At 47.7% G+C, this 125,898-nt stretch overlaps 3 protein-coding genes across 5 annotated transcripts in view; 1 reads left to right on the top strand and 2 right to left on the bottom strand.

Moving 5' to 3' along the window:
• LOC123774824 (oxysterol-binding protein-related protein 1) overlaps nucleotides 1-56,505 on the top strand; it is a 229,664-nt gene extending 173,159 nt beyond the window's left edge. For all 3 annotated transcript variants that reach the window (XM_045769486.2, XM_069310883.1, XM_069310884.1), the window contains 9 exons: nucleotides 5,421-5,579; nucleotides 6,879-6,991; nucleotides 12,602-12,686; nucleotides 13,155-13,259; nucleotides 22,185-22,308; nucleotides 23,418-23,561; nucleotides 39,782-39,864; nucleotides 40,825-40,956; nucleotides 45,929-56,505. In XM_045769486.2, the coding sequence (XP_045625442.1) occupies nucleotides 5,421-5,579; nucleotides 6,879-6,991; nucleotides 12,602-12,686; nucleotides 13,155-13,259; nucleotides 22,185-22,308; nucleotides 23,418-23,561; nucleotides 39,782-39,864; nucleotides 40,825-40,956; nucleotides 45,929-46,031 (1,048 nt within the window). In that variant the 3' untranslated portion in view covers nucleotides 46,032-56,505. The remainder of the gene's footprint in view (nucleotides 1-5,420; nucleotides 5,580-6,878; nucleotides 6,992-12,601; nucleotides 12,687-13,154; nucleotides 13,260-22,184; nucleotides 22,309-23,417; nucleotides 23,562-39,781; nucleotides 39,865-40,824; nucleotides 40,957-45,928) is intronic.
• A 7,672-nt stretch (nucleotides 56,506-64,177) lies between these two features.
• LOC123774727 (mucin-2) lies at nucleotides 64,178-101,601 on the bottom strand. Its single transcript, XM_069310882.1, has 9 exons — nucleotides 97,874-101,601; nucleotides 97,278-97,380; nucleotides 87,546-87,806; nucleotides 81,519-81,649; nucleotides 74,496-74,687; nucleotides 74,137-74,271; nucleotides 73,448-73,588; nucleotides 72,885-73,068; nucleotides 64,178-64,660 (listed from the first exon to the last, which is right to left on the bottom strand). The coding sequence occupies exons 1-9, from the start codon at nucleotides 100,718-100,720 to the stop codon at nucleotides 64,407-64,409; spliced, it is 4,248 nt and encodes a 1,415-aa protein (XP_069166983.1). The 5' UTR covers nucleotides 100,721-101,601; the 3' UTR covers nucleotides 64,178-64,406.
• Nucleotides 101,602-109,207: 7,606 nt separating this feature from the next.
• Nucleotides 109,208-120,180, bottom strand: LOC138355664 (kielin/chordin-like protein). The gene is made up of 6 exons (XM_069310987.1): nucleotides 120,079-120,180; nucleotides 117,575-117,751; nucleotides 116,224-116,398; nucleotides 111,185-111,391; nucleotides 110,258-110,428; nucleotides 109,208-109,380 (listed from the first exon to the last, which is right to left on the bottom strand). The coding sequence occupies exons 1-6, from the start codon at nucleotides 120,178-120,180 to the stop codon at nucleotides 109,208-109,210; spliced, it is 1,005 nt and encodes a 334-aa protein (XP_069167088.1).
• Nucleotides 120,181-125,898: the final 5,718 nt, after the last annotated feature.

Genomic DNA, 125,898 nt, shown 5'->3' on the forward strand with positions numbered 1-125,898 from the left:
CAAAAACTGCATCCAGCATTGGGACCTTGCGCAAGGGTGATGGAACTTTGACAGATGACAACAAAGAAATGAGTGAAATACTGAGACGACATCAGTACGATTCTGTTTTCGGTGAACCGAAAACCCGCTGAGCCTGTGAACCCCTGAACACATTGAAGATCAATGATCCAAATGAATTTTTAATGAATGACACCAACATGGAACCACATGTCAGATGTCACCCTAACCCACTTGGACTTTGAAGTAGACATAGCCAGCATGTTCATGCACTCTGCACCAGGCCCCGACTTGTGGAATTCTATATTCATCAAGCAGTGCAAAACACCACTATCACAGGACCTAAATATCTAATGGAGATGGAACCTAGATACTGGCGTCATCCCTGACATACTTAAAACAATTATACAATAATAGAGTTAACTTCACACACCATAAAAATCTTTGAAAGAGTGCTAAGAAGTAAGATTACAAATCAAATGGAATCACAACATCTACATAACCCCGGACAACACTGGTTCAGAACAGGGCGCTCCTGCCTCACAGTTGCTAGATCACTATGACATAGCCCTAGGTGCCATGGAAGACGAGCAAAGCACTGATGAAATATACACAGACTTTGCAAAAGCTTTCAACAAATGTGACCATGGTGTTATTGTGCACAAAATGTGTGCAAAAGGAATTACTGGCAAAGTAGGGAGATGGATCTTCCACTTCCTAACGAAAAGAGCGCAGAGTGTAATACTCAACACAGTAAAATCGGGGTCATCTACTGTGAAAAGCTCAGTCCCCAAGGTACTGTACTTGCTCCCGTACATTTTCATATCCTAATATCAGACATAGACAAGGATACAAACTACAGTAATGTATCATTATTTGCAGATAACACTGGGATTTTTAAGTGAGTAGACAATATAGAGGACACGGCAAAACTCCAATCCGATATAAATCGGGTCTTTCAATGGGCTACAGATCAGACCACGTATGATGTTTAATGAAAATATGTTCCAGCTCCTGCGCTATGGAAAAAACGAATATATGAAAACGGAATCCATATATAAAACGCAACCAAATCGCACTATAGAACGAAAAAGTAATATAAAGGATGTAGGAGTAATCATGGCAGAAGACCTTACCTTTACAGAACACCATAAAGTAGCTGTCACGACTGCAAGACAAATGACAGGTTGGATAACAAGGACCTTCCAAACAAGGGATGCCGTACCAATGATACTTTTCGTTACCAGTGCTCTCTAGGGTGGAATATTGTTGCACTCTAACCATACAGAGCTGGAGAAATTGCTGACCTAAAGAGTGCTAAGATCCTTTACTGCTAGAATCCAATCTACAAGTCATCTTGATTATTGGGGCATATTAAAAGTTCTAAATCTGTATTCTCTAGAGCGCAGGTGAGAGAGATACATAATAATCTACACATGGAAGATATTAGAAGGATTTGCAAATCTGAACACGAAGATTATATCACATGAAACTAGTAAACATGGCAGGATGTGCAAAATACCTCCATTGAAGCAGAGGTGCAATAAGTATTCTGAGAGAGAACTGCAGCCACATCAAGGGCCCAAGACTGTTCAACACACTCCCGGTACACATAAGGGGCATAACTGGCCGACCTCTCAGTGTTTAAGAAAGAACTCAACAAACACCTCCGAAGATTACCTGATTAACCAGGCTGTGATCCATACGTCAGGTCGCGAGCAGCCGCGTGCGACATCCTGGTTGACCAGACAACTAACCGGGAGGCCTGGTCAGAGACCGGGCCGCAAGGCCGTTGATCCCCGGAAGGTACGAAAGGTAGACACATGGTAGGTCGTTAGTACGTCATGCCAACGGTTTTTTTTTTTAATAATACATTAGGTACATGTGCATTTGTGCAGCTGCACTAGACTATATGAAGGGGAGTACAGTGTGTCAAAAAGCTAGCTACGTGATGCTAAAAAATTCCCATCACACAGGATGGTTAGTCATACAGAGGCATGTGATAAGTAGTCTACACTGACAAACTCCGGGTGCATTATGAGGATATCAACACAAGAGTGAACAAGGTAGCAGCCAACGGGTCTAATATTTTGTTGTGTGTGAAGTCTACGGTCGAAGCCTGACAGATTTAACTATGTATTAGTTTTTAGATTAATTGTTGGCTCTTGTAATTATATTTTGTGCATCTTATAGTTGCTCTTGACCGGCAGAATAGTATCTTGAAAATTTGACAACTGTTGTCAGTGTTCTGTACTATAATTACATCCGATAGCAATATTCTTTATTTTTCTGATATTTACATTTCCCTTAATTCAACAGTTGTGTTCTTCAGTTTATTAGCTTTTGAATGAAGACTCCTGCAATTAAATGACAGTTTTATGCAATATCCTTTACTTTAGTCGCCGTTGTGTGCGATGATCTTCGCTATAGTGACATCACTCTATATGATTGACTTCTCTGCGAGCAGTGTGGAGTTCTGGGCTTCATCCTGACAGTTGTGGTTAGACGGCTGCTCTTTTACGAGTCTCTTCTGGACACCGTGGCTCTATGTTCCGTCCCTCGGGACGTGTAGCGTCGGTCCCGGCAACACTGGATGTATTGTGAGAGGAGGCCTGGTCGACGACTGGGCCGCGGGGACGCTAAGCCCCGGAAGCACCTCAAGGTAACCTCAAGGAGGACTCAAGCCTGGTCCGGAACTAAGGGGACTGGAGTCCGAGAAAGACTCAGGGCGCTGGGACTCATCATGTTAAAAGAAAGACAGGAAAGAGGTGATATGATCACGACTTGTAAGATCTTCATGTACTTCTCAATGTCCCGAAAGAATAAATACCAAGCATGTACAACAGCTAACAAAGAGGTCATAGTAGCTAGACGGACACAGTACGTAACTATTCATGGAAATATTGTAGAAATGCTAGAAATCTATTGGGTCTTGTGCCATTGCTGTAGACAATAGATACTTGAGCATTTGGAGCCCAGGAGCTAGAGTATTGTTGAGAGAGAGAGAGAGAGAGAGAGAGAGAGAGTGAGAGAGAGAGAACAAGGCGGGAACACCCACCCAGCACACCCTCCCTCTAGGGTACAAGTGTTCCGACTTCTTCACAATGTACACCGCCCACTTCAGCAACATCTTATCTCTTCCTAATCTCTCTCAGCTCCTTCATCACAGACTCTGATCCTCCTCATAAATGTGTGTAATCCCTTCTCGCCATCCTCTCTCCCTCCCCCCTCTCTCTTCCTCCCTCTCTCTCTCGCTCTCTCTTTCGCTCTCTCTCTTTGAGCTCTTTATGAGTAGGTTGGCCGTTTTCTTATTTTTGTAGTAAATTGTTAATTGTATCTTCTGATTTGTGACTGTGGGGATAATGTTCCTATCAATAATATCTTTCAGGACACTTTCAAAGTGAAACGCCATGCAACCTCTGAAGAGACAACTAACACAACTCCTGTACCTCCTATTAGACTGTTTTACAGGAACTTCTTTTCGACGGCTCATAAACCGGAGGAAAGTGTCCTGAAAGATATTATTAAAAGGAACGTTATCCCCACAGACATAAATCAGAATATACAATTAACAATTTACGACAAAAACAAGAAAACGGCCAACCTACTCATGAGAATCTCCCCAGACACCAAACAGAACGCCTTGAAAGAAACCAACGTCGTCTATGCCTTCACATGCCCGCTTGGGGATTGTATGCCCCAAAGATCTCAATATACAGCCAAGACGACAACTTCTCTCTCTAGGCAATTAACAATGCATCTTAACAAGCAACACAGAAATTATAGACAGATACAACGATAACAGGAGACTCGACATCAGCGAGGCCCTACACATCAAAAAGTCAAAACCAGCAATCAGCAGCCAATTAACACATAATTACATTCTACCCCCTTCAAGACCCCGAAACAGTACAGAAGCAAGAAGATAGCATGATTACCCATAGTTATATGTCCATTGTACATATCCATTGTTATGTGTTATGTCTTTTGTTTCCTGTCACCTCCTCCAAAAACGAATATAAGCACGATCTGAGTAGTAAAAGAATTGTCTTTCAAAATGTAAGAAGTGTTCTTGCGAAACGCTTCTAGGCGTCAGACCATAAATAAAAAGTGAAAATGAACTTTGGGGAGTTAATGTTTCAACTACCCCCGACAGTGAAGAAAAACATAAGAAATATTGAGAACATTCGTGTTAGAATTATTAATCTTACCCTTTTGGTCATATTCAACGACGTATGTTTACAAGAAAGACTGCTACCAAAATATACTATGTATACAAATGTATACACATTTCTCACTAATTCATTGTAAATATTTACTATATTATGCTATTATCATCCATGTGTGGGCCTATTGGTTAGTGTAAATGGGAGGTGCCTCGTATGGGCCAATAGGCCCCATGCAGTTCTTATGCGGCTCTTATTTGTATTAACCTAATTCCCATTCATTTTTTATTGTACCTCACCTCACTTCACCTCTCTCTCCTGCCTATATATATATATATATATATATATATATATATATATATATATATATATATATATATATATATATATATATATATATATGTCGTACCTAGTAGCCAGAACGCACTTCTGGGCCTACTATGCAAGGCCCGATTTGCCTAATAAGCCAAGTTTTCCTGAATTAATATATTTTCTCTAAATTTTTTCTTATGAAATGATAAAGCTACCCATTTTATTATGTACGAGAGCAATTTTATTTTATTGGAGTTAAAATTAACGTAGATATATGACCGAACCTAACCAACCCTACCTAACCTAACCTAACCTATCTTTATAGGTTAGGTTAGGTTAGGTAGCCGAAAAAGTTAGGTTAGGTTAGGTTAGGTAGGTTAGGTAGTCGAAAAACAATTAATTCATGAAAACTTGGCTTATTAGGCAAATCGGGCCTTGCATAGTAGGCTGAGAAGTGCGTTCTGGCTACTAGGTACGACATATATATATATATATATATATATATATATATATATATATATATATATATATATATATATATATCTATATATATATCTATATATATATATCTATATATATATATATCCAATACTTGACCTGTAAATCATTCCTTCTGAAGGTGTATTAATATACGAAAGTACTTAAGCAAATTCCTGTTTCAATTCTTCCTCGGTTCTATATATATATATATATATATATATATATATATATATATATATATATATATATATATATATATATATATATATATATATATATATATGTGGTGTATACCTCTAATGCTAGGCACGTATATCTTAAGACATACTCGCACACATATTTGCACTTTTGTATACATACACACATGCATGTATCTGTATAAGCGGGTTTGTACATGTAGATCTATGAGAACATGTTGTTGTGTGTGTGTGAGACTAAGGCATGTGCTGGGGGCTCTCCTTACAGGATAGTGTGCGAGCAGGTCTCTCACCACCCGCCAGTCTCCTCCTTCTACGCTGACTCTGAGCACTGGAACTTCCACGGGTCCATCCACCCCAAGCTCAAGTTCTGGGGCAAGAGTGTGGAGATCCAGCCCAAGGGTGTTCTCACCGTCGAGCTGCCCAAGTGAGTTATCCTGAAGGGGAGGTGTGCTAGGTGTGTGTGTGGGGGGGGGAGGTGGCAGGTGTGGTGGGTGTGTGTGTGGGGGGGGGGAGGTGGCAGGTGTGTTGGGTGTGTGTGTGTGGGGGGGAGGTGGCAGGTGTGCTGGGTGTGTGTGTGTGGGGGGAGGGGGGGGGTGTGGGGGGAGGTGGCAGGTGTGTTGGGTGTGTGTGTGGGGGGGGAGGTGGCAGGTGTGGTGGGTGTGTGTGTGTGGGGGGGGGGGTGGTGGGTGTGTGTGTGGGGGGGAGGTGGCAGGTGTGGTGGGTGTGTGTGTGTGGGGGGGGGGAGGTGGCAGGTGTGGTGGGGGTGTGTGTGTGTGGGGGTGGGGGGGTGGGTGTGTGTGTGGGGGGGAGGTGGCAGGTGTGGTGGGTGGGTGTGGGGGGGGAGGTGGCAGGTGTGTTGGGTGTGTGTGGTGGGGGAGGTGGCAGGTGTGTTGGGTGTGTGTGGTGGGGGAGGTGGCAGGTGTGTTGGGTGTGTGTGTGTGGGGGTGGGGGGGTGGGTGTGTGTGTGGGGGGGGAGGTGGCAGGTGTGTTGGGTGTGTGTGGTGGGGGAGGTGGCAGGTGTGTTGGGTGTGTGTGGTGGGGGAGGTGGCAGGTGTGTTGGGTGTGTGTGTGTGGGGGAGGTGGCAGGTGTGTTGGGTGTGTGTGGTGGGGGAGGTGGCAGGTGTGTTGGGTGTGTGTGTGGGGGTGGGGGGGTGGGTGTGTGTGTGGGGGGGAGGTGGCAGGTGTGTTGGGTGTGTGTGTGTGGGGGTGGGGGTGGGGGGGTGGGTGTGTGTGTGGGGGGGAGGTGGCAGGTGTGTTGGGTGTGTGTGGTGGGGGAGGTGGCAGGTGTGTTGGGTGTGTGTGGTGGGGGAGGTGGCAGGTGTGTTGGGTGTGTGTGGTGGGGGAGGTGGCAGGTGTGTTGGGTGTGTGTGGTGGGGGAGGTGGCAGGTGTGTTGGGTGTGTGTGTGTGGGGGAGGTGGCAGGTGTGTTGGGTGTGTGTGTGTGGGGGGGGTGGCAGGTGTGGTGGGTGTGTGTGTGGGGGGAGGTGGCAGGTGTGTTGGGTGTGTGTGCGAGGGAGGTGGCAGGTGTGTTGGGTGTGTGTGCGAAGGAGGTGGCAGGTGTGTTGGGTGTGTGTGCGAAGGAGGTGGCAAGTGTGTTGGATTCATGGGAGGGGAAGTGGAGAGGGCCCTCCCCCTCACTCCCCTCACTGTGAGTGAACCTCCCCTCGCCTCCCCTCACTGTGAGAGAGAACCAACTAACACCTGTCTCCCCCCCCCCCCCACAGCCACGGGGAGGCGTACACCTGGAGTAACGTCAACTGTTGTGTCCACAACATCATAGTCGGCAAGCTGTGGATCGAGCAGTACGGCTCCATGGAGATCACCAACCACGCCACAGGTAGGCCTTAACCGCGCCACAGGTAGGCCTTAACCGCGCCACAGGTAGGCCTTAACCGCGCCACAGGTAGGCCTTGACCACACCACAGGTAGGCCTTGACCACACCACCACAGGTAGGCCTTGACCACACCACCACAGGTAGGCCTTGACCACACCACCACAGGTAGGCCTTGACCACACCACCACAGGTAGGCCTGACCACACCACACAGGTAGGCCTTGACCACACCACCACAGGTAGGCCTTGACCACACCCACCACCAGGTAGGCCTTGACCACACCACCACAGGTAGGCCTTGACCACACCACCACAGGTAGGCCTTGACCACACCACCACAGGTAGGCCTTGACCACACCACCACAGGTAGGCCTTGACCACACCACCACAGGTAGGCCCTGACCACACCACCACAGGTAGGCCTTGACCACACCACCACAGGTAGGCCTTGACCACACCACCACAGGTAGGCCTTGACCACACCACCACAGGTAGGCCTTGACCACACCACCACAGGTAGGCCTTGACCACACCACCACAGGTAGGCCTTGACCACACCACCACAGGTAGGCCTTGACCACACCACCACAGGTAGGCCTTGACCACACCACCACAGGTAGGCCTTGACCACACCACCACAGGTAGGCCTTGACCACACCACCACAGGTAGGCCTTGACCACACCACCACAGGTAGGCCTTGACCACACCACCACAGGTAGGCCTTGACCACACCACCACAGGTAGGCCCTTGACCACACCACCACAGGTAGGCCCTGACCACACCACCACAGGTAGGCCCTGACCACACCACCACAGGTAGGCCCTGACCACACCACCACAGGTAGGCCCTGACCACACCACCACAGGTAGGCCCTGACCACACCACCACAGGTAGGCCCTGACCACACCACCACAGGTAGGCCCTGACCACACCACCACAGGTAGGCCCTGACCACACCACCACAGGTAGGCCCTGACCACACCACCACAGGTAGGCCCTGACCACACCACCACAGGTAGGCCCTGACCACACCACCACAGGTAGGCCCTGACCACACCACCACAGGTAGGCCCTGACCACACCACCACAGGTAGGCCCTGACCACACCACCACAGGTAGGCCCTGACCACACCACCACAGGTAGGCCCTGACCACACCACCACAGGTAGGCCCTGACCACACCACCACAGGTAGGCCCTGACCACACCACCACAGGTAGGCCCTGACCACACCACCACAGGTAGGCCCTGACCACACCACCACAGGTAGGCCCTGACCACACCACCACAGGTAGGCCCTGACCACACCACCACAGGTAGGCCCTGACCACACCACCACCCACAGGTAGGCCCTGACCACACCACCACCACAGGTAGGCCCTGACCACACCACCCACAGGTAGGCCCTGACCAACCACCACCACAGGTAGGCCCTGACCACACCACCCACAGGTAGGCCCTGACCACACCACCACCACAGGTAGGCCCTGACCACACCACCACCACAGGTAGGCCCTGACCACACCACCACCCACAGGTAGGCCCTGACCACACCACCACCACAGGTAGGCCCTGACCACACCACCACAGGTAGGCCCTGACCACACCACCACCCACAGGTAGGCCCTGACCACACCACCACCCACAGGTAGGCCCTGACCACACCACCACCCACAGGTAGGCCCTGACCACACCACCACCCACAGGTAGGCCCTGACCACACCACCACCCCACAGGTAGGCCCTGACCACACCACCACCCACAGGTAGGCCCTGACCACACCACCACCCACAGGTAGGCCCTGACCACACCACCACCCACAGGTAGGCCCTGACCACACCACCACCCACAGGTAGGCCCTGACCACACCACCACCCACAGGTAGGCCCTGACCACACCACCACCCACAGGTAGGCCCTGACCACACCACCACCCACAGGTAGGCCCTGACCACACCACCACCCACAGGTAGGCCCTGACCACACCACCACCCACAGGTAGGCCCTGACCACACCACCACCCACAGGTAGGCCCTGACCACACCACCACCCACAGGTAGGCCCTGACCACACCACCACCCACAGGTAGGCCCTGACCACACCACCACCCACAGGTAGGCCCTGACCACACCACCACCCACAGGTAGGCCCTGACCACACCACCACCCACAGGTAGGCCCTGACCACACCACCACCCACAGGTAGGCCCTGACCACACCACCACCCACAGGTAGGCCCTGACCACACCACCACCCACAGGTAGGCCCTGACCACACCACCACCCACAGGTAGGCCCTGACCACACCACCACCCACAGGTAGGCCCTGACCACACCACCACCCACAGGTAGGCCCTGACCACACCACCACCCACAGGTAGGCCCTGACCACACCCACCACCCACAGGTAGGCCCTGACCACACCACCACCCACAGGTAGGCCCTGACCACACCACCACCCACAGGTAGGCCCTGACCACACCACCACCCACAGGTAGGCCCTGACCACACCACCACCCACAGGTAGGCCCTGACCACACCACCACCCACAGGTAGGCCCTGACCACACCACCACCCACAGGTAGGCCCTGACCACACCACCACCCACAGGTAGGCCCTGACCACACCACCACCCACAGGTAGGCCCTGACCACACCACCACCCACAGGTAGGCCCTGACCACACCACCACCCACAGGTAGGCCCTGACCACACCACCACCCACAGGTAGGCCCTGACCACACCACCACCCACAGGTAGGCCCTGACCACACCACCACCCACAGGTAGGCCCTGACCACACCACCACCCACAGGTAGGCCCTGACCACACCACCACCCACAGGTAGGCCCTGACCACACCACCACCCACAGGTAGGCCCTGACCACACCACCACCCACAGGTAGGCCCTGACCACACCACCACCCACAGGTAGGCCCTGACCACACCACCACCCACAGGTAGGCCCTGACCACACCACCACCCACAGGTAGGCCCTGACCACACCACCACCCACAGGTAGGCCCTGACCACACCACCACCCACAGGTAGGCCCTGACCACACCACCACCCACAGGTAGGCCCTGACCACACCACCACCCACAGGTAGGCCCTGACCACACCACCACCCACAGGTAGGCCCTGACCACACCACCACCCACAGGTAGGCCCTGACCACACCACCACCCACAGGTAGGCCCTGACCACACCACCACCCACAGGTAGGCCCTGACCACACCACCACCCACAGGTAGGCCCTGACCACACCACCACCCACAGGTAGGCCCTGACCACACCACCACCCACAGGTAGGCCCTGACCACACCACCACCCACAGGTAGGCCCTGACCACACCACCACCCACAGGTAGGCCCTGACCACACCACCACCCACAGGTAGGCCCTGACCACACCACCACCCACAGGTAGGCCCTGACCACACCACCACCCACAGGTAGGCCCTGACCACACCACCACCCACAGGTAGGCCCTGACCACACCACCACCCACAGGTAGGCCCTGACCACACCACCACCCACAGGTAGGCCCTGACCACACCACCACCCACAGGTAGGCCCTGACCACACCACCACCCACAGGTAGGCCCTGACCACACCACCACCCACAGGTAGGCCCTGACCACACCACCACCCACAGGTAGGCCCTGACCACACCACCACCCACAGGTAGGCCCTGACCACACCACCACCCACAGGTAGGCCCTGACCACACCACCACCCACAGGTAGGCCCTGACCACACCACCACCCACAGGTAGGCCCTGACCACACCACCACCCACAGGTAGGCCCTGACCACACCACCACCCACAGGTAGGCCCTGACCACACCACCACCCACAGGTAGGCCCTGACCACACCACCACCCACAGGTAGGCCCTGACCACACCACCACCCACAGGTAGGCCCTGACCACACCACCACCCACAGGTAGGCCCTGACCACACCACCACCCACAGGTAGGCCCTGACCACACCACCACCCACAGGTAGGCCCTGACCACACCACCACCCACAGGTAGGCCCTGACCACACCACCACCCACAGGTAGGCCCTGACCACACCACCACCCACAGGTAGGCCCTGACCACACCACCACCCACAGGTAGGCCCTGACCACACCACCACCCACAGGTAGGCCCTGACCACACCACCACCCACAGGTAGGCCCTGACCACACCACCACCCACAGGTAGGCCCTGACCACACCACCACCCACAGGTAGGCCCTGACCACACCACCACCCACAGGTAGGCCCTGACCACACCACCACCCACAGGTAGGCCCTGACCACACCACCACCCACAGGTAGGCCCTGACCACACCACCACCCACAGGTAGGCCCTGACCACACCACCACCCACAGGTAGGCCCTGACCACACCACCACCCACAGGTAGGCCCTGACCACACCACCACCCACAGGTAGGCCCTGACCACACCACCACCCACAGGTAGGCCCTGACCACACCACCACCCACAGGTAGGCCTTCACAAACATAGTCAAAGGGGCTTTTTGGGTCTTATATTCACGACGGTGAGACTCACTCTTGAATATGCATCTTCAGCATGGAACCCTTACCTGAAAACGGACGAGGAGAAGCTAGAAATGGTCCAAAGATATGCAACGAGACTAGTTCCAAAGCTGAGGGGCTTGAGTTATGAGGAAAGACTGAGAGCACTGAACCTTACCACGCTGGAGGAAAGGAGAGAGGACATGATAACAACATATAAGATTGAAAGGGAAATTTATAAAGTAGACAAAGCAGCATTGGTCAAAGCTAAGAATAGCGAAACTAGGGGTCATAGATGGAGGAGGGTCTTGGGCGTGTTCCAAGGGGTCTTGGACGTGTTCCAAGGGGGTCTTGGACGTGTTCCAAGGGTGTCTTGGGTGTTCCAAGGGTGTCTTGGACGTGTTCCAAGGGTGTCTTGGACGTGTTCCAAGGGGGTCTTGGACGTGTTCCAAGGGGGTCTTGGACGTGTTCCAAGGGGGTCTTGGACGTGTTCCAAGGGGGTCTTGGACGTGTTCCAAGGGGGTCTTGGACGTGTTCCAAGGGGGTCTTGGACGTGTTCCAAGGGGGTCTTGGACGTGTTCCAAGGGGTCTTGGGCGTGTTCCAAGGGGGTCTTGGACGTGTTCCAAGGGGGTCTTGGACGTGTTCCAAGGGGGTCTTGGACGTGTTCCAAGGGGGTCTTGGACGTGTGACCATTCTAATTGTTATACATGTTTGCTACTTTATTGACACAAGTTGACACTCAATTATGTATTAGTAATTTTGTTTTATCTTTCTCTCCTCACCCACCTTCTTCCCCTCACCCCCCCTTCTCCCCCTCCCCTCACCCCCCTTCTCCCCCCCCCCCAACCCCCCCTTCTCCCCCTCCCCTCACCCCCCCCTTCTCCCCCTCCCCTCACCCCCCCTTCTCCCCCTCCCCTCACCCCCCCTTCTCCCCCTCCCCTCACCCCCCCTTCTCCCCCTCCCCTCACCCCCCCTTCTCCCCCTCCCCTCCCCCACCTCCTCCCCCTCCCCTCACCCACCTCCTCCCCCTCCCCTCACCCACCTTCTCCCCCTCCCCTCACCCCCTCCTCCCCCTCCCCTCTCAACAGGTCACAAGAGCATCCTCACCTTCAAGACGGCTGGCTGGTTTTCCAAGGACTTGCACCGCATTGAGGGATTCATCGTGGATAAGAAGTAGGTATAAGCGTCTGTTGTGTAACGCTGTCCTGTACTGTCCTGTACTGGTCTGTGCTGTCCTGTACTGGCCTGTGCTGTCTTGTACTGGTCTGTACTGTCCTGTACTGGCCTGTGCTGTCTTGTACTGGCCTGTGCTGTCTTGTACTGGCCTGTGCTGTCCTGTACTGGTCTGTGCTGCCCTGTACTGGTCTGTGCTGTCTTGTACTGGTCTGTGCTGTCCTGTACTGGTCTGTGCTGTCTTGTACTGGTCTGTGCTGTCCTGTACTGGCCTGTGCTGTCCTGTACTGGTCTGTGCTGCCCTGTATTGGTCTGCACTGTCCAGGTATATCTCCTCACTCCAATCTGTTCCCGCTCTCTCATTTACCTCCCTCATCCTCATTTGGCCGCCTTCGGCTTCCATTCCCTCTACTCCCGCCTCTTTGACACTTCATAGTTTGGTGAAACATGTCTACTTTCCACGCGCAGGAAGAAGAAGCAGGCCTTCCTGTACGGCAAATGGACGGAGTTCCTGCGCGCCACAGATATCTCCAATTACGACGAATATATGAAGACCAACGCTCACAAATTTAGGTGAGTGCCAGTGTGTGTGTGTGTGTGTGTGTGTGTGTGTGTGTGTGTGTGTGTGTGTGTGTGTGTGCGTGCGTGCGTGCGTGTGCGTGCGCGCGTGTGTGTGTTGCTCTTTAGTGAGACAAATGTTGTATCATGGCCAGTACCGCCTGAACCTGGCGGCACCAGTACCATACCGCCAGTACTATTTTAGCTTTTAGACCAAGTTGTAGTGTTGACCAGCGTCGCAGATGCTGCTGATGTTACCCTGCCTGTATGTGTGCCTCTGGTTTAGAGTTCAAATTATGACCACTCCCAATCTACCTCTCATCTCCAATTGCTGTAGTTGTCTTTCTGGTCTTCTTTCTCCCTTCCCCAACTTTATTATCTTACATTTATTTGGATTAAACTCAAGCAACCATTTGTTTGCCCATTCCTGGAATTGATCAAGGTCTCCCTGTATCTTTCTCTAGTCCTCTGTTTTTACATTTCTCATTAACTTTCGATCATCTGCACTTAGGACCAGTAGTGGTTCTAGGGCTGAACCCCTGGGGGGCGGGGGGGGGGGGGGGGATGGGGGGACTCCACTTGTTGTACTCCTCCAGCTCTGGACCTCGTCTCTGTAACTGTCTTCTGTCATGCAGGTACTCCCTTACCCAGTTCCGTCCCTTAAGTCATCCCAGCTTGCTTTTTTTTCCATTTTATACTCCACTCTTTTGTAAGGAACAGTATCAAATACCTTTTTAACAGTCTAGCAAAATGCAATCTACTCAGCCATCTTTTATGGTCGTATTCTAGTATTCTTGTCATGAACCTCGATGAGGTTTGTCAGCCACGACTTTCTTTTTCACAATTCCTGCTGCTCTTTGTGTCAAAGGTTTATCCTCTTTATTCTCAACTTGATTACTCTCTCCAGCACTTGACTTGGAGTATATACTTGTCAGTGGCATTGGTCTGTAAATTTTATACCTCCTGTCTGTCCACTTTCTTAAATATTAGGATTGTTTACCTTTTCAGAGAGTTTTCCCATCTCGGGTGTTTCAGTGAAAATATAAGTTAGCAGTGACACAGCACCTCTGCAACTTCCTTCACAAGCCACGGTGATATTAAATCTCGCTCATTTGACTTTATTGCATCAAGTTCCTCTAGTTTTTTTAAAACCTCTTCCACTGTAACTACTGTGTAATCCAGTGTTTCCTCTGACCTTTCATCACTCAGCTCTGGTCTCCACATTGGTTCCTTTCGCAGAGACCTCTTGAAATATTGTCAAGTTCCTCACACACCTCCTTGTCGTTCTCCTCCAGTCTTCCTCCTTGTCTCTCTAACCTGATCACATTGTCTCTTACTCTTGTTTTTTCTTCTTATATGGCTATACAACAGCTTTAGTTGGTCTTTAGCTTTTGCCACAGTGTCTTTTCATACTCTGAGCTTCCCGCCTTACTCTAGTGGCATGTCTGACTCTCGTTAGTGCATCTCTGTCTTCTTACGTTCCTAATGTTTTGTACTCTACATGAAGCACAGGTCCTCGACCTTTGCCTCTCTGCACCGCCTATTAAACCAGGGATTTATGTTATATTTCTTGTCCTCCTCCACTTGAGTGGGAGGTACTGTTGCACCTGCACTTTCCTCAGCAATAATTTCCATCATCTCATTTGTTGTCTTCCCTTAGAACTTTCTTCCCCCTTTGGACTTGTCATAATCTCCATCACCCTATGGATTGCTGTGAAAATTTCAGCACCTGGGCTCCAGTGTAGATGTAGCAGCAGAGTTACCCCACCTCCGCCCTTGTTCACCCTCTCTTGCCTTACTACTTTATGTCCTCGTGGCAAGATTGCATTTCCTACAGCATACCAGGAGCATACCTGGAGTGGGTCTCGCGAGTCCTACTCTCCGAGCCCGGCCTGAGGCCAGGCAACAGACGCCATTTTCGGTTTTCTAACAATGTGTGGCTGGTCTTCTGTTACTCTTTACTGCTCCTTTATTTGCCATAGACAGTGACACCACAGTGTGAACACCAGAGGTCCCGGCTGTTACAACATCCTCCCAGCCAGTATAAGACATATTCCCAGAACAACAGTGGAAGTCTTCGAGAAAAATCTGGACAATTTTTTGCAAGTGCTGGATCAACCGGGCTGTGGTGGATAAGTGGGCCTGCGGGTCGCTCCAGCCTGTTGGACCAAATGCTCACAAGTCAAGCCTGGCCTCGGGCCGGGCTTGGGGAGCAGAACAACTCTCAGAACATCATTCAGGTAAAATGCAGGTACAGTATGAACTGAAGGAACACAGTCCAACTCGCTCCCACAGTTCACAACGTCGACATGAACACAAATTTCGAACAAATCGGCATAATACGTGCAGATATATTACCAAATAGGGCTGGGACCCAGAGCTACAGCTCGGCACCAACCAACACAAACAGGTAACACTGAGCACCTCCATAACCCCCCCTCCCCCCCCTCCCCCCCCCCCCGCAAACACTCGCACAAAGAATGTCAAATCACATTTTTCCTTTTAGTTCACGGTAAAGAATGTTATTTTCTGCTCACCATCAAAATTCTCCACGACCGCCGGCACCCTTGTCTGTCACCAGGGGGGAGGCACCCTTGGCTGTCACCAGGGGGGAGGCACCCTTGACTGTCACCAGGGGGGAGGCACCCTTGACTGTCACCAGGGGGGAGGCACCCTTGGCTGTCACCAGGGGGGAGGCACCCTTGTCTGTCACCAGGGGGGAGGCACCCTTGTCTGTCACCAGGGGGGAGGCACCCTTGGCTGTCACCAGGGGGGAGGCACCCTTGGCTGTCACCAGGGGGGAGGCACCCTTGACTGTCACCAGGGGGGAGGCACCCTTGTCTGTCACCAGGGGGGAGGCACCCTTGTCTGTCACCAGGGGGGAGGCACCCTTGGCTGTCACCAGGGGGGAGGCACCCTTGTCTGTCACCAGGGGGGAGGCACCCTTGTCTGTCACCAGGGGGGAGGCACCCTTGACTGTCACCAGGGGGGAGGCACCCTTGTCTGTCACCAGGGGGAGGCACCCTTGTCTGTCACCAGGGGGGAGGCACCCTTGTCTGTCACCAGGGGGGAGGCACCCTTGACTGTCACCAGGGGGAGGCACCCTTGTCTGTCACCAGGGGGGAGGCACCCTTGACTGTCACCAGGGGGGAGGCACCCTTGTCTGTCACCAGGGGGGAGGCACCCTTGACTGTCACCAGGGGGGAGGCACCCTTGTCTGTCACCAGGGGGGAGGCACCCTTGTCTGTCACCAGGGGGGAGGCACCCTTGACTGTCACCAGGGGGAGGCACCCTTGTCTGTCACCAGGGGGGAGGCACCCTTGACTGTCACCAGGGGGGAGGCACCCTTGGCTGTCACCAGGGGGGAGGCACCCTTGTCTGTCACCAGGGGGGAGGCACCCTTGACTGTCACCAGGGGGGAGGCACCCTTGTCTGTCACCAGGGGGGAGGCACCCTTGTCTGTCACCAGGGGGGAGGCACCCTTGTCTGTCACCAGGGGGGAGGCACCCTTGTCTGTCACCAGGGGGGAGGCACCCTTGGCTGTCACCAGGGGGGAGGCACCCTTGGCTGTCACCAGGGGGGAGGCACCCTTGTCTGTCACCAGGGGGGAGGCACCCTTGTCTGTCACCAGGGGGGAGGCACCCTTGGCTGTCACCAGGGGGGAGGCACCCTTGTCTGTCACTAGGGGGGAGGCACCCTTGACTGTCACCAGGGGGGAGGCACCCTTGTCTGTCACCAGGGGGGAGGCACCCTTGTCTGTCACCAGGGGGGAGGCACCCTTGACTGTCACCAGGGGGGAGGCACCCTTGACTGTCACCAGGGGGGAGGCACCCTTGTCTGTCACCAGGGGGGAGGCACCCTTGTCTGTCACCAGGGGGGAGGCACCCTTGTCTGTCACCAGGGGGGAGGCACCCTTGGCTGTCACCAGGGGGGAGGCACCCTTGTCTGTCACCAGGGGGGAGGCACCCTTGTCTGTCACCAGGGGGGAGGCACCCTTGACTGTCACCAGGGGGGAGGCACCCTTGTCTGTCACCAGGGGGGAGGCACCCTTGTCTGTCACCAGGGGGGAGGCACCCTTGTCTGTCACCAGGGGGGAGGCACCCTTGTCTGTCACCAGGGGGAGGCACCCTTGTCTGTCACCAGGGGGGAGGCACCCTTGTCTGTCACCAGGGGGGAGGCACCCTTGTCTGTCACCAGGGGGGAGGCACCCTTGTCTGTCACCAGGGGGGAGGCACCCTTGTCTGTCACCAGGGGGGAGGCACCCTTGTCTGTCACCAGGGGGGAGGCACCCTTGACTGTCACCAGGGGGGAGGCACCCTTGACTGTCACCAGGGGGGAGGCACCCTTGTCTGTCACCAGGGGGGAGGCACCCTTGTCTGTCACCAGGGGGGAGGCACCCTTGTCTGTCACCAGGCGGGAGGCACCCTTGACTGTCACCAGGGGGGAGGCACCCTTGGCTGTCACCAGGGGGGAGGCACCCTTGGCTGTCACCAGGGGGGAGGCACCCTTGTCTGTCACCAGGGGGGAGGCACCCTTGGCTGTCACCAGGGGGGAGGCACCCTTGGCTGTCACCAGGGGGGAGGCACCCTTGGCTGTCACCAGGGGGGAGGCACCCTTGTCTGTCACCAGGGGGGAGGCACCCTTGGCTGTCACCAGGGGGGAGGCACCCTTGGCTGTCACCAGGGGGGAGGCACCCTTGGCTGTCACCAGGGGGGAGGCACCCTTGGCTGTCACCAGGGGGGAGGCACCCTTGGCTGTCACCAGGGGGGAGGCACCCTTGGCTGTCACCAGGGGGGAGGCACCCTTGTCTGTCACCAGGGGGGAGGCACCCTTGTCTGTCACCAGGGGGGAGGCACCCTTGACTGTCACCAGGGGGGAGGCACCCTTGACTGTCACCAGGGGGGAGGCACCCTTGTCTGTCACCAGGGGGGAGGCACCCTTGTCTGTCACCAGGGGGGAGGCACCCTTGACTGTCACCAGGGGGGAGGCACCCTTGGCTGTCACCAGGGGGGAGGCACCCTTGTCTGTCACCAGGGGGGAGGCACCCTTGTCTGTCACCAGGGGGGAGGCACCCTTGACTGTCACCAGGGGGGAGGCACCCTTGTCTGTCACCAGGGGGGAGGCACCCTTGTCTGTCACCAGGGGGGAGGCACCCTTGACTGTCACCAGGGGGGAGGCACCCTTGTCTGTCACCAGGGGGAGGCACCCTTGTCTGTCACCAGGGGGGAGGCACCCTTGTCTGTCACCAGGGGGGAGGCACCCTTGACTGTCACCAGGGGGGAGGCACCCTTGTCTGTCACCAGGGGGGAGGCACCCTTGTCTGTCACCAGGGGGGAGGCACCCTTGTCTGTCACCAGGGGGGAGGCACCCTTGACTGTCACCAGGGGGGAGGCACCCTTGACTGTCACCAGGGGGGAGGCACCCTTGTCTGTCACCAGGGGGGAGGCACCCTTGTCTGTCACCAGGGGGGAGGCACCCTTGTCTGTCACCAGGCGGGAGGCACCCTTGACTGTCACCAGGGGGGAGGCACCCTTGGCTGTCACCAGGGGGAGGCACCCTTGGCTGTCACCAGGGGGGAGGCACCCTTGTCTGTCACCAGGGGGGAGGCACCCTTGTCTGTCACCAGGGGGGAGGCACCCTTGGCTGTCACCAGGGGGGAGGCACCCTTGGCTGTCACCAGGGGGGAGGCACCCTTGGCTGTCACCAGGGGGGAGGCACCCTTGGCTGTCACCAGGGGGGAGGCACCCTTGGCTGTCACCAGGGGGGAGGCACCCTTGTCTGTCACCAGGGGGGAGGCACCCTTGTCTGTCACCAGGGGGGAGGCACCCTTGTCTGTCACCAGGGGGGAGGCACCCTTGTCTGTCACCAGGGGGGAGGCACCCTTGGCTGTCACCAGGGGGGAGGCACCCTTGGCTGTCACCAGGGGGGAGGCACCCTTGTCTGTCACCAGGGGGGAGGCACCCTTGGCTGTCACCAGGGGGGAGGCACCCTTGGCTGTCACCAGGGGTGAGGCACCCTTGGACTGTCACCAGGGGTGAGGCACCCTCGACTGTCACCAGGGGTGAGGCACCCTCGACTGTCACCAGGGGTGAGGCACCCTCGACTGTCACCAGGGGGGAGGCACCCTCGACTGTCACCAGGGGGGAGGCACCCTTGGCTGTCACCAGGGGGGAGGCACCCTTGACTGTCACCAGGGGGGAGGCACCCTTGGCTGTCACCAGGGGGGAGGCACCCTTGGCTGTCACCAGGGGGGAGGCACCCTTGGCTGTCACCAGGGGGGAGGCACCCTTGGCTGTCACCAGGGGGGAAGGCACCCTTGACTGTCACCAGGGGGAAGGCACCCTTGACTGTCACCAGGGGGGAGGCACCCTTGGCTGTCACCAGGGGGGAACAAAATCCAGTGAGGGCTTGTGGGAGAAGCAGGGAGGGAGGTAGGGGGATATACCATGGGGGAGGCCGAGGGGGGAGGGCTGGAGAGAGAAGAGGAGGGTAGGGAGAGATGAGGGGATAGGAAAAATGAGGGGGAAGGGAAATGTAAGGGAGGAAGGTAAAGATGAGTGGTGGTAGGGAGAGTTGATGGGGGTAGGGGGGGGGAGAGAGATGGATGTAGGAAATGAGTGTGTGAGAGAGAGTGGCAAAGAGAGAATGTGTGTAAGTGAAAGAGAGTGAAAGTGTTTAAGAGAGAGGAGTGAGTGAGAGAGAGATCCTTACGAGTTTTCAATACCCTAACCAGTTATTTGAAGGTATTAATTCAGACCAATGATTAACGTCAATGTGGTTTTTAGAATAAAATTCCTCTTACCCTTCTAATTTGGAATTTGCCAGTTTCACGCGGAATTAGAGGTTCACATTCATCACACTCTTCTGCAAATAATTCTCTTGTACTCAAGCTCTGTTTTGTGAGCTAGAGAAAGTGTATAACACTACCTGGATATATAATATACTAGCACAGTTGTATTGTTCTGATCTTTGATGCATTCTGCCTCTCTTGCTTCAAAGCTTTCTTCTGGCCTCTCACCACCAACATGGAGGCGTTCCCTGAGGCAGTGTTCTTAGCGCACTCTGGTTCCTTTAACAGTCTCCGCTCCTTCCCCGCTGGAGTATATGCGACACTTAATGTAGACTACGGGGACCTTCCTGCATGTTTGTTGACTTTGTCATAGATCCTTTGTCGTCGTCGTCATGATTTGTATCGTACAGCCTCGTCTCGGGGACGCTGCCGTGTTTTGTCAGTCTAAATCTTGTTCGTAGACACCGATGTTCCGTTGGTATATGATCGTCTTGAACCGTATTGGTTTCATACTTTTTGTGGAGCCTATAAAGCCCCCTATTAACGCTTGTATTGTAGCATGGCTGCTGCCCCTGTTTAATGCCATGCTTAATCTCCTTTGCAATGTTTTACAGCAGTGATTGCAAGCTTGCAGGCTTTTCTCTCTGTGCACGGCCGTACTGTCCTGCATTACTTCGTGGAGAGCCAAAGTTGTTACATCTTGTGAACCAGTAACGTGAAGACTTCCGGTCTTCCTCTTGTCATAAAATGTCATTTCCAAGACAGTTTGACCAACATTACCGCCCGACTGCTGCTGAGCGACGAGTCTGCTGCCAGTCTTGGCCTCTCTCTTATTTAGAGCTTGTCAATCCCTCTTTTTGTTAGGGGGGGGGGGGAGAAGGAGGGTTCCTACCTTCCCCTAGAGGAAGTGACCAACCTATTTTGTAGAGGTGAGGTAGATGCAGTTGTCCATGCTGTGAAACAGTGACTTTTGTGCCCTAATGTTGGGTTGATGTTGTGACTCGTGCCGTGCACTCCTCCTCCTCAAGTCTTATTACTCTTCTCATTCACTGATCATTGGAATCTAACTCTAGCTTTTCCTCGCCTTAGAAGATAAAGGACAATGATATTTTGCTTTGGGTCTGAGCCATATTGGTGTTGCCACTAGTGACCCCGCACATGATGCTGCTAAAGATCCCGTTCGTGCGACCTGCAACTGTTGAAGAGATGATATATTGTTGGTTCTGAGTAACTAGTTGTAACCTCTTGCATGTGACGTATCCCTGTGGCCTTCCTCCTGTCACTATACCAGGAAGGGACAAATGCCTCTGACCAGGTACATGTTGACCCCATGCGACAGCAGTTAACTTATGGACACTTTGTAGAACAAAGAGCAGCATCCTTATTATCCAAACAGCATTCTCTCAGTCGTAAACATTCTTGTAGCATTTTGTCCTGATTATCAGGGGGTCGTCTGTCTTGCTTCCTCAGTCTCTCTCTGAGCTGTTTGTCCCACTATACTTGCTGAATCTCATGCTTTTGACACTGCTTGCCTTATGCTTTTTTTGTTCTATTGGCATATTGATTGATATCTTGGACTTTCTGAATGATATTTGCCACGGATGGTACTAAATAGTCCTCCAAGTTTGGTGCCTTCTGTTGGTACCCATTGCTCTCCTGGTTGGTACCTGTGTCACCTGGCCTTGGAGAAATAATATTGCTATCATTGAACTGTGTGCTACTTAGTTATTGCAAGAACATTGTTGTTGTTGTTGTTGTAGACTTAACAATCTTCTATGTTTTCTAATCTTGTACACCCAGCTTGTTCTCTCCATCACCCTCACACACGACCTGTCGTCCTGTGTGCTGCCTCTACCTCGCCTCCCATCCTGCCCTGCCCTCCCATCGTGCCCTGCCCTCCCATCCTGCCCTGCCCTCCCATCCTGCCCTGCCCTCCCATCCTGCCCTGCCCTCCCATCCTGCCCTGCCCTCCCATCCTGCCCTGCCCTCCCATCCTGCCCTGCCCTCCCATCCTGCCCTGCCCTCCCATCCTGCCCTGCCCTCCCATCCTGCCCTGCCCTCCCATCCTGCCCTGCCCTCCCATCCTACCTCCAGCCAAATGTCTGGTCTCCAGTCCGCCCTTCCGCCTCATCTCATGCTTGCTTCCACAGACGCCACGACAAGAAGAGCGAGGACGGGTCGCCGGGCGGGTCGAGTCCGGCCCACGCCCCGAGCAAGGTCCTCAAGAAGCTCAACACCATCACCTCCTCCTTCAGGATGAGCAGCGACGTGGAGGTGAGTGCACCTTGTGGTTAGTAGAGGGGCTGCTGGGCAAGGAGGCGTGTGAGAGGGCAAGGGTTACTTACACAGGTGGGTACAGGAGTAGACGACTTCAGACTCCTCTTAGCAGGCTGCCTTCTGCTCATTTTAACCTTATTTGTTTGTTCTAGAACACTACTCACCAAGCGGTTTTACAACCAGGCCCAGTAGTTCAGCATCTGGTAAATGCTTCACGAGTGAAGAGATCTTAAATACCTGTGTACACGAGAGCACTGTGTCCACCTGATATGTATGTGAATCTAATTCAAATACTTAATGTAAACCACGGAAGGATATTCACCCACCGTTGTCTTGGCCTGCGGGATGCTGGCGACCTTTATCCTCTGGTGAAGGTTGCTGGATACTGGTCACCGATCCTGGTTATTGACCAGGTTGGTAAAGGCAGAGACACTAAAGTTTGGTGTTCAGGAGAGGCACTGTGGTATCCCATTGTCTGGAACAGGAAGTATATTGGGGCAGTCACTGACCTTTCCAAGGATGCCAGTCACAACAGTTCCCTCGCTCCCAGGTACCTGTTTACTCCCAGGTTAACAGAGGCATAAGGTGCAAGGAACTTACCCAAACAGTCGTCCTGCCCGGGAATCGAACCCGGGACCATTTGGTTCAGCTCACTTAATGCTACAGTTCCCTTAATGGAGACTTGTTCGTGGGTAGTATATCTGTGAATAGTGTCTGAGTACTATATCTGTATCTGTGTGAGTATATATATACACACACACACATATATAAATGGATAGCTGTGTATATCTATATACATATATCTAGGTATATTTATAGTAGTATATCATCCTTACACCTTGCATGTTCCGTACAAGACAGAGCTATAGACCAAACTGCCTGGGAAGCGGTTGTTAACTGTACACAGAGCACCAATCCTTGACCACAATTCAGTCCCAAGTTGCAGTCCTGTGAAAGCGTCTATTCTGGTCTTAACAATTTCCTTGTTTCTCGGGAAAAATCTATCAATAGAAAAGACAATTCTAAAAGTTAAATAATTTATTTTATTATTAAATTGTATGTGTGTATTACCAGCAGCGATTGACATATGTGTTGTGTGAGAGCAGGCGGGCGTTGAGGCGGAGGACGTCCATCCCCCAGAGGACCCGGAGGAGGGCGGCTACCCCAGGACAGACTCCACCTACAGTATTGACATTCCCAACTCCAGCACCCTGTGGGAGGCGGACCCCAGACCAGACAACTCCCGCCAGGTGAGTCCTCTGACCCGTGTACCTATACTTGTCCTGCCCGCCACCACCACCACCAGGGGTTGAGGGAGCTAACCTGAGGGTTGTCCTGGCCGCCACCACCAGGGGGGTTGAGGGAGCTAACCTGAGGGTTGTCCTGCCCGCCACCACCACCACCAGGGGGGTTGAGGGAGCTAACCTGAGGGTTGTCCTGGCCGCCGCCACCACCACCACCAGGGGGGTTGAGGGAGCTAACCTGAGGGTTGTCCTGGCCGCCACCACCACCACCAGGGGTTGAGGGAGCTAACCTGAGGGTTGTCCTGGCCGCCGCCACCACCACCACCAGGGGGGTTGAGGGAGCTAACCTGAGGGTTGTCCTGGCCGCCACCACCACCACCAGGGGGGTTGAGGGAGCTAACCTGAGGGTTGTCCTGGCTGCCACCACCACCACCACCAGGGGTTGAGGGAGCTGACCTGAGGGTTCTCCTGGCCGCCGCCACCACCACCACCACCAGGGGTTGAGGGAGCTAACCTGAGGGTTGTCCTGGCCGCCACCACCACCACCAGGGGTTAAGGGAGCTGACCTGAGGGTTGTCCTGCCCGCCACCACCACCACCAGGGGTTGAGGGAGCTAACCTGAGGGTTGTCCTGGCCACCACCACCACCACCAGGGGTTGAGGGAGCTAACCTGAGGGTTGTCCTGGCCGCCGCCACCACCACCGCCAGGGGTTGAGGGAGCTGACCTGAGGGTTGTCCTGGCCACCACCACCACCACCACCAGGGGGGTTGAGGGAGCTAACCTGAGGTTTGTCCTGGCCACCACCACCACCACCAGGGGTTAAGGGAGCTGACCTGAGGGTTGTCCTGGCCGCCGCCACCACCACCACTACCAGGGGGGTTGAGGGAGCTAACCTGAGGGTTGTCCTGGCCGCCGCAGCCACCACCACCACCAGGGGTTGAGGGAGCTAACCTGAGGGTTGTCCTGGCCACCACCACCACCACCACCAGGGGTTAAGGGAGCTGACCTGAGGGTTGTCCTGGCCGCCACCACCACCACCAGGGGTTGAGGGAGCTAACCTGAGGGTTGTCCTGGCCACCACCACCACCACCAGGGGTTGAGGGAGCTGACCTGAGGGTTGTCCTGGCCGCCACCACCACCACCAGGGGTTGAGGGAGCTAACCTGAGGGTTGTCCTGGCCGCCACCACCACCACCACCAGGGGTTGAGGGAGCTGACCTGAGGGTTGTCCTGGCCGCCACCACCACCACCAGGGGTTGAGGGAGCTAACCTGAGGGTTGTCCTGGCCACCACCACCACCACCAGGGGTTGAGGGAGCTAACCTGAGGGTTGTCCTGGCCACCACCACCACCACCAGGGGTTGAGGGAGCTAACCTGAGGGTTGTCCTGGCCACCACCACCACCACCACCAGGGGTTGAGGGAGCTAACCTGAGGGTTGTCCTGGCCGCCACCACCACCACCAGGGGTTGAGGGAGCTGACCTGAGGGTTGTCCTGGCCGCCACCACCACCACCCAGGGGTTGAGGGAACTAACCTGAGGGTTGTCCTGGCCGCCACCACCACCACCACCAGGGGTTGAGGGAGCTGACCTGAGGGTTGTCCTGGCCGCCACCACCACCACCACCACCACCAGGGGTTGAGGGAGCTGACCTGAGGGTTGTCCTGGCCGCCACCACCACCACCAGGGGGGTTGAGGGAGCTAACCTGAGGGTTGTCCTGGCCGCCACCACCACCACCAGGGGTTGAGGGAGCTAACCTGAGGGTTGTCCTGGCCGCCACCACCACCACCAGGGGTTGAGGGAGCTAACCTGAGGGTTGTCCTGGCCGCCACCACCACCACCAGGGGTTGAGGGAGCTGACCTGAGGGTTGTCCTGGCCGCCACCACCACCACCAGGGGTTGAGGGAGCTAACCTGAGGGTTGTCCTGGCCGCCACCACCACCACCAGGGGTTGAGGGAGCTAACCTGAGGGTTGTCCTGCCCGCCACCACCACCACCACCAGGGGTTGAGGGAGCTGACCTGAGGGTTGTCCTGGCCGCCACCACCACCACCAGGGGTTGAGGGAGCTAACCTGAGGGTTGTCCTGGCCGCCACCACCACCACCAGGGGTTGAGGGAGCTGACCTGAGGGTTGTCCTGGCCGCCACCACCACCACCAGGGGTTGAGGGAGCTAACCTGAGGGTTGTCCTGGCCGCCACCACCACCACCAGGGGTTGAGGGAGCTAACCTGAGGGTTGTCCTGGCCGCCACCACCACCACCAGGGGTTGAGGGAGCTGACCTGAGGGTTGTCCTGGCCGCCACCACCACCACCACCACCACCACCAGGGGTTGAGGGAGCTAACCTGAGGGTTGTCCTGGCCACCACCACCACCACCAGGGGTTGAGGGAGCTGACCTGAGGGTTGTCCTGGCCGCCACCACCACCACCACCAGGGTTTGAGGGAGCTGACCTGAGGGTTGTCCTGGCCACCACCACCACCAGGGATTGAGGGAGCTAACCTGAGGGTTGTCCTGGCCGCCACCACCACCACCAGGGGTTGAGGGAGCTGACCTGAGGGTTGTCCTGGCCACCACCACCACCACCAGGGGTTGAGGGAGCTAACCTGAGGGTTGTCCTGGCCACCACCACCACCACCAGGGGTTGAGGGAGCTGACCTGAGGGTTGTCCTGGCCACCACCACCACCACCAGGGGTTGAGGGAGCTAACCTGAGGGTTGTCCTGGCCACCACCACCACCACCACCACTACCACCAGGGGTTGAGGGAGCTGACCTGAGGGTTGTCTTGGCCGCCACCACCACCACCACCAGGGTTTGAGGGAGCTGACCTGAGGGTTGTCCTGGCCGCCACCACCACCACCAGGGGTTGAGGGAGCTAACCTGAGGGTTGTCCTGGCCGCCGCCACCACCACCAGGGGGATTGAGGGAGCTGACCTGAGGGTTGTCCTGGCCGCCACCACCACCACCAGGGGGGTTGAGGGAGCTGACCTGAGGGTTGTCCTGGCCACCACCACCACCACCACCAGGGGGGTTGAGGGAGCTAACCTGAGGGTTGTCCTGGCCGCCACCACCACCACCAGGGGGGTTGAGGGAGCTAACCTGAGGGTTGTCCTGGCCGCCACCACCACCACCAGGGGTTCAGGGAGCTAACCTGAGGGTTGTCCTGGCCGCCACCACCACCACCAGGGGGGTTGAGGGAGCTGACCTGAGGGTTGTCCTGGCCGCCACCACCACGGGGGCCTCGTAGCCTGGTGGATAGCGCGCAGGATTCGTAATTCTGTGCCGCGGGTTCGATTCCCGCACGAGGCAGAAACAAATGGGTAAAAGTTTCTTTCACCCTGAATGCCCCTGTTACCTAGCAGTAAATAGGTACCTGGGAGTTAGTCAGCTGGCTTCCTGGGGGTGGAGGCCTGGTCGAGGACCGGGCCGCGGGGACACTAAAGCCCCGAAATCATCTCAAGATAACCTCAAGATGTGAAGATAACCACCAGGGGGGTTGAGGGAGCTGACCTGAGGGTTGTCTTGGCCGCCACCACCACCACCAGGGGTTGAGGGAGCTAACCTGAGGGTTGTCCTGGCCACCACCACCACCACCAGGGGGGTTGAGGGAGCTGACCTGAGGGTTGTCCTGGCCGCCACCACCACCACCAGGGGGGTTGAGGGAGCTAACCTGAGGGTTGTCCTGGCCGCCACCACCACCACCCAGGGGTTGAGGGAGCTAACCTGAGGGTTGTCCTGGCCGCCACCACCACCACCACCAGGGGTTGAGGGAGCTAACCTGAGGGTTGTCCTGGCCGCCACCACCACCACCCAGGGGTTGAGGGAGCTAACCTGAGGGTTGTCCTGGCCGCCACCACCACCACCACCAGGGGTTGAGGGAGCTAACCTGAGGGTTGTCCTGGCCGCCACCACCACCACCACCAGGGTTTGAGGGAGCTGACCTGAGGGTTGTCCTGGCCGCCACCACCACCACCACCAGGGTTTGAGGGAGCTGACCTGAGGGTTGTCCTGGCCGCCACCACCACCACTACCAGGGGGGTTGAGGGAGCTAACCTGAGGGTTGTCCTGGCCGCCGCCACCACCACCACCAGGGTTTGAGGGAGCTGACCTGAGGGTTGTCCTGGCCGCCACCACCACCACCAGGGGGGTTGAGGGAGCTGACCTGAGGGTTGTCCTGGCCGCCACCACCACCACCACCAGGGGGGTTGAGGGAGCTAACCTGAGGGTTGTCCTGGCCGCCGCCACCACCACCACCAGGGTTTGAGGGAGCTGACCTGAGGGTTGTCCTGGCCGCCGCCACCACCACCACTACCAGGGGGTTGAGGGAGCTAACCTGAGGGTTGTCCTGGCCGCCGCCACCACCACCACCAGGGGTTTGAGGGAGCTAACCTGAGGGTTGTCCTGGCCGCCACCACCACCACCAGGGGTTGAGGGAGCTGACCTGAGGGTTGTCCTGGCCGCCACCACCACCACCAGGGGGTTGAGGGAGCTAACCTGAGGGTTGTCCTGGCCGCCACCACCACCACCAGGGGTTGAGGGAGCTAACCTGAGGGTTGTCCTGGCCGCCACCACCACCACCAGGGGTTGAGGGAGCTAACCTGAGGGTTGTCCTGGCCGCCACCACCACCACCAGGGGTTGAGGGAGCTGACCTGAGGGTTGTCCTGGCCGCCACCACCACCACCAGGGGTTGAGGGAGCTAACCTGAGGGTTGTCCTGGCCGCCACCACCACCACCAGGGGTTGAGGGAGCTAACCTGAGGGTTGTCCTGCCCGCCACCACCACCACCACCAGGGGTTGAGGGAGCTGACCTGAGGGTTGTCCTGGCCGCCACCACCACCACCAGGGGTTGAGGGAGCTAACCTGAGGGTTGTCCTGGCCGCCACCACCACCACCAGGGGTTGAGGGAGCTAACCTGAGGGTTGTCCTGGCCGCCACCACCACCACCAGGGGTTGAGGGAGCTGACCTGAGGGTTGTCCTGGCCGCCACCACATCCACCACCACCACCAGGGGTTGAGGGAGCTAACCTGAGGGTTGTCCTGGCCACCACCACCACCACCAGGGGTTGAGGGAGCTGACCTGAGGGTTGTCCTGGCCGCCACCACCACCACCACCAGGGTTTGAGGGAGCTGACCTGAGGGTTGTCCTGGCCACCACCACCACCAGGGATTGAGGGAGCTAACCTGAGGGTTGTCCTGGCCGCCACCACCACCACCAGGGGTTGAGGGAGCTGACCTGAGGGTTGTCCTGGCCACCACCACCACCACCAGGGGTTGAGGGAGCTAACCTGAGGGTTGTCCTGGCCACCACCACCACCACCAGGGGTTGAGGGAGCTGACCTGAGGGTTGTCCTGGCCACCACCACCACCACCAGGGGTTGAGGGAGCTAACCTGAGGGTTGTCCTGGCCACCACCACCACCACCACCACTACCACCAGGGGTTGAGGGAGCTGACCTGAGGGTTGTCTTGGCCGCCACCACCACCACCACCAGGGTTTGAGGGAGCTGACCTGAGGGTTGTCCTGGCCGCCACCACCACCACCAGGGGTTGAGGGAGCTAACCTGAGGGTTGTCCTGGCCGCCGCCACCACCACCAGGGGGGTTGAGGGAGCTGACCTGAGGGTTGTCCTGGCCGCCACCACCACCACCAGGGGGGTTGAGGGAGCTGACCTGAGGGTTGTCCTGGCCACCACCACCACCACCACCAGGGGGGTTGAGGGAGCTAACCTGAGGGTTGTCCTGGCCGCCACCACCACCACCAGGGGGGTTGAGGGAGCTAACCTGAGGGTTGTCCTGGCCGCCACCACCACCACCAGGGGTTCAGGGAGCTAACCTGAGGGTTGTCCTGGCCGCCACCACCACCACCAGGGGGGTTGAGGGAGCTGACCTGAGGGTTGTCCTGGCCGCCACCACCACGGGGGCCTCGTAGCCTGGTGGATAGCGCGCAGGATTCGTAATTCTGTGCCGCGGGTTCGATTCCCGCACGAGGCAGAAACAAATGGGTAAAAGTTTCTTTCACCCTGAATGCCCCTGTTACCTAGCAGTAAATAGGTACCTGGGAGTTAGTCAGCTGGCTTCCTGGGGGTGGAGGCCTGGTCGAGGACCGGGCCGCGGGGACACTAAAGCCCCGAAATCATCTCAAGATAACCTCAAGATGTGAAGATAACCACCAGGGGGGTTGAGGGAGCTGACCTGAGGGTTGTCTTGGCCGCCACCACCACCACCAGGGGTTGAGGGAGCTAACCTGAGGGTTGTCCTGGCCACCACCACCACCACCAGGGGGGTTGAGGGAGCTGACCTGAGGGTTGTCCTGGCCGCCACCACCACCACCAGGGGGGTTGAGGGAGCTAACCTGAGGGTTGTCCTGGCCGCCACCACCACCACCACCACCACCAGGGGTTGAGGGAGCTAACCTGAGGGTTGTCCTGGCCGCCACCACCACCACCAGGGTTTGAGGGAGCTGACCTGAGGGTTGTCCTGGCCGCCACCACCACCACCAGGGGGGTTGAGGGAGCTAACCTGAGGGTTGTCCTGGCCGCCACCACCACCACCCAGGGGTTGAGGGAGCTAACCTGAGGGTTGTCCTGGCCGCCACCACCACCACCAGGGTTTGAGGGAGCTGACCTGAGGGTTGTCCTGGCCGCCACCACCACCACTACCAGGGGGGTTGAGGGAGCTAACCTGAGGGTTGTCCTGGCCGCCGCCACCACCACCACCAGGGTTTGAGGGAGCTGACCTGAGGGTTGTCCTGGCCGCCACCACCACCACCAGGGGGGTTGAGGGAGCTGACCTGAGGGTTGTCCTGGCCGCCACCACCACCACCACCAGGGGGGTTGAGGGAGCTAACCTGAGGGTTGTCCTGGCCGCCGCCACCACCACCACCAGGGTTTGAGGGAGCTGACCTGAGGGTTGTCCTGGCCGCCACCACCACCACTACCAGGGGGGTTGAGGGAGCTAACCTGAGGGTTGTCCTGGCCGCCGCCACCACCACCACCAGGGTTTGAGGGAGCTAACCTGAGGGTTGTCCTGGCCGCCACCACCACCACCAGGGGTTGAGGGAGCTGACCTGAGGGTTGTCCTGGCCGCCACCACCACCACCACCAGGGGGGTTGAGGGAGCTAACCTGAGGGTTGTCCTGGCCGCCACCACCACCACCACCACCACCAGGGGTTGAGGGAGCTGACCTGAGGGTTGTCCTGGCCGCCACCACCACCACCAGGGGTTGAGGGAGCTAACCTGAGGGTTGTCCTGGCCGCCGCCACCACCACCACCAGGGGGGTTGAGGGAGCTAACCTGAGGGTTGTCCTGGCCGCCACCACCACCACCAGGGGGGTTGAGGGAGCTGACCTGAGGGTTGTCCTGGCCGCCACCACCACCACCACCAGGGGGGTTGAGGGAGCTGACCTGAGGGTTGTCCTGGCCGCCACCACCACCACCAGGGGGGTTGAGGGAGCTAACCTGAGGGTTGTCCTGGCCGCCACCACCACCACCAGGGGGGTTGAGGGAGCTGACCTGAGGGTTGTCCTGGCCGCCACCACCACCACCAGGGGTTGAGGGAGCTGACCTGAGGGTTGTCCTGGCCGCCGCCACCACCACCACCACCAGGGGGGTTGAGGGAGCTGACCTGAGGGTTGTCCTGGCCGCCACCACCACCACCACCAGGGGGGTTGAGGGAGCTGACCTGAGGGTTGTCCTGGCCACCACCACCACCAGGGGTTGAGGGAGCTGACCTGAGGGTTGTCCTGGCCACCACCTCCACCACCAGGGGGGTTGAGGGAGCTAACCTGAGGGTTGTCCTGGCCGCCACCACCACCACCAGGGTTTGAGGGAGCTGACCTGAGGGTTGTCCTGGCCGCCACCACCACCAGGGGGGTTGAGGGAGCTAACCTGAGGGTTGTCCTGGCCGCCGCCACCACCACCACCAGGGTTTGAGGGAGCTAACCTGAGGGTTGTCCTGGCCGCCACCACCACCACCAGGGGTTGAGGGAGCTGACCTGAGGGTTGTCCTGGCCACCACCACCACCACCACCAGGGGTTGAGGGAGCTGACCTGAGGGTTGTCCTGGCCGCCACCACCACCACCAGGGGTTGAGGGAGCTAACCTGAGGGTTGTCCTGGCCGCCACCACCACCACCAGGGGTTGAGGGAGCTAACCTGAGGGTTGTCCTGGCCGCCACCACCACCACCACCAGGGGTTGAGGGAGCTGACCTGAGGGTTGTCCTGCCCGCCACCACCACCACCACCACCACCACCACCAGGGGTTGAGGGAGCTAACCTGAGGGTTGTCCTGGCCGCCACCACCACCACCACCACCACCAGGGGTTGAGGGAGCTAACCTGAGGGTTGTCCTGGCCGCCACCACCACCAGGGGTTGAGGGAGCTAACCTGAGGGTTGTCCTGGCCGCCACCACCACCACCACCAGGGGGGTTGAGGGAGCTAACCTGAGGGTTGTCCTGGCCGCCACCACCACCACCACCAGGGGTTGAGGGAGCTAACCTGAGGGTTGTCCTGGCCGCCACCACCACCACCACCAGGGGGGTTGAGGGAGCTAACCTGAGGGTTGTCCTGGCCGCCACCACCACCACCAGGGGGGTTGAGGGAGCTAACCTGAGGGTTGTCCTGGCCACCACCACCACCACCAGGGGTTGAGGGAGCTGACCTGAGGGTTGTCCTGGCCGCCACCACCACCACCAGGGGTTGAGGGAGCTAACCTGAGGGTTGTCCTGGCCGCCACCACCACCACCACCAGGGGGGTTGAGGGAGCTAACCTGAGGGTTGTCCTGGCCGCCACCACCACCACCAGGGGGGTTGAGGGAGCTAACCTGAGGGTTGTCCTGGCCGCCACCACCACCACCAGGGGTTGAGGGAGCTGACCTGAGGGTTGTCCTGGCCGCCACCACCACCACCAGGGGTTGAGGGAGCTAACCTGAGGGTTGTCCTGGCCGCCACCACCACCACCAGGGGTTGAGGGAGCTAACCTGAGGGTTGTCCTGGCCGCCACCACCACCACCACCAGGGGTTGAGGGAGCTGACCTGAGGGTTGTCCTGCCCGCCACCACCACCACCACCACCACCAGGGGTTGAGGGAGCTAACCTGAGGGTTGTCCTGGCCGCCACCACCACCACCACCACCAGGGGTTGAGGGAGCTAACCTGAGGGTTGTCCTGGCCACCACCACCACTACCAGGGGGGTTGAGGGAGCTGACCTGAGGGTTGTCCTGGCCGCCACCACCACCACCAGGGGGGTTGAGGGAGCTAACCTGAGGGTTGTCCTGGCCGCCACCACCACCACCACCACCACCAGGGGTTGAGGGAGCTAACCTGAGGGTTGTCCTGGCCGCCACCACCACCACCAGGGTTTGAGGGAGCTGACCTGAGGGTTGTCCTGGCCGCCACCACCACCACCAGGGGGGTTGAGGGAGCTAACCTGAGGGTTGTCCTGGCCGCCACCACCACCACCCAGGGGTTGAGGGAGCTAACCTGAGGGTTGTCCTGGCCGCCACCACCACCACCAGGGGGGTTGAGGGAGCTAACCTGAGGGTTGTCCTGGCCGCCACCACCACCACCACCAGGGGTTGAGGGAGCTAACCTGAGGGTTGTCCTGGCCGCCACCACCACCACCACCAGGGTTTGAGGGAGCTGACCTGAGGGTTGTCCTGGCCGCCACCACCACCACCACCAGGGTTTGAGGGAGCTGACCTGAGGGTTGTCCTGGCCGCCACCACCACCACTACCAGGGGGGTTGAGGGAGCTAACCTGAAGGTTGTCCTGGCCGCCGCCACCACCACCACCAGGGTTTGAGGGAGCTGACCTGAGGGTTGTCCTGGCCGCCACCACCACCACCAGGGGGGTTGAGGGAGCTGACCTGAGGGTTGTCCTGGCCGCCACCACCACCACCACCACCAGGGGGGTTGAGGGAGCTAACCTGAGGGTTGTCCTGGCCGCCGCCACCACCACCACCAGGGTTTGAGGGAGCTGACCTGAGGGTTGTCCTGGCCGCCACCACCACCACTACCAGGGGGGTTGAGGGAGCTAACCTGAGGGTTGTCCTGGCCGCCGCCACCACCACCACCAGGGTTTGAGGGAGCTAACCTGAGGGTTGTCCTGGCCGCCACCACCACCACCAGGGGTTGAGGGAGCTGACCTGAGGGTTGTCCTGGCCGCCACCACCACCACCACCAGGGGGGTTGAGGGAGCTAACCTGAGGGTTGTCCTGGCCGCCACCACCACCACCACCACCACCACCAGGGGTTGAGGGAGCTGACCTGAGGGTTGTCCTGGCCGCCACCACCACCACCAGGGGTTGAGGGAGCTAACCTGAGGGTTGTCCTGGCGGCCGCCACCACCACCACCAGGGGGGTTGAGGGAGCTAACCTGAGGGTTGTCCTGGCCGCCACCACCACCACCAGGGGGGTTGAGGGAGCTGACCTGAGGGTTGTCCTGGCCGCCACCACCACCACCACCAGGGGGGTTGAGGGAGCTGACCTGAGGGTTGTCCTGGCCGCCACCACCACCACCAGGGGGGTTGAGGGAGCTAACCTGAGGGTTGTCCTGGCCGCCACCACCACCACCAGGGGGGTTGAGGGAGCTGACCTGAGGGTTGTCCTGGCCGCCACCACCACCACCAGGGGTTGAGGGAGCTGACCTGAGGGTTGTCCTGGCCGCCGCCACCACCACCACCAGGGGGGTTGAGGGAGCTGACCTGAGGGTTGTCCTGGCCGCCACCACCACCACCACCAGGGGGGTTGAGGGAGCTGACCTGAGGGTTGTCCTGGCCACCACCACCACCAGGGGTTGAGGGAGCTGACCTGAGGGTTGTCCTGGCCACCACCTCCACCACCAGGGGGGTTGAGGGAGCTAACCTGAGGGTTGTCCTGGCCGCCACCACCACCACCAGGGTTTGAGGGAGCTGACCTGAGGGTTGTCCTGGCCGCCACCACCACCAGGGGGGTTGAGGGAGCTAACCTGAGGGTTGTCCTGGCCGCCGCCACCACCACCACCAGGGTTTGAGGGAGCTAACCTGAGGGTTGTCCTGGCCGCCACCACCACCACCAGGGGTTGAGGGAGCTGACCTGAGGGTTGTCCTGGCCACCACCACCACCACCAGGGGTTGAGGGAGCTGACCTGAGGGTTGTCCTGGCCGCCACCACCACCACCAGGGGTTGAGGGAGCTAACCTGAGGGTTGTCCTGGCCGCCACCACCACCACCAGGGGTTGAGGGAGGTAACCTGAGGGTTGTCCTGGCCGCCACCACCACCACCACCAGGGGTTGAGGGAGCTGACCTGAGGGTTGTCCTGCCCGCCACCACCACCACCACCACCACCACCACCACCAGGGGTTGAGGGAGCTAACCTGAGGGTTGTCCTGGCCGCCACCACCACCACCACCACCACCACCACCACCAGGGGTTGAGGGAGCTAACCTGAGGGTTGTCCTGGCCGCCACCACCACCACCACCAGGGGGGTTGAGGGAGCTAACCTGAGGGTTGTCCTGGCCGCCACCACCACCACCACCAGGGGTTGAGGGAGCTAACCTGAGGGTTGTCCTGGCCGCCACCACCACCACCACCAGGGGGGTTGAGGGAGCTAACCTGAGGGTTGCCTGGCCGCCACCACCACCACCAGGGGGGTTGAGGGAGCTAACCTGAGGGTTGTCCTGGCCACCACCACCACCACCAGGGGTTGAGGGAGCTGACCTGAGGGTTGTCCTGGCCGCCACCACCACCACCAGGGGTTGAGGGAGCTAACCTGAGGGTTGTCCTGGCCGCCACCACCACCAGGGGGGTTGAGGGAGCTAACCTGAGGGTTGTCCTGGCCGCCACCACCACCACCAGGGGGGTTGAGGGAGCTAACCTGAGGGTTGTCCTGGCCGCCACCACCACCACCAGGGGTTGAGGGAGCTGACCTGAGGGTTGTCCTGGCCGCCACCACCACCACCAGGGGTTGAGGGAGCTAACCTGAGGGTTGTCCTGGCCGCCACCACCACCACCAGGGGTTGAGGGAGCTAACCTGAGGGTTGTCCTGGCCGCCACCACCACCACCACCAGGGGTTGAGGGAGCTGACCTGAGGGTTGTCCTGCCCGCCACCACCACCACCACCACCACCAGGGGTTGAGGGAGCTAACCTGAGGGTTGTCCTGGCCGCCACCACCACCACCACCACCACCAGGGGTTGAGGGAGCTAACCTGAGGGTTGTCCTGGCCGCCACCACCACCACCACCAGGGGTTGAGGGAGCTAACCTGAGGGTTGTCCTGGCCGCCACCACCACCACCACCAGGGGGGTTGAGGGAGCTAACCTGAGGGTTGTCCTGGCCGCCACCACCACCACCAGGGGTTGAGGGAGCTAACCTGAGGGTTGTCCTGGCCGCCACCACCACCACCAGGGGTTGAGGGAGCTAACCTGAGGGTTGTCCTGGCCACCACCACCACCACCAGGGGTTGAGGGAGCTGACCTGAGGGTTGTCCTGGCCGCCACCACCACCACCACCAGGGGTTGAGGGAGCTGACCTGAGGGTTGTCCTGGCCGCCACCACCACCACCACCACCACTACCACCAGGGGTTGAGGGAGCTGACCTGAGGGTTGTCCTGGCCGCCACCACCACCACCACCAGGGGGGTTGAGGGAGCTAACCTGAGGGTTGTCCTGGCCACCACCACCACCACCAGGGGTTGAGGGAGCTGACCTGAGGGTTGTCCTGGCCGCCACCACCACCACCACCACCACCAGGGGTTGAGGGAGCTAACCTGAGGGTTGTCCTGGCCACCACCACCACCACCAGGGGTTGAGGGAGCTAACCTGAGGGTTGTCCTGGCCACCACCACCACCACCAGGGGTTGAGGGAGCTAACCTGAGGGTTGTCCTGGCCACCACCACCACCACCAGGGGTTGAGGGAGCTAACCTGAGGGTTGTCCTGGCCGCCACCACCACCACCAGGGGTTGAGGGAGCTGACCTGAGGGTTGTCCTGGCCGCCACCACCACCACCAGGGGTTGAGGGAGCTAACCGGAGGGTTGTCCTGGCCGCCACCACCACCACCAGGGGTTGAGGGAGCTAACCTGAGGGTTGTCCTGGCTGCCACCACCACCACCACCACCAGGGGTTGAGGGAGCTGACCTGAGGGTTGTCCTGGCCGCCACCACCACCACCAGGGGTTGAGGGAGCTAACCTGAGGGTTGTCCTGGCCACCACCACCACCACCAGGGGTTGAGGGAGCTAACCTGAGGGTTGTCCTGGCCACCACCACCACCACCAGGGGTTGAGGGAGCTAACCTGAGGGTTGTCCTGGCCGCCACCACCACCACCAGGGGTTGAGGGAGCTGACCTGAGGGTTGTCCTGGCCGCCACCACCACCACCAGGGGGGTTGAGGGAGCTAACCTGAGGGTTGTCCTGGCCACCACCACCACCAGGGGTTGAGGGAGCTAACCTGAGGGTTGTCCTGGCCGCCGCCACCACCACCACCACCACCACCAGGGGGGTTGAGGGAGCTAACCTGAGGGTTGTCCTGGCCGCCACCACCACCACCACCAGGGGTTGATGGAGCTAACCTGAGGGTTGTCCTGGCCGCCACCACCACCACCACCAGGGGTTGAGGGAGCTGACCTGAGGGTTGTCCTGGCCGCCACCACCACCACCAGGGGGGTTGAGGGAGCTAACCTGAGGGTTGTCCTGGCCGCCACCACCACCACCACCAGGGGTTGAGGGAGCTAACCTGAGGGTTGTCCTGGCCGCCACCACCACCACCAGGGGTTGAGGGAGCTAACCTGAGGGTTGTCCTGGCCGCCGCCACCACCATTACCAGGGGGGTTGAGGGAGCTAACCTGAGGGTTGTCCTGGCCACCACCACCACCACCAGGGGGGTTGAGGGAGGTGACCTGAGGGTTGTCCTGGCCGCCACCACCACCACCACCAGGGGGGTTGAGGGAGGTGACCTGAGGGTTGTCCTGGCCGCCACCACCACCACCACCAGGGGGGTTGAGGGAGGTGACCTGAGGGTTGTCCTGGCCGCCACCACCACCACCACCAGGGGGGTTGAGGGAGGTGACCTGAGGGTTGTCCTGGCCGCCACCACCACCACCACCAGGGGGGTTGAGGGAGGTGACCTGAGGGTTGTCCTGGCCGCCACCACCACCACCACCAGGGGGGTTGAGGGAGGTGACCTGAGGGTTGTCCTGGCCGCCACCACCACCACCAGGGGTTGAGGGAGGTGACACAAGGGTTAGTAGATAATAATAGCAAAATTTCCAAGTAGAAAGGTGTTGGACATGCTGACCCGCCCCCACACCTGTTGAATATGCTAACCCACACCTGTTGGACATGCTGACTCCCCCCCCCCACACACCTGTTGGACACGCTGACCCCTCCACACCTGTTGGACATGCTGACCCCCCAACATTTGTTGGACACACTGACCCCACCACACCTGCTGGACACGTTGACCCCCCCCCCCTTACACACACACTGCCGCAGGAGGGGATGGCAGGGCCGCAGGAGGGGATGGCAGGGCCGCAGGAGGGGATGGCAGGGCCGCAGGAGGGGATGGCAGGGCCGCTGGAGGGGATGGCAGGGCCGCAGGAGGGGATGGCAGGGCCGCAGGAGGGGATGGCAGGGCCGCAGGAGGGGATGGCAGGGCCGCAGGAGGGGGGCGGCAGGGCCGCAGGAGGGGGGGGGGGGTGTAGGGCCGCAGGAGGGGGCGGCATTAGGGTGCCATTCATCACGTGCCGTCAAGACTGGCGGCCAGAGGGTCGATAATCACTTATCGGAGTTCGGTATTATGGAGGGGGGGGAGGAGGCTCGTGTTAATATTGCTAACACGTTTGTGCCTCTTACACCAGGGGTGATGTTATTATTATTATTATTACCTCAATTTTAACATGTTGGTAATGGTTGTAAAATTTCCTGTGTTAATCAACATGTTCATATTGTCTGTCAATACTTGTTATCTGTCAAATGTTGTCGTGCTTGATGTGTGTGTGTGATGCCTTGTTTGTCTCCATCCCTTCATCACCTCCCTCCCATCCCTCTATCACCTCCCTCCCATCCCTCTATCACCTCCATCCCTCTTACCTCCCTCCTTTACCTCTGTCGACATAATCAAGTCCTGCCATGACAGACGTGCACAACCGCCTCCAACGGTTCAGTTTCCCGCGCCTTATCTCCCCTCAAAACTTGTCCCCCCCCCCCCCCCCCCCCGTCCTCCATCTTCACCCGATCCCTCTCTTCATAATAATAATAATTTATTCACAAAAAGTTACAATGGGTTGGTGTGATTACATAAGATTGGTATTTATACATTCTAAGCCACTAAGACGCCTAGCGTTTGTGGCAGGTCCTTAATCTAGCATATCAGGTATGTTAGCTTAAGATACATTGTTGCAAGGTTTTATATCAACAAATAACTACAATATAAATTGAGGAGAGATGATTACCCTGGTAGAGATACATGTCTTAAGTAGTAGTATTGGGAAAGTACAAGATACAGTGAGAGTTTGAACCACAAGGTAAGAAAATACGAGGATGTAATTAGGTACTTTTTTATTTTACTTTTCAATAGGGCTCGACAATTATTTAATTCGTCAGGGACCCAGTTCTAAAGACTGGGGCCCTTTATTTGCAGGGAGTGTTTGTACACATTGAGTTTGAAATCATTTATCATTCCATGATTCTCTCATCTCTACGCTTCTCCCTGGCACTGTTTACCTTCCTCGAATATTTCCTCTATGTTGGCCCTGAGTGCCGGAGATGTGTGAGTGAGTGCCCAGTGTTTGGTGGCACTGTGTGAGTGCCCAGTGTGTGGTGGCACTGTGTGAGTGCCCAGTGTGTGGTGGCACTGAATGTGAGTGCCCAGTGTGTGGTGGCACTGAGTGTGAGTGCCCAGTGTGTGGTGGCACTGAGTGTGAGTGCCCAGTGTGTGGTGGCACTGAGTGTGTGTGAGTGCCCAGTGTGTGTGAGTGCCCAGTGTGAGTGCCCAGTGTGTGGTGGCACTGAGTGTGTGTGTGCCCAGTGTTTGGTGGCACTGTGTGAGTGCCCAGTGTGTGGTGGCACTGAGTGTGTGTGAGTGCCCAGTGTGTGGTGGCACTGAGTGTGTGTGAGTGCCCAGTGTTTGGTGGCACTGTGTGAGTGCCCAGTGTGTGGTGGCACTGAGTGTGTGTGAGTGCCCAGTGTGTGGTGGCACTGAATGTGAGTGCCCAGTGTGTGGTGGCACTGAGGTTGGTCTTGTCTTCCAGTTCTACCACTTCACGCTCTTCGCCATGTCTCTCAACCAACTGGGCGAGGAGCTCAGGCGGGTCCTGGGACCCACCGACTGTAGGTGAGTTGTTGCCCACCAGTACTGTGTACTCTACTGTGTCCCCCCCCTCTACTGTGTCCGCCCCCCCCCCTCTGTGTCCCCCCCCCCTCTGTGTCCCCCCCCTCTACTGTGCCCCCCCTCTACTGTGCCCCCCCTCTACTGTGCCCCCCTCTACTGTGTCCACCTCCCTTTCTACCGTGTCCCACCCCCTTCTACTGTTTCCGCCCACCCACCCTACTGTGTCCCCCCCTCTACTATGTCCACCCTCTACTGTGTCCACCGCTCTACTGTGTCCCACTCAGTGTCCCCGTAATTGGACCTTGCTGTTGTATCTAATCAACTGAACTATATTTATATAATATATTGAGTGTATCATATGTTCTTTCTGCAAACTTTCATGCAAATAATATGCTGCCATGACTAAATAGCACATAAGGCTGTATGTAAGTACACTGCAACACACATACACATGGTATGTGTATTTTAACTGTAAATTACTGTAAATGTAAATTATCACAACCTGTAAATTACCTCAAGCCTTCAAGCACACCCATTTGGAACAGTAAAAGTGTGTATGATTTCTACATTTGGCTGTGTAGACCCGGGCTGTGTAGACCCGGGCTGTGTAGACCCGGGCTGTGTAGACCCGGGCTGTGTAGACCCGGGCTGTGTAGACCCGGGCTGTGTAGACCCGGGCTGTGTAGACCCGGGCTGTGTAGACCCGGACTGTGTAGACCCGGACTGTGTAGACCCGGACTGTGTAGACCCGGACTGTGTAGACCCGGACTGTGTAGACCCGGACTGTGTAGACCCGGATTGTGTAGACCCGGATTGTGTAGACCCGGACTGTGTAGACCCGGACTGTGTAGACCCGGACTGTGTACAAAGTTCGTCTCCCTATAGGCAGGACTAACCCTCCCGGACTGTACGGAGAGTCGTGCCCCATATAAGCAGGACTCTACTGAGAGTGCACCTTTACAGATTACGTCCGGACATCCGGCTGCTGGAGAATGGTGACATTGATGGTGCGGCCAATGAGAAGAACCGTCTGGAGGAGAAGCAGAGGGACGCGAGGAAGTCCAGGAAGAAGGGCAAGGAAGAATGGAAAGCCAGGTAAGTAAACTATAGGAAACTGCCTAAGCTTCTTAACTAAGCTTCTTAACTAAGCTTCTTAACTAAGCTTCTTAACACTTCTTAAATGGAGTGTGATGACCGCTAAGAAACGTGAATTAAATTTAGCAATAGTTTGGAGGATGTTAGTATGTGTGTAATTATTTACAAAGCGACAAGCAAGGCAAGTGACGCTGGATGCTTGTGTGATTGTGATAATCTCTTCCGTCGATGAATATACTTTGAGATAACAAAGATAAGGATAAACAATTTATCGAGAATTAGAATTTCCTAAATAGTGTCGTGTAATTCACGTGCACACAGACATGCACATACAAACGTGTGCACTACAGTTATTGTCAGGTATTAATATAAAACAACTCACAACATAACATTCAACATACTGGGTACAACAAGAAGCTCCTCTTGTCTCTGAATTCCTTGTTCAGTGTTGCCAGACTTTCCGGGCTCCACAGCGCCGTCATTCTGGCCACAACATTAAGTCTTACTTCTGTACACTATCTGGGAATACTGCCACACGTCACCTTGTCTTCGTTGAGCACAATCCCTCGTCTCCTAGTTCAACCTCCAGTGTTCCCAGCTGGCTGTGGTTCCCAGTACTCTCACACGCGTTCACAATTCAAGTCTATGCATCTCGGTGAGCTAACAACTGCAAACCAGCTATGGTAGGGATTTCATTGAAACTTTTAAAATACTGAACAACTTAGAGGATGTTGATACGGACATTTTGTTCAGAAGGTCAGATGTAACACAAACAAGGAGCAACGGTTTCAAGCTAAACAAACCACAATGTAGGACTGAGAACAGGAAATGCTTTTTTCACCCACAGAGTTATTAATCCATGGAACCGCCTACCCGCAACTGTGTTGAGCTTTAAAATATACCTGGAAAAGGTCAAGGCAAATGAGGGGGACCTTCGACAAGCCGCCGGCTTCCTGTCCTCGTCGAGGGAACTAGGGTTAGTGGCCCTCAGGTAAATCAGCTAAAATCTCTTCACCCTCCTAGTCTACAGGTCTCCACCGTGTGTCTTGCTCCCAGACTTGTAGTAGACAAAGTTCCAGCACCAACTTGTCCTAACTAGATCTGAACTCTTCCCAGTCCTTCCACCGTTGTTTTCCTCCCCCTGTAATGGTTCCTCCACTATCAGTTAGGATAGGATATACTTTCTTCATCTATGGCATTCCTGACGAGACACTGGACGTCTTTGTTACTTGTGACTCGAGCTGCTTAGGCCTCTCCGTACACCAGTCTGTTGCCGCGACACATTGTCTTGCGACGCCTGGTAGTCTCTCTCTTCCACATGTATAGTACCCTCTGTCAATATTTATATTATAGGCAGGAATTTCTGTTCAACACTACGGTTTTTATATGGGTGGCGACCCATATTAGAATGATGGTGCCTGTTAAACCCGGCCTTGTTTGTGAATGCATCGTGGGAGTTTGTTTGGTTGGTATAGTTGGTGATGTTTGGTCATGTTATATTAGCTTGGAAGGTCCCTAGGTTCATTACCATACCTTCTGAAATTTATGGGGAAGCTAATGGTACTGGCTGTAGTGTGGTAATGTGCTAGAAGTAAGAACTGTTTTGCCATAGCAGCAGCAAATCACTTCGCGCTGATAGAGGCTATAATGACTAGTGTGCTCGATGTATTAATTTTGGTTATAATTACCAAACTTATTCTAAGTCGTAGCCACAGCACCATCAGCACCCGGGGTCCAGCCTCTCACGTCCACATACCCGCGCTGCACGAGGCAACTTGCCCACCTCCACCCTCTTTAAAAATAAATGGAGCTTCTTGGGCAATATTTTAACCAAAATTGATGAGTTCGGCCTCATAAGCCATTTGTCTTATTTTATTAAACTGTTCCGTCTAATCATTTATATATTAATTACAATTTGTTACCCTGGTGCTTTAATTATTGACATCACTTCTTTCCTACTTATTATAATTTTTCCCCTTCTCACTGATGATTTAGTCATTAATTATAATGGTGATAACTTCTCCAATTTCCAATTTTCGAAAAAAATATCTGTGCCGTGACAATTATTTGAAAACATTTTGTAAATCTCCATTCTTAACATTACGGCTTCCAAATCTATACGAGAGTGTCATTCTGTCTGTCCAAAGTTGGAGGCCGCATACGCTTGATGCTAGGCTCACTAGCCTCAATGATCGTAAGAGGAACACAAACAAAGTTTCCTACTTTCCCATAGTAGGAAAACAGCATGTCAAGGATTTGGGAATAATGATGTCTGACGACCTAACGTTTAGGGAGCATAACCAAGCAAATATTGCGTCAGCCTGAAAAATGATAGGATGGATTACAAGAACTTTCAAATCCAGGGATCCCATCACAATGGTTGTACTATTCAAGTCACTTGTGTTGTCCCGTCTTGAGGGTACTGAATACAGCTCAGTACTCACGTCCCCCAACAGAGCAGGAGAGATTGCTGAAATAGAGGGAATACAGAGAATATATACGGCACGCATAGACGAGATAAAGCGCCTAAATTATTGGGACCGTCTCAAAGCTCTCCAAATGTACTCACTAAAAAAGAAGAGAAGAGAGAGATATCAAATAATATACACATGGAAAATACTGGAGGGACAGGTCCCAAATCTACACAGTAAAATAACAACGTACTGGAGTGAACGATATAGAAGAAAATGAAGAATAGAACCAGTGAAGAGCAGGAGTGCCATATAAGCACAATCAGAGAACACTGTATAAACATCAGAGGTCCGCGGTTGTTCAACATCCTCCCAGCGAGCATAAGAAATATTGCCGGAACAACCGTGGACATCTTCAAGAAAAAACGAGATAGTTTTCTCCAAGGAGTGCCGGACCAACCGGTCTGTGGTGGGTATATGGGCCTGCGGGCCGCTCCAAGCATCAACCTGGTGGACCAAGCCCTCACAAGACAAGCCTGGCCTCGGGCCGGGCTTGTCTTGTGACAAGCTTGGTCCTTGTCTTGTGACAAGCTTGGTCCTTGTCTTGTGACAAGCTTGGTCCTTGTCTTGTGACAAGCTTGGTCCTTGTCTTGTGACAAGCTTGGTCCTTGTCTTGTGACAAGCTTGGTCCTTGTCTTGTGACAAGCTTGGTCCTTGTCTTGTGACAAGCTTGGTCCTTGTCTTGTGACAAGCTTGGTCCTTGTCTTGTGACAAGCTTGGTCCTTGTCTTGTGACAAGCTTGGTCCTTGTCTTGTGACAAGCTTGGTCCTTGTCTTGTGACAAGCTTGGTCCTTGTCTTGTGACAAGCTTGGTCCTTGTCTTGTGACAAGCTTGGTCCTTGTCTTGTGACAAGCTTGGTCCTTGTCTTGTGACAAGCTTGGTCCTTGTCTTGTGACAAGCTTGGTCCTTGTCTTGTGACAAGCTTGGTCCTTGTCTTGTGACAAGCTTGGTCCTTGTCTTGTGACAAGCTTGGTCCTTGTCTTGTGACAAGCTTGGTCCTTGTCTTGTGACAAGCTTGGTCCTTGTCTTGTGACAAGCTTGGTCCTTGTCTTGTGACAAGCTTGGTCCTCGTCTTGTGACAAGCTTGGTCCTCGTCTTGTGACAAGCTTGGTCCTTGTCTTGTGACAAGCTTGGTCCTTGTCTTGTGACAAGCTTGGTCCTTGTCTTGTGACAAGCTTGGTCCTTGTCTTGTGACAAGCTTGGTCCTCGTCTTGTGACAAGCTTGGTCCTCGTCTTGTGACAAGCTTGGTCCTCGTCTTGTGACAAGCTTGGTCCTCGTCTTGTGACAAGCTTGGTCCTTGTCTTGTGACAAGCTTGGTCCTTGTCTTGTGACAAGCTTGGTCCTTGTCTTGTGACAAGCTTGGTCCTTGTCTTGTGACAAGCTTGGTCCTTGTCTTGTGACAAGCTTGGTCCTTGTCTTGTGACAAGCTTGGTCCTTGTCTTGTGACAAGCTTGGTCCTTGTCTTGTGACAAGCTTGGTCCTCGTCTTGTGACAAGCTTGGTCCTTGTCTTGTGACAAGCTTGGTCCTCGTCTTGTGACAAGCTTGGTCCTCGTCTTGTGACAAGCTTGGTCCTCGTCTTGTGACAAGCTTGGTCCTCGTCTTGTGACAAGCTTGGTCCTCGTCTTGTGACAAGCTTGGTCCTTGTCTTGTGACAAGCTTGGTCCTCGTCTTGTGACAAGCTTGGTCCTTGTCTTGTGACAAGCTTGGTCCTTGTCTTGTGACAAGCTTGGTCCTTGTCTTGTGACAAGCTTGGTCCTTGTCTTGTGACAAGCTTGGTCCTTGTCTTGTGACAAGCTTGGTCCTTGTCTTGTGACAAGCTTGGTCCTTGTCTTGTGACAAGCTTGGTCCTTGTCTTGTGACAAGCTTGGTCCTTGTCTTGTGACAAGCTTGGTCCTTGAAAACTTGTTCTCATATACTGTATATAAATTAATATTATTTTACATAAAAATTCTATGTATAGTTAGGCATAGGTTAGGTGTTTAGGTTATGTTGGCGATTATTTGTATTTGAAGTACGTGGGTTCTGGTTATATCAGAACCACATTTATAGAATAGTGGTTCGACAACCCGTCCTCAGACCAAGTCCATTCCATTCAGCGTTCGACCCCTAAGACGCATTCATAAATTTTAACATGTTGTTCATTCAAAACAGGAATTTTCTCAGGCATAAATTGATATTATTTTATATTACCATATTGTACATGTTTAAGCATTAGTTAGGTTAGGTGTTTTGGTTCTGTTGACGATTATTTATATTTGTAGTACGTGGGTGAGGTATTTACAGCGTTGTGGTTCGAACACAAGTCGTCAGTGAAGCACTTGTTCCGGAAGTGTTCGGACGTCATCAGTTGTGAGTCGTGTGTAACTCGCTTTTCATTTATAAACAGGGGGTTTGGCGGCTGAACTAACGAGCTTGGATTATTGCATGCGAGGACGGCTGGGAGCTATATGGTGACATGTCTCATGCATGCTAAAATGTTATCAAAACGTTTCTTTACAGATGGTTTGAGCAAGGGACCAACCCTTTCACTCGCCAGGAAGACTGGTTGTATTCTGGTGGCTACTGGGATCGTAACTTCGACGAGACTATCGACATCTTCTGATGACGCAGCATGTCGTATCCAGCCATTCAACCATCATATCTTAACAGAAAAGTTTATAGAGGGTAACAGTCATGGTGGCAGCTAGAGGTGTGCTTCATTTTATACGCTAACACTGTTTCTTTGCTTTGTGTACACCACTATGGTTGAAATGACTAGTGTGTATTGATACGAGTGTTTTGGTACTGTTGGTAAGTGTTTAGTTGAAGGACAGATATTGTTGCCTGTGGTTGTCGGTGTGCGAAGCAATTAATGCAGGAAGTTATTGTGACAGAGGCTGGCCACGTCCTCCAGGTTGTCCAACCATTTTGTGTTGAATTGTAAGAAATATTTATAGTATATAGTGCATAATTTTTATTGTATTTTTTTTACTCTGAAGATATTGCAAGACAAGTGATTTAATTTTCTTTATCGTAAGTATGATCCATATGTTATTTTATATTCAAAATTGGCATCGAATTTTGTCACGGTTGTGGCAATGCCTTTTACAAACACTAATGGATTAACCAGAATTGTCGTAATTTTGTTCAGTGTTGAAATTTATGGCCAAGTTGTAAGTAATGGATGCATGGGAAATCTCATTACCTACAAATATTGAAGGCTCTAAAAAAATTAAGCAAATATCGTTTATTTGAATTTCTTTCGGTTTTATTGAAAAGATGTTGAAGAAAATAATACTTCAACTATTATTACTGTATTCACAATGCAAAGCAGTCTATATGTTAGGTAGCTGAACCAGCAGTAAATATTCTGGGAATTTAAATAATTAGTTTTTAAGTTTTAATACTTCTTTTAACGTTCATCCCTCCGATTAATATTGTAGCTTGATGACAAGAATAATGAGGTATTGTTACATGTTTTGTAGTTCTAATTCATATAAGGGACTTTCAAATGATGAAAAGAACTAATGGAAAAAAAATGTATTTTATGTGCTTTTAAATTAATTTTCTCTTTTCTTCAGCAACATTGATTGATATAGTTCCCTCAAAAGTCTAATTAGCAGATAATTCAGTGTGTGAGTCTTTGAACCCCAAACTTGGCCAAATAATGTGTGTGTATATGTGTGTGTGTGTAGAAAGGGTAGTGGTGTGGAGAGTTTCCTGTGATCTCCATTATTAAAGATCATATTTGTATTAATTGCTTCCTGCAAATAGATCAATCTCTGTTTTGTCATGTGAGTTAGTCAACACAGTACCCTGCTAAAGTGCAATGATTGCTACTTTGAATCTTAATTTGTGAAAATTTGAATTGCCAATAGGAAGCAGAGGTTGTGGAGATCCCTGACTGAACTTTTCCTTAGACCAGGCCTTTATGGTTGCTTTAATGTCATCCTGCATCAGTGGACGATGTCAGACCAATGCTGAAGCGACCAAAGGGATGTGACAGAAGTGAATGGATGCATATTTCGTAGTAAAGATACTAAATTCATTATATTATGGGCAAATTTCTCCACCCTTTTAAGAGGAGGAATTTGATCGGTTTCATGCAGTTTGGTTATTTTTGTACTTTTGTGATATATTTTTACTAGGTCAGATATTTCAGGAAGAAAATTTTATTCCTTGAGGCTGACGTATTCATACACTTATCAGCAGTGCTGTGTTTATTTAAATCATGTAAGTTACCCAAATTAACTGTATATTTTTAGGCTCGATTTGTTTCCGTGTATATTGAATTTCCACTTTTAATGCAAGACATTGCTGTAGCACTTTAGTACGTAATGCAATATTCTCACAAAGTACAGCATTTGAACTTCATGGACAAATTTGTTTGTCAATTTAAGTCAGATTCTAAGTCATTTTTAGTGTTGCATATCACCTAATTTTCATATCTATATAAAAGTTTAAATTAAATAATTTCTATCAAAATATAAGTACATTTGAAATTTACTCTGACAAAAATAAGTACTGTACATCACATCTGTAAAACTAGTGACATGTCTTTGTCATTCATATTTACATAACATTTAATAACTTAAGATATATACAGGTATATCCTTTAAATAAAAAAGATTGTACTTTGAAACGTATACAAATAATGAAAAAGCATGCGGCATATAATTTACTTTTGAAATGCTATTATTGTTACTGTACTTGGGAATTTTTAATAAGCTATACACAAACATTAGCACACTATATACTTTCTGAGTTGCTTAACTTTGAAATTCAATCAATTTTACCATATACAATAAGTATATGAAGTTTGAAATTAAACATTTATACAGTATTTCAATATGGTATATTGTTTGAAAACTAATATCTTAATCCCCGTGTGTATTGAAAGACATTTTTATTTAATCACAGCATTAGAGATACAGTATTCTCTAATTATTTTCCTCTATAATCTAGGATATAAAATGCCTTCAATAGTTGCTCAGCTTGGTAGATATATGTCAGCTTGGATGTCTCTTATATGTGCTTACTATGAAGCAATGTTCACTGTTCACTGGTTCCTAAAATGCAGCTTGGGTATTAAATGGATGATAAATGAGTGAAAAGCAAAGATTATACATTTTCAATTTGTTCACAAAAGTGAACATTAGTTTGCCTCTCAGTTTTAATTTAAACAAGTTAAATAGAAAATACATTTTCTATGGAAAGTATGATTAACTCTCAATTTTCTTGAATATTTATATATATTTTGGCCATTAGTATCAAAGTATTTAACTAACCCACAATGTTATCAACTAGGGAAAATATGTAAAGAAAATAAAGTAGTTTATATATATTGCAAATATTGTAAATGGAAACATTCAGATTTTTTTGTCATACATTGACAATTATTTTCAAAAGTTTGCTATTGAATTGTATCAAAGGTTAATTAGCGTGTTAATGTAGCAAACAAAACTCTCAAACTTTTTCCACAACTACTGTTTTCTTCTCATTTTTAACAAAAAATTACCTTTATATTCAGTTCAGTACTACATAGAGATCATTTCAGACAAATTGGATTTCTAAATCATTTTTGCATTATATTAAAAACCCAATGAGCTAACTATAAAGATGTCATCTTTTTGTAGTTAACCCAAGTCGGGAACTACAAACTTTCTATACCTTTGCACTACTGTTAAAGAAATGACATGCTCTGCCATTTCTGAACCATTTCGAAGAAATAAATCGACACTTATAATCAGTATTAGTAATATTTATACATATTTTGTGTAACACTTCCCTTCTCACTTTCATTAAATTTTTTGTCTATAAGCCACATGGGCACCTAAGACACAATCTATATAATCGGGTCCATTAGATGCAATAATTTGATTAACTTCAAATATATATAAATAATATATATATATGCAAATACCTGCATTCTGGTACCTAGTAGCCAGAATGCAGTACTTGGTCTATTATGCAAGGCCCAATTTGCCTAATAAGCCAAGTTTTCCTGAATGTGTGTGTGTTTTAATTTTTTCTAATGAATGATAAAGCTATCCATTTCATTATGTATGAGTTAAGTTTTTATTTAAGTTAAAACTAACATAGATATATGACCGAACCTAACCAACCCTACCTAACCTAACCTATCTTAACCTAACCTAAACTAATATAACTAAGTCTTTAATTTATGTTCTTAACATAATGTAATAATAATATTTTAAATAAACGAATTGGAAACAATATTTTGAAAATAAAGAAAATCACTCGGCCTATTAGGCAAATTGGGCCTTGCTAAGTAGACCGAGAAGTGCATTCTGGCTACTAGGTACGACATTTTATATATATATATATATATATACACACACACACACACACACACACACACACACACACACACACACACACACACACACACACACACACACACATATGTATTCACATACGTATACATTATACATTTATACATATACTCAACTAGTATACATGTACTCACAAGTACTTGAATACACACACACACACACACACACAAACAATAACGAAGAATATGAAATGAATGAAGAAGATTAATGAATGAATTCAGTTGAAAGAAAACATTTATTTGCTTCAGAATATTTTTAATTTGAAAATATATGAAGCTTCTGACACAGCTGTGATGTACAGAAATATTTTTGTCATGTTTGAGTACAATACAATAATTTCTTTTAATTGTTTACAATAAATCACATACTGTACTAACAAATCACAAAATGTTACACAGGATCAATGCAGATCATCACACACAAGATGAACCCTGAGGTTCTCCAAGTTATGTGTGCATTATTTCCCTCATAAGAGGGAAATAATTCCCTCTTATGAGTAAATGTACAAGTATGTACAAGTACTGTACTACAGTACTCCACATGTACTGGAGTAGAGCGTCTAAACATTACTCTACTTTTCTCTAATAGTCACTAATCTATATCCTCAAAATCTGACATGATTTAAAAGTATTATGTAACAAAATTCTGAACTTTCCAGAACTCTTAATAATCAGTACTAATTGCTCTAAAAATAGTCAAGCAGTTTCAATTACAAAAAACCCAGTCTTCATCACTCTTCATTCTATACAGTTCTCTGAGGCAATTGTCTTGGTCCCCAAACATTTCTGATTTTAGAAGCTTGATTGTATATGAACATCCTAGGGGGACGTTTCATTTTTACAGCTGGCAGCATGCATTAACTGTATAAACATATCCATAGATATATATACATACTGTACCTATGTATTTACATACCTGTATATGCACAATACACATCCACTACTTCAGTGTGAGGGTAATGCATGAGAAGAGTACACTTGGGGAGGAAGCCTTCAGTGTGGAAGTAGTGTAGGAATAGAAACACACTCAGGGAGGAAGCTTTCAGTGTGGAAGTAGTGCAGGAATAGAAACACACTTGGGAAGGAAGATATTCATGCCAACTCCATACATAAGGTCATGTAGAGATCAAATAAGACCCATGATTCTGGGGGTCTATCACAACATACAATGGTTTTGAGAAGGTGGCTACCTGGAGCTTTTGCTTAAACCACACAGAAACAGGTTCATACAGTTATGTAAGTACATAAACACACACAAAAAAACTGTATACACATATACTCATACATGTACACAAAACTTTGTAATGTACATTGATTTCTTACAATAATTTTTTTTGTTTGCATGTTCTGTCTGTACTTGGGAGAAAGATTCACTTTATGAAATTTGCCTTACATTGGAACATATCAGTGTTTTAGAGATGACAATGTTTTTACAGCTCATCAAGGTATGCCATGCTCACATTTTTCTTCCCATTTATCACACTCAATCACCATGTCCACTCATTCCATTGTACTGCATAATTTGTTTAATTTATCAGCTTGAAACAAATTTAAGCCCAATATAAAACTGTTGAAGACAAGCATGATTATTGAGCAATAATGTTACACAATTGTAGGATTATTATTCATAGACTTAAGGTCTGCTTTACATCCCAGCAGGATGAAGGTGGTGGGCTCTATATGGCATAAATATGCTGTATATGCAATGGCAGTTTTGTGTGCTGCTAAGTTTCTGTATCAGCAGTGTGTGTGTGGGTTGGGGTGCTGCTACAACACCACTGTGCTTGGGCAAGCCACACATGCTTTGTGTGAAAGTACAGTACAGCATAGTGGTGCTGTATTTGTTGTACTCCAGCCATTGGGCTCAGGGATAACCCATACAGTCCTGTAATTCTTGGGTGTTAACAATGTATCCTGCTCTCTGCTTTTGCATTCATGTTGCACCCAGTATGTGTGCATACATAAACCAAGATGCCTGCATTCTGCATGGAAAATTCTGGCTTAATGCACAACTTGTGTATTTATTGTACTGATACAATTTAATTAATAGATAATACTCTTGGATAATACTTGGAGGATTTTCATAATTTTATATCCTTACTATATAAATCTATATTCCGTAAGAGAAAAATTACTTTTCCAAGGCAATTTGACTGTCTGGTTGCATATCTTTTTCTTGCATCCCTAATTTTGTAGGAATTTAGACATGTATGATAATGGATCATGTTCATATAATCTGAGATGTCCAGTTTAAGTACAGGCATGTAATGACAGGTTTCTCAAGGGACCTGAGGCCAGACCAGGAAACAAATACAATATATTAATGAAGACCTATTTAATTGCTGGCCAGTCTTTAAAAATCTGAAGGTTGAAAATAATTTATTCTAATAAACCACTGTAATTAAATTGAATTATATATTGTATAAATTAGAAATGTGAGCCAATATACACATACTTAACTATTGTATGTTTGAAAACTTGGATCATAAAAAAGTATTGAAATAGAATGCTCGATATTTTTTATTTATCTGGTATAGTGTATTTGTAGAGAATGTTGTGGCACATGTTAATATTTTAGAGAAAATCTGCATCTGTTTTATGACTAAATATCATTTGATTTAGGAAAATTAAAAGTGACGGGAAATCTCATTATTTTTTTATGTTTCAGCAGTTGTTAGATGGACACATTCTAATCTTTATTGAAAAATCAATATAACTGAATTAATTTGCTGTGCACCTACCAATAATGCCTGAAGTTAGACATATCAGTTACAGCTTGATTACTGGGCACACATTGTCAAAGACAGCAAACCAGTTTAGCTTACCGAGATCTCCCTAGGCCTACAACTGTTATGCAGTAAGGATGCAACCCACAACAGTTGTACTCCCAGGTATTGAACCTATTTACTGCTAGGTGAACACCAACATAAATTGTAAGGAAATTTGCCGAAACGTCTTTGTAATTTAAATTTATCTTCTTTTAATTAAGGGAAAATATACTGGACAGTGAAATGATCTAGGAAATGCAAGTTTGTTTGTCTTCGAGTTTAAAATGAGTAATAATTAATTTTTAAGTAATAAAGGAGATTCTTTTTTTTTTTTTTTAATCACAATACTAATTGGCAGTGATATAAATACAAATAATGAATTGCATTGAAACAGCCATGGTAAAATGTTTGTGCAAGATACATAAACTATTGAATACTCATGTCTGTGCACTTGATGTTTAGTTTAATGATGGGACTTCAACAACCAACCATGTCAGCCAACACATGGTTGCGGTTCATCGTCTGTGTCAGTGTTACCTCTCTTCCTTTCCTCTCGGTGTCATTTCTTTGGTGAAGATTGCAAATAATGCTACTGGTAATTTAACAACCTGTACTCTTTCAAATTACGTTGCTTTTTGCTCGTATGCACTATGGCCAAAAATCACTGTACTGAAATTTAAAAAAATGGAAATTAATTTTCCAAATGAAATGGACCCAAAGCATCAAGTTTTGGGTCCTCTGGTAGGTTAGGAGAGCAGGAAATTTACCTAAGGTTTCAAAACGTCATGAAAACCGTTAATTTAAAGTGTCCTCTCCTAACCTAACGGACTTAGCCAGAGGACCCAAAACAGAAAACGGGACTTTTGCGAGCCGCTTTCATTTTCTAGTACAACTATTTTGGCTTTAGTGTGCATACTAGCAAAAAAGAGATGTAATTAGTAAGAGGACAAGTTGAATTTAAAGCATTTGTTTACATTACACAAACAATCCTTCATTAATACTGCATTTAGTTTTCACTGGGTGTTCTCTACTGCCACGTAAGTACGTCCTCCACAACGGTGCTCTTAGTGCTGTGCACGTTGCTCTTGTCACAGATATATCTGCTAAGTATTTAGCACATGCATTAAAATTTATGCTATATGGTTCTATCTTTAGCTATATTAATTACTACTGTTCATAAATAATGTTGCAATAGATCCTTGCCAGATCACTTTAACTACAAAATTTTAGCTTTGGGGTACATATTTGTTACATAGTTATGTGCTAAATAATAAATTACAATATGCTTAAGAAAAATCATGTATTGAGTGTATTATAATTTATCTTACACTTACAGATAGCATATAATGTTTTCTTCCAATATAAATGATGAGTGTGTAAACCAAACCAGCTCATACTGAGTCTACAACTCTCAAACCTAAAACACTAATTTCCACCCATCGCCACGGTATGCAAGGGATGTCATTTATGAATTATAGCATCTGAAGGTGAAAATTACGGTCTGTTATTCATCGTATGGAGGTCTATTATACCACAAGAAAAATAAGTATTGTATTTAAGGTAATATGTTTCTTAAATGTTTAACGTGAACTTAATGACCATTCTGTGATCCACTGTGAACAATATTTGAAACTACAATGAAATATTTTGTTTATAACAAAGATCATTCTATGTTATTTCCATCCTATTGCTAACATATACTCAACACAGAATCACATAGTGGCACTTAGGTTGCCTGGAAAGGACCAAGCATATTACAGTCTTAGTGAAAGCTATGGGCTTACTGCATTCATACTGACATGACACCTGTTGGTCACTGGAGAATGAAGTGTGTTTGGTTACTTTGTGGTTGGAACCAGGACAAAGTCATACAAAGACCAGCATTTACCATGTCAGTAGAGATTTCTCTTGACAGTATTCCCAACCACTGCTCCTTCAAGAGACCCTCAGCACTTATTGCTTTACACTTTCATTTTGTCACTTTTCAAACTCCAATCTTTGGTATGTTTATTTTGCTTTTATCAAAACTACCCCTATATTTATATTTTTTTAAATTGTTCTTAAGTATTCGTTAATGGAATTTAAATGTAATATTCGAAAATTGATAATTTGGGATAGTTGTATCACATCAGATACAAGATATAAATATTTTTAATCTTGTTTAATAGTTAAGATAATCAACCATAATCCTCTTTTGTTATATATTATCCATTATAAGATACACATGTACACATGCTTGCACGTGCATAACGAAAAAATACACACACCTGCTGGAGCTCATTCCCCACAACACCTGCTGGAGCTCTTTCACCACAATACCTTCTGGAGTTCATTCCCCCACAACACCTGTTGGAGCTCTTTCACCACAACACCTGTTGGAGCTCTTTCACCACAACACCTGCTTGAGCTCTTTCGCCACAAGACCTGCTGGAGCTCATTCCCCACAACACCTGCTGGAGCTCATTCCCCACAACACCTGCTGGAGCTCTTTCACCACAACACCTGCTGGAGCTCTTTCACCACAACACCTGTTGGAGCTCTTTCACCACAACACCTGTTGGAGCTCTTTCACCACAACACCTGTTGGAGCTCTTTCACCACAACACCTGTTGGAGCTCTTTCACCACAACACCTGTTGGAGCTCTTTCACCACAACACCTGTTGGAGCTCTTTCACCACAACACCTGTTGGAGCTCTTTCACTACAACACCTGTTTGAGCTCTTTCAATACAACACCTGTTGGAGCTCTTTCACCACAACACCTGCTGGAGCTCATTCCCCACAACACCTGCTGGAGCTCATTCCCCACAACACCTGCTTGAGCTCTTTCGCCACAAGACCTTCTGGAGCTCATTCCCCACAACACCTGTTGGAGCTCTTTCACCACAACACCTGTTGGAGCTCTTTCACCACAACACCTGTTTGAGCTCTTTCACCACAACACCTGTTGGAGCTCTTTCCCCACAACACCTGTTGGAGCTCTTTCCCCACAACACCTGTTGGAGCTCTTTCCCCACAACACCTGTTGGAGCTCTTCCCCCACAACACCTGTTGGAGCTCTTTCACCACAACACCTGTTGGAGCTCTTTCACCACAACACCTGTTGGAGCTCTTTCACCACAACACCTGTTGGAGCTCTTTCACCACAACACCTGTTGGAGCTCTTTCCCCACAACACCTGTTGGAGCTCTTTCCCCACAACACCTGTTGGAGCTCTTTCCCCACAACACCTGTTGGAGCTCTTTCACCACAACACCTGTTGGAGCTCTTTCACCACAACACCTGTTGGAGCTCTTTCCCCACAACACCTGTTGGAGCTCTTTCACCACAAGACCTTCTGGAGTTCATTCCCCACAACACCTGTTGGAGCTCTTTCACCACAAACAATTACCAGACTATAGTTCTCTCTCACACACACACACACACACACACACACACACACACACACACACACACACACTTATTTGTATCAATATAATACCAATTAACATTTTTTATTCATACTGTACTTGAAGTACATTTCCACTGAAGGTCACTTGGCAATTTTATTTTTTAGGAAAATATTTTATGGCACACAATAGATGTAGTATCAGTTAATTTTGTTTATACATTATTCATCTAATTTCATAGATATTTTTGAAGATTTATCAACTTGGCAGAGATTGGAGTAAATTTAAGTTGCTTTGCAATTTGGCTTCATAATTTACTTTGACTTCATTTCATATGCAGTTGTGCTTCCTTGATTTCAGTTTCAGCTAAAGGTGTCTTAGCCTGCTTAAACTGCCTTGTCCCGTGCTGAGCCGAGTCGAGTCCTGAGCATCTGTATAGTAATGCTACAGCACAGGTAGATGGATGTAAACCCTTCCCTGACAAATCTGTAAATACCCAAAGTGTGAAGTTACGTATTTTGTTCATGTGAGAGTTAGCTCAATGATGTTAAAGACTATAGATACAAATATATATGAATAAGCCGTGCTGGTGTTTTATTTTACCTACAACTGTCAATGTGCAAATTTCTTTAGTTAATACTTTCTACGAGAAGAATGTTTGAATTCTCATCTGTATTTAAATAGCCTGCATTTTTATGAATTACTGAATTATTGCCTGCTGAATACTTTACATATGCGAAAGTTAGCCTTAAATTATTATTATTATTATTACTATTACCCTGTTTTCCACTTAAATGGTGTGGTGTTTAGTACAGATGGATGTGGCATTTAGTAACCACTCTCCTGGATGAAGGAGTGGAGTACTGGGACTTAACATGGGTCATTGGACCCACCCATCGAAGTGGTTACTCATGGTGCATCTGTGTGTGGGTGGATGAGCACTCCATGACAAAGGTCCATCTGTGTGTAGATGGATGAGCACTCCATACGGAAGGTGGTCTTTGCCCGAGCAGGTGCAAAATTTTGTTCCGATGACCTACCTGTTAAAAGTGAACTGTGCTGGGGATGAGGCACCATGTTCTGCATGAGGCCCCATGCTCTGTTCTTCTTACTGTCCATGTACGTGGAATCCCATGGCCATGGTGTTCATTACTTTGGTAGTTGTATGATTAATATGTTCTTTGCATTCTCAGGTGCATGTGGTGGACAACCATGTAGATCCATGAGTCTACCTCTACTGGGTAATCTCGATCCTGTGTGTCCTGACCCAGATGCACTGGACACACACTAGATCACACTTTCGGATTCGCTTGCAGTCCATTTTTGGGCTAATAAGTCACGCATACCTCGCATGATCCTGTCGCCCTCCAGACAACAAAACCATATGTACTCGCTTATTGAGCTGGTAAGTCCTAAGTTCTGTCGTTTCTTTTGTACTATTACCGACACTCGTTATTTGGTTCTTAAATGTGGGCCAAGTATTTTCACCTTGATTTATAAACAAATGAAAAAGCTGTAGTAACGAATTCCTCCAGGGGATTAGTCTCTTAAATTCTGTCAGCATTGTATGGTTAATTGTATCATTCAAGTTCAAACATAGGAACATGCGGATCACCTGCAGCAACTTCATCAGTTAGTTTCTAAAAATGTTACTTTAAATTGTATTGATACTACTATTCATTTGTATGTCATATTTGGGGACAGGCTATTTTATGCTTGTCACGATGATAGGCCATCATTGAAGATCAGGGTTATCCAGCTGTCCTTTCCATTGTCCCGTGTACCTGAGTCCTGAGTGGTTGACGTTCAAAAACCCTGAATATTGCTAACATTAATTCTGGTGACCGGGTCCTCCCAACTCCGCCAGTATTGGAGGCACAATCTGCTTCTTTCTGTAATTTTTTTTCTCTTTACTTCAGTGTTCTTTATGCTAGAGGAAGGTCATGGGGCAGCCATTGTCAGGGTCGAGTCCACTAATGGCCAATTTTGAATTTGTAGGTCGCTCTAAATTAAAGATTGAAGCCCGTCAAATCATGTATAAATTGTGGGACTGTCCATCTGGGCTACTCAAAGTCACATGCCCACTACCAAGCCAAGCACTGCATCCCATGCTTGAAGTTAAAGGAGAACATTTACATTCAGGAAGTAAAGAAACACTGGCTTCAGTGGTGTTTTTCGTACCATCAAGGAAGATGGGCGATGGCAGGGACCAGGCCTACCAGTGCTGGTTTAACTCCCCCCACTCCCGTCCTCATCCGCCTCCTGATCAACCAAACTGCGATTCTTTCTTCAGCATGCATACAGTGTAGCCAACAACCTGGTCTGAGACTAGGCCATGCCATGACACTTATCTTCGGAACCGCTCCAAGGTAATTTTCCGGCCTCATTCTGATTGCTATTACATGGCTCTTCCTTCCGATTATTTCCTGGCTGGTGCTTCCTACCCTCTCCTGTTGCATAGAGATATATCCTTCTCTACAATCCTGTTCCTTCGTTCTGAGACTTTATATCAGCTCTACCACACACCCTGCAGTGTTTCATCAATCTGGCAATTGTGAGGAAAACTGCTTCCGTTCCTCCTTTTTTTTTTAGGGGGGGGGGGATGGGAGGTAAAACAGGAGAGTCAGTGGGCCACACTGAATTAATTTGGTGGTTGTGGCTGGTAATCCTGGTCCGGCTTGTGGGGGAGGGTGGGCATATTGTCAATTTCTCTTTCAAAATCTGCTATGCTCGTATTGATATCAGTTATATTTACAGGTGTTTGGATATCATTCTTAAAGAAATTGTTCGAATCTTCCACTTTCATGCTGTGTATCGGAGTGCTAAACATGTCCTCATACTGCTTTTTTAGGATTTCACTAATTTTTTTGTCATCCTCAGTGTATGAACCTTCACTAATACAAATAGGTCCAATACTGGCAGTGGTTTTCACTTTTGATTTAGCAAATGTGAAGAAATATTTTGGGTTTTTCTTTATTTCTTGCATTGCTTTCAGTTCTAGTTGCCTTTCTTCAGTCTGATAAGAATGCTTCAGTCTCAGTTTAAATTATTTCTTCTTTGTATGGAGAGTCGTGTCTGCTTAAGCATTTCCGTTAATTTCTTCCTTCTTTTGTAATGTCGTCTGCGTTCTCTTTTTTCACGTTTCAGACGACTTCATATGCTTCAGAAGTCAGTTTTTCTATTCCTTGTGTAGGATTTTTATTTCTTAGAACATTTTCCCATTGAATGCTTGTAAGTTGCCTGTTTATTTTCTCCCAGTCTATCCTCTTATTATTAAAATTGAATTTATTGAATAACCCTTCTCGCTTGTTGTTTCTCTTGGGCCTATTACCGTTATTAATGTTAGTTTGCACTTCAATGAGCTTGTGGGCCGAGTACGTAGTGTCCGAGACAGTAATGTCTCTGATTAGCTCCTCATTGTTCGTGAATATCAGGCCCAGCGTGTTTTCGTTCCTAGTTGGTTCTGTAATCTGCTGACTGAGCGAGAATTTGTCACAGAATCTCAGTAGTTCTCTGACCTGTGGTGGTTATTTCCAGGTTGATTTCCTGCTATAATGTTATTGTTTACTATTCTCCATTTTAAACTGGGTAGATTGAAGTCTCCAAGGAAGATGATGTCTTGTAAATGAGTAGTGCTCAGAACACTACCTTGAGGAACACCTTCGTATTGCCAAAAAGAGGAAGAGAGAGTGGCACCAAGCCTCATTCTAATGGAACAACTAGAGAGGAAGCTTTGTAGGAAGAGAGTGAGATTACCATGAAGGCCAAAAGAACAGAGTTAAGACAGAATATTGTATCTCCAGGTGGTGTCATACACCTTTTCCAGGTCAAAAAGAACAGCAACAATGGAGGTCTTCGCAGCAAAGGCAGTATAAAGGCAAAGGCAGTTACACTTGCGAAAGCCAAATTGAGGAGAGGAAAGGTGGTAATAGTGTTCCAAACACCACATCAGACGGACATTGACCATACGTTCAAAGAGTTTACAGATGCAACTCGTGAGCGCAATGGGGGCGGAAGTCCTTAGAGAATGTCTCCAGAGATCCTGGTTTTTGAATAGGAAGAACAATTGCATCGAGCCAGACCTCAGGGACTGACGACGATTCACAGATAGGATTATACAGATTAAGTAAATACTGAAACGTGCATGGGGTTGAGCACAAAGCATCTCATAATGCATGTCATTGGAGCTCGCTGTTGTAGAACTGCAGAGGATCAGGACAGACTAGAAATGTGTGTGAAAATCTAAGGGACAAGATTCAAGAAGGGCTTACGAATTAGAAAAAATGGAGGAAAAGGAGAACCGGAGCTAACAGTCGAGCTATCTTACGAATTTTCTTCCAGATTAAGTGGCAGAGGAGTGTCAGACGTAATGCTAGAGACACAAGATTTCAAACTCTCACGTTTATCCGAACAGATGTGCAGTGCAGTGCGGATGTGCATTTAGTCATATGGATGTGCGAGTGTGGTGCGAATACATAGTCTGTATTCTACCAGGAAACACACTTGTGTGTGCCCCGGGAGGTAGAGCGAGGAACAGAGTGGAGGGCAGCGTTTAAGATGGTTGTGTAAAAAAGGAGGAGGGGCGGGTAGATCAGAGAGGTCGGAAAGAGTAACATGGAGGGTGAATAGATTCCATTCAACCTTAGCAAACTGCGACCTAGGAATGTCGCAAGAGACCAATAGATGGGAGGATGAAAAGAGAAAAAGGTGATAAGGATGGGGAAATGATCACCTTTATGGAGATCAACAAGAATCTGTCATGTGAAATCTAAGTAGAGAGAAGACGATCAGAGAGAAAGATCAAGACAGGAGAGAGTGCGAGAGTTCACATGAGTGGGTTCACCAGAATTCAGAAGAGACAGGGAAGAAGAGAGGACAAACAGTTCAAGAAGGCGGCCTCGGGTGTTTGTTAGAGCATATCACCCCAGAGGGTATGCCGACAGTTAAAATCGCCCAACAGGAGCACAGGCTCTAATAAGGAGTCCAACAGGTATTTAGGATCAGGAAGAGAAAATGGGGCATTTGGGGAGAGATAAATGGAACAAACTGTATACCATTTACTCACAAAGACACGGGCTGCAGAACACTGAATGTACGACTGAAACAGTAGGGGGAACGAAGGGAATATCAGTACAAATCAAGTGGGGCAGTAGAGTAATGGGCCTCAGTAGAAGCTGGAGGGGGAGAGAGAGAAAGGAATAACCACGAAAGTGACCAGACTAGCACCAAGCATCGGCTCCTGAAGACACGCAAAGTGGTGAAAACTGTGTTATCAGAAGTTGGAGTTCGTGGAAGTTGGAATAAAATCTATGAATATTCCATTGAAGAATAGATATTGCCAAGAATAGAGAGAACAGGGAACAGTGTAGAAACAAAGGCAAAGAAGAACACAGTATACTTAGAAGGATCAGGATCAGTGAAATCGAGGTTATGGGGCATAGGAAAACCTAGCAAGGACAATGTAGTAGGACGGACCAGAGGCGGACAGAGTGGGAGTTGGCATAGGAGACCAACCCATCCTCCGAATTGACAGTACGATTTAATACTAAGTGTAATAAGTACACTTTCTTACTGTAATAAGCAGTGCATAATTGCACTTACGGGGCTGTTACATTGACCCAACTCCCTCCCCCACTTTAATTCTTCTCGTTTTCTGTTAAGTCACTCATAATTTTAGGATGACGTTTTCAATTTCGACTTGCAATACACAAGTTTTAAATATCAGGAATTTCTTTTTCAGGTTTATTAAACAACATAGATTTTATGCAAAATTTTAATATATCCTGAGTTAATTTACAATTTATTGATATATTTTAGTTTTGTTTTATTAGTTTTATAAAACTGTAATATCAGTATGGCTATAAGTTAAGTACTAATTGTAATTAGGAAGCAATAAAATTATTATCTTCAAAAACTAAGACGGTTAGGTGAGGTTGTGGTTTTCTATTCAGTTTTTCAGGTAAACTCAAATATTCACAATATATTTGACAGTACGATTTAATACTAAGTGAAAATAAGTACAATTCCTAACTGCTATGAATAGTACATAATTGCACTTAATTGTCTTCTTACATTTACCACCCCATTTTTGGAGGACGGGCTGAGGAGACGGGCAGTCAAGGGAATCAGGGGGAGGGCGGACAGAAACAGGGAAGCGCACCTCATCAAGGGCAGCATCCGTGAGACTCCAGGACCAAGGGAGCCTCCATAGCTGGGACAAGAGACTCTTGTCACTGAAAAGGGATGGGGATACAGTGATAGAGTCCGGGTCCGAAGGTGAGTAAAAGAGCAATGCTTTCTTATCCGCCGGGGAGGAAGGAGAGGAGAGGAGCCAGGCTTACGTTCCTGACGTAAAGAGAAAGGTTTACCAGCAGCAATGTACTGGGGTGTCAGCCTCGACAGTCTCAACAGGAGAATGAGAATGGGAGCTGGCAGTATGAAGATGGCTAGGAGGAGGATGGACAACGGCCTGCACAGACAGGCGGTGTGGAAGGTCAAAGGACTGTGGAGAAGGACTGGAGCGAGAAGGAAAAGAGGGCATAGGAGACAGGGAAGAATGGGAAGGAGGGAAGGAAACACGAGACAGAGAACTAAGAGGAAGACCCTCTGTCTCAGAATGCAAAGGAGCAGGTGAGGTGGCTATGCAGGTATTTAGGTCCAAGGCCTGGAAACGGTTGAGCATGGCTTCCTCAAATTTGTAGTTCACACATGTGTGAGAGAAGGCAGGGTGGCTGTCACCGCAATTGATGCAGTGAGCTCGAGAAGAAAAGCACTCTGTCTTAGAATGACCCGAGTCTCTACACAACGGGCATAGAAATACGTTACTTGTGCATGTGAAGGAACCATACCCCAAATCTCTAGCTCCTATTGCAGAGGCGAGGAGAGGGGGATGTACTCCTGAATGGAGTGTCTGACACCAGTAAGAATTAAATAAGACGGAAGCGACCTACTATCAAAAGTGATCTTCACTACGCGAAGAGGCTGACGGCGACGACGACCACAAGGGGGTCGAGTGTACATATTAATCTAGAGGACAGAATGGCCTTGGGCCTCAAGGATATGTTTAATATACTCGTGGCAGTCTTTTAGTTTCCTATCACCAGTCGCATTATGGTGTGGGAGAATAACTGTGCTAATGCTGGCATTTAACTGGGCATTTTTTGGGGAATCAAACGGGTGTCTCCTCAATGCAGGACAACGAGGCTAAATGGGCTGCTGCTTCCTGAGAAGGGTCTGCAACGACACGTGTACCAGTATGGGTGGGGTTAAAAGTGAAAAAAGTATCCAGTGAATCAACAAGGTGTTTATGAATGATTAAATCATCAGGACGTGTACAATAAACATGACCGAGATCAAAATACTTAGCTCATGTAGCAGGACTAAACAAAGCTTGGTATAACTGGAAGGAATCGTGCGCATGCGATTGTGGAAGTGATGGCGCCGAGTAGATTTGAAGGGGGGGGGGGGGGAGGGAAAAAGGTACGTTGGGTACCACAATTTTATGGGCGAGAGAGAGTGTACCTCCCCAAACGCCCAGCATCAAGACAGAAGAAGACATCTGAAAGAATAATCAAGAATGGCAAAAAGTCGGTGGGAAATGACAATCGGAAATAGAAGAGTGGGGAGGAAAAATTGAACCTAAGGAAGTGGAAAAGGCATCCAGCACAATTTGTGAAGACAGCAGCAGGAGCATAAGGCTTCAAAAGGACAGAGGACTGACCCATGGAGCATCACACCCCGGCAGCCGCCCACCAAGCCCTTTCACGACGACAGCGGGCTGGAAAGGGAGAGGGAGGGATAGTAGAAAAGGGAGGGGGGTGAGAGGAGAGGCAGACTATCCTGGGCACCGCCGTGTACCCATACTGTTTTTATTATTAACATACCAGTCAGTATATATTTCCTTCCTAGACTTAAATTGTATTCATAATTCAGCATGGCTGAAGATATGATGGCCAAACTACACACCAGAAGATGAGAGACAACAATGTTTCGGTCCGTCCTTGACTGATCTTATGTGTTATGATTGTCTTACGGTATTTTGGTTATGATATGTGATCAAGTCGACCATTATCACAATCAACTTGATAATGGTCCAGGACAAACCGAAACGTCATCGTCTCTTCATCTTCAAGTGTGTGGTTTGATCATCATTTTATTCATAAGCCACCTTTATTGTGACTAATTGCACACACACTTGTGAAGATCAATCAAGCTAACATATGAAACTTATTAACTAGGGTGTAATTGAGAACCCTCATAAACAAATTATATTTAATTATTATAATAAGAAGGGTTTTTTTCCCCAGTCACTTGTAAGTCAGGGATTCTTCACTACATATACTGTTCAGTAATTGTGCTCCATGGAATAAACCAAATTGTTTAATATTCAATCTCTCTCTTGTATCTTAAATCAGCCGAGTTACAGCCCTCTGCATGGGCACCTTCTATAACATGATAATATGAATTCCATATCCAGATTGTTTTCTCTAGGGACAATCTTCCTGCTTCACACACGTAGCGCTCTCAAAGGCATACCCAGGAGGACACGTGCACCCAGGTACGCACGGTCCATGGCACAGACTTGAAGGCCGAGAAACTGGCGATGACATTCTAAATAATGAAAGAACGGAGAGAGGTGCGGGGACTTGCAGAGTAGAGTGGTTGAGAAGATGGTCACAGTGAGGTGGGCCACAGGGAGGTACACATTCGGACCACACCATTCCTGGTGGACACGTCACATCTGTGGAGTACACCAATAGGTGAAACATTAGCTAGAGTCGAAGCTTTTGTAATAATCTCCCATGACACGATATTCTTTAAGGGTTTTAAAACTAAATGACTCCAAAACCAAATGACTCGGGAGAAATGACTAAACAGATTAATCGAAACTGTGAACGCCAAGAAATCCAGACTCCACCTGCCAAAGGTTATTGGGAATACAAACCTGGTTATGTATATGGGAATGTCAAGACCCAAAAGCCTGGAAACCCACTTCGGCCAATCATCAGCCAGATACCCACACCCACATACAGACTGGCTAAGCAACTCAACTGCTTGCTGACTTCTTATGTACCTTGTGCTTTCAGCCTGAAGTCTCCAAAGGAATTTGTTGACTTGCTGCAGGGAGCACGGGCCACGGGGATAAGAGCCTCGTTGGATGTAGAGTCACTGTTTACCAACGTACCAGTGAATGAAACAATCGGGATGATAGTGGACAGAGTGTATCGTGATCCGGCTTGTACTCCTCTTGACATACCAGAAAATATACTAAGAAAGCTACTTCAAGCCTGCACCAAACAGGCACCCTTCTCGAGTCCAGATGGGCACATGTATAAGTAGATGGGGTCGCCATGGGTTCTCCCCTAGGTGTCCTGTTTGCGAACTAATACATTGGTACCATCGAGCAGAGGGTCTTAGTTGACATGGACATGAAACCCGCCATATACTGCAGGTATGTTGACATTTTTATGCAGGTACCTGATGTCAGACGTCTGCAGCAGCTGAAGGAGGCATTCAAGCAGAATTCTGTGTTAAGTTTCACTTACAAGATGGAGAATGATGGGAAGCTAGATGTAACAGTCATGTAAATGAATGGAGGCTTCCTCACTGCAGTCTACACTAAGGAAACAAATATAGGAATGTGCCTCGATGCCAATAGTGACTGCCCAGACAGGTACAAGAGGAGTGTTGTCAATGCTTACGTCGACCGGGCTCTCAGTCACAGCTCAGGATAGAAGCAAGTCGATGAAGAACTCTGTAAGGTAAGGCAGGTCTTAGTCAACAATGGCTTTTCTGACGGTTTTGTTGAAGACGTCATAAAAAGAAAGGTGAAATGCCATGCAACCTCTGAAGAGTCAACTAGCACAACACTTGTATCCCCTATTAGACTGTTTTACAAGAATTTCTTTTTGATGGCTCATAAAACAGAGGAAAGGGTCTTGAAAGATATCATTGATAGGAACGTTATTCCTACAAACAAAAATCAGAAAATATAATTGACAATTTACTACAAAAACAAAAAAACGGCCAATCTATTCATGAAAAACTCCCCAGACACCAAAAAGAACGCCTTGAAGGAAACTAACGTCGTCTATGCCTTCACATGCCCACTTGGGGACTGTAAGCCCCATAGAACTAAGTATATAGGGAAGACAACAACGTCTCTAGGCGATTAACAATGCCCAAACAACAGGTCTCCATCAAGGAACATATAATCTTTTCTCACAACCAGACCATCACCAGAAAAATCTTAAGTAATACAGAAATCGATAAATACAGCAATAGCAGGACACTCGACATCAGCGAGGCACTACACATCAAAAAGTCAACACCAGCAATCAACAGCCAATTAATGCACAACTATATTCTAACCACTTCAAGACCACGAACCAACATAGAAGCAGCAAGAGGAAGTATTCTGCAGTTACTTCCGTTCTTATGTTCTCATATCCATGTTATAACCATTGTTTCGTGTTCTGTCTTGTGTATATATATATATATAGATATATATATAGATATATATATAGATATATATATATATTGATATATATATACATATGTCGTACCTAGTAGCCAGAACGCACTTCTCAGCCTACAATGCAAGGCCCGATTTGCCTAATAAGCCAAGTTTTCCTGAATTATTATATTTTCTCTAATTTTTTTATTATGAAGTGATAAAGCTACCCATTTGATTATGTATGAGGTCAATTTTCTTTTATTGGAGTTAAAATTAACGTAGATATATGACCGAACCTAACCAACCCTACCTAACTTAACCTAACCTATCTTTATAGGTTAGGTTTGGTTAGGTAACCGAAAAAGTTAGGTTAGGTAGGTTAGGTAGTCGAAAAACAATTATATCATGAAAACTTGGCTTATTAGGCAAATCTCGCCTTGCATAGTAGGCTAAGAAGTGCATTCTGGCTACTAGGTACGACATATATATAGATATATATATATATATATATATATATATATATATATATATATATATATATATATATATATATATATATATTGGTGTATACTGGCAGCAGGTTTTCTTTCAAACATGTTTCATTGAATATGACCGCATATTCTGTATTTATTATTTTCTGGTTTAGGGCTTCTATCCCTCTAACTATTTTCTTAGCATCAGGGCTTAATTGGAATAGGAGTTCTCCAAAACTCATTTTCGTACTTTTAAGGTGAAGAAAAGAAGTGATTTACTATAGAGTGTATTACACTTATTTGTATAATTTGCACGACGTTTCGAACCTCCATGGTTCATTCTCAAGTGAACAGATCTTACAATACTAGTTGATTTTATACCCGCATTAGGTCAGGTGATAATACAATAAAGGTGAAAAACATGGGGGGATACATAAGGGATAAACATAGGGGCTGCAGAAGGCGTATTGGCCCATACGAGGCATCTCCTATCTAAACACAAAGATTAATCCAGTGTAATTGGCCTGTTATGTTGGACATTGTCTTCTGTGTTGGCATCGATATGTTCTTGTCTTGTCCTTACTCTCATGGTGGGTAGAGTAAATAGTTCCGTGATTTGGGTGTTCATGGTAGGTCGCTCTATTCTTATGTGAATTGCCTCAAGAATTTGTAATCTTCTTGAATCTTGGGTTTTGTCTATTATGCAAGTATTCTTGTTCAACATTTCTCTTGTTAGAGTAATGTCATGGGCTTGTCTCATGTGATTCCTAGGGGCACCAGATTGAAGATGGCATGTCAAACGCCTCGTCAGCTTGGTCGACGTCATACCTATGTACTTACATTGAAGGTTACATCCTTCGTGGGGGCAAGTGTACATGTATACAACGCTTGACTGCTGTAGAGGGTTCTCCGTCGGCTTCGGGCTGTTTTTGATAAGGAGTTCGGAAGTTTTCTTGGTTTTGTAGAATATTATCAGGTTTATGTTTTGGTTAGGAGTAGTGCTTTTTACTCCTTTACGGATTATTTCTTTCATTATTCTTTCCTCTTTTATATGTTCACTGTGCATGGTTGATTTGTAATATAATTTTATTGGGGGTGTTGTGGTTTCTGTTCTAGGTTCTGAATTATACCAACGGTCCAAGTGTCTTCTTATAGCAGCGTTTATTTCCGCGTTGCTATATCCGTTGTTCACCAATACCTGAGTTACTCTTTCAAACTCTCTACTCACGTTGCTCCATTCAGAGCAGTGGGTAAGCGCTCGACGAATATAAGCATTGAGAACACTGGCTTTGTATCTTTGGGGGCACTCACTTCTACCGTTCAGGCATAATCCTATGTTGGTGGGCTTGGTATATACGTTGGTGCTTAAAGAGGTTCCTGTTTTTGTTATTAGTACATCCAAGAATGGCAGACTGTTATTTTCACTATTTTCATGTGTAAATCGGAGTACTGACTCTCTCTCTAGGTGTCTTTTTAGGTCAATTAGTTCATCTGAGTCTTTTACTATTACGAATATGTCATCTACATAACGGCAGTATACAGTTGGTTTTTGTCTGCTACTGAAGACCCTATCTTCGATGGTTCCCATATAAAAATTAGCAAATAAAACTCCTAAGGGGGAGCCCATTGCTACTCCGTCTATTTGTAAATACATGTCTCCTTGTGGACTGATGAAAGGGGCTTCCTTTGTACATGCTTCGAGAAGACTTTTCAAGTGTGGCTCAGGTATGTCTAATTTGGGGGTGCTCTCGTCTCTGTATGCTCTGTCCAGTATCATTCCTATGGTTGTGTCGACTGGGACGTTGGTAAAAAGGGATTCAACGTCCAGGGAAGCGATGATTCCATCTTGCTGGGTAGATTTGATCAATTCTAGGAAATCTGCTGATGATTGTAGACTAAACTTACTTGGAGTGTATGGAGTTAGGAGTTCATTGAGTTTCTTTGCCAGGTGATAAGTTGGGGTTGGTATTTGGCTGATTATAGGGCGTAGTGGGTTACCTGGTTTATGCGTCTTAACATTGCCGTAGGCATATCCTAAGCCATAGTCGCTTTGAAGTTTATTGAAATGCACACTACCTTTCTTTGCGTTGATTGCTGTAATTGTTTTGTTTACTTTCCGCTTAAGGTCTTCTACGGGGTTCCTCGTGATTCGTTGAAATTTGGAGTCGTCACTTAGGATGTCGCTAATTTTGTTCATGTATTCATGGGTAGGAATCAATACATATGCTGCTGTTTTGTCGGCTTTTCTTATTGTTACGTCTTTCAGATTTTTTAGTTGTTTCGCTGCTTCTTTGAGTCGTGGGGTTAAGATTGTAGATGAATATGTTCCTCGTTTTTTCCCTGCTTCTGCAAGTAGTTCAGCTTGAAGTGTGTCAGTGGTGATGACTTTTTTGTTGTCTTCTAGCTTATGGATATCGTCCAGAAGCATTTCGATTTCCAGGCGTTTTTGATGCATCTTTGGTTTGGATAAGAATTGACAATTTAGACCAAGATTTAAGAGGTCTCGTTGGTCCTGGGTAAGATCATAAGAAGTCAGGTTAAAGTAGCCATCTTTAGGACGAGGGATTTTTAGCTGTCCACCGTTTAGGGATGTTAACTTACGGAGTGTCTTTGTTTCTACAAGAGTTTTATGTTGTTGTTTCAGGTTAAATAGTTCACTGTTGATGGTTTGCTTGAGTTGGATAGGGATGTCGTACTGGGTCCATTTGTTTAACAGATGCTCCGCCTGCTCTATAAAGGTTTGGAGGGCTTCCTTCTTCTTGTTTAGTTGATGCCGAATGAGCTCTTGCCTATACCTATAGGTAAACTCTGTATTGCGGACTGCTGGGTCATGTGGGTTTATATTGGTGTATACTGGCAGCAGGTTTTCTTTCAAACATGTTTCATTGAATATGACCGCATATTCTGTATTTATTATTTTCTGGTTTAGGGCTTCTATCCCTCTAACTATTTTCTTAGCATCAGGGCTTAATTGAAATAGGAGTTCTCCAAAACTCATTTTCGTACTTTTAAGGTGAAGAAAAGAAGTGATTTACTATAGAGTGTATTACACTTATTTGTATAATTTGCACGACGTTTCGAACCTCCATGGTTCATTCTCAAGTGAACAGATCTTACAATACTAGTTGATTTTATACCCGCATTAGGTCAGGTGATAATACAATGAAGGTGAAAACATGGGGGGATACATAAGGGATAAACATAGGGGCTATGTTTAACACGATAAACACGAAGATGACTCGCCGTGACACCCAAACAGGAAGTAAATGTTCATACTCTTTCGTTTGTTGCCAGCCTCACAGTCATCCTACAGCGCTTATTTTGATATCACTGAACTCGCAATAAAATTCCCCACCCAGACATATGCCTATCAATGTCTAATTATGTTCCGCACGAGTGTGGGAACTGGGCGAAGCGTTAGCCGTGATTTCAGCAGCGACGGCACTGTTGTGATGCAGCGCTTTGAAAGTTTATACTTATTTCATTGTCCTGACATTATTTCTCGAGCCACGTATTTCATTTTTATAGCAATGTGTTCGCAATAGAAAGTTCTATAAGAACATGGGTAGAATTGGCCAACAGAGCGTCAAATAAATTTGCGGCGAATAAAATCTTACGCGTGTTTGTACCCGTGAGCGTAAAAAGTTTTTACTTTGCTCATGTTTTTTTTCAAGTTTATACTTGTTTCACACCGTTTTTTTTGTTTGTATAGTGTTCGGAATAAAATTATCTACACAGACATATGCATATAAATGTAGAATCATGATCGCGGCCAACACACGAGTGTGTGGATTGGGCGATTACCCTCGTTGTGTCACCAACTCAAGTCTCCTCTCTAAGTTACAAGTGCCTATTAGAGAAAACGAATATTTAATGGCAAACATATTCATACAAACCCCAAGTCGATCGAGTAGTAAATACCCACACACGGTCCATAAATTTACGTCGTGATCCGACAAGCGCTTATCTAAACCGCCCGTAATTCCAAGTGGAAATGGCAGAAAAGTGTTAAGTCAGTTGAGTTTTGGTGGGTACTCCAGCCATATTGGTGTCTCTTTAAATGAGCGTGCGGACGCTGCTGCTAGGGAAGCTGTCCGCTCTTGTCCCATCTCCTGTAAAGATATTCCTAATTCAGACTTTTACCCAGTTATTCATTCCTCCATCCTTAACCGTTGGCAGGATTGTTGGGCTTCTGTTACTGGTAACAGCCTCCAAGACAAGTGTGTTTCTTGCTTTCCGACCGTCCCTTGCGGTCACTTGTACCTCGATAGAATTCTTGGTGAATCGGATATTTTTTATATGGTTGGTCTGATGCGTTTCTGTTCTCGTATTGGTATCCTTAGTGATATTTATCACCCTCTGATTATTCCACACATTTGATGATGCTACATAGCCTTCTCGGTTTCGTGCCTTCTTTTGATAATTACTTATTTACAGCGTTGTGGTTCGAACAAAATTCGTCAGTGAAGCACTTGTTCCAGAAGTGTTCGAATGAAGTTGAGAGTCGTGTGTAAACCGTTTTTCATTCATAAACAGGGGGTTTGGCGGGTGCATGGAATCACTTTTTGGGTCTTTGTTTGGAGGATGAGAAGTGTGTGTCTTCCACCCCCCCCCCCCACACACAGGAAGCAGCCCGTAGCAGCTGTCTAACGTCCAGGTACCTATTTACTGCTATTATTGTCTTCCTCAGTAGAACACAGAGAGCAGAGACGTCAGAGTAGCGGGATATTACCAGTGTTATCCCACAAAGATCAGTACTGGTACTAATCCTATACTTAATCTATGTGAACAACCTACCAGAGCGAATAGATTCCTTCTCAATGTTTCCTGATGTTGCAAAAATTATGACGAGAATATATACGATGGAAGACTGAAAGAGACTACGAGATGACCAGGACAAAAGTGAAGTCCCGTAAGTGATTACAAGAGTTAAACTCAAGCCAGTGCAAAGTAATAAAGATGGATATGGGTACAGGAGGCTGGACACACAGAATCATATTGCTTAAGAAATCCTCCTGAAATCTGAAAGGTGAAAAATACTGGAGGTTGATATTATGCCTAACCTGTCACTAGAAGCCCACATCGAGAAACTCGCACGAACTTTATACGGAACGTTTGCTAATATAAGAATTGCCTATAAGAATTTGAAGAGATTCTGAAGAAATTCTTGAATATGTGGCACCATCATGGAGTCTGGTTAAACACAAAACAATGCTGGACAAATTTCAGAGATGTGCCACCAGAATAATCTCAGAGCTGAGAGGCATGAGTTACGAGGAAAGACTGCAAGCGTTTAACCCTATTTCACTGAGAGAACAAAGGAGACAAGAGTACCACATACAGCCAAGGACAGACTAGCATGGGTGGTACACGAATAAAGGAAAATACATGGAAACTAAGGCACTGACACACACACACACACTATTAACAAATGGAATTCATTAAAAAGTGATGTGGTGGAGGCAAATTCCATTAACAGCTTAAAGTAACATGACAGAGTTGATTAGGAGTCGAAATCCGAGAGCCGAAATGCGTTCCCCGCAGATACAACTAGGTGAGTACATGTGTGCGCGCGCGCACACGCATCCGACAACTCCGCACCCCCCACACACCCCAACAAACAACCCCACACACCCCAACACCCATGAAGCCCACACACCAAACCCACCGCGCGTATATTCATCTGGCCCCTCCCATCGCTGCCATGAATCACTGTGCCATCTACATAACTTGCCAGCCTCCAGGTCCTGTAAACACACACACACACACACACACACACACACACACACACACACACACACACACACACACACACACACACACACACACTGCAGGAATTATGTGGAGTTGTAACGCTAACTACATGTATTCAGTGCTTATCACAACACAAGACTTGCGGTATTTAGACCTCGCTGATTCGGAACAGGACAGGACTCATTTCAGCACAATATAGGACTGTTCACAGTACAACACTACTCTGAGGATTCACTGTATATAGGATTGAGCACAATATAATAATCAGACACAGAACTCGCCACAGAGGAGAGGGGTCCGCCAGTCCAGGACGAGGCCAGCTCTGGTACAGAGGGTGGAGTAGAGGTTGAGCGTGGCGCAGAGACAGGCAGCTATGTCTCCAGGGCACTGGCACACCTCCCTCCTGCAGGCACTCATGTATGGGTCAGGTGGCACCAGGCGATGGCACTCACGGAAGCCAGGACCCTGCCACCAGGAAGGTCAGAGATGTATGACACCACAGAGCGGAATAATAACATGTTTAACATAATAGTTCCCCGAAATGGACCGTATTTAATAATGTGTTCAACTTTTTCTTCTAGCAAAACAAATTTCCATAATGGAGTTGCTTTGATGTAAGTATTAAAGTAAACAATACAGTACACATTTGTTTTCGTTCTTAGCTTGTACTATTAATCACAATTGCTTTGCAAACTTAAGAGGAGAGAAGTGACTCGTGTATGCAGACATAAGGCAATGTTTATTTATATCATTCTCCAGGTTGGAATATCGTCAAGCATTGATGTATATATATAGTTCCATTACATTGAAGTAAGATAAAGGAGTAGTAGTTTACTCCACATACCTTCAAGACGGAGCAGAGATGGTGAGCGAGGTCACTGTCTTTGCCTGAGAGAGATGGACCAGACGAAGAGCAGTGTTGGGAGGAAGGCGGAGCCCCACAGTCTTCACCAGTTCTCCACCCGGCCAAGAACTCCTCCACACTCTGGAGGAACACAAGGTCATTTCTCCCGTCCTCACTCGCATTTTAAGTCAAAAGTAAAATAACTGAGTTTGGTACTTTTCTTGTTACTTAAGCTTGTCTAAAACATGCATCATTACGTTTCCAAGTTTACTTTTTCACAAATTCACACTAATAATGCCACTCGCCCTCCCCCAACCACCTGCACCCACTGCCAGTCTCCACCTTCCACCACTATAGTAACCACTCACCCAACGTATTCAAATACTTTTTTTATTTATATATATACACAAGAGTTCTTACATTCTTGTACAGCCACTAGCACGCATAGCGTTTCAGGCAAGTCCATAATCCTAATTTTCACTTTAATGAGCTTTGTTTTATCAAGAAAACAAGCCTGAATATGTAATGCCATTATTCCCTCCCTTAAGCTTCTTGTGGCCACCCATTCAGTTACTAACTAGATGGATCGGTTCTCAGCCTGACTAACCGAATATGTACTTCTTTTAATATTAAATAATGTTGGTTGGCTACGAGACACCAAGAACGTTCAAGAAGGTAATGACTCTTACATATGAGAGTTGAGCCGATGGCAGCATGAGGTCATCCTGGGGCAAGTTGTTGAAGTTGCCGCAGAGGCCGCAGGTGACGCCTGCATGCTCGCCCCCCACCACCACCTCCACCTGGCCTCCCACTCCCCACACCACCTGTTGGTTCACCAACACACATCAGAGTAATCATGTGCAACATATGCATGACATATCTGAGAAATACGAGTCAAATTGAGAGATCTTTGAATACTTTATATTTCAGACTTTACCATACATAAAAATGTCCTTCCTTTAAAAAAAATAGATTTTTGTTTAAATATTTTGTTAAATGATTATGGATAACTGTAATCCCCAAAAGTTGAAGTTTCCAGTGGTTGTACCTGTAAGCCAACATTGGTGTTGACAACAACATAGTCACCATGAGAGTAGAGTGTCAGTGTGGGTGACAGGTAAGGAAGGCGGACTTGTATACCATCCACCACCACAGATCCCCTCCCACTCAGCTCAAGCTGCTGGCCACCAACCACCACAGTTACCACAGTCACCATTCCTGCTCTCGCCATTTCTTCGAACTGAAAGAACAGAGATCATTGCTTGTTAGTGTATATCATACAAGATGTTTGAAAAAGTATTCCACCCATAATTTTTTCAAGGATTGTTTTCAGTTCCAGCCAAACACTTTCTTACCAATTCAAAGTAAATTTAAAATATGGAAAATTCTACTACAATGTGATTTATAAATCCTGCATCATATCAACATATTAATGTGTGAGGTACATCACATAGACCTCGTGGATAATGGACCATGTGTGTCCTTACCAGGGCTATAAATAGCTAAACCACATGGGTTCTTCACAACAGCGCCAGCTACAGGCAGGCGCTCACAATAGATCGCTGAAACAGTAACGCCCTATTTCAGTAGTAGCCTGTGCTTTAAATTAGTTTTGGTTTAAGTGCCACTCGTCAAGTAGCGTTCCATAGTATTTTCAAGGGACGAGGCTACTCATGTGTAGCAATTATATTAAGAAGTAATATACTTGCTCCATACTCTCATTAGGTTCATGACAGATAATGAGGTGTGTGTTAATAACATACAGAACCTATCTTTAAGTGTTCCACATTTCAAGAAGTTCTACACTAATTGCAATTCCCAAGTGTACAACTAATTACAATTAATGTCTTCCTAACCTGCTAGATGTTAGTCAGTGTGGCTAAGGTGAGGAGAAGCTAGCAAATGTAGGATCTGCTGCATCGTAGCAGAAGTCCATTACATCGTAGCATGGTCCACTACATCTTCTCTTAAAACAAAGTCAAGTAAGTGCCCTTGCTGAGACACCAGGTTATCTTGGAGGTTATCTTGAGATGATTTCGGGGCTTTAGTGTCCCCGTGGCCCGGTCCTCGACCAGGCCTCCACCCCCCCAGGAAGCAGCCCGTGACAGTTGACTAACACCCAGATACCTATTTTACTTCTATGTAACAGGGGCATAGGATGAAAGAAACTCTGCCCATTGTTTCTCGCCGGCGCCCGGGATCGAACCCAGGATCACAAGCCCAGCGTGCTGTCCGCTCGGCCGACCGGCTCCCCAACTGTAATTTACAAAAAAGTCTCTATATTTCTAGCTCCAGCCATTGCATTGCTCTACAACAAATCACTAACTCTAAACCTTTCGGATATTCTAAAAAAAAAAAAAAAAAAAAAAAAAAAGTGACCACCGTCCATAAATGTGGTGATCTCACTGATGTCAACAATTTCAGACCTATATCAATTCTGCCAACCTTGTCTAAAATATTTGGAAAGCTAATCTATAAGCAACTTTATTATCTAACTAAACGCCATATACGTAGCTCTTGCCAATATGGCTTCAGACCCAAAAAAAAAGCAACAATGATGCACCGATTAGTATGACTAACTTGATACTTAAAGCTCTTGATACAAATTAGCTCCCTATTTGGTTATTTGTTGATCTACATAAGGCTTTTGACACTTGACCAACACAACCTTCTTCCTAAATTGCATCATTATGGAGTCAGAGGTCACTCCCTCCAATACCTTCAGTCTTACCTTAGTGACAGGCTTCAGTATGTTTCTGTGAATGATTCAAATTCTCCCACCCTACCCATCAACATTGGTGTTCCACAGGGTGGAACACCAATGATGGTGTTGAACTTGGCCTTCTTCTCTCTCTCATCTACATTAATGACCTTCCAAATGCTTCTAAATATCAAGGCAATTTTATTTGCTAATGACACAACCTTCATTTTCTCCAGTCCTATCCCTCTTATTCTGAATGACACAGTGAATGCTAAACTTAATAAAGTCCATCTTTGGCTAACTGCTAACAAACTCTCACTTAACATTGACAAAACCTTCTATATTTTGTTTGGTAATAAATCCTCAGATCAAATTAATCTAAGAATTAACACTATCCAAATTAGTAACAAAGTAGATGGTAAATTCCTTAGTGTTCTCATTGACGTAAAGCTGAAAAAAGCTTCTAAAACAGTTGGCATTCGTTCTAAATACAGATATTATGTACCTCGCCCTGCCCTGGTAACGCTCTATTACTCTCTCATCTATCCTTATCTCATTTATGGCATATGTGCTTGGGGTTCTACTCCCCAAAATCATTTACGTTCTCCAATTACTCAACACAAATCTGCTATTAGAACAATTACAAACTCTGGCTCCAGACAGCACTCGGCTCCCTTACTTAAATCTTTGTGATATATTAGATATTAAGTCACTGCACATCCTTTCATGTGTACTCTATATATATCAAACTCTGAACACTAATGCCAATCCTGGCCTTAAACGCTTCCTAAAAGATTGTAACAGAACTCATTTGCACCACATTAGAAACAAATACCTGATTCTGTGTGTAATGAAATACCCGATTTACCTGAGGGCCACTAACTTTTTTTTGGGGGGGAGTAAAGAGGAAGGAGAGGCATAGGTGAAGGGAAGTATAGAAGTGGGAAATACAGTGAGAGGTATGAAAGCAGGCGGGCTGTCCGCCTTGCTGACACCATGTGTGGGTGTTGGCAGCTAAGCTAAGCTGGCTCCCTCTTGTCAGGGAGCTGTGAGTGTGTGAGAGGTTCTTCACATGTGTTTCACCATATATGGATGTCCATAGATGAATACTGTGTGGCATTCATATATACACACTCCGATGCTTCCACACATGTTATTCTGTTTAATGCTCTTTATTTTATTATTATTATTTATCGAGTTGTCATACATATTATTTATCGAGTTGTTCATACATACACATATATGAACTGTTCATATATATACATATATAACTCATCTTGGGATTATATACTGTGGGGCGGGGTTTTCGTCCAGAGAATTGAGGCTCTTGGGCCACCAGCTGTGGGAGCGGGGCGTCTCATCTTGGAGTAATCTTTCAAACATTGGGTCCTCTAACATTTCGATGGTGTTCCACACCCTGATGGCTTGGTGCTGCAGTCTGATGTTTAGTGGCCGTATGTTCAGGAGTTCGTGGAGCTCCTGGATTGTCTGATCATATGGTGGACGGTGTTTTGCTGCTCTCCTTAGCGCCTTATTTTGTACTGCTTGCAGTTTCTGCATGTTAGTTTTTTTTTTTTTTTTAGATATATACAAGAGTTGTTACATTCTTGTACAGCCACTAGTACGCGTAGCGTTTCGGGCAAGTCCTTAATCCTATGGTCCCTGGAATACGATCCCCTGCCGCGAAGAATCGTTTTTTCATCCAAGTACACATTTTACTGTTGCGTTAAACAGAGGCTACAGTTAAGGAATTGCGCCCAGTAAATCCTCCCCGGCCAGGATACGAACCCATGACATAGCGCTCGTGGAACGCCAGGCGAGTATCTTACCACTACACCACGGAGACTGCAAAGTTTTCTTTATGGTGTGTAGTGGTACTGGGGGATATTCTAGATGCGGCCGAACTAGAGCCTTATATAGGTGGATCTGAATGTTAGTACTGAGGCTTCGGAATCTCTCAGTTTTCCTAATGCTGCTTTGGCTTTGTTTAGTCGGTCCCTTACATGAATTTGTATCCCTGTTCTATTTATCATAAGTCCCAGTATTCTGCCTACCTCCGCATATTGGATCGGCTGGTTATCAAGGATGATGGGGTCCGGGTTTCTTTTCGCAATGTGTATTATTTGGAACTTTTGTTTGTTGATGCTAATTTTCCATTGCTTCTCAAAGTTGTTTATGAGTTCAATGGCTGCCTTGGTCTTGTCGGCTAGTAGCGGCTTTGATGGGCCCGTTTGGCATATTATTTGGGTAACATCATCAGCGTATGTGATGTATTCTCCATGCACGGGCTATGGTGAGCCCGTAGTGGACTTACCTGGCACAGGAGCGGGGCAAGTAGCACGGGCTATGGTGAGCCCGTAGTGGATTAACCTGGCACAGGAGTGGGGCAAGTAATGATAAGATCCCTAGATTCGAAAGTTCTCGGAATCCATCCTATCATTTTTCTGGCTGCCATAATGTTTGCTTGGTTATGCTCCCTAAACGTTAGGTTGTTGGACGTCATTATTCCCTCTAGTGGCCTCGACGAGGACAGGAAACCTGCGGCTGGTCGAAGGTCTTCCCCCCCCCCCCCCTTTGCCTTTTCCAGGTATATTTTAAAACGTTACACAGTTTTGGCAGTTACAACTTCGGCGGGTAGGCGGTTCCATGTGTTAATAACCCTGTGGGTGAAAAAGCATCTCCTGTTTTCAGTCCTACAGTGGCTTATTGAGCTTGAAACCGTTGCTCCTTGTTTGTGTTACATCTGACCTTTTGAAGAAAATGTCTGGATCAACATCTTCTAACTTGTTCAGTATTTTAAAAGTTTCAATGAAAACCGCCCTGTCATTCCTGGTGTGCCGTGTTGATTGTCCTGTGACGTTCAAGTGTACCTGATACAGGAGAGGACTTAGCTCTGGAATGACTTTTGTTGCCCGGTGTTGCACCTTCTGTAGAGTAGGTATGTCCTTATGGAAATGAGGTCCCCATGCCTGGAAACAGTAATCCAAATGATTTATACAGAGCACCAGAGATTTATACAGTTAAACCATTACCTTGTTTTCCTTACAGTACGCTTGATTATCCCAAGAGTTTAGTTAACTTTTCTGATTGCTGCACCTGTTGTGCAACTTTTAACGAGAGGTGGATTTTAACTTGAAGGTCTTTTTCTTCATCAATCTGCTACAATGTAATGCTATTAATTTGGTAGTCGTGGAGTGGGTTGTTATGCCCCACATGCAGGGTCTTGCATTTGTCAAAATTAAAAAGCATTTGCCAGTCTTCTGACCATTCGTGGAATTCATGTAGGTTTTTTTTGTAAGGCTTCAATATCATTATCATTTCCAACTTTACTATAAATCTTTGTGTCGTTTGCAGATTTGATGATGTGGTTTGTAATATTCTCATCTATGTCATTGATGTATATGACAAAAAGGGTAGGTCTCAAAATGGACCCGTGTGGCACCCCACTTAGCACATTTCTCCATTCAGTTTCGTTTCTATTTAGCACGACCCTTTGTTTTCTTTCCTTCAATCATTGTTTTATCTGTTCTAATATTTTACCATTTATTCCGTGGGCCTGTAATTTCCTTGCCCGTCTTTCATGTCGTACCTTATCGAAAGCTTTAACAAAATCCATGTATATACTACATCCACTGGAAGGCCTTTGAGTAGCTGGTTACCGTTTTCCAATAATGTGAGCCTTACAAAAAGTTTGTAAGGCAGGATCTGCTTTTAACAAATCAATGTTGTGTCGACTGTACAAGGTTGTTCACTGAAATATGGTGTATGATTTCCTCCCTGTTGGGGGGGGGGGGGGTTGAAATAGCCTAAGGTACTCTATCCCATTGAGATGTATTTTTGTCGTGTCTCAATAAACATACTTGAACTTGATTTCCTCCCTGAGGTGGAAATCAAACATTTTCGGTGTGATGTCAAACTGATCGGCCGGTAGTTTTCTGCTGAGCTCTTCTGTCTTTTTTTTAAAGTAATTATAAAAAGAAGGCACCAAGCCGGGAAGGCAATGTAAGTGTGGGATATTCAAAAGGCACTAAATATCACTAAGGATGCCAATATGAGAACAAAAGCGCATAAGGCGAGCAATATCAAAGGTATCCGATTCACCAAGGATTCTATCGAGGGACAGGTTACCGCGAGTGACAGTCGGGGAGCAAGACACACGCACATCCTGGAAGTCAGGGTATTCAACAAAGATATGCACGACCGTAAGAGGGACAATGCAGCTTGAACAAAAAGGACCAGGATGGCACTTTATAAAGTGCCTGTGAGTTAAACTGGTATGACCAATACGTAACCTTGCCAGAGCCGCTTTCTCCGCTGGTTACCATGGTAGGAGGAAGGCCATGGGGACACACTACCCTTAAGAGTAAGCAGTTTGTTACCAGTAACAGAAGACCAGCGGTCCTAACAATATGCAGTCCAATATAATAGCCCTGGAAATTTTTTAGAGGCAGGCAGAAACGGAGGGAGGAACAGACAGGCAGAAACGTTGCAGGAGTACGAATGGGGAGGAGTAAATGCCCAAGACTGGACTACGGTTCGTCATCAAGCCCACACATACTACACCCCCCAACTACACAGAAACTACCACACTCCCCAGTATCACTTAAAAAACTGGACAAACCATTGCCACAACAACACACCCTGGGTCGGGGTGGAGAGGAGGGAGAACGACCAAAACTTTCCAGAAGTGACACACAATATGGAAAATCATTCATATTTGCAAACATACAAGGCCTAAAGTCAAAATAAAAAATAAAGTCAAGTTCATAAATGGCCTCCTATTAGAGTCAAACTCAATATTTGGGGCATTTATGGAAACTCTCATGAAAGATTACATGGATAGTGAAATCTGGATTCCAAATTATAATTTATATAGATGTGATAGAGAAACTAGGTCAAATGGAGGAGTAGGTCTGTATATTAAAGGGCACCTGGTATGCACAGAGCTACTAAACTCAACTAATGAGGTGGTAGAGGTACTTGGAATTAAGGTAGAAAAAATAAGCCTAATTATTATTCTAATATATAAACCGCCAGATACAACGGTTGAGAAATTCTCAGAGCAGATGCACAAAATAGAGAACATCCTTGATAATCTAGCGAATTCAGCTCCACATATTATCTTGGAGATTTCAATTTACTAAGTCTAAGATGGAGAATGGCAAACACAAATATCATAGCAGGGAATGACCCGGGAAGTAACCGGCTTCAGGAAGCCACAGGAGGAACTCGCCCAGAAATTGGTTTCATTACATTCAAGCGCTGTTTTTTTAGCAATATTTTTGTTGTCATCAAATAATTTGTATCATCATAATTGTTAAATTAATTATTTATATAAAAGTATTTTAAATAATACTAAATTGGGCTAACCTTAGTATAGATGGTAAAGAGTTGCTTGGAACAGTGTGCAGCCAGGGTGTAGGCACAGTAGGTGTGGTGCCCCAGGAGGAGACCGTCGAAGGTGCGCAGGTGCTGCCCCCACCAAACACACCTGCGACTCGCTGATCACGCACGACGCCAAAAAATAATGAATACCCCACTTATAATAAAATGTGTAAAGTTGCCCTAAGTTGCTTCGTTAAATGTACATGCAAAAAACCAGCGTTGAATGTAATGAAACTCCATTTTCTGAGTAGAGCCCTGCAGGCTCCCTGGAGCTATTGGACTGATATTAGTTAATGTTAGTATGGGGACTTCAGTCATATAGACTTATCATGCCTACCGGGGCCCACTAGCCAGAACATGGTCCTAGCCAAAGGCGAAGGAAGCAATGACCTATGAAACTCACATGTATGAAAGTATTCATGTCTGCCATCAATCGGGGTTGAGCACCCAGAAAGGTGGGCACTTCAAAACGGATTCCTCCTGGTAGAAATATTGCAACCTGAGACCAAACAGAGGTGATAAACTCGCCAGAGAAAAACAAGCAACATGTCATCACACCAAACGCCACTCGTTAGCGCGGACCGCCCCCCCCCCCACCACAACCTCGGGAGGGATGAGAGGAGGTCCCAGTCCAGCGAGGCAGCAGCCATAACATGAGTTTGGAGCCTGAAAAACGGAAACAAAACTCGCCGACCGTAATGAAATGGCGTTTCATTACATTCAATGCTGGTTTACTGTGGAGGGAGCCCTATAGTCTCCCTGAAGCTAACTACCCACGAAGAAAAAATAAATGGGACTTACCCAGACGGCGGCTGCACCGATTGCGGTGCCGATCATGCCGGGGCCCCCTAGGGGTGCGTCGTGAGTATACGCCCCACAAATGCCTCCTTAAGAAGTCAGTCCATCGAGATCGGGTTCAGTGACGAAAGGAGGATTGACAATAAAAGGTTCCCCTCGGTCTCGATGTTGGGTACTACAGTTCTACGGGTGCAAGAGTATGCCTCCCCATGCACCCAGGCGGCAAAATAGTAGAAGTTCTAAAGAATAATCAAAACTAGCAAAAGGTCAGCAGGAAACGACAAGTAGATCGGAGAAGAGGGGGGAGAAAAACGGAACACAAGGAAATGAAAAGCGATCCGGCATAATTGGAGAAGACAGCAGCAGGAGCGTAAGGCCACAAAAGGGCAGAGAGCTGTCCCCATAGGGCATCGCACTCCGGCAGCCAACCACCAAGCACACTCACGGCGTTAACGGGCCGGATGGGGAGGGGGTTAGACTGGAATTATTTTTTTTTTGTTTTAGTTGTTTTAGATTCAGCTACTCTGAACAAAAAGTTCCAAGTTGTACCAAGTTAAATTAAGCTGTACATCTTTCCTTAATCATGACGGCTTTTACATTTATTAAGTTCTTTACGAACTTCGAAGCTATTCAATAAATATAAACAAAGCCATCATGACCGAGGAAAAATGTACGGGTTTCTTTCATAGCTGTGTCTAACAATGTGGGGAAAACCGACTCGTGGAATTTATTAATTTAATTACAATTAGTTAATATATTTAAAGATTTCTAATTTCTGACCTATAATTACTTTCTTTCGATAGCTGACTGTATGTATAATTGAATGGACTATATGTAATGGAAGTGGAAAGTATGCTTGATTTTCCCACAAGCAGCTTTCTACACATGTTGGGGTTTTTATTAATTATAGCCTATCAATTATAGCCTATCAATTATAGCCTATCAATTAAAATTATCGATTGATAGGAAACTTACTACTAAGTTGTTAATAGATGTTAGACTACAATGATTAATTAAATTATTTAAAGCCTTATCTGACTAGAAGGATTCAACATTCAGGTATTGGTTTAAATGACATGAGTAGCCACCCAGACTCCAGTTTTGAGCTCATGGCATCATTATGTGCAAATTGGACAATAACGGTCACGTGGTCTACTCGGAGTGATGCCACATTAGTAACTTCACGTCCCAATTACCTGCCAATTAGTTTACAATGTAAATTTTGCTACACACAAATTATTCAAATACTTACTGAAACGTGGTTGAAAGAGGATACTACTCAACTCTTTAACATGCCTAACTACTTGGCAATTCACAACTGTCGTCAAATGCAGAGAGGTGGTGGTACTGTTCTTTACTACCACCAAGAACTAACATGCTTAAAAATAATTAGAACTAGAGACTGCTGTGGGGAGTATATCTTCGCCAGTTTCAGAGTCAAGGGTGCCGAGTCTGTCCTGTCTGTGGGTGCAGTCTATAGAATTCCTAACACTGATGTGTCTGAATTCAACTCAAACCTTAGAAATCTAATACTAGATAACAGATTGACCAAAAACCATCTAATTATCGCAGGGGACTTTAATATTGACCTCTGCGAGCCTGAACACCCTACTGCTGTTAGCTTCCTCAACTGTATAAATTCCTGCTTCCTCATACCCTTAATCACTAGACCAACTAGAATCACTGATAGTACTGCTACGACTCTAGATCACATCTGGACCAACATAACCTCTCCGCTTACTTCAGGTATAATCATCAATAGCACTACAGACCATTACCCCACATTTCTCTTAACTAACATTAGCAAACCACCTCTAGAGACAAGGGAGTTAAGCTTTAGGCTGCACAATGAAACTGCTATAAACAATTTTATAACTGCTGCTGATAATGTCAATTGGGAGTCCGAGTTAGGTAACATAGGGGACATCAACCTAGTAGTGCAATCTTTTCTACAAACAACTCTTAGCCTTTATAACACCCACTGTCCTATGCTTACAAAACAAGTCACAAGCAAAAGGCTTAACAATCCTTGGCTTACAAAGGGAATACTTAAATCCATTAACAAAAAACACGACCTTGAGAAGAAGTATAGGCTAGGAACAGTCTCCAAAGAATTCTCAAAGAATTACTCATTATTGCTATCTAAAATAATTAGACGAGCCAAAACTAAATACTATGAAGATAAATTTACCCAAATTAAGAGCAACATTAAAAAAACTTGGAGCACAATTTCACAAATATTGGGATCAAAGAAGATTTTAAATAACAAACCAACACTCCTTTCCAATAATGTTGGTCAGCTTTCAGCCTCTGATTCTGCTATTGAGTTCAATAGGTTCTTCTCTTCCATTGGGTCATCCCTTGCAAATGATATTCCATCTTCCTGTAATGATGTTAAGGACTATCTTACAGGTAACTATCCACAGTCTCTGTACCTAAAGCCTACTAGTTCCACTGATGTCAATGAAATAATCCTTTCCCTTAAAACCAAGTCTAGTGCCCTCGAGGAGATACCAACTTTAATTTACAAAAAAGCCTCCAGATCTCTAGCCCCTGCTATTGCATTGCTCTTCAACAAGTCACTTGAACTCCAAACCTTTCCTGACATTCTAAAAATAGCAAGAGTAACCCCTGTCCACAAATGTGGTGATCTCACAGATGTTAACAACTACGGACCTATATCAATCCTGCCTAACTTGTCAAAAATATTCGAAAAACTAATCTACAAGCAGCTTTACTCTTTTCTAGCCAAACACAATATACTTAGCTCTCGTCAATATGACTTCAGACCCAAAAAAAGCACTAACGATGCACTTATTAGTATGATTAACTTAATTCACGCAGCTCTTGATAAAAAGGAGTTTCCTGTTGGGTTATTTGTGGACCTGCGTAAGGCTTTTGACACTGTCAACCATCAAAACCTTCTTAAATTACATCATTATGGAGTCAGAGGACACTCCCTGCAATACCTCAAATCTTATCTTACTGACAGGCTCCAGTATGTTTCTGTGAATAATACAATTTCTCCCACCCTACCCATCAACATTGGTGTTCCTCAGGGCAGCATACTTGGCCCTCTCCTCTTTCTCATCTACATTAATGACCTTCCAAATGCCTCCCAACACCTCAAACCAATTCTATTTGCTGACGACACAACCTTCATTTACTCCAGTCCTGACCCCCTTACTCTAAATGCCACAGTAAATACTGAGCTAGAGAAAGTCCATCTTTGGCTAACTGACAACAAACTCACCCTTAACATTGACAAAACGTTTTATATTCTGTTTGGCAATAAATCCTCTAATCAGATAAATCTCAAAATAAACAATACCCAAATTTGTAACAAATTAGACGGCAAATTCCTTGGCGTTCTCATCGACCACAAGCTGAATTTCCAGGGACACATTCTAAATATATCAAAAAAAGTTTCAAAAACTGTGGGCATTCTTTCTAAGATCAGATATTATGTACCCCGCCCTGCCCTGGTTACTCTCTATTACTCCCTCATCTATCCATACCTCAACTATGGTATTTGTGCTTGGGGTTCTACTACCCAAAATCATTTATGTCCTCTAATTACCCAACACAAAGCTGCTATTAGGACAATATCCACCTCTGGCCCCAGACATCACTCGGTACCCTTACTCAAATCTCTGAATATGTTAGATATTAAGTCACTGCACATTCTCTCTTGTGTATTATACATATATAAAACGCTGAACTGTAATGCCAATCCTGACCTCAAAAGCTTCATTGAAGGTTGTAACAGAACCCATGAGCACCACACCAGAAATAAATACAGTTTTGATATTCCTAGAGTACGACTTAATCAAACTAGAAATGCTCTACAAATCAAGGGACCCAGAATGTGGAATGACCTTCCCAACCATGTTAAAGACTGTACCTCTCTCAACCAATTTAAGATAAAAACTAAACACTACCTAATAAATTCCCTGTAACCTACCTCACTCCTCTATTGTCAACCCATGTCTTATTTTTTTTAATCAACACTGTCAACCTATTGTATTTGTGCTGCTTTTTCAGTCATGTTCCCCCTTTTTTTTTTTTTTTTTTTATCTTTATTTGTATTTGTTTTCAACACTTTTTATTCTTTATGCTCAATTAGTATTAAGTTCTAGATATTAATGTTTTTCTTGCCCGAAACGCATTGCGTAATAGTGGCTTTAGGCATTGTATGTACTAGCTCTATCTATATATCAATCCATTAATGTAACATCACTTGTACGTATGTACCTTACCTGAATAAACATTTATTTATTTATTTATTTACACGTATATAATAAAAATCTGAAATGAAAAGATAAGATTATTGCTCACCCTTGGCTTTGTTGTTTCCATGCAGCATAACCGTAAACAGTATATTACACAATAAATATGAGCTCTTATAACATATTATGAATACTGTATGGATATAATGCCTTTCCAGGATACGATGGTGTTGATTTGTGCTGACCAACTACGCAAGAATGATTTGCATTCTGCAAATACTCAGGACATCAACATGACACGTTTTCCGTTTCAGGTTGAAAAATGGGTGCTCCTCTCTCCTTCCCACATCGGCCGTTTCCTCCCAATGCATTTGATCAAGGAGTGGAAAGAGGGTTTATATTTAATTAGTTTTAATACTGATAATTAAGTTTGTTCCAGGGAAATGTTTTTATGATGATTGCTGTCCAGAGACTGATGTTTTAGAAAGAATTCACAATATTATTTGCTGGTGAATTTAATTTGCTGACGTGGCAATATATCCTCATTTTCTAAAGGAAAATTACACTGCGTTCTCGTTTTCTTTGAATGAATAACTAAGATAATTGGGTTAATTAGTGTTAATTTGTTAGTACAACAGCAACAGTAATATTATCTGCATATTGTATTAAAGATTAGTAAATAGTGTCTTTTTTCCCCAACAAGGAACTCTACCTACTGATCTTGGTTAGTCTGTGGTTTCATATAAGCATGTATTTCATTATTTGGATAATTACAATTCACTATTTGTATTGTTAAAAGTTTGCTTTTGTATTACTTCAAATATGTAGTGAAATAGTTTTACTTAGTAAAGCTTGGCCGTAGTAGCCAAGTGTATTATTTCATCATTATTTTTTTTAATTTATACATAATTTGTATCAATCTAATTACTGTATATGAGAACGATTGGCAATAAGAGTTGGAAACATAAAAAGGAGGATAACAAACCTGGAGCACAGACGGGACAGCAGCTGCCTGGCAGGTACCTCTCCTCCTGCCCCGAGGAACACTGCCTCTTGAAGCACACTGTTCCCTTACAGTATCCAGGTGCAAGCATGGGCAACTGTTGGTGGCGATCAGGGCAGTGAGAGGCGGAACAAGAAGCTCTTCCCCTCAGACACACACATATGGTGCAGACATGTATGGGGTGTGTCCAGCTCTCACCCTCACCATACTGACGCAGCTCTGACCCCACCTGCACCTCACACGCTGAGAGAGACTCAAGCTACTCAATATTAACCTCACAGTTTCATCGCTATAGGAGCAGAGTACTCCGACACGTGCTAGTTTGATAATAATTAAAAGAATAAAAAAGTTAAAAGATCCTTCTTTGACAATGAGTTAAAAATATGACAACAAAAAGACTGCATACCATGTCTTAAACAGATAATTATATATTAAATAAATTTACAATTTGTCGACATAAGCCTCTAATGAAGCCATTATTATTCATATATAATATTTTTTTTTATATTGATGAAAAAATAAATTAGTAAGGGTTTCTGAGATGATGTTGCCTCAATAGCAAGTTCAAGACACCGTCGGAGGATAGGCGATTCATCACCTTGACAGCCTTAGGTAAGATCGTCAACATAAAGAGCGGAGAAAATGTCAGAGGGAAGGGAGGAAAGAAGACCATTGAGGGCAACCAAGAAAAAGAGTGGTGCTCAGAACACTACCTTAAGGCACACCTTCATATTGCCAAAAAAAAGCAGAGTGAGTGGTACCAAGCGTCACTCCAAAGGGACGACGAGAGAGGAAGCTCTGGAGGAAGAGAGGGAGATTACCACGAAGTCCAAAAGAACGAAGTTGGGACAGAATATGGTATCTCCAGGTGGTGTCATATGCCTTTTCTATGTCAAAAAGGACAGCAACCATAGAGGTCTTTGCAGGAAAGGCAGTACGAATATAGACCAAGTTCACAAGGACGTCAGCCGTGCTGCGACACTTGTGAAGGCCAAATTGAGAAGAGGAGAGGATTTGATAGCGTTTCAAGAACCACATCAGATGGACATTGACCATTCGCTCAAAGAGTCTGCAGACGCAACTCGCTACAGCAATGGGGACAGAAAACTTTCGGGGATGACCCTAGAGAACCAGGTTTCCTAATACTAAGAACCACCACCTCAAGCCAGTCCTCAGGGACTGACGACGACTCCCAGACACAATTATAAACACTTGGTAAATACTGAAACGTTCATGGACGGAGATGGCGAATGATTTCATAATGAATATCATCTGAGGCCGACGCTGTTGAACCGCAGAGGGCCAAGGTATATTGGAGTTCTGAGAAAATGAAAGGATCGTTATAAGGAAGTTGAAGACGAGTGCAAAAATCTAAGAGACAAGATTCAAGAAGGGTCTTACGAGTAAGGAAAGAAGGAGGAAAATGAGAACCAGAGCTAACAGTTTAAAAGTGTGAACATAGTTTGGTTGCGACCGACACCGGATCCGCCAAAATAGAACCACGGAGGTAAAGGACTGGCGAGACATCTGAAACAAACTTTCCCGCTATCTTGCGAATTTTCTTCCAAATCAGATGCAGAGGAGTGTCAGAAGTAATGGTGGAAACGAAAGTTCAACCTTCACGCTTAACTGTACGGATGGCTCTACAGGCCACCGCACTCGCCTTCCAAAACAAAATCCAAGACTCTGGCATCCTTTAGGGACGGTGTTTCTTCTAGGCTGCACGCTTACAGCAGACAGCCCGAGCACAGTCTGTCCATCAGGGAATGCACTTCTGCACGCCCCGGGAGGTAAAATGAGTAACAGAGCAGAGGGCAGCATCAAAAACCGTGCAACCCGTTCTCGCAAATTTAATAAGTCAATATTGACTTATTAAATATGTGCATAGGTGACATACTTAACATAATAGTTTCCCTTGAAAAGCTTCATAGAAAACACCGACTTTACCTAACCTACTTAGTATGTTAAGATAAGCATCTTATTGCTTCGTAATTACAATTATTACCTAACCTATACCTATAATAGGTTAAGTAACAATTGTAATTACGAAGCTATAAGATGCTTATTTTAACATACTAAGTAGGTTAGGTAAGGTCGGTGTTTTCTATGAAGCTTTTCAAGGGAAACTATTATGTTTAGTATGTCACCTATGCACGCAACTAATAAGTCAATATTGACTTAGTAAATTTGCGAGAACGGGTTGAAACCGTGCCATGAAAGAGGAGGGGGGCTCAGGAAAGAGGCAGATCAGAGAGGTCAGAAAGAGTAGTGCATAAGGTGAAGAGGTTCCAGTCAGCCTTGGCAAACTGCCACCTAGGGCATAAGAAGGGAGGGTGAAGAGAGAGGAAGGTGAAAAGGATGGGGAAATGGTCACTTATGCAGGTCATCAAGAACCCGCCAGGTGAAGTCTAAATAAAGAGAAGACGAGCAGAGAGAAAGATCAAGACAGGAAAATGTACGAGTGTGTGGGAGTGAACATGAATGGGCTCACCAGAATTTAGAAGTAACAGAGAAGAAAGGACAAATGGTTCAAGAAGGTGGCCAGAGTGTTAGTCAGAACATCTCCCCAGAGGGTATGCCGGCAGTTAAAATCACCCAAAAGGAGCACAGGCTCTGGTAATAAATCCAACAAGTGTTTAAGATCAGGAAGAGAAAGTGGAACATTTGGGGGAAGACAATGGAACAGTCTGTATACCATTTACTCACAAAGATAGGAGCCGCAGAACACTGAATGGGCACCTGAAAAAGTAACCTCGGAAGCGACCAGGATGAACGCCATGCATCGGCTCTTTGAGACAAAAAGCAGTGAAAACTGCACGATCATAGAAATGATCGTTGGCGTTCATAGAAATTGGCATAAAAACCATGAATATTCCATTGAAGAACAGACGGACAAAAAAAAAAAGAGAACCGAAACAGAGATAACAAAGGAGAAACAAAGGCAAAGAAGAACACAGTAGACTAAGGAAGATCAGGACCAGGATCAGGGAAATGAAGGTGACAGGGCATGGGCAAAGCTAGCAAAGATAATGGAGGCAAGGGAATGGGAGGACGGACCAGAGGCGGACTGACAGATTTCGGAGCAGGAGGCGGCATCCAGAGGTGGTCAAGGGGATCGGGGAAAGGAAGGGCAGAAACAGGAGAGGGCACCGGATCAAAGGCAGAATCCAAGAGAGGATCAAGGACCAAGGGGACCGCCATAGCCGGGACAGGTGACTGTCACTGAAATAGGAGAAAGAGGGGTTGTTTCGGAGTTGGAAGGTGAGGAATATATCAAAGCCTTCTTACCCTCCGGAAATGAAGGAGAGGAACCAGGCTTACGTTTCTGACGGAGAGAGACAGGCGTACCATCAACAATATACTGGGTAACCACCTCAACAGTTTCAGCAGATGAACGGGAATGGTCAACATGAACGCTGGGAGGGGGTTGGACAATGGCCTGATCAGATAGGTGGTAAGGAGGGCCAAGAGACTGAGGGGAGGGCTGAGAAGGATCAGGGCGAGAAGGGAAAGAGGGCAGAGGAGACAAGGAAGACTGAGGAGGGAAGGAAACACCTGACAGAGGAGGAAAACCCTCTGGCCAAGAACGCAAAGGAGCAGACGAGGTGGTGTCGGGGTCCAAAGCTTGGAAACGGTTGCGAAATTGAGAAAGTGGGAGAGGGCGAGAAGAAGGGGAACACAACACACGAGCATAAGACATGCCAGAGAAAGAGAAGATGGCAAACCTTCTGTCTTGCCTCAAGAAAGATAAATGATCACGATGTTTTAAATTCAAGATGGCTTCCTTAAATTTGTAGTGATCACACGCACAGGAGAAAGCAGTGTGGGTGTCACCGCAATTGTCAGAGAGAGCTTGTGAAGAAAGGCACTCTGTGTTAGAATGATCCGAGGCTGCACACATGGGGCATACACACACCTCACTAGTGAACCTGAAGGGACCATGCCCAAATCTCCAACACCGGCTGCAGAGGCGAGATGTACTCCTGAACGGATCATCTGGCACCAACAAGTAATTATCAAAAGAAGGCACCAAACCGGGAAGGCTATGTAGCAGCATTAAATGTACGGAATAATCAGAGGGAACTAAATATTACTAAGGATGCCAATATGAAAACAAACGCATAAGGCGAACGATATCAAAAGTATCCGATTCACCAAGAATTCTATCGAGGGACAAGTGACCGCGGGGGATGGTCGGGAAGCACGACACGCTCGTCCTGGATGTCAGGACATTCAACAAGGATATACATGACCGGGTACCAAAACGGGTTAGGTTGAAAGTAACAGAGGCATCCACCGGATCAACGAGGTGTTTATGAAGGAAGAAATCGTCATGAACTGTAGAATCCTTATGGATGAGATCAAAGTATTTAGTCCATGTAGCAGGACCAAACAAGGCATGGTATGTATTAGTGCAGGAAGGAATTGTGTGGGAGCGTCTGTGGGAGGGTCCGTGCAGAGAACCTCCAGTGAGATGGGGGGGGGGAGGTTAATGGTACAGTAGTCAAAGAGAGAGAGAGAGAGAGCCATTCCAGGGGACGAGGTGGTCACCACTGGGGGCTTGGGGCTCGACCCTACCACCGAGGAGAGAGAGGAGAGAGGGGAGTGGAGGGGACTAGTCGGCAAGGAGTCCAGTTGGTACTTGAGATCAGAAAGAGAAAGTGGGATATTAGGGGGAGAGATAAATGGAATAGACCGTATACCATTTACTCACGAAGACACGGACTGCAGAACATTGGATAGACGACTGAAAAAGTAGGGGGATGGAGGAAATATCAGTACGAATCAAGAGAGCAGTAAGTTATGGGCCCAAGCTGCTGGGGGAAGGGGTGGGGGGGGGGGAGAGAAAGGAATAACAGCGAAAGTGACCAGGACGAGATCAGGATCAACAAAATCTAGGTTTGGGTGCATGGGTAAACTTAGTAAGGACAGAGTTAAGGGAGCGGGAGGACATACCAGAGGTGGACGGTCGGGGTCCGGAGTAGGAGACGACGGAGAGGAGCGGTCAAGGACAGCAGGTTCAGAAACTGGGAAATGCACCTCAGCAAGAGCAACAACCGAGAGAGAATCGGGGGCTAAGGGAACCTCCATAGCTGGGACAGGAGGCCCGATCACCGAAATGGGAGGGGACGTAGTGATAAGAGTCAGAGGCGGGGTGGCAAGGAAGAAAGCGATGATTTCTAACCCACCGGGAAGGATGAAGGAGAGGAAGCAGGCTTACGTTTATGACTCAAAGAGACAGGTATGCCAGCAGCAACGTACTAGGCAAAAGACTCAATGATCTCAACAGGAGAAGAAAAACGGGAACGAATAACATGATTGCTGGGAGGATGAAGGACAACAGCCTGGTCAGACATGGGTGTGGAGGGCCAAGAGATGGGGGGAGGGGAGGGTTGGGAAAAGGAGGGGGGGGGGGAGATGGGAAAGAAGACACAGGAGACATGGCAGACTAGGGTCATTCGTTCAAATAAGTGGGATAATTGGATATCTAGTGTGCCTGCTTCCGCTGTTAAAACCTCATTTCCCCATATCTCAACCCATCCTCAGAACAAGTCCATTCCATCCAGCGGTCGACCCCAAAGATGAATTCATAAAGTTTAACATGCTATTCATTCATTTTGGAATTTTCGCAACTATAAATTAACATTGTTATCTATTAGCATAATGCGCATATTTAGGCATTGGTTAGGTTAGTGTCACGTGGAGGGTGGTGGGCCGGGGCTCTGCTAGCACTCGGCTGCTAGGGGCTCAAAAGGCCGAATACTCAGCCCCTCCGACTCCTGGGATTCACCGGGGTCTCCTTGGTCACACAGGAGAGGACCAACAATGCCCACCTCCGCAGGTCTTTGCTTCCACCACAAAAGAGGGTGCCACTGATTCACCCTGGAAGCCCTTCAGTCAAACACGGGGAAACTGCTGTTAACAGTTCCGGCCTAGACCCGTGGAGGAGTGAAGGAAGACTCAGGCTTACCTTATAACAATAACCTCCCTGAGTCTTGCCTGCCAGACAAAAAGGTTGCAGGAACTCCTTTCCCGCCTGTCTTCTCTATCTTCTTCTTAACAAGGTCGCCAGCTGGGTTATTATATCTGCACCCCAGTAATGCAGTTCAGTGGGTGTATTATATGTTGTTTGTAGCCAGAAGATTGCTACTCCCATAGATCTGCTACTAGACTGTCTGCCCAGGGTACTCTCCCAGGAAAGTCTGTGTGGCTTTACCTCTCTATAGCCACTACGTTAATAGTTGCCACCATTCAGGCACTGATACTGATCGGATGGCTAAGGGTACACTTTTATGTAAGTCTGTGCTGTCTTTACCACTCACCAGGCAATAAGAACTTCTATAGAGAACGTTGTGTTCCCTAGGTGGTACTGTGATAACCTTCGTGTATGCTCATAGAGAAATATTATAAATGGAGGCACACTCAAACACAATGATAAAAGTGTGAATTTACTGATGCAAATTACATGAACACACACACAATCACAAGTAATACATGAATATGGAAATAAGAATAATAAGTCTGGAGATCGTCAGCCTCTTCTTCCACGACCTCCAACACTCCTTCAACTGGGCAGAAAGACAGGAGTCCCACACTCTCTCACAGGAGGGCCTCTTCACCACGTCGGCGCCTCTTCTTCACTGTCCTGCCATCCATACACACTGTCCTCTATGACGGTCCTGGACACAAGCTGCCTTGCAGCCTATTCTACTATTAAAGCATTAATGTCCTATTGCCACATACATAAGTAAATATTGTGGCCTAACTAGCCTACTCACACAAGGGGTAATGGGAGGGAAAATGATCTACCTTACATTCCTGGCTCACGACGCCTGTCCCTCGATGGTGTGAGGTTCCCACGCTTCCTGAGTCGATCCTCGACGATCCAGGAACGTTCCACAGATCCTCAGGTGTCGTGGAGCCTTCGCGTCGTCGCCGTTCCAATCCCTGAGATTCAGCTGCCCCAATCCTGGTTCATCGATGGGCGCTGAGCTAATCACTATTTTTCCCACACTCGCCCCTTCCACAAGGCGTTGCTCCTTGTCCTAGGCACGGTGTCGTCCTTCCAACCCTCAGTGGATGTGACCCGGTCACAGCTAGGCTTGCCCGCCACACCTTTCCAGGCCCCCCAACGTCCAGCGTCGCCGCCCAGCGTCGTCGCCGAATATTTTCCAAGTGTGGCACTCTTTCGCTCAATAAACTTTGTTCCTTTTCGCTTCCCAGAAGCGCGGGGTCTCCAATACGTGAGATGGGCTGCAATAGCCAGCACTAATCCACTAAGAAAGGCTTGTAGAGCCTCTAATCCTCGAGAGCAGACCGAGGCGCGTCCTGTCGCTTCCAAGGTCGGGTCAACTCTGACGTTGGTGCCGCCCGGGGCACTCAGTGACGTCATGGCGGGCCCTGATTGGTCGCCCGCGACCTAAGTCGGCCAATCCGCGATCGGCTAGTGTCCCTTCCAAAAGGTCATATCTGCATTAGGGGATACTCTTTCATTTTATATCAGGGCGCCAATTTCCCCTTATTTACAACTTATAATGTAACTTCCTTCCTTTAACCGGCATCCGGTCTGGTCGCCACATATGTCAATAGACTCCCTGAACCTCAGAGAATCAGTAGGGAGAGCTGATATGACTCTTAAAGCAGGAAAACGAAAGAGATAGGAGAGGGAACCGTAACATTAGGCATTTAGGTTCTGTTGGTGATTGTATTTGCCAGCCCGTCCTCCAGACAAAGATACAAAAGTGATTTCATGCACCCGCCAAACCCGCTGTTTATGAATGAAAAACTGTTTAGACACGACTCGCAACTGACTTCGATTGCAAACTTCCGGAACAAATGATCCCAAAGACGTATTCATTAATTTTAACATGCTGTTCATTCAAAACAAGAATTATCTCAATATCAATTAATAAAATAATATATTAGCATATTGCGCATATATAGGCATAGGTTAGGTTAGGTGTTTAGGTTCTGTTGGCGATTATTTGTATTTGTAGTACGTGGGTGAAGCATTTACAGCGTTGTGGTTCGAACAAAATTCGTCAGTGAAGCACTTGTTCCGGAAGTGTTCGAACGTCATCAGTTGTGAGTCGTGTGTAAACCGTTTTTCATTCATAAACACCTGGGGGTTTGGCGCGTGGATGGAATCACTTTTGGGTCTTTGTCTGGAGGACGGGCTGGAGGACGGGTTGACATATCTGGACGAAGATTCATATGACTGCAGACAATTTCATTTAGAGAACCATTGTCGGTCGCAAATGAGCTCGCGTCCCATTTCTTGGCCATTAACACCGGTTCTCGCCTTAATATTGTTTTTCTTACCCGAAAATTCTCTACTGAATTCCATCCTGTAGAGTTTTGAAATGCAACTTCTGTACACCTATAATGATTTAATTCTTCTTAACTTATTATTTTATGATTGCTCTTTTCCAAGGAAAGGGCCTTGGCCTATTTTGTTTGTAGGTACCGCACTTGGGAATATCATGACAACACGGTGTCAAAGACCTACTTCAAGAATGTTGCATTTTGTTTAAACTCGGAAGTTGACCTCCGGACAGCGACAAGGACAAGCAGAGAACAATACGCCGTCTAGTAATAGGTTTCATTGTAGAAACATTGAATTCATGCCTGGTAGACCTGGGCCAGGATTCAACAAGTAGTTAGGCAAGTACTTATTAACGTGTACATCTTTCCTCAATCTTTGGCGGCGTTGTTTACATTCATTAAACAGTTTACGAGGATCAAATCTCCTCAATAAAATGTTATTATAGTTTTAAACAGTCTCCTGGTGCTTTGGTGCTCAGAAATGGATTAACGAATATTAGCGAAATCACCAAAGATTGAGAAAAGTTGTACAAGTTCGCAAGTACTTGCGGTACTACTTTATGAATCCAGGTCGAGGCCAGGCCGTCGCCGCAATCGGAAACCGGCGCTGAAGAAGACTCATTACCGCAACACCAAGTAGTAATGTCGTCCGCATAAAGTGCTAAGTTAACACCAGGTGGGAAGGAAGAAGCAAGATCATTAAGGACAACCAGGGGAAAGGGTAGTAATCAAAACACTACCCTGCGAAATGCCTCCATTTTGGTGATAAGAAGTCCATAAAGCAATCCAAAGACGTGCCTTAAGCATATGACTAGAGAGAAAGCTTTGCCGCAAGAGTGACAAGTTGCCAAGCAGGTCCAGCGAATGCATTCAGAGTAATATATTTAATGTCTCCAGGCAGTGTTACAAGCTTTCTCTAGGTAAAAATAACTGCAACAACTTAGTTATATGCGGGTAAAGGCATGGCTCGATCCTTCACCTCCACTGGATCCCCCGACTCTACCAACGCCCCGAGCCGCTTGTTCTTCTGTAGACAGATTGACGTAGGAAAGTCGGGAATTTCTAGTCCCTAGTTGCCCTGTGGCTGGGGGGATTGATGCCCTGAAGCATCATAAACCCCCTATACCCCCCCCGAAGTGGCAAGGGGAGCTAGGGGACAACAATAGCCATTCCTATTATTCTTCCTAACCAAATATTTACGAAAGGTTCAATAAATACATCTCAAGACAACCATAAAATTATCAGGAGAACAAATTGGAAAGACGAGAGAGGATTAGTAGACAGTGGTTTACAAGACAAAGTTGTTATAGGTAACTCAAAATTCTAAATGTAAACAGACTTTAGCTTTCCATGCGTTTATTAGTCTCTCTCTATGGCTAGATTACAGACCTCTGCAGGCAGGACAACACTCCCCCTCCGGCAGGCGGAGCTCCTCAGCTGGACAGTCTAGAGGGGGACACGCCACCTTCCCACACTCCCACGACAGCTCACGCTGCAACGAGACGCACAGGCATCACCAGTGGTCACTAGAAATCTTTACGAAGCTTCGAATCACCACATTATTTAGCCTTACACAAAATTTAACAAACTAACTCATTTCACTTGAGCACAAACTTATGTATATCGTTTCCAGTTTCTTCATATTAAAATTATCTTGAATTTTATGCGCACATAAGAGTGTGATTCGTAGCGTCGTAAAGGGCTCGAGTGGTCACATTGCAAATCATCATTAAGCAGAGTAAGTGTCATCAAGATGGTTCCATCATAAGAGAGCCTCAACAAACCATCTGTAGTATGAACAATGAATTATATCGAACGCAAATTTTTAACCTGCATGACTGACGCAAAGTCAGGCGTAATATCCTGCATGACTGACGCAAAGTCAGGCATAATATCCTACATGACTGACGCAAAGTCAGGCGTAATATCCTGCATGACTGACAAGGTCAGGCGTAATGAAGAAATTTTCTATGAACATCACGTACCGAACATTTGCAAATGATGCAAGGGTCTTCAGGCAGCCTGAACATCTTCCCCATCTCCTCTACTTCGCAGAAGCCACGTAAGGTGTCAGGTGAGGCTGGGGCAGTGAGAAGGGTGTCAGGAGAGGCTGGGGCAGTGAGAAGGGTGTCAGGTGAGGCTGGGGCAGTGAGAAGGGTGTCAGGAGAGGCTGGGGCAGTGAGAAGGGTGTCAGGAGAGGCTGGGGTGGTGAGAAGGGTGTCAGGAGAGGCTGGGGTGGTGAGAAGGGTGTCAGGAGAGGCTGGGGCAGTGAGAAGGGTGTCAGGAGAGGCTGGGGCAGTGAGAAGGGTGTCAGGTGAGGCTGGGGCAGTGAGAAGGGTGTCAGGAGAGGCTGGGGCAGTGAGAAGGGTGTCAGGAGAGGCTGGGGTGGTGAGAAGGGTGTCAGGAGAGGCTGGGGCAGTGAGAAGGGTGTCAGGAGAGGCTGGGGCAGTGAGAAGGGTGTCAGGAGAGGCTGGGGTGGTGAGAAGGGTGTCAGGAGAGGCTGGGGCAGTGAGAAGGGTGTCAGGAGAGGCTGGGGTGGTGAGAAGGGTGTCAGGAGAGGCTGGGGTAGTGAGAAGGGTGTCAGGCGAGGATGGGGTAGCGAGAAGGGTGTCAGGCGAGGATGGGGTAGTGAGAAGGGTGTCAGGCGAGGATGGGGTAGTGAGAAGGGTGTCAGGCGAAGCTGTGGTTGTGAGAAGGGTGTCAGGCGAGGCTGTGGTTGTGAGAAGGGTGTCAGGCGAGGCTGTGGTTGTGAGAAGGGTGTCAGGCGAGGCTGTGGTTGTGAGAAGGGTGTCAGGCGAGGCTGGGGTGGTGAGAAGGGTGTCAGGAGAGGCTGGGGTGGTGAGAAGGGTGTCAGGAGAGGCTGGGGTAGTGAGAAGGGTGTCAGGCGAGGATGGGGTAGTGAGAAGGGTGTCGGGCGGGATGGGCGTCGAGGGTGTCGATTCGGATGGGCCAGTTGACGACTCGGATGAATCAATACTGAAGATTAGGTTGGGCTGAGAAATTGCTTGTGGTGATGTCAGAGAAGAATATTCCTCCGTTATTCGAAGCATAACTGGTGTTGGAACTTGTACATTTTCACGATCGTCGGAAGTGGCTTCAATACCTTGAACGTAGTTGTGTAGACTTAGAACCCTAAGCTGCTCATCTGTCCCGTCAACAATCGAAGGTGTCAAAGCTTCCTCTGGTAAGACTGTCGACGTCCTGGTAAAGGAAGGCGCTTCCGGCGTCAAAGTAGTATGTGACGGTTCTGTTGAGTGTACTTGATCCCAGTACGTCATGGGATCTGATGAATCTGTGGAGGTATCTGAAGTTTGTAAGACGGTAATGGAAGTACTTGAAGAAGGTCCCACGAAAGTTGCGTCAACTGGAGGAGCATTTATGTAATCTGAGTATGCAAGTGTAGAACCCCAATTTTCGTTGGAAACTCTATAATTTGAACTAGCTGATGGTGGTAACGAAGTGAAATCACTTTCTTGTATTTTCTGAAGCAATGGTCGAGCTTTATCTATTGCTGGTTTTGGAACTTCAAAATATCTATTGGAATGAGGAGGTATGTTATGGGAATCAACAGCATAGTTTGTAGACGTTGTAGTTGGCTTCGTAGGTGTTGGGGAAGATGTATTTTCGTTAATAATTCGACGTATTTCTCTCTCTTTCTTAAGTTCCTTAATAACTGGTAAGTGTGTCTCGTGTAGTGTTGAGATCGACTTTAGAAGGGAAGCCGTTGGCGATACAGATTCTTTACTGAGAGCGGACGGAACCCGAGGTGTGGGCTCCGGGGCTGTACCAGTATATTCCGTGGTTACGTCAGGTGTAACAGAGATGTGCAAGTCTTTCATATTATCACTCTCCTTTACTGCTCCTTCGATGAAGAGTTTCTTGATGACTGGATAACCCTCAAGGTATCGGGGTTGATGTGTTGAGGTGGGTGACACGAGCCCATCCCTGGCATCAGAAGTCGTGCCACTCTGACCAGGCACTGTGACAGACGACTGCGTGATGCTCGCGCGTCGGTCGTGTGCTAGACGAGACCTTGACAGAAGCGGGTTTAGCAAGGAACAAGATGGTGTGTGTTTGGGTCTGTCGCTCGCATCTGTTCTTTCTTCCTCATCTGTAGAATTTTGTCGCTTGGATATTTTTAACTGAACTTTAAATTTAATTTTTGTTTTTGATTCTCTTAATTTGTTAACTTTATCAAGAAAGGTATTCCTACTGTATGTTCCAAATGGGGCGTGTGATCCCTGTCGGTCGTGACCGTGGCTGGCACCACCCCTGGCCTGGGAGTCCTCGGCTTCTCCCGAGGCGCCACTGGTCCTAGAGCTCGGGGCTGAGGGAGGAATCTTGTCGCTATCAAGGGATAACTCTGTGCTAGATCCTAAGGGAAGGGTTGTTCCCGGTGAATCAGTATGGTCAAAGAAAAGTATATCTTCCTCATAATACACAGCCAATGAGTCATTGAAGGTTCCGTTCCTGTAAACGACGAGGGGCTTGCTAGCTATAAATTCTGCTGTATCAATTCTCCCTGATAATAGATGTGTCTCGTTTATCCCGGGATCTTTGTCAGCAAATGTAATATTGTTCAGCGATGAGTCAGGAGCTGCAAAGCCTAGAGTCAAATTAACGGAATTTGGATTCTCAATGTTTATGTGACTTTCTTGTTGTCCAACACCTTGTATAGAAGCTGCACTTTGTGTGTCGGTCTTGGCAAGACCAGAGGGGCCCACTCTCTCCACTGAGGGCGTCCGGGAAGAGTGCTCCTCTACTTGAGGAACTTTCCCTGAGTTAATAACTGCTCGTTTTGGGTCATCTATCCAAGACGGGAGTTCTAACATAGTGTCTTGGGTAGCGGCTTGGGGCAAGGGGTCCGAAATTGTGCCGGGATGGGTAGGGATATCCTGGGCACTGGAATGGGGAGGTATATCGTCCGTGCTGGGATGGGGAGTGGTGTCCTGGGCGCTGGGATGGGGAGTGGTGCCCTGGGTGCTGGGATGGGGAGTGATGTCTTGCGTGCTGGGATGGAGAGTGATGTCTTGCGTGGTGGGATGGGGGGTGGTGCCCTGGGTGCTGGGATGGGGAGTGATGACCTGGGCGCTGGGATGGAGAGTGGTGCCCCGAGTGCTGGGATGGGGAGTGATGGCCTGGGCGCTGGGATGGGGAGTGATGGCCTGGGCGCTGGGATGGAGAGTGGTGCCCCGAGTGCTGGGATGGGGAGTGGTGTCCTGAGTGCTGGGATGGGGAGTGATGGCCTGGGCGCTGGGATGGGGGGTGGTGCCCTGGGTGCTGGGATGAGGAGTGGTGCCCCGGGTGCTGGGATGGGAAGTGGTGCCCCGGGTGCTGGGATGGGAAGTGGTGCCCCGGGTGCTGGGATGGGAAGTGGTGCCCCGAGTGCTGGGATGGAGAGTGGTGCCCCGAGTGCTGGGATGGAGAGTGGTGCCCCGAGTGCTGGGATGGAGAGTGGTGCCCCGAGTGCTGGGATGGGGAGTGGTGCCCCGAGTGCTGGGATGGGGAGTGGTGCCCCGAGTGCTGGGATGGGGAGTGGTGCCCCGAGTGCTGGGATGGGGAGTGGTGCCCCGAGTGCTGGGATGGGGAGTGGTGCCCCGAGTGCTGGGATGGGGAGTGGTGCCCCGAGTGCTGGGATGGGGAGTGGTGCCCCGAGTGCTGGGATGGGGAGTGGTGCCCCGAGTGCTGGGATGGGGAGTGGTGCCCCGAGTGCTGGGATGGGGAGTGGTGCCCCGAGTGCTGGGATGGGGAGTGGTGCCCCGAGTGCTGGGATGGGGAGTGGTGCCCCGAGTGCTGGGATGGGGAGTGGTGCCCCGAGTGCTGGGATGGGGAGTGGTGCCCCGAGTGCTGGGATGGGGAGTGGTGCCCCGAGTGCTGGGATGGGGAGTGGTGCCCCGAGTGCTGGGATGGGGAGTGGTGCCCCGAGTGCTGGGATGGGGAGTGGTGCCCCGAGTGCTGGGATGGGGAGTGGTGCCCCGAGTGCTGGGATGGGGAGTGGTGCCCCGAGTGCTGGGATGGGGAGTGGTGCCCCGAGTGCTGGGATGGGGAGTGGTGCCCCGAGTGCTGGGATGGGGAGTGGTGCCCCGAGTGCTGGGATGGGGAGTGGTGCCCCGAGTGCTGGGATGGGGAGTGGTGCCCCGAGTGCTGGGATGGGGAGTGGTGCCCCGAGTGCTGGGATGGGGAGTGGTGCCCCGAGTGCTGGGATGGGGAGTGGTGCCCCGAGTGCTGGGATGGGGAGTGGTGCCCCGAGTGCTGGGATGGGGAGTGGTGCCCCGAGTGCTGGGATGGGGAGTGGTGCCCCGAGTGCTGGGATGGGGAGTGGTGCCCCGAGTGCTGGGATGGGGAGTGGTGCCCCGAGTGCTGGGATGGGGAGTGGTGCCCCGAGTGCTGGGATGGGGAGTGGTGCCCCGAGTGCTTGGATGGGGAGTGGTGCCCCGAGTGCTGGGATGGGGAGTGGTGCCCCGAGTGCTGGGATGGGGAGTGGTGCCCCGAGTGCTGGGATGGGGAGTGGTGCCCCGAGTGCTGGGATGGGGAGTGGTGCCCCGAGTGCTGGGATGGGGAGTGATGCCCCGAGTGCTGGGATGGGGAGTGGTGCCCCGAGTGCTGGGATGGGGAGTGGTGCCCCGAGTGCTGGGATGGGGAGTGGTGCCCCGAGTGCTGGGATGGGGAGTGGTGCCCCGAGTGCTGGGATGGGGAGTGGTGCCCCGAGTGCTGGGATGGGGAGTGGTGCCCCGAGTGCTGGGATGGGGAGTGGTGCCCCGAGTGCTGGGATGGGGAGTGGTGCCCTGGGTGCTGGGTAGCGGAGCCTCCTCCACCTGTAACTTGGAGGAGACACAGATGGGGCAGCAGGACCCCTCCACGGGAACCAGGTTCTCGCCCGGCGGACACTGGAGAGCTGGACAAGGCTCTGGGAAACATTTAACATTTCCATCCTGGAAAAAATATATATTTCTTAGGCAATGGAAGAACTTGAGTGATGAACACATTAACGGGTACATGTAATCCAACCTATCCTCCTCTTTAGATAGTAGTTTTTGTGACGATGTACAAACCATAGTACAAACATTGACGTACTAAACAATTAGACAGTAGAATTTGGTACTATTCACTTTGTGAAAATGCATTTTGTTTCGTGCAAGCGTATATGCAATTCGTGATACTGAGCAAATACTACACTTTGTATACATGTTGAATTTGTGTGTAAATGGTATATTTTGAGTATATATGGCATATTGTGTGTGTGTGTTTCATGATATATTTTGTGTGTAAATTACATAGTGTGTAAATTATACATTATGTGTAAATATATTGTGTGTAAATTTTCGAAGTTGTATTTTTGTGTGTAAATTGAATATTTGTGGAAATGTGTGCGTTTTATACTGTGTTTTGATTTTGTGCATTTTTAGTGTATATACAAGTGTAGGATTTTGTGTGAATGGTGATAAATTATTATATTTTAGTGTGACATCATAAACTCGGCTTTTCATTAATAGTAATTAATATTTCAACGTGACGAAGACCCTGGTGTATCCATATGAACAGTGACTAGGTGGGTACTTATTCATGTAGTACAATATTTGGAGTCTGAATATAATAGGGCATTTAGCAATAATTGGGAATTGTTTAAATAATATGGTTACCTTTCTGGTTGAAATGCATCAATATGAATTAATAGAACAAAAATGAAAGATCACGTTGGGTGACTGAGCCGTTGGGATACTGAAATCTTGCTCTTAATACATTTTGGTATTAATGTGGTATAAATTATATCTGACTAAATGGGGTAATGGTGGTAAAAACAGGCTATTGTCAAAGTTTGTATGGGCTGTAGAGTATGTGTATGTATATATGTATGTATGAAAGTATGTGTGTCTTGTATGAATATGCATATATATGTATTTGTGACTGTTGGTTTGGAAACAGGATAGCTAATTTGTGGATCAAGATTCGGATTTGTGTGTACTTTTAGAGGCTCAGAAATGTTTACCTTATGAAAAAAGTGACGAGTCCCCAGTTGAGTTGCCAGATGCAGGAATTGCGGTACGATATTTGGATGGCTGTTTTGGTTGAACTCAGCACTGCATAATTAATCATTTATAGCTTTAGGCGCGTTTGTGTGTACTTTTCGTGGTTTGAGAATGACAAACCTATCAACACAGGTACTAGCATGCTGAGTTGCCAGATGTATGAATTGCAGTACGACATTTGGGCAGATATTCTGATTTGAACTTGGGAATGCACTATTATTGATTTACAGCTGTTGGCGCGCTTCTGTTTTCTGATGTCTGGGAATGACTAACCTATGAACAGAGTTACTATCCAGCTGAGCTGCTAGATGTCCGACACGCTGTGTGTATTAGTGGCTTTAGATATTGTATGTACTAGCTCTATCTATAAATCCAATATTATGTTTGTAACTCTGCATCTATGTATGTACTTTTCCCGAATAAAATATTATTATTATTATTATTATTATTATTATTATTATTATTATTATTATTATTATTATTATGTACGATATACACCTGTGGAACTTTAGTACACTATTTGGCAACAACCTTGTATTATTGGTGTTGCGTAGGGATTAATCAGACTCCAAATGGTTGAGAACCTGTTGTAGATCGTCTGCAATGATCCAGTACTGTGATTACTGAGGTTGTATGATCCAGCACTGTGATTACTGAGAGAGTCATCTAAAAGATTGTGTTACTCCATCGTATTATTAAAAACTAGACTGTAAACTATACTTTTAAATGAATTTGAATCGTCTATTTTGTTTCTTAGATTCCTACTGTTTGTGTAATATACCTCAAGTGTTCTGTTATTTTGAGGCCCTTCTTCCCTTTTCATTTTGCCATTTTCCCCCACCAACACATACTTCTATTGCCTCTTTTTCTCCATATCAATTCCCATTCCACTATCTATTAACAGTTAAAACCCAAACAAACCCCTCCAACCACAGGTTCCAATGAGTTGGCAACAGCAATTATCTCAGCCTTGGATAAATGAACCCCATCCCGAGCATACGTGTCATTCCTTCCATAGAAGTGTTTCTAGTAATCAATGAATGATATTGCATTTGATTTACAATATTTGTCCAGTCGGCAATTGACGCCAAGTCAATTGACAACCATCCATTTCAAACTCCCTTTCCTGGAAGAATGCCATATATGACCGGGATTCCTCCCTTGCTCCTGGCTTCGAAGGCTCCTAACAATAGACTTCTGCAGTTTCCTTTATGCTTATGTACTGGGGTCCTGTTCCCCCTTCAGGGAGGAATTGAGCCGACCCCGACCCGCCTATGACACTCCCTATGACCACAATTACTCCTGCAATGTTTTACGAGGCTACAGCAAGCCTCCGGCCTCCATCCTCGAACATTTTCTTACAGCTATACTGTATTATATATATTTTTGAGACAACCTAACGAAGCATTGACAAGTAAAGCAAATGTAAGGGAAGTTTTATTCATTTTGTACATAAGCAATAGAAGTAAAATTTGTGAAGTAACTTACCCGGCAGACGCAGAGAGTGCAGGGCTGGTCAGGATCAAAGAAACGGTAGTCTGGGGGCAGGAGGACGCCGCGGTGGTGACAGGGGGGGCAGGTGGGGCAGCAGGCGCCCCCTTCCCGCCTGGGCAGGCTGCAGGCAGGGCTGGGGCAGGCTACAGGCTCGCAAGTGACGTTACCATCCTGAGAGAGTCGACGTTAATTAAAACACTCAATCAGGACATTTCTCAAGATTTAATTAAATAACAACAATGCCATGCATTAATTTTCATTAAAATTTTTAACATGCAAAATCACTTCTCTCTATTACTCTAATTAACGCGAAAGCTATTATGCAAATTAAATACAAATAAAAGCTGCCAAACGCACTTGCAACATTTCACACGAGACGGACAAAATAGAAGCTTTCATTAATGAACACCGGAAGCACTAGTCAACACACTGTAGGGCATATATGTATTCTTGTTGGCTGTATATATATGGTGGATAGTGTGTTCTTAGTACAGGGACGGGGGGAGAGAGAGTACAAGGGGAAGAGAGTACGGGAGGGGGACCCACAGGACCCACCACACAACGACAGCTGCTGCAGGTGGCGTTGTCGGTGAAGTGTGTGTCGTGGGGGATGACCTGGTGGGCGTGTACACAGTTCCTGCCGGAGACGCAGGCGGGGCAGCACTCTCCTGCCTCCTCCTGCTGGTGCGAGGGGCAGGTCAGGGCTGGACACTCCTGGCGGAAGCACTCTACAGATCCTCTCTGTGGGATCATAAGGATGCTTGGCAATAATAAAATATTGATAATGCTTAATTAAAAAGCTTATGTTTCCATATATAGTTTAAACCGCATTTATATTGGTTAGAAATTTGTTTATGTAACCGGGGCAAATCTGGTGGTGTGTATGGAAGTAGCACCTGCAGGTAGCTGCACTTTGTTAACGTTACTAACTACATCATATGGTGTGTATGGAAGTAGCACCTGCAGGTAGCTGCACTTTGTTAACGTTACTAACTACATCATATGGTGTGTATGGAAGTAGCACCTGCAGGTAGCTGCACTTTGTTAACGTTACTAACTACATCATATGGTGTGTATGGAAGTAGCACCTGCAGGTAGCTGCACTTTGTTAACGTTACTAACTACATCATATGGTGTGTATGGAAGTAGCACCTGCAGGTAGCTGCACTTTGTTAACGTTACTAACTACATCATATAGCTAGCTGCCATATGATAAATATTACAATACAAAATATAACAATAAAACATCATATATCAATACAATATAAATATATATATTTAACTTTATATTACTGGCAGGTGTGGGGCAGCTTACCTGACAGACGCAGGTGTGACAGGTGTGGGTGGGGAGGTGTGGGGCAGCTTACCTGACAGACGCAGGTGTGACAGGTGTGGGTGGGGGAGGTGTGGGGCGGCTTACCTGACAGACGCAGGTGTGACAGGTGTGGGTGGGGGAGGTGTGGGGCGGCTTACCTGACAGACGCAGGTATGACAGGTGTGGGTGGGGGAGGTGTGGGGCGGCTTACCTGACAGACGCAGGTATGACAGGTGTGGGTGGGGGAGGTGTGGGGCGGCTTACCTGACAGACGCAGGTATGACAGGTGTGGGTGGGGAGGTGTGGGGCAGCTTACCTGACAGACGCAGGTGTGACAGGTGTGGGTGGGCAGGTGTGGGGCAGCTTACCTGACAGACGCAGGTGTGACAGGTGTGGGTGGGGGAGGTGTGGGGCAGCTTACCTGACAGACGCAGGTGTGACAGGTGTGGGTGGGGGAGGTGTGGGGCAGCTTACCTGACAGACGCAGGTGTGACAGGTGTGGGTGGGGGAGGTGTGGGGCAGCTTACCTGACAGACGCAGGTGTGACAGGTGTGGGTGGGGGAGGTGTGGGGCAGCTTACCTGACAGACGCAGGTGTGACAGGTGTGGGTGGGGGAGGTGTGGGGCGGCTTACCTGACAGACGCAGGTGTGACAGGTGTGGGTGGGCAGGTGTGGGGCAGCTTACCTGACAGACGCAGGTGTGACAGGTGTGGGTGGGCAGGTGTGGGGCAGCTTACCTGACAGACGCAGGTGTGACAGGTGTGGGTGGGGGAGGTGTGGGGCAGCTTACCTGACAGACGCAGGTGTGACAGGTGTGGGTGGGGGAGGTGTGGGGCAGCTTACCTGACAGACGCAGGTGTGACAGGTGTGGGTGGGGGAGGTGTGGGGCAGCTTACCTGACAGACGCAGGTGTGACAGGTGTGGGTGGGGGAGGTGTGGGGCAGCTTACCTGACAGACGCAGGTGTGACAGGTGTGGGTGGGGTAGGTGTGGGGCAGCTTACCTGACAGACGCAGGTGTGACAGGTGTGGGTGGGGGAGGTGTGGGGCAGCTTACCTGACAGACGCAGGTGTGACAGGTGTTGGTGGGGGAGGTGTGGGGCAGCTTACCTGACAGACGCAGGTGTGACAGGTGTGGGTGGGGTAGGTGAGGGGCAGCTTACCTGACAGACGCAGGTGTGACAGGTGTGGGTGGGGTAGGTGAGGGGCAGCTTACCTGACAGACGCAGGTGTGACAGGTGTGGGTGGGGTAGGTGAGGGGCGGCTTACCTGACAGACGCAGGTGTGACAGGTGTGGGTGGGGGAGGCGAAGGTCTCGCCCTCCTCCAGGAGGTTGTGGTGCAGCCTGCACCCCGCCGTGCACGACGGGCAGCAGTTGACCACCCGAGGGTGTGTGCACCTGGCCGATGGGCACTGTAACACGTGTGTCACCGTCACCTCACAGTATCACATGTGTCAACAATAGCAACACATGTCAACAACACACGTGTCAACATCATCAACAACACACGTGTCAACATCAACAACACACATGTCAACATCAACACACATGTCAACATCAACAACAACACACATGTCAACATCATCAACAACACACATGTCAACATCAACAACAACACACATGTCAACATCAACAACAACACACATGTCAACATCAACAACAACACACATGTCAACATCAACAACACACATGTCAACATCAACAACAACACACATGTCAACATCAACAACAACACACATGTCAACATCAACAACAACACACATGTCAACATCAACAACAACACACATGTCAACATCAACAACAACACACATGTCAACAACAACAACAACACACATGTCAACATCAACAACAACACACATGTCAACATCAACAACAACACACATGTCAACATCAACAACAACACACATGTCAACATCAACAACAACACACATGTCAACATCAACAACAACACACATGTCAACATCAACAACAACACACATGTCAACATCAACAACAACACACATGTCAACATCAACAACAACACACATGTCAACATCAACAACACACATGTCAACATCAACAACAACACACATGTCAACATCAACAACACACATGTCAACATCAACAACAACACACATGTCAACATCAACAACAACACACATGTCAACATCAACAACAACACACATGTCAACATCAACAACAACACACGTGTCAACCATTTTTGGAGAGGGTTGTATTGCTTATTACAAATAAATTATTACAAATAAATTACAAATAAAAATTGTGTGGTTGTATTGCCTAGCAGTAAACAGGTACCCGAGAGTTAGTCAGCTGCTTGTGGGGTTGCATCCTGGAGAGGGTCAATAATTCGACCGTGGGGCGGGACCTCGATATAAGCCTAACATGTACATATACACTGGTTGCCTGTCCCCTGACACAATGAATTATATTAATAAATTATTATAATCACTTAAGAGATACCTGTTTTAGTCTCTTATAGCAGAGTTATGTTTCAGATGTTTCTTTACAGATGTGAGTTCGTGCAGGTGTGGCGGGAGAGCTCACCTGGATGGGGCTGCAGGTCACGGAGCCACTCAGGCACTGGCACTTCTGACACGGGCTCCTCGGGTGGGCAAACACCAGACCATTCTCGATCTCACGATCCTCGAAGTAACAATCTTCGGACAACAAATCTGATTAGTGACGGGCTAACTACAAAATATATTTTCAATTAAACAAATGATAAATAGACGTTGGTCAGATTCAGGCCTGAGAAGCTGTGTTCGTACCGTGGCATTGTGCGCAGCAGTCAGTAGTAGCAGGGTGGGTACAGGCGACCAGCGGGCAGGTCTTGGGCATGCAGGTGACGTGCCCACCATGACACACGCATTCCTGACATGTTGCCATGCTGCTGGGAAACATGCCACCGTCTGGGATGATTTCACCGTTATACTGGCACCCTGAGGTACACTGAGGGCAGCAGCGGCCAGGCACAGGGTAGGGGCAGGCAGGACGACCACACGGCAGCTGTGTACACTGAACCTCTCCCATCTGCCACACCAACACATCCCGTCAATGATAAAACAACATATTATAATATTACACTTTTACTTATACCAGCTCACATGCAGTACCGTCTTAACACATGGGCACACTGGGCAGTTTCCCGGGGGCCCAACCATTTTAGAGGCCCCATGCTGCCATATTGTTCATGAGATATCTCTCTGCAGAATTCATAATTACTCGACCTCTCGCTGGAAAGGCTTGGGATTCAAATCCCATTTTAAATTATATTTGTAGAATAAACAATTTGTGTACAACTATCTGACGGTAATTCTACACTTTACCGGACATCATCTGGGCAGGGGGCCCAGTGCACTGCTCAGAACAAGGCCGGCCTACAATACCGCTAAGACGGCCCTAATCATAAGATTAGTATGCTTGCAAGAAACGTGTATCAACAAACCCTGCAGGAGCACTGGGAACACGGGTCGCTGGGATCCGGGAAGTGCTGGCCGCTGTGGTACGTCTGCCCCTCAAACTCGCAGTCCTTACACAGGGCGCAGCAGCCGCGGGCGTCGAGGGCCGGGTAGGCGCAGTGAGCCGGGGCGCACACATGCGGGTAGCACGTCACCTCCGGGTAGTCACAGCGACACTCAGTGCATGCGTCGTACGACGCCTCGAACACCTCGCCCTCCAGGTAGACATGCTCGTCGTACTCGCATTCTGAGAAGACAACATCAAGCAGATTACTTTGTGGCTTTAATCCTTGTCGGTGACTTTATGTGCTGGTCGTTATACATGTTGTAAATTGAGGCTTTTTCTCTTAAAGAAGCACTTATATAAACAATATGTTAAATGAGGTTTTGCTTTTAATCTTTTCTATAATTAGACAATTTCTCCCAACACAAACTAGGTACTATGCTCCAACATATCTTCACACAATACACAGACCAGATACTATGAAACACCATATCCCCACACAATACACAAACTAGGTACGATGCTAATCCATACCCACACACAATACAGACTAGGTACTATACTACACCATACCACAAACTAGGTATAAAGACAGAGTTAAAGTTCCCTTACTACTGTGATGTTCTCAATAAACAAGACAACGTAACAACGCTAAACAATGGTGGTGATGGTTTTCATCGTTAGTGTGAATTAACGGATAACAGAAGACTTTTCCAGAATTTCTTAAAATTCGGGAATTCCCCTCAGTAGTGAGGCAGGAATGTAACTCCCCTCAGTAGTGAGGCAGGAATGTAACTCCCCTCAGTAGTGAGGCAGGAATGTAACTCCCCTCAGCAGTGAGGCAGAAACATTACCTCTGTGGATTTCTAGTGTCAAGCTTTATATGGAGTTGCTATAAAAAATAGTCGGTTCTATTGAAGGGAAATAGTGCAAAAACAACCCCAGAAATGGTTGGTGAAGCGCCAGCAGGAGCAGAAGCCACGTCCGTGCCTGACCTACCTCTGCAGATGGGGCAGCAGGCGCCGACGGGGGTGACGGGACGGGAGCAGTAGGCTGGTGGGCAGGCGACAGGGACGCAGCTGACCGTGCCCTCGTCACACCTGCAGGAGCGGCAGGGGTCCAGGGGATCAGGGAACACCGCATGGTTGTCCAAACTCCTGCCGGCGTAGCTACAGCCTGGTCCCCACAGCGGCCCAGAGAAGGTCCCTTAGTTTAATAACTTTTATCATATAGTGTGTTATATTATGGATAATAAGTCAAAACAGTTCAAATAACTTATTCTAATATTTTAATACAATTTTAAGAAATTTTTACCTAAATGTTGAAGATAAAAAATTTCGCGAAGAGGTGGGATAGGATGAGCACAGAGCTGGTAAGCAAGGAGGTGGGGGAGGGGGGGGGATTTATGAGGCAGGATGAGACGATAAAAAATCTTGAGCCCATCTTTACTAAAATGAAGTACTTGTAGTAACTGCTTGGTGGGAGGTACCAATATGCAGTGATGGACCACCACAAAGTCAAAGTATTATTGAATTTGGACAAACCGGAAACTTTTAACCTCCATATAAATATATGACTTAACGTATCCTCTCCTTGCAATCCTAGAACTAATACACGCTATCATTGGCTTAATGTGTGATATACTAGGCCTAGGAATATTTAAGTTTCTTGATTTATTTTTTCAGACTATTAAATTTATAGTACAAAACTGGTTTACTGGCGGAGCATCACTACAGAATGGTACTTTCCACTAAATACCCACTATAATTTCAAGAGGATGGAGTGAAAACCTTCTCTCAGGGTAGTCTGAAGACCGAGAGCTGGATACAACATTCTTATATAAATAAAAAATAGTTTAAACCCAATACTTAATAACAACAACAATTAGAAGACCCCTCCCCCCTAGAGAGAAGTGGTCAGTAGGAAGGGGGCCCTCAGCCCCCCTAGAGAGAAGTGGTCAGTAGGGAAGGGGGCCCTCAGCCCCCTTAGAGAGAAGTGGTCAGTAGGGAGGGGGGCCCTCACTCCCCCTAGAGAGAAGTGGTCAGTAGGGAGGGGGCCCTCAGCCCCCCCTAGAGAGAAGTGGTCAGTAGGGAGGGGGCCCTCAGCCCCCCTAGAGAGAAGTGGTCAGTAGGAAGGGGGCCCTCAGCCCCCCTAGAGAGAAGTGGTCAGTAGGGAGGGGGCCCTCAGCCCCCCTAGAGAGAAGTGGTCAGTAGGGAGGGGGCCCTCACCCCCCCCCTAGAGAGAAGTGGTCAGTAGGGAGGGGGGCCCTCACTCCCCCTAGAGAGAAGTGGTTAGTAGGGAGGGGGCCCTCACTCCCCCTAGAGAGAAGTGATCAGGAGGGAGGGGGGCCCTCACTCCCCCTAGAGAGAAGTGGTTAGTAGGGAGGGGGCCCTCACTCCCCCTAGAGAGAAGTGATCAGGAGGGAGGGGGGCCCTCACTCCCCCTAGAGAGAAGTGGTCAGTAGGGAGGGGGCCCTCAGCCCCCCTAGAGAGAAGTGGTCAGTAGGGAGGGGGCCCTCAGCCCCCCTAGAGAGAAGTGGTCAGTAGGGAGGGGGCCCTCAGCCCCCCTAGAGAGAAGTGGTCAGTAGGGAGGGGGCCCTCAGCCCCCCTAGAGAGAAGTGGTCCGTAGGGAGGGGGCCCTCAGCCCCCCTAGAGAGAAGTGGTCAGTAGGGAGGGGGCCCTCAGCCCCCCTAGAGAGAAGTGGTCAGTAGGGAGGGGGCCCTCAGCCCCCCTAGAGAGAAGTGGTCAGTAGGGAGGGGGCCCTCACCGTCACACTGGAGGCAGCACTCCACCAGACGAGGGGACGGGCAGGCGTAGGGTGGGCACGGCTGCTCCCTGCAGCTCACCATGCCCTCCGTGCACCTAGGCCACACCACCAGAATGTCACCGTTACTACACAACACTCCACGCAGTCACACACACCTATATATGCGCTCCATTCCCTACAACACTAATCTTAACACAACAACAACTCTTCACATACATTTGCTTCAACAACACAATCCATAAAGTCGACAGGCAAAAAATATTCAATTATTTGTTAGTTTAATTAAAGGTTAATTATTGTGACTAGATGCTTTTCTTTATTTTGGCATGATCAGTGCATACAATTTTTGGTATGATAAAAAATACTACTACTACTACTACTACTATGAAATAATAAGTAATAAATAATAATAATAAGTCTAGTTATATTATATTGCAAGATTTGGGTGGGGTGATATTGACACTGTCACCTGGCACTCTTCTTTAATGCCAATCCAGATCCATCCATGTTAGGCACGTACCCAACAGCAATTACTGGGAAAAAAATTGGATGAAGCTATCTCCTAGTGGCTGTCCTCCAACTTGAAACAGATAATCCAGACATTTTAATTTACAAATATAGACTAGGTGGGATACCCAAAGGTGTCCAGTACACCTGGCCACCACAGATCCCTCTCTGTTTTTCTGCCTGCCGGCCTGTCTCTCTCTGTATGACTGTCTGTCTATTTCTCCTCCTCCCCTCTCATCACCCTTTTGTCGGTATGTCACTGACTGTCTATTCATGTCTTTCACTTTGTCCAGTCTTGGACAAAGTGAATGAGCATCTTGTGAAACATATATTAAATATTTAGTACATATACATATAGCAAAGATCAGTATGAATTCTTAAATTTAAAGCTAACAGGTTTTATATACTTCCAATTATTGCTAACTATAGGGGACTACCCGGCTGCGCCCGGGTCTCTCACTCCCCCTCTAAGCATAGCTTAGTGGGGAGGTGCTTACTAGCACTCACGAATTGTAATTAATAATGCGCTAAGTTGCTTTAACTAAAATATGCAAATTTTCAGACTGGTGGGAGAGTAAATCATATTAAATTATATATTTCTTGGCGGATTTTTCCGGATTTCTTGGCGTTCACAGTTTCGATCACATTTTTACACAGGTACCTGATGTCAGACATCTGCAGGAGCTGAAGGAGGCATTTGAGCAGAGTTCCGTGCTGCGTTTCACTTACGAGATGGAAAAGGATGGGAAGCTGCCCTTTCTAGATGTAACAGTCATGGAAAAGGGCGGAGGTTTCCACACTGCAGTCTACACTAAGGAAACAAACATAGGAATGTGCCTAAATGCCAACAGCGACTGCCCAGACAGGTACAAGAGGAGTGTTGTTAACGCATATGTCAACCGTGCTCTCAGCCACAGCTCAGAATGGAAGCAAGTCGACGAAGAACTCTGTAGGGTAAGGCAGGTCCTAGTCAATTACGGCTTCTCCAATGGTTTCGTCGAAGACATCATAAGAAGGAAAGTGAAAAGCCATGCAACCTCTGAAGAGACAACTAACACAACACCTATACCCCCTATTACACTATTTTACAGGAACTTCTTTTCCACAGCTCATAAAACGGAGGAAAGGGTCCTGAAAGATATTGTTAATAGAAACGTTATCCCTACAGACAAAAATCAGAGGATACAACTGACGATTTACTATAAAACCAGAAAAACGGCCAGCCTACTCATGAGAAACTCTCCAGACACAAAACAGAACGCTTTAAAAGAGACTAACGTCGTCTATGCCTTCAAATGCCCACTTGGGGACTGTAAGCTCCAAAAAACCCAGTATATAGGCAAGACAACAACAACTCTTTCTAGGCGTTTAACGATGCATAAGCAACAGGGCTCCATTAAGGAACATATAATCTCTTCCCACAACCAAACCATCGCCAGAGAAATCCTAGTAAACAACACAGAAATCATCGATAGATACAGCGATAGCAGGCGGCTTGACGTTTGCGAGGCACTACACATCAAGAAGTCAACACCAGCAATCAACAGCCAATTATTGCACAACTATATTCTACCCACCTCAAGACTCCGCTCCAATATAGAAGCATCAAGAAATATGGACCAATAGGCTTTCTACAAATACTTCTATTCAATATCCATTGCTTCGTGTTCTGTCTTGTTGAAATTAATACCCTATTAATACTCTTGTTCTGTCTTGTGTTGATGAAATTAATACCCTATTAATACCACATTTTGTTCTGTCTTGTGTTAATGCCACATCATCCCTTCCACCTCACTCAAATGTAGATATAAAATCGGAGATACGTAAGTTCTATTCAGTTGTGTATTTGTGAACTAAAGTCTTTGAAAATGTAATAAGTTTTACGAAACGCGCCCGTGTCGCGTCAGACTAGAAATAAAAATGAATTTTGGAGAATTGATTTTTTATTTACCTCCAACAGTGAAGCGTAATGTACGAAAGATTGAGAAAATTCGTGTTAGAATTATTAATCTTACTTTTTCGGTCATATTTAATAATATATGTCTACAGGAAAGACTGCTACCAAAATATACTAATATTAATATATATATATATATATATATATATATATATATATATATATATATATATATATATATATATATATATATATATATATATATATATATATGTCGTACCTAGTAGCCAGAACGCACTTCTCAGCCTACTATGCAAGGCCTGATTTGTCTAATAAGCCTAGTTTTCATGAAATAATTATTTTTCGACTACCTAACGTACCTAACCTAACTTTTTCGGCTACCTAACCTAACCTAACTAATAAAGATAGGTTAGGTTAGGTTAGGTAGGTTAGGTTAGGTAGGGTTGGTTAGGTTCGGTCATATATCTACATTAATTTTAATTCCAATAAAATAAAATTGACCTCATACATAATGAAATGGGTAGCTTTATCATTTCATAAGAAAAAAAATTGAGAAAATATATTAATTCAGGAAAACTTGGCTTATTAGGCAAATCGGGCCTTGCATATTAGGCCAAAAAGTGCGTTCTGGCTACTAGGTACGACATATATATATATATATTATATATATATATATATATATATATATATATATATATATATATATATATATATATACACACACACACAATATTGCGACCACAGGCCAGGCCAGTGGCATATTGGTTAAAACAAAACGATGATTAAGGAATATGATTCCACAGTGGTCCTCTGAAAACCTCTCGGAGGTGGATAAAGACCCACCTACACTCCTGGCAGTGGTCGTGCGGGTGGGGGAAGACTTGATGGTTGTCGTAGTAGGCATCATGGAAGTGGCACTGGCGAGGGGGGGCGCAGAAGGGGCAGCACACCCCCTGCACCACCCGGGGCACAGCACACTGAAGGGGAGGACACCGCACGCTCTCACACCTAACACCACCAGCCTGAGGAAGACAACGTCACTCAAACATCTTTAGACGATGAGATGGAGAAAGGCTGTATTACTGGTTCGTGTAATATTTATATATATATATATATATATATATATATATATATATATATATATATATATATATATATTTATATATATATATATTATATATATATATATAAACATTATATATACACATTAAAAAGTCAACACCAGCAATCAACAGCCAATTAATGCACAACTATATTCTACCCACCTCAAGACTCCGCTCCAATATAGAAGCATCAAGAAATATGGACCAATAGGCTTTCTACAATCACTTCCATTCAATACCCATTGTTTCGTGTTCTGTCTTGTGTTGATGAAATTAATACCCTATTAATGCCACCTCACCCATCCAACTCACTCAAATGTGGATATAAACAAATAGGAGATGTGTAAGTTCTATTCAGTTGTGTATGTAAAGTCTTTGAAAATGTAATAAGTTTTACGAAACGCGCTCAAGTGTCGCGTCAGACTAGAAATACAAATTAATTTTGGAGAATTGATTTTTGAATTACCACCAACAGTGAAAAGAAATGTACGAAAGATAAAGAAAATTCGTGTTAGAATTATTAATCTTACTTTTTCGGTCATATTTAATAATATAATATATATATATATATCCCCCACTATGAGCGTAGTGGGATAGTCATAGGCCTGGCTAGTGGGTCGTGTAAATAAAACAATCAGGCTCAACAGCCTCACTCTCATTGGTGTTGTGATTAAAAGTGAGTGTTGAACTTTAATTATGTGACTTCTCACTGCATAATGAAACCTTTCCGTTAGTTTGAAGCCATTCCTGTCTCAAACCAGTATAAAGTCATCTACCTGGACTAGTATAAAGTGATCTACCTGGACCAGTATTAAGCCATTTCTACCTGGACCAGTATTAAGCTATGTATATTTAAAACCAGTATAAGGCTATATATATAGGTAAACAATATGCACCCATGACCCCGGGGTTCATCTAGTACTCCTTGACCCCAGCTTTACCTAGTTGTGTCCCCCCACCCATTACTCCGGCTTTACTACCAGTGACCGCCGCATGACTCGGGCTTTACCTAGCTCAAGCCACCGTGATTTAGACTTTCCCCAACACTGGCCCCCATGGCGCAGGCTTCACCAAGCAGAGGCACCGCCAACTCACCTGACACTGGCACTCCTGACAGGGGTCGTGCTCGTGGACGAAGGTGTCGCCATCGGGGAAGATCCTGAGGGTGAAGAGGCAGTCTCGACAGACGGGGCAGCAGCCGTCGGAGGGCACGGCAGGGTGGGTACAGGGCACAGAGGGGCACTGAACTCTACCGCACGTCACCCCTGCGTCCTGGAGAGGTCGGAGGGAGGATGAGCAATGTACACACGCTTAGCAACAAAGAACTAATCACTGGAACGCGAGTACTGTGCCTTTTTAAAAGACCATATGTCCAAATAAACAAATTCCTAAATGAAAATCATGTCTTTAAAATGCCCGATTCCAAAGCTTTCATGGAGTCAGCATTGTTCCAGCACTACTGGTCTTTCATGGAGTCAGCATTGTTCCAGCACTACTGGTCTTTCATGGAGTCAGCATTGTTCCAGCACTACTGGTCTTTCATGGAGTCAGCATTGTTCCAGCACTACTGGTCTTTCATGGAGTCAGCATTGTTCCAGCACTACTGGTCTCAAATTATACTGAGCCTATATTATTAATAAATTTACATATGTTTCGAGCACTTACATTGTGTGATTAACAAAAGACAAAGTTTTGTTAATAGCCATGAATGATTAATTTTGGATTTTTTGTTTATAAAAAAAGTGTACGTATACTTAAGTTTTTGACCGCACACTTCCAGTAAGATCTATACTTTTACTGAAGCAGTTAAAACTAAATTGGAAAAACTTATGTTTCGAGTTTCTTTGAAAAATTTGAAAATATGGGCGAAACAAAAAAAATTACAAAAATGTTGCATATCCAACCTCGGATATACAGCATATCATATTACGGCGTAATTAATTTCTGATATCAATACCAAACCCAGAATACATATAAATAAATATATTATATAGTGCCTTTTTATTCACAGTAAGATAAAAATACTATTAAATAAAGGCTGTCTGGGTGTTACTAGACTCTAGTGTTCTTGTATCCCCAAGATTAGTGTGTACTTTTATTATTACTAGTTTATTATTACCTGGAATGTACCTGGATGGGGTTCTGGAAGAAACGTGACTATTTTGCTTAACCGTTAATCCAGCCCTATAACGCATGCATTGAGTACTCACCATAAAATTGTTGTTGCAGTCAAGACAGTTCCACACTAATCAGTCACCACTGGTATCCGATACACCGTCCAAACAGCATTTATTATTAACAGAGGCGCCTCGGGTTCCAACATTATATTACTGGAGTTGTCTGAAGCGACAGTCTTACCGTACAGGAGCACTGCAGACACGCGTGCGTCGGGTGCTGGAAGGTCTCTCCGAGTGGGTACAGCGTCCCCTCCAGGAGGCAGGAGGAGCGCTGGCAGCTAGGGCAAGAGACTTGGGAGGAATGGTCAACAGAAGGACGTAGGAAGACAGGTAGGAATGTTGACGTATACGGTGTTAATGGGGATAGGGATGTAGGGGGAGGCAAGAATGGTGTAGATGTTTTGCCTAAACTTGACAATTGTGAAGGCGGCACTGTGGAGGTCAGGGGTGATGGAGGAGAGAGATCTGCAGGGAAAGTGCTAGGCAAAGGGGAAGTGGGGGAGAGTGAGGGGGTGCCTTGAACGTCAGTAGGGCGGTGTGCAGCTGCTGCAGGAGGGCAGGTCGGGCAGCAGGAGCCCGCCAACACTATTGGGCTTCCACATGACACATCGTGACACTTGGGGTCCAGGCAACGTACAACACCATTCTGGGAAAACATGATTCAGGAATATTAATTAAAATTGCATAGCTAAACTTCACAATAATTGTGTAGTTCCCTTTAACAATATCAAGGTAAGTTTACCGCTAGTATGAAGGAGTGATTTTCCCCCACTTTGAGTTCTTTACTAGAAACAAGTACTGTATTTTATTTTATATTATATTATATATATATATATATATATATATATATATATATATATATATATATATATATATATATATATATATATATATATATATAATACGTCATGCGTATTAGACGAGTTAAATTATTATCAGGCTACTGGTGTCCTTATTAAAATAAAAAAAATGGAATGAGGGGAAAGTGGAAGAACAGCAATCTCTTGGGGTCATGAACCCACATGTAGCTCCCACTGCAAGGCGAGACACTACATGGGAGTCCAATGTTATCCACTGGTGCTGAACCCCAGCAGAAACAGGTCTTGTCTTTCTTCAAGGGAGGAACCAAGACATGAACCATTTAAAATGTTTGGGACAGCAGCTTTGGGAACACCATTCTCGTGTTGACTATGAAGAACCATACATCTCTCACCCGTACACGAGATTGGGAGAGTGACAAATATGCACGGCATCATGTTTACTGATTCCTACATGGCCAGCGTCTGGAGGAATCCAAAGACATACATGCCCAAGCGTAGGGTACTGATCATTGCATCTAGTGCATAATTACTTCCTAGTTTAATCTGGCAGACATACGTGTAAGACTCCTTACGTAAGACTGTGCCACTTGCACTGCAATACCTCACACTTTGACAGGTAGCGCGACGTTACGTGGGAAGCATATACACAACATCCGGAGACTTGAGGCTTTATTGTAATATTATCCTCGTCCGAAGCCGTCATCTGTTATGCCTATGACATATGGATTGTTCCAAATACCCAAACTAGACTGAAGCTCTACATAATTCACTCTCTGCTAAAAGCATTGAATGTGGTCTTGTTATAGAGATAACTAAATCCAGAGCTCTCCATCCCCAAGAGAAAGTAAGTAATTATCAAAAGAAGGCACCAAGCCGGGAAGGCTATGTAGCACCATCAAATGTGCAAAATAATCAGAGGGCGCTAAATATCACCAAGGATGCCAATACGAGAACAGATACACATAAGGCGAACGATATCAAAAGTATCCGAATCACCAAGAATACTATCGAGGGACAAGCGACCGCGGGGGACGATCGGAAAACAAGACACATGCTCGTCCTGGAAGTCAGGACATTTAACAAGGATGTGCACGACTGTAAGAGGGCAATGCAATTAGGACAATAAGGAGCAGGGCGGCGTTCTATCAAGTGACCATGAGTTAAGCGAGTATGGCCAATACGCAACCTCGCCAGAGCCGTTTCCCATCGCCGGTTACGGTTCCCCAAGAGAAAACTCATGTCCCTATAATTTTCAAGGTCAACAACCAGAACACTTAAACGTGTGGGCAGCACAAATACTTTAGAGTTGGTATCAACAGTGACATTGTAAACTATCTACACCGTAGGTTAAAAGAAAGAAAAACCACTGAAAACACTTACTGGTAAGAATATTGGTATAAATATTAAATATGCTAGACTATTCCATATGATGTTTGTTAGATCTTTAGTTGATTATAATGCTTTGCACCTAATTAACTTCCCCGCCTCTGTGTCGGACAAACTTGAAGTAGTACAGAATGAAGCCATGAGGATAATTCTTGGTGCCCCAAGATGCACAAGAATCATCAACATGAGGGAAGAACTGAAGCTTCCAACCATTCTAGAGAGAACCATGCAAGTCAACACTACCTTTTGCCTTAAAGTCATGAGAGACCCTACATCTCCTGCATTGCTCAGAGACAAATTATTTAGGGCTGTTAACACCCTATTGACTGGTGCCGACATACCAACTCACTCCTTTTATGATAAATGGCTGAGTTAAAAGGCCTACAATCTCATAAAACTCAATATTCCTTTTAAATGAAATCTACCTGTCTCCGATACTCCTCTTCATCTGTGCCCCACCATTCAAGTATCATACACACCTGTCACCAAGAAAGGTAATGAGAAGCTTGCTCTTCTCACAGCTGTCACACTTGAAACAATTGCCTCCTCCATCGAAAATTTAATATCTCACCAGCACTGTGTCTACACCGACGGTTCAGTCCAATCCTCTACTGGACGGACTGCAGCGGCATGTAGGTTTTATAGAAATAATATTTGCACAAAGACTGTCAGTGTCAGGTTAAACAAGTGGCTGACCTCCACACAAGTAGAACTAGCAGCATTACAACTAGCTACCAGTACATTGAAAAACATTGGAGAAGGAATAATATTTTGTGATTCAAAGTCTGCTCTTCAAGCAATTGAAAACTTCTCTTGGAAGATTGACAGCAAGAACCTCATACTCCCAATTATAAATGACCTAATCGCTGCACAGAGTAAAGGGTTTCGAATCTCCTTTGTATGGATACCATAACACACAAATATAACCCATCATAATGAGACACATTGCAGCCAAATTATCGTGTAACAAAGATAAAGTTGAATTAGATCTAGGTATCCTCATCTTTGCTGTCAAAACGATATTGTTCCAAACACTCAGGTCTGATAGAGAAATTACTGTTTCCCAACGACCTGAAAGCAAAAGTATAAAAAGCTATGATTTGTTCAGATCTGAAACCTACATTTATGGGTGGTACAAAGAGTTCACACCACTGTGCGACACAGTGATTGCCAGGATCAGGTTGGGTTACCGTTACCTGTGGCAGGTGGCTACAGGTGACGGATTTCTCAATCCTGAGCACTCCAGGTGCAAACTCTGTGAGCAGGAACTGCGGCATGATCTCCCACACATCATCAAATGCCCAGTTATCAGACCATTCAGACCCGTTGGCATGAGGTACCTGGGGTTTTGCAATTACTTTATTCACTCGCGTGTTCTTGAAGATATCCTCATATTGCACCCAAAACCAGTAGCCAGTGCAGGCTACTGAACAAATGGCCTTGTATGACTATGTAAGTAAGTAATTATCAAAGAAGGCACCAAACCGGGAAGGCTGTGTAGCACCATCAAATGTGCGGAATAATCAGAGGGCGCTAAATATCACCAAGGATGCCAATACGAGAACAAAAACGCATAAGGCGAACGATATCAAAAGTATCCGAGTCACCAAGAATTCTATTGAGGGATAGGTGAACGCGAGGGGCGGTCGGAAAGCAAGACACACGCTCGTCCTGGAAGTCAGGACATTCAAGAAGGACATGCACGACCGTAAGAGGGACAATGCAATTAGGACAATAAGGAGCAGGACGGCGCTCCAACAAGTGACCATGGGTTAAGCGAGTATGGCCAATATGCAACCTCGCCAGAGCTGTTTACCATCGCCGGTTATGGTGGTAGAAGGACGGCCACAAGGAAACACAGCATTTAAGAGTACGTAGTTTGTTACCAGTAACAGATGACCAAGAAGCCTGCCAACGGGTAAGGATGGAGGAATGGATAACCGGGTAAAAGTCGGAATATGGAATACCTTTACAAGAGATGGGACAAGAGCGGACAGCTTCCTTGGCGGCAGCATCCGCACGCTCATTTAAAGACACACCAATATGGCTGGGAACCCAACAAAACTCAACCGACTTAAATTTACTGTGAACAAGAAACAGCCAATGCTGGATCTCGACAACTACTGGATGAACCGGATTAAAGGACCCCCGAGAGCCATGAAGGTACTACGAGAGTCAACAACTACAAAGGAAGATTGACAACGAGAAAGCAGAAGACGAAGAGCATAGATAATAGCATAAAGCTCCGATGTAAAGATGCTAGTCTCCGGAGGTAAGCGACACATAAGTGTGATCAGGAAAAAAAAAACATAGTAGCCAACACCGTCCGCAGACTTAGACCCATCGCTGAAGACAGAAACGGAGCGGGAGTGAGAAGAAAAGTGCTCAAGGAAAAGGCGTTTTAGAGCCGTAGGAGGGGTAAAAGCTTTAGTGATGCGGGTCAAGGACGTACAAAACTGCGGAAGGGGGACTCTCCACGGGGGCAAAGAAGGAACAACACGAGGAGAAACATTAGAAACACGAACGGAAAGAGAATCCTGTAAGCGAGATAACCGGACAGAAAGAGGGAGGTGGTGAAGAGGAACAGGAACCGCAGAAGGGGTAAAAGTTAAAGCACGACAGAGGCGAGAGGAAGGATGTTGCAAGGACCGCGCAAGATAGCGAAGACAATAGCGATCACGGCGGTCCTGGAGAGACAGGAAGCCAGTGCCAACATACAAGCTTAGGACGGGAGTTGAACGAAAGGCACCAGAACTGAGGCGCAACCCAGTATGGTGCAAAGCATCAAGACGGCGAAGAGTAGAAGGAGAAGCAGACGAGTAAGCAGGGCAACCATAATCGATCTTAGACAGGACGAGAGAGGAATGTAAAGCGAGGAGTGCGCGCCTATCCGCTCCCCAAGAAGTATGGGACAATACCCGAAGGAGGATAAGGCCCTTAGAGCATTCAACACGGAGGTAAAGAGATATGGGGAGACCAAGACAAACGAGTGTCAAGGAATAATCCCAAAAGCTTCGCGGAATCTTTGTACTCAAGGGGATGACCATAAAGTGACAAAGAGGGACGAAGAACAACCCGTTTCCGAGTAAAAGACATGGCACAAGTCTTAGAAGTAGAGAACTTGAAGCCATGATCGGTGGCCCAAGACGACATGGCATCAATCGCAAGTTGAAGCCGGCGTTGAAGGAGAGGCGAATCATCACCCTGACAACAAAGGGTAAGATCATCGACATAGAGAGCGGAGAAGACACCAGAAGGAAGAGAGGAAAGAAGACCATTGAGGGCAACCAGAAAAAGAGTAGTGCTCAGAACACTACCCTGGGGCACACCTTCGTATTGCTGAAAAGAGGCAGAGAAAGTGGTACCAAGCCGCACCCGAAAGGAACGACTAGCTGTTCCAATGCATCTGTTCAATGTTACCAAATGTATGCCTAAAAAAAACAAAATAAGTACTTTTTATCAGCTAAATCAATTTGTGAAAGGGATGAGTCATGATAGAACTGATATTCAGTCCTATCGTTAAGAATATAGATTTTCTTAACTGGAGGAGAGGTTAGGGTCATGGGGTACCCAGGGAACCCCAGGGCTCTTGAAGTACTGGGGTTCATGTGTGGAAGTCTTAGCAACAAGACATGAGGTTAGAACAAATCCACAAGGGCCGTGATGAGGGTTCGAACCTACATCCAAGAGGATCCCAGACGCGCCTCAATCGACTGTACCAAGACATGGTGAAAGAACTGCATAGGTGCAATTCCATACATATAATAGGTGAATGGGGGAATTTTGTAAAAACCCTGGTTGTGTCTTGGAGAGACTTCAGGATCCGTGTGAGGGTAGTTGCACATCCGGTTGTAATTCGTTTACCATGTCTCGGCACAGTCGATTAAGGCAGCGTCTGGGATCCTCTCGGACGTAGGTTGGAACCCTCATCACGGTCCTTGTGAATTTGTTCATTTGATGCATCACGCTATTGTGATTTCTGTGTGTAATATGAGGTTAGCCTTCATGTAGTCTTCAGTAGTCTCCGTGGTGTAGTGGCAAGACACTCGTCTGGCGTTCCGCGAGCACTATGTTATGGGTTCGTATCCTGGCCGGGGAGGATTTACTGGGCGCAATTCCTTAACTGTAGCCTCTGTTTAACGCAACAGTAAAATGTGTACTTGGATGAAAAAAACGATTCTTCGCGGCAGGGGATCGTATTCCAGGGACCTGCCCGAAACGCTACGCGTACTAGTGGCTGTACAAGAATGTAACAACTCTTGTATATATCTCAAAAAAAAAAAAAAAAAATGTTTATCTTGCCATTGTGAGACCCGGCTTAGGGTATGCTGAGCAGTTTGGGCACATTAGACACACTTGAGCTAGAGACAAAAAAAATCTCAACGTACGTTCGGAAGGAAGTTGTAGAGCAAGAATGATCATGACTGAACTCTTCAACTGGATGGACGGGATTAACAAGCAAGATATAAATAGAGTTTTTAAAATATTACCAAATTTGGAACCGACACAACTGATTAAAATTAAAATTTTAATTCAGAAACATTATTCAGTATTTTCTGAATTCAAATTGAAAATTAATTTAATTTTCAATTTTAATTCAGAAAATAAATGGGCAAACTCTGATTCGGAAAAAAGGATGGAAGATCTGTGGAACAAGGTAACAAGTAACATCATAATAAAAATCACTGGAAAGTTTTAAGCACAAATAGGATAAATACATAAATGAGTCTGGTTGGGACTAAATAGGAGCAGCATTGTACTGGCTAATAGGCCTTCTGGACATTGCTTTATGCTGATATTCTTATTGTAGCATGCTGATATTCTTATTGTAGCATGCTGATATTCTTATTGTAGCATGCTGATTATTCTTATTGTAGCATGCTGATATTCTTATTGTAGCATGCTGATATTCTTATTGTAGCATGCTGATATTCTTATTGTAGCATGCTGATATTCTTATTGTAGCATGCTGATATTCTTATTGTAGCATGCTGATATTCTTATTGTAGCATGCTGATATTCTTATTGTAGCATG

This window comes from Procambarus clarkii, chromosome 68, assembly GCF_040958095.1.
Source record: "Procambarus clarkii isolate CNS0578487 chromosome 68, FALCON_Pclarkii_2.0, whole genome shotgun sequence".
Taxonomy (NCBI): Eukaryota; Metazoa; Arthropoda; class Malacostraca; order Decapoda; family Cambaridae; genus Procambarus; species Procambarus clarkii.

Coding starts and splice junctions, on each gene's coding strand:
- LOC123774727 (XM_069310882.1), bottom strand. CDS start 100,720: ATGTTAGAACTCCCGTCTTGGATAGATGACCCAAAACGAGCAGTTATT. Junction 97,381..97,873: donor GCATCATTTGCAAATGTTCG/GTACGTGATGTT, acceptor GTCTCGTTGCAG/CGTGAGCTGTCGTGGGAGTG. Junction 64,661..72,884: donor GCGGACCCCTCTCCTCTGTG/GCGAGTTCTGTG, acceptor TGTACTCCACAG/ATGTGACGTGTCCACCAGGA.
- LOC138355664 (XM_069310987.1), bottom strand. CDS start 120,180: ATGACGGCTTCGGACGAGGATAATATTACAATAAAGCCTCAAGTCTCC. Junction 111,392..116,223: donor GCACGACCACTGCCAGGAGT/GTAGGTGGGTCT, acceptor TATTAAACTAAG/GGACCTTCTCTGGGCCGCTG. Junction 109,381..110,257: donor CCGCGGCTGCTGCGCCCTGT/GTAAGGACTGCG, acceptor TGTTGTCCGAAG/ATTGTTACTTCGAGGATCGT.